The sequence below is a fragment of the Phaseolus vulgaris genome, chromosome 8 (assembly GCF_051622355.1).
Source record: "Phaseolus vulgaris cultivar YP4 chromosome 8, ASM5162235v1, whole genome shotgun sequence".
Lineage (NCBI taxonomy): Eukaryota > Viridiplantae > Streptophyta > Magnoliopsida > Fabales > Fabaceae > Phaseolus > Phaseolus vulgaris.
This window is the reverse complement of record NC_143505.1, coordinates 59,299,412-59,404,234: the sequence shown is the minus strand read 5'-3', so window position 1 is coordinate 59,404,234 and position 104,823 is coordinate 59,299,412. Positions and strand designations below refer to the sequence as shown.

The following is a 104,823-nucleotide window of genomic DNA, read 5'->3' as shown; positions in this document are numbered from 1 at the left end:
ATCAGTGGAATAGGAAATAACTATATATACTTTGAGTGACTTGTTAGTTATCACTCTTTTGCCTAACTAATCTTTGCTATCAGTGGTTATAATTTGGCTAAGTTTAGCTACATTCCTCAAGCATTTAATTCAACAAAAAGACCCAGAAAAAGCTTTGTTTTTCTTTTTCTATTATATATAGAGAGAGAGATGTGGAGTGACAGATTTTTTTTTTTCGTATGTACTAAGACTGATAAAGTTTGAGAATCTAATTAAAACGAGAAAAGGGTTTAATATATATTCTTAGATCTATATATATATATATATGACGTTTAACTTCACATGGGAACAGGAACTATAACACAGGCACCGTACCTTGTCTCCCTTTTAAGAAGTTAAATCTTTCACATCCTTTAAATCTGCAGCTGGCACAGACTCGTGAGTGAGTTATTTAAGCTTGAGTCAAATGGAGATATATTCCCCCCACGTGCAGTGGCCAATTGTTCAAGGCTATACTTCATCTCTTCATGTGATCTTCAGCGCCAATTCTATAATAAAATCATAGTTCTCAGAGCATCAACCGTTTCTCATTGTATTCTTTATGCTTTTGCTTTCTGCTTTTACCTACATCTACACTTTCCTGTTGACTTAATTTATTCACTTTTTTCTCCATTTCAATCTTTTACATCAGTTTGAACCTTTCTTGAAGATTAATACTGTTTCAAAAGGAAAGATATGGTCTTACAAGCCATGAAATTTTACAATCTAGTTACCTGGTAAAAGTAAATTTGATGCCTATATCCTACACTTTGAATGTAGCAGTCTTACAAATGAAGACAAACCAAGCATAAATAGAAGTTATATAAAAGTAAAAATCATAATGTTTGAGAAAAAGAACATCAAAAGAGTAGAAAATACCACTAAATGCATATGAATACGTGATGGGGTTTCCCGTTCCCATAATTAGCTCTAGATGACCAAGTGATACATTCTACTCTATTGAGAAAAACATGATTATTCCTACATCAAATGAATAGTAAACAAATGGACCTAAACAAAGTATGGGACATTTTCAGTGGTGGAAATGGATCCAAGGCTCATTGAGCTTTTAGGAGTGTACACAGAAGAAGTTGAAGATGAAGAGAAGGATGAAAGGATAACAGAAGGAGAAGGCAATGGTTTTAGTGGAGGAGCAGGCAATTGTTTTGGTAGAGGAGGAGGAGGAAGTTGAGAAAGACCTTGTGGTTGTGAGTTTGCGGGAATTGCTGCTGATATTGCATCAGCTGAAGAAACCAAAGCTGCATGATTAGAAGAAATGAGACTCGCAGCTTCTCTATATTTGTATTTTAGTATCTCTTCCCTTATTGCATTTAGTTCTGCTTGTAAAGATTGAACTTGTTGCTGCAAAGCTGATATTGCACCCATGCATCCGTATACAGGATCTCTTAGCCTCAGGTTAGCTTCGTAAACAAGGCTATTTGCTGCATCAGCTCTTTGGCCCTCTGGAACCTCCTACACACAAAAATAAAATTTGAAAACAAATCAGTTTTCACTTCAATAAGAACAGTGAATCCAATTGAAGAGAAAAAAAAAAGAGTAACCATTCTGGTGAGTGACCAACCAGAAGCATCTTGGAGACATTGCTTGCACCAAACACTTTGTGAACGGCTACAAACTTTTGAGGCTCGTGTGGTGAAAAATAAGGAGAGAAAGGGCATTCTTCAGCACACCTTCTTCTCAGAAGCTTGCATGCAGCACAAGGGGTTACTGTGTTTAAGGTTATCCCAGGAATTGGACCATAGAAATGCTTCCTTCCCATTTGAGAAGATGCTTCTACCTCTGCTCTGATTTTTGTTATCTCATCTAATCTATCTTTGGGAAAAATACAAAAAACTGCATGTTAAAACCATGAGTCTGTAAAGAAATATATTGGGTGGTGTAAGAGCATGATGCCCTCAGCACCATCACCAGAAACCAAAAACATGGTTAAAACTGTGATATGAATGGTATGCTACTAATTTCAGCTCATGAGTAAGTTGGTTCTTTAGAGAGCAAGAAAATTGATGTCTATTTTTCTAACATTTACCTATCTCTTGATGTCCAAACATGCCTTTTGATTTTCTTGATCAAAGTGTGTTGAGAGGGAGAAAGATTTTGTTTCATACACAGACACAAACAAGATGAGAGAAAAGGCAGGGAAACAAGTCCTTAAAAGGCAAGGTCAATGGAATTATCAGAAGAAAAGAAGTTTGAGATCATATGGATTTTTTTAAAAGAAATATTTAATTAAGGGGAAGGAGAAAACAAAAACAAAATGATTAGGTTGCATTAACCATTTAAAGAGAGAGAAGTAGCACTCTTTGTGAATAGCTTGCACACGTGTTAGTTCTATTGGAAACTGAGAATTTGACTTTGGAAAAATAATACAAGAAACATCAATGTCAGAATACTCAGCAATTGAGTTTTTGTCATAAAAATTATTGGAGAACTATGGGCTGCAAAGTGGTGTGCTTCTTTTTCTTGGTTGTGTTGTATTTGTCACAAAAGTTTTCAAGTAGGAGCCATGTTTGAGGGACCAATTACATTAAAAGATTGCAATTCTTAACTATCTTTGGTCATTTTCTTCCCTTCAACTCTGAAAGTTTAAATTGAAGGAGCAGAAAATTTCAGTTCAGACAATGAAAGATAGAGAACTTCAATCAAACAGATTATGTATTGCACGGACTCACTATCACCATCACCTCTCACATACACACCTTTTTCACCCAAAGTACAAAAGAAGTTAAAAAATATTTAAATAATTTTTTTGAAAATTTCCTCATCATTAAGAACTTTAAAAAAAATGACAATTGTAAAAGAATACTAACCAATCTTGCTTTGGTTTCTCCCCCACAAGGGAGTGATTGCAAAAATATATAATATAATCCTTAATTATTTTTTAAATGTATGTATTGTTTTAAATTAAAATACAATTAATAACTTAATATATAAATTATTTAAAAAGATGTGTAAACTAAAATTGTAAAAAATATTGTAGCGAGTCATTCACAAGTTATCCAAACCTTGTAAAATAAAGATAAATGTTTAGATTAATGTATGCAAACTTATATACAAGAGCTACTTACTAATTGATTAAGTGCACAAGTTTAATTGATTACGAAAATTATCTAACCGATTACAAGAAAATGCATAATCGATTAAAGTAAGGGGTATAATCAATTATGGACTCAAATGTAATTGATTATACCGTTTTAGTTTCACATATTCATGATATCCACGTTGTAAACTCATACAACTTTAAATGGGTTTTTTTCTTTCTTTCATAGACTCACATATACACATATGCTCAAATCCAACAATCATCTCACTATGGTCACAATGTCAACCCAAACTTCAATCTATTTATCAGCACATGCATTTTATTTATTTAATATTTTCCAAGCCATAATCAATTATGGTCTCTATTGTAACTAAATAAAAAAGTGTTCTTAATCGGTTATTCAGTTATGACCACATGTTCTAATCTTCACCAAATTCATGGAAATTGCATGCAATGACATATTCGTAATTGATCTTTCTCAATTAACATCCCACTCCTCCCCTCTCCCTTTTCTTTCTACACAAATTACCTCAAATTCTCCATACCAAACTGCTAGAGTGACCAACATTTCTTAATCCCAAATCTTCTTGCAAAGCGCAACAACCCCATTGAAATAAATGGTAAGAGTTATGAAAAGAATGAAAAGATAAGTCTCATTTTTTATTTCACAACTTTGCTCCTCTCTTTAACACAATTGTACATATTTTATACATTGACAATGAAATAAGTTAAAGGAATTCACTTTCAATAAGGTTAAAAACTTAGACTTTCGATAATCAACCTTTCATTTTTATTATTAATGTTACCAAAACTAATAAGGAAAAAATATTTTTCAATAACGATTATATCTTGAAATTAAGATTTAATTTTTTGAAGCATGAATTTAAAATATGTTATACTTTTTCAATTTAATTTTTAATTTCCATTTTTTATTATAATTTAATTTTCTTAAAATTAGTATATGAAAAAAAAGTTGAACATGGTTTGTAATTAATTATTCAAATAAATTAGATTTCGTTTTTAAGTAATATTTTAATATTTGTTCAGTTTTATAACATTTTTATTAAATTTTAACTATGAATATTTTGATAATTTATTATATTATTTATTTTATGTTATCACATTAATTAAATTTACCACAAATTTTCACTCATTTTTTTAATCTATTTTAAATTTAAACAATTTTATTTTTCATCCTATTTTACTTTCTTTCTCTCTTTTTTCTTTTTCACTTTCTCCTATACAGTGATTTTTGTATACTAATAGTGTTAGTTCTTTTAGTTTGTGGTTTCACTGTTTATGTGGTTAATTTTCTTCAGATTCCACTTAGTACAACAAATCAGTCAACAAATATGGAGTGAAACTTTTTAAATTTAAGAAATTGAATAAAAAAAAGAAAACAAAAGAAGGGTCAAATTAACCTGTACTATAGTAGAAAATTAAAATTTAAAAATATAAAAAGGGTTAAAGATTCAACTGTGAAGCATGGAAGACAAAAAAACACAATATAAGCACAATTTCTGGGAAAGGGAACATAGAAATTAATTATTCAGCTGTGGGAAGGGGAGAACAGCAAGGCTAAAACATCTTTGTCCCAGGTTTTAGGTCTATGCTCCTATATTTTGTTTGACACAATCAATGAACCATCAATTTACTTCCTCATAATCAAATCATCATTAATTATTGCCAAAACACACACTTTTTCCTCAAAGTCGGCACTTTGCAATTTGAATTTTCACAATTATTTGAATCACTTTAGATCATACCTACAACAATATCAAAGTCAAACCCATTTTTATTACTTTGGATGGATTCTATTTTTTAATACAAATTAAGATCTTAAACAAACCAACTGGATAAAAAAATTATTTGTTTCAATTTGGATCAATTAGTTCTTGTTTTAAGAAAAAAAAAATGCATAAATTTATATATAATTTTTCAGTAAAAAAGGTAAAATAAACGTTTTTATAATATAATAGACTCATACAAACTAGATAAAAGTAAAATTTATGAAAACATTTATATAATTATATCATGAAACCTTACTATTCCATTCCTCTTTTAACATTATATTTGTTTCAGACAATTTATTGTTTACACATAAAGATAGGTGTTAATTTTTATGTTTGTATCGATGATTGGACGTGATATTTCTTCCTCCCACTCATTAAAGTTTTACTTACACCCTATCAAATATATGAAATGACTAAATATTTAATTTAATTTATTTTCTAGAGTAAATTTGGAAAGATTATTTTGAAAAATACATTATGAAACGTATTGTATATATTTTGAAAATTTTATAATATAGAAAAAGCTTCCAAAAAAATAATAAAAAAGTCATTTAAAAAAGGGTAAATCAGTGTTTTTGGAAAATTGTTGGACTGCAAGAAGAATTTTGATAGGGTGTAGAAAGAAATTTGTTTTGAACGGATTAAAAGAAGGCTAGGATGAGACTTGAAACCCACGAGAAACTGAGAAGAGGAGAAAATTAGACATTTACAACTTTACTTTGGATCATTGTGTTATAACATGTTGCCACTTGTTGCATAGTTTCAATACTTATATGCAACTTTAAGCATCAATATCTTTATTTGGAAATTCATAAATTGCATTCCTTTATATATTGTAGAAAAAGGATTATGTCTCATTCATAATTACGAACCTCTTTTATACTATTAATGATATAATTGTTATTTTTTTAAAAAAGATTTTAAGGTAGTTTATATTTATTTCAAATTTAAAAAGTATCAAAAAAAAATGAAAAAAAATATAACAAAAACATGTTATATAAAAATATTTTGGTGCATGTAATAATATATATATATATATCAAAATAATTAATATTTTTATTCACTATTAATTTGAACTGCTCTTATCATTTTAATCATGCTTGTTTTTTTTTTAATTTGAATTTAAATAAATTTAAATTAATTGAATATTAGTTTGATATCGATGATTTTGATTTCATGTAAAATAAATATTAATAAAATAATTTAAATTTATATAGAAGTATAAAATTATATTAAAAATGTAATTATTCTTTAAATTTATGTAATTTTATAAAATGTTATTGATAAAATGAAGAAATAGATGTTATAAATGTTGTTAATTTGGACACACAAAGAAATATGCAAGTCTTGTAAATTAAAAGTAGAGACAAAGATTGCTAAGAATCAATTAGAAGAGAAAAAACGATTTTCAATGTCATATTTTACATCAGACAACTCTACAAAAGATCATTTTTTTATTCAAAAATATATAAACGATATAATATGATTTTGATATCTTTAAAAAGCAAAACAAAGTGTTATATTCAAAGTCAAAATTGAGAATGAGCACAAGAAGAATGAATAGTTGTAATATAAAAATAATTAAATAAAAATTGATTTAAAAAAATAAAAAACAATTAATTACTATATTAATAATAAAATAATATTTAATTTTAGAGACAAAAAATAATTATATTTTATAAATTAAAAAATTATTAATATTTAAAATAGTTGTTAATATTAATAAAAAATTATCAAGTAAATTTTAAATTTGTATTTATCATTCTTTATTAAAATTTTATCTATTAACTACTTTAAATTCTAAATTAATTACTTTAAAATCAACATTATTTTCAGAAACTCCATACTTCTGCCGTTGCAATTTTTGGAGATGTAAAGCTGATGCTATTTACTGTTAGCATCTGTTTTTACCCGACTATAATAAAATATTTTCTTGTAGCCTAAAATTTACATGAAATGGTAGATTATTATCTTCATAGGAGTATTATTTTTATCATGGGGCACACAAGATATTATTATCAAATGCACCAAAATGTTATAGACATTTAAAGGACAAATTGAATGAATAGAAGTACATGATAAATAATAATGAAAAAAAAAATAAAGAAAAAGAATACAAACATTAAGTAGAGAATTGGATAAGGTGATAATTGAAATTGAAATTGAAATTAAATTTGCTTGTTAAACAAAATGACTTTAGAAATGAGTTACGAATACATTATTTGTAAATTCTCTTTTAAAAAAATATTGAATTTTTACTTTAAACTATTTTGGAAAATTTGAGAAAAAGAAATACAGAGAAGATCTTCACTGTTTATTAAATTGACACTGAATTGAAATATATAAAAAAGAATTGAATTGCTTCAAAAAGAAACTAATTTGAAAAATTATTAAACTTAATTGTTTTATTATTTTAGTTTCTAAAAATTAAATTATACTATTAAATTTAATTTAATTATAACTTGTGAAATTAAAAATATATATTTTAAATTTTTTTTTTATAAAAGTCCAAATAGGTTAATAATAAATGCGAGTCTTTGAACTCACACTTAAACTCTAATAAACTATTTACAAAATAGCTTTTAAAAATAAACATGGGGAAATTTATAATAAAGAAATAAAGGAAAAGTTAAATTAATTTGGGTTTGGTATGAAGGGTAGTTTCGAAGTCAAAATTTGCCATTTTGAATAAAAGACTTGATGCCTTGATGTGTCATAACATCCCCTCCACTAATATGCTCTCTGCTGCCGACAATCTTGAATCCTATATTATCCCATTCAACATCTCTTTTACAAAACAAAAATCTTATCAACTTTCAAATTTTTTTAAAAAATCGTAAAATAAAAATTAATTTTATAAAAAAATAATTAATTATTATAGTTATTAAATTAAAGATTATTTTAAAAACTAAAAAAAAAATAGTTTTTAAATTAATTTCTATTATAATTAAATAATTTTTTTAAAAAAAATTATTTCATGATTTTATAATTAAATGCCCTAAAATAAGTAACAACCTGAAAACAATTTTTCGCTTTAATCCATTGATATCATTGTTGGTGAGTTTATTATTCAGACCATGTAAAACAAAATTTGATCAAATCGGATTAACACAAAAGCAATAACCGCCCTTTCGGTTTTCTATAATGTTATGAGTTTTTATGGTATGTAGTAGCTCAACTATAGATAGAAATGGAAAATTTTATTATTCTTTTATTAGAAAAAAAATAAATGATTGTTCAAGGATGTCTCGATCCTATTACAATTAAACATGATTTGTATAATTCTAAAAAATTAATAACATCATGTCAACCCATCTTCTATACAAGATATACACACAAGCAACATAAAAATTATTGGTCTTAAATTCTTAATTATATAATTACATATGAAAAAAAATTCAAAAGAAGCAAGATCTCATATGTTATTGCAATCTGAGACTGAATATCTCCTATCAATTATATTTTCAGTCTTCTCTCCTTCACTCGTCTTTCTGATAAGTCCATGAGGGTGAAATACTTTATAATCCACAATCAAGATTAGCTTAATTAATTTGCAGGTTTCCATAATCTGAAACTTTGACTGAGAGATCGTATAGTCGTGCATTCTGTCTACTACTTGGTCTCCCAGTTTCGGACAGGACACCATACAACATGAGCACCCAGGATTAGTAGTGTTTAACCTTGCTTAGGAGAAATCATTGGAAATAGTTATAGTGGACATCAATCTACTATCAAAACAACAACTAATATTAACAAAAAAAACTTACAATTTTTAAAACAACTAATATACAAAATGACTCATTTCAATCATTTACATACTATAGGTCTCTAAATAATCTAAAGTTTGAATCAGAAACGAAAACCAATTTTGTGTTATAATACAGGAACGAAAAACATATTTAGCCATTCTTTTTAACAGAAAAAATATAAATAAAAAAGAGTATTTTGGATGTTATAATCCAATTACAAAACATTTGTGTGGAGGACGAGTGGTTATACCATATATAGGGTATATGGCTTTGAAATGTAGATATGAAAACACTTGTTTTTAAGTTTTAAATTGTTCCTGCTAGGGAGATGGGACCTAGAGAACTATTGAAGTCTTCTTCTTCTTCCTTTGGTCGGGCAGGTGGCTGGGTGATGAATTGGGATCCTTCTCGTCCTCCTGCTTATCCTTCGGCACTCGGGACTCGGTCGTCGGGTGAACACCGGATGGTGGGGGTACCTGCGAAGGCACTCCGACGCTCAAGTCAGTAAAGCGGGTGGTTAGCTCTCAGGTAGGTGAACAGTAATAATGACATACCTTACTCCTTGGAATGCGTGCTATTTATATTATTCTAATGGGCCTACCTTGTTGGGCCCGTTTATCGAGGTGGATACCGCTTAGGGTTGCATTACCTAATTCTTGATGATGGATTAGCTTTATTGATCTTGGTTTGAGCGTTAATTGTAATGGGGTTCGGCCATCGGCCAAATTCTCATGGTGAGGGCCGGCCATCGGCCAAATAACTGTGGTCTTCGACTGTCTCAGTTAAGTCTCCAAAGGTCTCGGCCACTCGGTCCGTCGGCCAAGTATACAAAGGTCTTGGCCACTCGACCTCTCGACCGATCGGCCGGGTCTCTAAAGGTCTTGACTTCTCGGTCTCTCAGTCAGGTTGACCAGGCATCGGGCAGGCAGGTGGATCCCGGCCTCGTCCAGTACCGGTACATAAATTTTATTCATTGCAACGACTTTGCAAAGTGGAAAGAGACTTTGCATGGCTTAAGCAAGTAATCCACATAAACAAGTGTTGAACGCGTTGTTGAGATGGCAAAATTTAAAGCAATGGATTTTGCTGAGATCTACTCATGTGTATAAAATACATTAAGAGTGACTTCAAGTCTTCGGGGATATATTAATTATAATTTTCAAGAGATCATTTTCCAATTGCAACTGCCTCTTTCAGACTCTTTCTTTCAAAAATTCAAATATTTTAATAACTTTTTTAACAAAACCATACTAGCTTCTGTCCCTTCCCACAACCACATGCCTCAAGACAACATACTTATTTAACATATATTCATTCGAATAACCCAATGCGTGGAATAACATGTATCTATTTTTTTACAGAAATTAATTGCTGAAGATAATAGCATGCCAACAAAACAATTAATGCATTTTCATCTTTCTGTTGTTTTCTATTCATATGGAAAACAAAATTTCCTCTATTTTAGTTTAACTTCATTGATTTTCTAAACCTTGTAACTTTTGTAATACTGCAATAATAAGTCTTACTAAAACTTGTGTTAAAATTAATTTAATATTACTTTAATTATTTATTTTCAGTCAAAAGATTTTACTGCACCAGTGCACTTTACACCCAACCTGCAGCAACTAGCTTTGCTGGTACGCAGTTTTGACCAGTTATCATAGTTTAATTTTGACCATTAAATTCGTAACTTGCAACTTATTGATCCTTCAGTAAAAGAAAATTGGTCCCACACGTTACTTCATACCCATCATCTACTTTATGTCATTCATGAGAAAAATGCAAGCAAACTAAAATCAACACTAACCCATGATTAAACTATATAAACCCAGTAACTCGAGTCTTTCTGAGGAAAACTATATAAACCAGTAACCCAGTAATAACTACTCAATCATTCTATATACTGATTTAAATAAATTCTTGATTTTTAAATTATACTCTATTATCATCGAATATATTTTTCAATTAATCATTAAATCAGTTTTCAAACTTAGTGATAAAGTTTATCTATATATAATTAATTAGTTTATCGCCAAGTTATGTAACAGACATTTGCTCGTGTATATGTCCCTCTGAATCCATGCATTTATCTCAGTTATTTAAGGATTCGCGTGGTGCACCAATGGTTTTTATTGGATAGTTACTCGTCAATATGCACACCTACATACACACATATATATTGTGTTTCTGATTCTGTCTTTTCTTCAATTTGTTTATATGTCATCTACTCGTATAGTATCCGTAGTACAAAAAATTGTTGTATTGTACTAAAATACAGAATATATAGTTTATTCATTTCATTTTGGCATTGTATTCATATGTTTCAAATGTATTAGACATGATCCCCACTGAAATGCAATTCTTTTGTTGATCATAACACTTTGTTGAATGAAGAAAACAGTTTCATTACTTTCAGAAATTAGCATGATAAGTAAACTCTAAGGCACTTAAACTTTCCATAAGTTTATCAATTATTTTGCATAAAGTAGAAAGATTCTTCTGTACAGTTTTGACGGCAACGTATGAGAGAGAGATTAAACTATTGTTTGGCTAACTTTTAACATAATAGTTTAAACGCGTGGAAGCCTCGTGGTAATGTTTAGGAGACTCTGATCTAATGGAGTCCAGCAAAGAGGAGATAGATGAAAGGGAAAATTACAATACCATTTATAGTACTGAAATTAATCTGCTATTACAACCTCATAGAATTGAGGATTCAGTAAGATAAACCTTACTCGTTTAAGATTGGAAGCCATGATAAGTGCAGTATAATTATATAACTGTTTGATGGGTATTGTGATGATGATTTTGTATAGGCTATTGAATCCCAACGTAAAGGCACTAAATTCAAAAGTTTGAAATCAGAGAACAAGAAGAGAAGGAATCAACACCTACAGAAGGTAAGCAAGTTAAAGATATGATGCACTTCATTACTATAAGAATCAGTTTGGCACATACAATCTATCCAACTAGCCACGTTTATTAACACAACAGACAAAAAAACAGCTACAACATGTCACAGAAAATCTCCAAGAAGTACCTTCTTGAACATGGATGAATAGCACCCTCGCGACCTGGCATTACCAAAACACAAATTCGAACTAGTTACCTCACACAGATCTTCATCTTCTACATCCTTCCTCGTGTGTATCATCGGAGAAGATGGCACGGAATATGATCTAGGCCGTGGCGAAGAGAATGACAAAGATGAAGATGATGAAGAAGACGGGGAAGAAGAAGAGTAAGACCAAATATTCTGTGACCCAGTTTGTGAAGGAGCACCATCTTTTCTACGTTTGGGGAATAGAGTTTGCAAGAAGGTAGATTTTGGCGAGTTCTTATTCTTGACCTTGGGAGTGGTCTTTTTGGTAGCATTTTGGAAATAAGAAGGGGGTGGTGTGAGAGGAGGGAGAGAGTTTTCTTTGAATCTAACCTTTGGAGTGCCTGGTTGAGATTCCCACACAAAGGGAACTGAAGCAGATTCAACATGGTAAGCTTCATTGGAGAGATTGGACAAATCTCTCTCTAGCTTATCATGATCAAGGAACATCACCATGTCCTTCTCTTTACTATGAGGCTTTTCTACAACAATGATAGAAGCCCTTTGGAGAGTGTTATTAGAAGGGTTTGACATGCTTAGTTACAAGCTAGCTAGGCTATGTAGCTGTGGCTGGATAGTGTGTATATTATGTATATATGACTATGTGTTGAAGATGGGAAAGTGCAAAAGAGACATGTTCAAAGGGTTTTGGTGTGTGAGGGAGTAGTTTAGGACTCTTTTTTTATGTTAAAAATGGGAATCTATAACCATGGGGTTGGCGATTGGTAGTGGGTGGCCTGTGTATGTTTAAGTGGTTTCCACATTCCAGTGGAATTGGCGATGGTTGAATATGTTACAAAAGAAAGGGAAGTCAACTATATACAATTGTGGCAGGTTAGTTAATGGCGCTTAGTTCACGTAAAGATAATAAAATCACTCTTTAATCATTAATTGCTCATATATTTATAGTTCCTAGGATCGAGTCAGACCGATTTCATTTGTTTAATATTAATATATAATGTAAGTATTATGAACAAAGGATGAAGTGGAATACAAGGCTCTAATCATGCCACTATTTCTTTTCTTTTCCTTTTCAATCTCATCATATTTACTCCAATTTTGAGTCATCATCTCCACAGCTTTGGTTCACTATATACAATAGTCCTGCCAGAAACCCTAGAACCACACACTCAAAGCCAGAATATTGCTGACATATATTACTATAAACTCTCATCTACGAAAATTTTGTATAACTATCTTAATTTAGTAAAACAGTTTATATTATCATTTGTATATAGCCATCAAATCACATGTTTTCGATCAATTTGTTTTTAGTTGGTGCAATGCTTTTCTTAATCTGAGTTAGTTGAATATAATATGAACAAGGAAGAATGATTATGGTTATTGAACCTAAAGTCATGTTGTAATAAGAACCACTGAATCAATCCCGATTGAGAAACTTTTCTTCAAGAAACAAAAGTGTCGGGATAAAACATTTCAATTTAAACAGCAGATAGTTTAACTAACTATAACTCTATTAGTTTCTGTAATATTTTTAAGGATATCTCTGAGAGAAGCGTGTCTGTTCAAAATCTTAACAACCGTGTTAATTAATTTACATTGGTCAAAACATATTCTAAACTCTTGCTAATATGCTAATAAGTTGTTACTTTTAGTTGTAACAACGTCTTCTGAATAAGTCTTGCAATAAATCGTATTGAAAGAACATCCCTTCCCAATGGGGTTATTGGAGGTTTATTATTGCATTACGCAATTCAATGTTTATTTGAATACAAATTATGTAACCTTCCATCTGGAGCAAAGAAAAACATGGCGTATGGCAATAGCAACCCTAATTAATGAATGGAAGAAAGAAGAAGAAGAAGGACACGTGCTACTCCTTCTGGAACCACGTGCTTGTCAGGTCTCTTTTACTTTAATTGTTTTGGTCAACTATTAGATCCAATGCTCTCTTTTTTCCCTCTCCTGCAGGCAAATAAGGAATAATTATAGTTTTTGCATTCAGTCAGAGTTATGAAACTCTTGATGGAAACATTATTTATTGCTGTGAAAGAAAATTGTGAGTGGTTTATGTAGTAAAGAGAAGAAGAGAGTGAACAAAGATGCATGTTACCCACTTCCCAATGGCACTTGCTCAACAAACAGCATCTGTTAGGCCATCACAATCACTGTTAGTACCTTGAATGGAATGCTAACATTTTATTAGTTGAAAGAACAGCAAGACTACAAAAGTGATGAGAAGGCACAAATTGAGACTTTAATTGTGACTGGCTAACGGCACATCTCATAGTAACTTAAATCAGACTCTGGAATTCTTTTCTGATCTCACCATCTATCACAAAAAGTGGAACTTGATTCGGAACTCATCAAAGTCCACTTCTCAAGGGAAAACGATGGATCCATAGTTTTTCTGTAACGAACCAACCAAGAAAAAAGAATACACAAAGAATCTTTGGTCTTCTTCTAGATTATTACCAGCTGAGTTTTATGTGCAGATCGTTCTTATATGATCTAAAATATCCCAAGTTGTGCCAATTGTTTAGTTCCCTACTTAAATCAATGATCTTCGCATATGAACCAGGCTTATAAAAATATATAAAACCATGCATTTTTATTTTTCATTCCTGATCAGGAGAAACATATCAGTTTCAATTTGAATGTTTGATCCGAACTATGATTTCCAGTTAGAAAATTAGTTTTGGTTGTGGTAAAAATTAATTATTGCCTTATCTAATCTTCTTGGTAGTAGTCTTCTCTACAATGATGAATAAAATCACATTTGTCATTGCTAACTGTAAATTTGCAATAGCACTATATGCTATGTTCATAGGGTTTTTTTTTTTCCAATTGTGTATGTACAATTGTCTTTTTTAAAAATTGTCTTCAACTTTAAAATCGATTTATGCACTTCTCAGTGTGAATAATAGTGTCTTCTGGAACTATGATTATACACAGCAAACTATTACAATAGGTGAGGTTTTAAGAAAGAGAAGTGGTCACCAATAAACATGCTTAAATATCAAGTTTTTTCCAATCACAACTTTTCTAGACATGCACTTTCACACCCTATATTCAGTAACAACAATATCATACTAGTTGCAATACTAAGATTTTTCTACAATACTAGCATGACAATAATAATAGTGAAAAACAATCAAAAATCAAACTCTAATATCATTATTGGATATGTGGATAACAACACAAGAACTCAACTAAAATAAAATCCAAAAAAAAACAATAGTATAATTTTACTAATAGATACTCTTTTCTCTAACTCCAAAAAAAAAAACAATAATACCCGGCTATTGAAAATAGGAAAAACAACTAAATGAAAAAATAATTCCCTCTCTTAATTTTTCTATCCAACACTAAAGCAATATAAAAGAAAAGAAAATGATTTAGTGCATCCTAAGAAAACAATGTGTTCCTTTTATCTATGCTTTAGGATAAGATGGAAACGGTAGTTTGATGGGCTAAGACCATGTTAAAAAGGGAGATCAAAGGTGAGGGATAACAAAGAAATAGGTAAAGTATAAATAAAAAAATTATCAACCAAAAGACTATACACAAAAAAAAAAAAATCATTAAATATAAACTAATTAATTTTAGACACAAAAAATAATTAGTCACTATATTAACTAAATTATATATTATTTTAAAAATTAAAATAATTTTTATTATTAATAAAATTTGAAATTAATTTTTAAATTTGTATCTAATTAGCTTACCAAAGTTTTAGCTGCCTATTAATTTAGATTTTAAAATTGATAGTTAAAACATTGGTAGCTAATTAGATATCAATTTAAAAACTAGTTTTTAAAATTAGAAACTAATCTAGATATAAATATTTTTTTAGTCTATAAGATAATATCTAATTTAGTCAATATAGTAACTAATTATTTTTTATCTTGCTGATAAAAAAATTAATTATTTTTTTTATCTCTAAAATTGATTTATATTTAATAATTTTCTTCTTGTGATTTTTCTGGTGAATTTTTGCATTTGTTATGTGAATAGTTATGGATAATTTAAATGTTTTGATGAAATGTTGTATTCAATATAGCCTTGATCAGATACATAGGTGGGTTGTATGAAGTTGAAAGCTTTAGGGAAGGAGTGATGACACAATTTGTCATTCAATCTGGTCTTAAATTATAAGGGAATTCTGCATCTTTATGCTTTTGAAACCTGTAGTAGTTATATGCATTTAAGGAGTTTTTCCAAGAGGATAAGGCTGCAATTATAGGACCTATGTTGCACTTAAATTAGCTTAATTTGTATACAATAGAAGAAAAATGAATTTGAGAAGTGTGAAAGGAGTAGAACTTAGTATTTGTTTTAACAAGTAAACTCAATTTTTTTAACTATATTTAGTTAAATAAAATGTGTCAAATTTGAGTGATTATTAATATGATAAATAATATAATGGTTTTAATAATTTTCTTGTTGATAATAATTTATAATAATACTAATACTAATAATTTTATTTTATATTAATGTATATCAAAATTAAAATATTAATTTAATATTTTGATATAATAATAATGATAATAATAATAATAATTACGATAATAGTGATATTAAAAATGATTATGATAATAAATATAATAATATAATAATTTATGGTAAAATAGTAATACTAATAATTTTATTTTATATTAGTATATATAAAAATGAAAATATAAATTTAATGATTTGCTGTAATAATAATAAAGGTAATAATAAAAATAAAATAATAATTTTATTCTATATTAATATATATCAAAATTGAAATAGTAATTAAAAAACTTAATTAATATTATTATTAACATTAATATTATTAATAAAATTATTAATAACATTATTAATTTTATAATGAATATCATTTATTATTATTAACATAATTAATTGTTATTAATATTAATAATATCACTGTAAGAATGTTAAAAATCGTGATGAAAATTTTTTTTGATGTGTAAAAATAACATTACTTTCAATTAATAGATAAGTAATGTTTTTACATAATTCATTAAATTATTTATTATCTCAGTCACTAATCTAATTTTACAATTCATATCTTCTTTAAACTATTCAGTGCATCCGGAAAAAATTGATTAAAGTTGACTTTAATTGTAACTAAACACATGAGATAAATGAATTTATTAAGAATGACAATAAAGAAACATTTTTATATAGAATTTAGGAGGAGAAAAAGTTATTCATTCCCGCAAAAAAAAAAAAAAGTTGATTCTACAACAAGAAATTTCCATAAAATATTTTTACATATTTTTTAAAAAAAATAGAAAGAAAAATAATTTTTATACAAATTTTTCACTAAGTTTTATGAAGTCTAATAAAATATTTATAAAAAAAAGTCGTACTAAATATTTTAAATCCTAATAATATTTTATTTATATTTACTTATTTAAATTTACGTGAGATTATAAACTGACATCTTATGTTTCTTAATTAAATCCAGATTAAATAAGAATTGAAATTTTAATTCGATTATCGTAAACTTATTTATAACCTTTTAATTTTGAATTTGTACTGATAAGAACAATGTAATTTTAAGTACCGTACATCTTTTTGCATATATGAAGTGTAATATAATTGCACAGATAAATATGAAACATTGTTTGTGTCTTATCTTTTAGTAAAAACTCTATTTAAGTTACCAAAAAAGTTATGATAAAGATTTTAATTTTTAATATATATATATATAAATAAATAAAAAGAAGGGATAAAACTCAAATTTCTTATCTCTATTTACAAGGAAACCTGGTAAGTAGGGAATCTTTTAGTAGATGATACTAAATTGAAAATATTGAAACTTGTAGAAGAAAATTAAAAAATTATTGTGATAATAAACATTAAACTGAATAAAAATATAGATTTAGGAAAAGATCATTTGATTCTGACAAATTAGTCTGAATTTGGTAACTTATATGATGGCGTGTATCGGTTATTCGGTCCAAATCAATCGTCTACCTAAGTAACACGAGATCATCATGACTGCCAACGTGTCTGTCACCTTCCACGTGGCAAAACATCATAAATGCTGCTTAGATACACTACCATGAGGTGGAAACTTCCAAAGTCATTTCTTTTCCTCACGCTTGAATGTGCTTACACGTGTTTGGCTACATTTTCTCTGTTTTCTTAGTGATGATTCAAATAGCCAAAATAGCACACCATGACATCAACCATTCCAAAACATCACAGCAATATCAGTTTATATATGAATAACAAGTAACAGTATTTACTACTAAATTAATTGTTTCTCTACAACCACTCTGTTATATCTCTACTGCATCAATCTCTCTTTTGGTTCTACTCCTGTTCAATCTCAATTCTCAAGGTTAGAGCTTATTTTCATTTTTTTATTTTGTACTTTTTGTTGGTGTTACTTTATGATTTTGATTGTGCTATTACATATTTCAGCACATAAACTTGTCTAGCTAAAGATCACTGAATTATGTGTTTACTTTGAGGCTGAAAACATACATCATTTTCTAAGATTTATGTGTGTTGAATATGAAATCATTTTACATTGAACTGTACTACTTGCAATATATTTAGCATTTTTTTTGTTATTTATATATTATCATAACAAACATGTATTGAACTGAGTTTGATGCTTCTATGCTTTTCAGACTGGCTACATTCTCAGGACAATCATACCATAAATTTTCAGTACACTTCTGAAGTTAGCTCACCTATCTGTGACACACATCTATGTATATATTCTTCAGCTGTGCATGACATAGACACAGAGAGGGATGCAGGAAAATGTGCTCTGTCTTGGAAATCCATAAGGTTATGTTCTTGTTGTTACTGCCCAGCTTAATTGGTTACAGTGGAGCAAAAATCTGTGGCTCATTCTTTTATTATTCCTTGATGTGTAATTGGAATGTGCCTGTTGTGTTAGTACATCACCTTCGTGAAGACGGTTGAATAGTCAGTATTGATACAGGTATTTTAATTGGCTGAGGGAGTGAAATTTTATTTTGCCCAACTTCAATTATGGAGAACAAATCAAGAATCTTGATGCAAAAATATGAACTAGGAAGGTTACTAGGCAAAGGAACGTTTGGAAAAGTCTACTATGGCCGTAGTACAGTAACTAACCAAAGTGTGGCCATTAAAGTGATTGACAAGAATAAAGTTATAAGAACTGGGCAGGCTGATCTCATTAAAAGGGAAATATCTATTATGAGACTGGTCAAGCACCCAAATGTTATTGAGCTTTTTGAGGTCATGGCCACGAAGAGTAAGATTTACTTTGTTATGGAATATGCTAAGGGAGGAGAACTGTTTAAGAAGGTGGCCAAAGGAAAGCTCAAAGAAGATGTTGCACACAAGTATTTTCGGCAGCTAGTGAATGCAGTGGATTTTTGTCACAGTAGAGGTGTGTGCCATAGAGATATAAAGCCAGAGAACATTTTGTTGGATGAAAATGATAATTTGAAGATCTCTGATTTCGGGTTAAGTGCCCTGGCTGAATCCAAACACCAAGACGGCTTGTTGCACACAGCTTGTGGAACACCTGCCTATGTTGCTCCTGAGGTCATCAAAAGGAAAGGTTACGATGGTGCCAAAGCTGACATTTGGTCATGTGGGGTAGTTTTGTTTGTCTTACTAGCAGGTTACTTTCCTTTTCAAGATCCTAATTTGATGGTGATGTATAGGAAGATAAGCAAGGCAGAGTTTACATGCCCTAGATGGTTTCCAGCAGGAGTTCGGAGGCTATTGAGCAAGATGTTGGATCCAAATCCAAACACTAGGATTTCCATGGATAAGATTAAGCAATGTTCTTGGTTTATGAAGTGGCCAAATGGTAGACAGACAACACAAGAAGGGGAAAACAGGAGTGTCTCTCCTTCAATTACAAATCATTCTGAACAATGTGGTGATGGAAGTAATGGTTTAGCAGCAGAAGCAAGGAAAGAGTCAGCTGTGCCAGTAAGTATAAATGCCTTCGACATAATCTCCCTTTCACCTGGGTTTAATCTTTGTGGATTCTTTGAAGACAGCTTTCAGAAAAGGGAAGCAAGATTTACTTCAAGACAACCAGCATCTGTCATCATCTTCAGGCTGGAAGAAATGGCCAATGGGCTGAAGATGAAAATAAAGAAAAGGGCTGCCGGTTTGTTGAAAATGGAGGGCCTTCATGAAGGTAGGAAGGGGATCTTATCCATTGATGCAGAGATCTTCGAGATTACTCCACTTCTGCACTTGGTGGAGGTGAAGAAATCAAATGGAGATACGCTGGAATATGAGAAAATACTAAAAGAAGCCATAAGGCCTGCTCTTAAAGATATTGTTTGGGTATGGCAAGGTGACCAACAACAGTAATCACAACAGTTGGAGCAACCTCAGCAACAACAATCTCAGTCCCAAATACAAATTTTTCTTAGTTTTCAATATCTCAAACCTTATTATTTGTGCATCAATAATATGAAATGCCATTTTAAATTATGCTGTATCTGTATATTTTTCTTCTGTTTTACAATGCCATGACCTTATTGTAATACATAGTCTCAAATTCAGGTGGCAGATGTTTAGTTTTGAATATATATGCATGTTTACTGGTTAAAAACAGGTTTGTAGTGGTAGTGGCTCCAAATGTTTTAAGGACATGAGTGAATAATGAGAGTCATACATACTGTCCTGAGAGAAATCAATAAATTGTGTAGTTTCTTTATCTATTCTTTTTATACAAAGACCTGCTTCTGATACAGGCAAAGGCAATTTTGTCACTAATCATACATGATCAATATCAAGAAACTAATCCAAAAGTATACCCCATTAATTTTCTATGTCTAGAACTGATTTTCACAATCAATTGATTTCAATAATGTTGGGATAAATTAATCTTTATCACAGACTATAAATTATTATTCTTTATAAAAACCAGACAGATTTCTAACTTTCAGAAATGAGGTTATATATTGTGTACAACCAGGAATCTAGATTATATTCTTCCAAAACCAATTCTAATAAACAGAATACTCCGCACAGCAAAAGTTTCCTTGTAGCATTTAAAATCAGTTCCAAATTATTGATGCCAGAATTTTAGAGGCTAAGATATTTTCCTTAGAGTAGGTGAAGCATGTTGCATTATCAACTGGTCATTGGTGGGTTATCCTTGTAGAACCCCGTTCTAGTCTTGTAAGAGTAGATCACTTTAGTCTTCTACTCTATAAAATTCTCATTTCAGTCACTAATTTATTAAAAAAAATCATAAGATAAAGAAGACCAGTTTCTAAGGGAAGAAAACCGTATTTAATTTACAACATTTTCGTGAACTGAGATATACTTTCATCCCAAAACCTCAAACTAATCTGTAAAATACTCTTTTGTTGAAATATTTGTTCTCCTACGGTTTATACATTCACAAACGATTAATCTCTAAAACACATGCGTTGGAGAAATGGTGAGTAAGAAACATGGTTATTTGCGAATCAACCGCACCATATTGGTATTCCATTTACAGCTACACACATAAAAGCAACAAGCAATCACTGGCATATAAGTCTAAATCACATGTTAAGGAACTGGACAGTAGTGTATTGCAGCTAAGTTATGATTATTATCACCATTAAAAGCAACTATATACCATGGGAACCGTTCATTCAGGCTTTGGGAAAGAGGAAGACACTAAGTGCCTCCAAAGATAGCGACCACTAGCCATGTCAAGGAAGGTCCAGAACCCAGATTGCAATGCATCACGAACCAGTAGACTCACCAATTCACGATATGAAAAGACAACATTTTTGTAAAATCTAAAGCATAAACAGAAAGAGGTGGAAAAGGGTCCTCTTTGTACCTTGAATGTTCATTCTTTAAGGTTAGGTGTGTTGTTCATTGTTTTCTTTGTTTGCGTCCAAGTCGGTGTCAGTGGTGTGAGGTTGAGATCTGAGGTTTCTGAGGAACAAGAAACCGGCAAGAGTTGCCGACAAGAATACAAACGTTTGCGTGTGTACATCAGAGGAATCGGGGTATGACTGTGTCGTGGTGTGCGATGCAAGGTGTTGCTGATTTAAGAAGACACTAAATACGTTAAAAGTGGGAATGGACTCGGACAGTAGAAAAGTAAATAAATAAAAGACATTGTTGTTGGCTTAGTCTCCATCAACTTTTGTCCTATCATCAAGTTCATTGAGTTTGTTTTATGAACCTTGCTTAGCACCACATCTTTTCTCTAGTGAACCTTGCTTAGCATCGCTCATCCAACCAATTCCCAACTAAGAACATATTAATTCACATCAAGAATCATCCACGTTAATCAAAGACCATTTAGTCAACTCAAATAATGCCTTAAACAAACTTCACATATCTTAATTGAACCAACCACTTTCCTCCATTTGTTAGAGCCTTGACTGAAAGCAATTTCATTTCGTAAGCATTCTAAGAAAACAATCAAAGGTGCAAGGTTTATTTCTCCTAATCTTTCTTGAGTCTTTTAAACATTGAGTAGTGAGATCCAATTCTTCGAGAACCTAAGGAGGTTCATATCACATGTACTCAAATTATATAGTAAACCACAACACAGCCTTTTGTATAGCATGGATAACTAGCTTATTGTCCATCCAACAAATGTAAACACTTAACTACTAGTAGATATTTCTTTATCTAGATTGTCTCCAAATTTTGAATTGATATAATCTCTAAAAATAAATGTTGATCTTTAAAATATAATACAACACTTAAGATTCCAAAATACTTCTGAATTATACAATTTTTAAAAAAAATTAAATAGATTCTAGATTTCAGAATTCAAAAATTATTTCCAAATTCAAAAATACTTTGAGGAATCTTTAATTTGACATGTATATTTTTTTTTAAGAAACATATTCTAGAATATAAAATCTTAAGGATATTTCCAATCTTCCAGATTTTATAATCTGGAGTTTTTCTAATCACCAATTTCAAAATAAAAAACATCAATATAATATAATATATTTTTAATATTTTAAGAATTTTTGGATGACACAAAAAGTTAGAGTTGGTAATGCAGGCTAACCCACAGTGTATACGTCTGTTTCATATTTAGCCTGTAAAATGAAAGTCGGATTGGCCCATCTTGCGCACAGCGTGAGCTCGTTTCACTGGTCCGCCTCGCTAAGAGGTAACCCGGGCATGCGTGTCAATCTACATAAGAAAAATATTATTTAAAAAAAATTAAAATTTCATTAATTTTCAAAAAAAATTATTTTTTCTGCTGAAAAATTAAAATGGTATTCCTATTTCAATTCATTTAATTAAGATAAAAATATGAATTCAAGTTAGAGATTATTAAGAGGCTTGATTAAAAATAATTAAAGTTTTGTTTTGTATATATTTTTTTTTATATATGTATGTAGATGTATAAGAGTATTTTATCAAAATTTTGCTACAAATTATTTTAATGAAGATGACTAATTTTTTAACTATCTTATTGAAATCTCTTCTTATTAACTTAGAATATTAAAATAAAACATTTTTTTAGTGCACTAAATTCAATATTTTAAAACAAATATATAAGATAATTTGTATAAACTTCTCCTTGAAACTAATTTTCTTTTTCTCTCTTGTGGTGGCTTCTTTTCTTTTTCTCACCACATAAAAAAATATCTCTACCTCTTTCTTTTTTTTTCTTAATTAAGTATTGGTTCCAATAAATTGGTCCACTTTTACATTCTTAATAAGAAAAACAACAATATTAGAATTATATTTCACTCAATAACTATAATATATTCAAGATTTTTTTCAAAGATATATAAATATTACAGTAAAAGCATATAAACAGAAAATTTTCTATAAAGATTATTTTTTAATATGCATTGCTTAAAAATTCATTATGACGCCGCATTCATAGTTAGCGGTATTTATATTATTTCACATATTTTTTCACTTTTTATATGATTAAATAAGAAATAAATAAATTTTTAAATTTTTATTTCATTTTTCTCTTTTTAGATTTCATTTTTTATTTTTCCTATCTTTTACCCTATTTTCCTAAATCAAATTTGTAAAAGTGTGGTTAGTTGCAAATGACATCACACCCAAGAAATCAATTATTTATTTTAATATCATTAGTGGCCAAAAGCTAACCATTGCGTGTCCAAGGCCAAGTCAAATGCATGTTTCATGCTGCGACCCTCACAAATAATTAATATGGGCTTCAATTTTTCTCTCTCATTAAATCTAATTAACTAGATGGAAGGTAACTACAACTGTTAAACTTTTATTTAATTATAAAGGTTAATGATTTTTTTTTATTATAATAATTTTTCAATTTTGTCTAATAACCTTAAATATTTTTAATTTATTTTTTTATAAAAAAGAATTAAATATTTCTTTATCAAATTGAGTTGATTCATAATTACACAGACGACATCATTATCAGTGTTATTATATACTATAAGCTATACTATTAGTACTATTGAATGATTCTCTGATGTGGGACCTTGTGAATATATTTTGGCTATTATTTTTAGTAAATTTTGTCAGTAACCTTTAGTAGCAATTATTAGCATGATTAACACACTAATTTACAACTATCATGCATGACATGACCCACACCTAATGTGGTGATGCAAAATAATAATAATAATAATAAAATACACATTTTGTCCATCAATGACAACCATGTTAGGTAAACCACATATTATTGTATTAAGTTATCTTTCTATTTATTATTTTGAGTTAAGTTATTTAATATCATAGGAGATAATTTTATATATTTTTAAAAATATGATAATTTTGGCTTATTAAAAGAAGATTTGATTTTACTTAAAATGTGCATAATAATATATAACATAAAAGTTTTTATAAAAAAAAAATTATCTTATGATAATTAAATTGGGATGAATTTACCTTGAGTCATTCACTTTAAAACTATATATGAAATCCAAAGTTAAAATTTCCAAGAAGCAAACTAATATGTGGTGTCAAGTTGATGATTGAAATATGGATTCCAACACACCAACCATATTTTGTGTGAAGAAAACAAAAATCGACAATGAACTTGACATATCATGCATTAATAGAGGAACAATCCAAAAATTATAGTATTTGATTTGGATGGGTTTTTTTGTTTAGATCAAGAGTAACATGGTTCAATTAAATGAAAGGTTCACGCAACCATGATAGGCTAGAAATTTGGGTGATTGGATCTGTCTTGTGTACCATACTTTTTTGTGTGCATACCTTAATTATGGAGATTATGGATGAAAACAGATTTATGATAACTAATGTGAAAATTTAGATGAAAAGTTTTGTATCATGCTCGTGAAGGTTGGTGTGATGCAAGTGAGATGTGTACTTCGACCATAGGCATGACACAGTTAATTAACTCAACCTTATCCAATAAATGCTATTACGTAATATTTTATACGTCATGGTAAAAATTGTTTTAGACTACGATATTAAGAATTATAAACCACCTAATAATTTTTCTAACTTGAACAATGATACGAGAAGATGTTTAAAAAGTTGAGGTAATCTTTCAATTATGAATTACTTAAAATTTGAAGAAGAAGAGTTTAATTCTAATTCAATTTTATAAAATTATCTTATAAAATAAGATTGGTATACATTCATTTATATAAATTAGGAAGTGTTTTTATCTTTAGTCATTTGTAATATTATATATCTATGGTTATTTCTTTTTGCATCCCATATCTTTTTTGGCACTCCCATAAGTTAGGTAAAAGACCATCTTGTCCTTAAAAAATAAATTTTAGGTCGTATAATCTTAATTTTTTTTACTATTTACAGTTCTAAAATTGTAATCCATAGGTATTTTCAGATAAAAAATAAGTCAAAATATTTTTTATTTAAAAAAGTAAAATTCAAATTGTAAAATCGAAAAGATATTCTTGAATTCATAAATACTTTTTGGATTATATAATTTAAAAATACTTTTTGGATTCTATAATCCGTGATGTATTTTTTTAAAAATAAGTTTATTATAGATTATAGATTCGAAAAGTAGAAAATATCTTTTGGATTCTATAATCTAAATTTTTTTCAGATTATTCATTCCAAAATGAAAAACATCAATAATATAAATGATATTTTTTTGTATTTTAAATATAGGAGTGCTGCAAAAAAAACTATAAAGATGTAGGAAGAAACAACTTATATTTATGAATGGTCCGATAATAATCCGATAATTACAAGTCCAACAAACTCTTATTATAATAAACCCTAAATAACTTTAAACTTTAAAAAAAAATTAATTTAATTTAATCTTATAAAATAAAATTTACACCCAATAAAATATCAATTATCTCTAATAAATATGGATAGATGTCCATTTAATACTAATTTGAATGTGACCGAAACTGATCATGGAGCTCACGAATCTCAATTTCTTGAGATTGTGATGGTATACTACTCTGATTATTACGGTTAGTGTAATTTGTGGATAAAAGTACCAAAGCAATAAATTCTAATATCTGTCACGACTTCAGATAATTGATATTTTCTTCCTGTAGAAAGGTATAAGGCGCGTTAAGATGCCCGACTTTTGGGTTTTATATTATTGTTATTATTTAGTTAAAGTAGAATATGTATCTAAGACTTTGTTATTTTATTTTTCTTAATTGTGATGAAATTTTGAATCTACTTTTTTTTTTTAATTTAGGGTAATTGAGGTTATTTTTCTGTTTATAAAAATTCAATGTGAAAAAAAGTTAAAATAAATAAGAATTGGTAGTGTTCTTGCCTGTTGACTTTGGTGACAAGTTTTAGCTCCGTCCGTCTCTTCTGAAATTTGTTCTATCTCTTATTACTCTAGAACGTGGCTCCGTTCTGACGATATGAAGTCACTAAGAGCTTATTAGAATTTAAAAAGTATTCAATTTCAGTTTCAGATCAGAAACAACGTACTTTTATCTGGGATCTCAAACTCCTTTTTTACAACTATTCGTGTAACATCTTTCCTTCACGAGAATATAAACTCAACTGAAAGCATAAATTTTATATGTGCACCCTCATAACCAACATGCAACGTATTCAGTTTGCGTATATTTATTTAACTAACAACAATAGATATGCATATACTTATTTATAGGACAAAACTTATTTAATTATTTCTCACCGGGTTTACCAATAAAATTGGGCCAAACTCATGACCCGTACCCTGGGCCAATAGCCTAGCTAACCTGTCTACTTTATGCACCGAACTCCGACCACAGAGCACTCTATCGTAGTAATGATGATGAAGATATTAATGATGATCTACTTCCATCTCCAATCAACAATCACCCTTCATAAAAAAATTCGAAAACAAATAAGAAGACCACCTTATGACACGTCTTATCATAGATAAATTATTTAGTAGAAATATTTTTTTTTTAATTTATCTTTTATAATAAATTTTACTAATTTTTCTATTACTAATTAATATCTTCTTATCATGATTTTTAAAACATTACCTACTACTCCTATTTATTTATCAATTTCTTTTTTCACAATTACAATTTTTCTATATCAAATTAGTTACTTCCAAATATCAAACAATACAATAAACAACATTTTTTCCTAATACAAAATTGCTACATAAATTTTAGATTTTTTTTTATCAAAATTAAATACACAATTTTAATTTATTTAAAACTGTAATTAAATAATTAATTAAACACTACTATTTCCATTAAATTTATTACTATTTATACATAAAATTAATTAAATTTTACTATTACATAAATTATTATATTATATATAATAGCATTTTTTTATTAAAAACATGTTTATTTAAATTTATAGTCGCACCTAAACATAATTTTGTTTAAAAAATATCTTATTAATTAAAATTATATTAAGATGACAAGAATTTGTCATGAGTACGACGATAACACCTTAATAAATTTTATATTAACATAATAAAAATCGTGTTGTTTGGGCACTATTTTTTTACATTAAAACTATTTCACGATGACGTAACTCATAATTATTTTAAAAACAAAACTCACTTCGATAAAAAAAAAAAAAACAAAGTTGTCATGCTTTGATGAAAAAAAAACTATATAATACCAGTGAAAAAGAAAAAAAATAGTAACAGCGATGATAGATAAGACAGTCAATTACCTGTTCATCGTAGACGTGCTGTACCAGGACGGTCACCTACCTAGAAAAACTTGACAACCTATTCATTAACGACACGACAAGAGACACACTACTAGTTACTCTTTTGGTTATTCAGAATTGAGAAGTGTGGGGAAAAAGTGTTAAGGGAATTAGACATTGGTTGATGTTGGGGGAGGCACGTGGACCATTGGATACACCATTACGAAATCATTCCAAAGATGCAGAGCATTGTTTTATATACCAAGCTCGAATTTAATCAAACACTTTATGTGCAATCAAATCAGTATTATGAGAGATTAGAAAAAAACTCTTTAGGAAGAGAATCACCTATCCACATCTTTAATCTCTAACCACAGAAAAAATAAATTGCAGAACGGAGCAGTGTTGGAAGATAACGTTCACTGTGCTGAAAGAAGTGAGAATCGAAGTAGAGAGAGTGCGATGAGGACAAACCACAGAAGAGCCAACACTTCTGGCAGAGAACGCGACAAACACACTCACGAGAAATGGCTTTCTCAAGAAATTTGTTGAAATCAAATCATCACATGTTTCTACTCTTTCTTGCAGGTACAGGAAAACCTCACGTAGTTACTGGTTTTTTTCTGCCAATTGGGCCCTCCCTTCATCACCCCATTATCTAATCATTTATCTTCTATTATAAAGAAAGTAAAAGAACAGAAGAAATGGGGTAAGAAAGAAGAAAGCATGAAAGTTGTATGCTATTTTTAATAAGTTCATTCAAATCTTCCTATAAACCTCCAAACAAACTAATTCTAATAACCTGCACCAATTTTTTTTAACTTATTAGAACAACAATTATTATTTTTATAAATTTCGAGCAATAACTTTGAAGAAATAAAGCCAAACAAACTACTGTAATACTTTACATATAAGCATGACAAATATACATAGTGAATTTGCACCCTTGATCAACCATGCGTTGCACATCTATTTGTGACCAACCGCATTTCAATTTTCAATTCTCCAATTCCATAATGTCTTTTCAATTTTTTTTATTTAAAATTTACTAATTGAAAACAATAATGAGGCCGAATCATAATTCACCGGCAACCGGCTGCTCACCAGTTTCCTCCCGATCCGACGTCGTACTGCTACTGGCAGCGCAGAGAAACGGCCTGAGCTTATTCCTCCACACATCCCTAAAAACTCCGCTATTACCATCCCTCCTTCTCACCTCAACCACAACCAGTTCCGCCGATAACCGGTAAACTTCCACCAAAGCGGCGAAATCACCATTACACCCCTCCAACTCCACCCCACACTCCTTCCTCGTGCGTACGACAATACCCTCGACAGTAGCAGCCGCCGCCAATACCTTCTCCACCACCTTCTCCGGCGAGTCCTTCAGCATAAACCTCTCTCCCTCTTCCACCCCTTTCACCGAATCAAACAAACCGGAGAGATTCAAGCCTGAGGAGAAAGAAATTATATCAAACGCGTTCAAATCCTTCACCCCATCACCTTCACTCTTCCACTCCAACCCTAAATCGCCAAAAGTAACCTCCCTGTACCCCTTTTTGAACCACGCCTCCTTCAATATCTCGTCAATGGTTATCCTCGTCTCGGGATTTGTATCCAACAATCTCGCCAGAAACCTCCTCAACTCCATCGAAAACCACCTCGGACACCGAAACTCCCCCTTGTAAATCTTTCTATACATCACCATAAGATTTGGGTCATTGAAGGGTAGATACCCAGCCACAAGAACAAAGAGAATTACCCCACAAGACCAAACATCAACATTAGCCCCGTCGTAACCCTTCTTCGCCAAAATCTCCGGTGCCACGTAAGCAGGGGTCCCACATAGCGTGTGCAGCCTCCCATCCAGCCCTATCTGCTCCTTCACCGCGCCGAGTCCAAAGTCGGAGACTTTAAGGTTCCCCTGCTCGTCCAGCAGTAGATTCTCCGGCTTCAAGTCGCGGTGGAACACGCCGCGCGCATGGCAGTACCCGACGGCGGAGATCAACTGCTGGAAGAACCGCCGCGCAAGATCTTCGCTGAATCGATTTTTCGCGATTCTCGCGAAGAGCTCGCCGCCTTTCGCGAATTCCAAGATGAAGTAGATTTTTGTCTTGGTCGCCAACACCTCGTGGAGTTTCACGATGTTGGGGTGGTGAAGACGGCTCATAATGGCAATCTCGCGCTTCACGTTGGTGGCCATCCCCGTTGCGGCTAGTTTCTTCTTGCTTACGACTTTCACTGCCACGCTCTGCCCCGTTTCGGTGTTACGCGCGTGGTACACCTTTGCGAACGCGCCGCATCCTAGGAGCCTTCCCACCTCGTATTTTCCGAACAGGACGGCGCTCTCCGCCGCCGCCTGTTCAATTTCCGGCATTGGTTTCACTGGGGCGATCGTGCTGGAGCACGATCGTTTCTGGTCTTGAGAAATTGGGGGATTACCGTAGAATGGTTCAAACGGGATCTGGGAAATTTGCCCAAATTGTTGCTTAAGGCGTTGTTTGGGATTGATTTCCTTTTCTGCTGTTGTGGTTGGTGGAAGCGTAATTGGAAGGGATTGATTAAGTTATAAGGAAAAGAGGTTTTGCTGGCACTGTCTGTTTGAGGTGTTTCACGAAGGAACTGCTTTGGAACTGCGTTGGAAAATTGGCGTTTATGAGTTGGTCTGCTCCTGATTATTCTTTCGTCTTACACTGCCACCCTATTTATTTCCTCATTTATTTATTTAATGTGTTCTCATCAAATAACAGAAAGATATAAGATAAACAAATAAAAAATATTTACTGTAATATTTTTAGTTTTGTAACTTCCAAGTACTGACTTATCATTTTCAAAATAATTTAGATAATCATAAATGATCATTTAAAATATACACCGCCAATCTTCTTTGCATAAGGTTTTTTATTAATTATCTGATATATTAGTTATATCAAATTATTAATGTATTTTCTAAAATAATAAATTTCATTAGTTTTTTTAAGAATGTGAATCAGTTAAAAAATTACACGTAAAAAGAAGGTGGGCTTTATGGCACGCGTGAAGGGTGCGTGTGTGAGTTGGACATTGGAGACCGCTAGGTGGATCTATTGTTTGAATGGAACGTGATTCCCCTTTTCTTTTTTCAACAGTCATAGGTGTTAATTGTGGCCATACACGTGGCGCTGATGATTGGGACATCAGATTGACTTTAGCAATAGGATAATGCCACGTCGGTGCCGGTTTTACCAAAAAGAGTTGATTTTTTGTGATGTACGGTTGGGGGAGCTTTGAGATTGACCATTAATAAGTTGAGATTTCTTCCAAACAATAAAAAAAACAGTTTATCAATGTTTTTGGACTCTTTCCTTAAAATCTAATGTTTTTTAATCTTTATAAAAAAAAATAATGTTCAGCGTCTTAGAAAAGCATAATATATGTCATTTTAATGAAATAAAATAATTTTTTAGGAATAAAATTTGATTCTCAAAGAGAATATACTTTAAAAAGGTGAGATTTTCCAAAAATACCATTACGATGTACACTGGAATCTAATGGTTGGCATGGTTTCTCCTAGAGGACATTTTGACACACACAAAATATAGACAGTAAAACGTTTTTATTATTTATATTTTTAAGTTACCAAATTGTTAATTAAATATTAACCAGTATTTTAATTTGTCTAAAAAATAAAACTAAAATTATAACTAAAATTTATATAAAATTAAATAATTTTGAAAATTATATTCTGATTAAAATTCATATAAGATTAATAAATTATATTGTAATATAAGGTTGGTTTTAATTATTGATAACTTTAAAACAGATATTCAATTAAATTTATATATAAAGGTAATAAGAAGGTTAAAAGATATGCTAAGAAAATTTTCTAAAAATATTCTTACTGAATACAAATCTATTAAAGATATTTTTCACAAATTAAAGATATTTTTAATTGGGTATTTTATTTCACAAATATGGTATATAACTTTTTTTTATGTGATGATTATAAAAATAAATTTGTAATCAAGAAACTCCATAAATAACTATAAATTAATTATTGAACTATATCAGATTATACTATTAATAATTTTAATTCATTCAAAATTACACAAAAATATCTAATATTAGATTTTTTTTTTTTAAAGATAAGAATAAATTTGTAATCTTACATTTTACACATTAAAAAAAATATTTTCATAATCATCCCATCACTCATAGATTTCAATAATCTTTCATCACCATTTCTGACAAATTCACTCTAACATAACTCAATCTAAATACTTTAACTTTGTTCGGACTTTCTTTTTCAATCTTCACACATTCACTTCCTCAAATCTTCACACTTTCACTATTCAATTTAAACACAACCTAAAAATTAAGAAATAATGCTTAAGTTAAATTTTAATATATGACTTATTATAGAAAAGTAATTGAAAAAAATTATGATGTTAATGTAATAACTCAAATTTTATTAAATTATAAAAAAAATAAAGAATAAATAGTTGTATATACAATTGACAATACTTTAATCTAATCTAATAATCATAAGTGTTATTTGTTAATATCTAATCAATATTATTATATTACTATATTTTCAAATAATAAATACTTTTCAATTAAAGTTCATACTATTTATAATAATTTAAGAAATATATATATATATATATATATATATATATATATATATATATATAAGGGGTGAAGTTATTATACAATTACACGAGTTACTTACTAGTATTTTAAGAAAATTAAGTTAAACTGACACTTACACCAATAACTTTTTTATCGTCAACTTCGTAATATAACTAAACGTGTGATCTTATAATGGTCAGTTATAAAAACAAATTATAGATCATATTATTTCTATGAGTTTTAATCTCTATTTCCATTTCAATGGCATTTTTTTAAATTCAAAACTCGTGTAAACTAATTTTCTATTTAACATTTAAACCAATAGTTAAATTTCTCAATTAATCTACTACATATAACTATGTTGACACGCATATTTAAATTGTATAATGTTACTAAAAAATGCAGTACAGATAATACAATAAATTTTTAGCACTAGTTAAATTTAAATTGTTTTTAAAAATGTAAAAGATAAAGAAAAGCATGAAAAAATTGTTTTTAACTACAAAGTTTATAAAGTCAACTAAAACTACATGGGAATGTTGCAGTTGACATCTATATTAATTCTAGATAGCTGATTATTTATTTGTCTAAATACAAGTTCATTGTAATTAAATAGTGATTATAGTGAGATTAGATTAAGTAAACCTTGTCTGCTGAGAATAAAATGTAGGTTTGACCACAAGAACAAAGCCTCCATCTGAAGTGAAATATGTTTTAAAATACCCATAAAGTATATATTACGCGTATATCGACTAAGCTTTGTTGTTTAACTTTTCTGTTTAATTATTTTTTATTCACATAGAGAGGAAAGTTCATCATGATTAATGCATGTTTTACTTAATAAGAGAGGTTTTACACGGAACAATATGCAAAATTAATTAGCACGTGCAATGCATGAGGTAAAATTAATGTTTAAACATTACTCTATTTGTATAGACAAAGTTGGTATAGATAGTGTTCAAGACTGGTTGTATAGTTATTTATGTGTTGGTTGTTCATTCGTTTCCTTATTCTTCACTCTAAGTCTCCTTCTCTAATGATTGGTATTCGGTCAGAGTTGAGTAGGTACTTCAATAGTAAATACTTGGTATACATAGTGTATATATTAATGACTGATTAAAAGCGTACATTACATCTCTCTATAGGATTTATTTATCGTATTCTGTATATTTCATGATTTCTCAGAATGTTACCCAAATTTGATAGAATATGCTCATAATTCTCAAAGACTTTTTACAACTATCTTAACTGTTTTAAATGCGTCTTAAACCAGTCGGTTATTAACACCAAATAGCATGATTCGTCCGGTATCAACCAATACAATTACTTTTACTTATATTTAGTTCCAAAAATCTTTCTCCCTTAATATTTAAAAATCATTTTAGAAACTCTTATCTTCCTTGAAATTGATCCATGGACATTTATCCGGTTATGTTATCTTTTCATAAATTTCTAAATTTTTACACAAATATTTATTCATTTAATATTCTATTAACTTTTAAATCAATTGTTTTGTTTTTAATTAAATAATATTACAAATTTTTTTAATGAATAACTAAATTTAATATATCTGGTAAATACCTCTGATAGTTAATCAGATTTTCTTTCCGTAATCCCTTATAACATAAATTAATATCAATCAATGATGGAACTATTTATGAGAGTGAACAGATGCATATTTTAATCATGTATATATCAATACATGGATTCTTAAAATTTATTCAATAATGTATATTTATCTAAATTACTTTGGTTGTTTTCTATATTTCAATATTAGTTATTTAAGGTAAGGGGACTACCCTATATTTAGTGGGATTAACTTGAAGTATTTATTTAGAACATCTTTAATATAAAATCTTTTTTTTGGGATTTTAGATAGAAGATCTTTTATTAAATCAACATTCAATATTTGTCACATAGAGCAAGAGTTTTTATAAAAGAACTCTCAAAATCTTAATAAAAATATCTTTTTATATCTCTGTACCAATCAAAATTAAATTAGTGAGACCAAGATAAATTGACTTAAGATCTTAAAATAAAATCTTCCATTATAGCAAGAATGAGATGAAATCTTATATCTTATATGATACAGTGACACCCAACAAAAAGTATAATCAACTTTAAATATTCAACTTAAACTTATTTTTCCTTTCAAAACATAGCATTATTTAAACTTTTTAATACAAATTAATGAATATTTAATTTTTATAAACCTAGATAAAAAAAAATCACGGTTGCTTTGTTTTTGTGGCTCTCTGCATCTCTTTATATATATAATAGAGACTTTTTAATTTAACGTATACATTTTATATTTCTATTTTATTTTTAATTATATCTTAAAATTATAAAAATATAATTTTATAAAGATATATAGAGATTCTCCTTTTTTTATATATATTTTCTATTTTATTTTTAATTATATTTTAAAATTAAAATAATATATAGGAATACACATTTAATATTTTTATTTTACTCTTAATTATATTTCCAAATTTAAAAAATAAATATATTATTATTTATATATATATATAACAATATATAAAGATTATTCTTTCTCAAACAGTTTCGTTCGTTCTTTTAGTGTTTAATTTTGTTTTTTTAATATATCTACTTTTATTATTTTATCTTTTAAATTTTAAAATTATGAGTAGAATCATTTTGTCATTTTTATCAAAAAAATATAAACAGATCCTCACATAGAATCACTTAAAAATAAATTATTTTTTAATTTTTTAAATTAATGTTATAATATTATCAAACTGTTTTGTATGTTTTTATCCATAATTTTTTTCCATTTTACCTTATTAATATATCCTATTTTATTATTTTATTTTTAAAATTTTAAGATTAAAAGAAGAAGTATTTCGATATTTCTGTCTACACTAAAAATATATTATAAAGAATCACTTGAAAATAAAATTATTTTTAATTTTTTAAATTAATGTTACGACACTTTCATTCCATAAAATATTTAATAATTCTATACCATAATTTGTTATTCTTCTTTTTTTTTACTCTCTATCATTGTAATTCTAGATCACCATTCTTTTCTTCATCCATTTTTTTTTCTTTGTCTTTCAAATTCTTTCTCTTTCACTATTATGATTTTTTTTTTCATTACTTCAAAATCAAAGTCTATGTTCCTTCTCATGTTTCAACTTTACAGGTAAATCAAAATAACTTAAAGATGCCTCATCTTTTCTGTTGTCCATTGTTGAATCCTCTGGATTCAATTTAATTTCCTTTCATTTTTGTTCAAAGTCTTAAATTTTTGTTGTTTTTCTTCAATTCTTCTATCTTTCTAATTACATGCATTGTGTTTTTTAATAATATTTTTGTTTTTGTTATCATTATACGATTAATTTAACATGTATTAAATAATATTAAAATTATGTAAAGTCACAAAACTATTATGTATATATGAAATCTCACTAATATTGTCTTTGTAAGATTTGTAACTAAATCTCGATGTATGTTATCAACACCATAATTAAAACAATAGATCTTATCTAAAAGGAAAATAAAGTAGATGGATAGATGTAGTATGACACCATTTATGAGAATAAATGTATACATTTATTTTTAATGAATAATTGAGTTGAAGATGTCGCATAAAGAAATCTCATCTAAAAAGGAGAATAAAGTAGAGAGATAGATGAAGAATGACACCATTTTATGAACATAAAAATATACATTTATTTTTAATGAAAAATTGAGTGAAAGATGTTCCATAAAAGAAGTGACATTTACGTAGAAACATATAACATGTAGCAAACTTATTAAATTTGACTAAAAAATATATAGAGAAAAAATAATTTAATTTATTTCGGCATATACAAAAGAGATATGAAGTCTCACAACATTAATTTACAAAATTTGATACTTACAAATCATACTGCAAAATGGAAGTAGATATTTTGCCTGTTTTTTATTTTTTCTCCATCAAATTAATGTTGTTAAATATAATAAAAAAATAAGATTTTTTTTTGCAGTATATGTTTTAATTCTAAAAATACTAATACTTATAATATCATATTAAGAATTGTGATAGGTTAAATTTTCTTTAATATATAAATTTTTAAAAATATTAACTTAAGAAAAAAAAAGAGAAGTCATTATTATTTACAACATTAACACACGAGAATTACTTGAATTTATTATGATATATAGAATAATCAATTTTGTTATTAAGTTGGTTATTCATATGTTATATAACACGTAGTTAGCATTTGTTTTTTAAATTGCTAGATAAATTACTATTATATTTAACTAGTATTTTATTCATAATGGTATTTCCGCCAATCAGGATTAGTATACATATTTTATATTTCTATTTTATTTTTAATTATATTTTAAAAGTATAAAAAATATACTCTAGGAAATTCTCCTTTTTGTGTATATAGTTTATATTTATATTTTATCTTTAATTATATTTTAAAATTTTAAAAATTATAATAATATATAAAGGGATACATATTTAATTTTCTTATTCTATTCTTCATTATATTTTAAATTTTAAAAAATAAGCATAAATTATTTAAATATTAAAAGTGACTAGTATATATTACTTTAGATTTTTTTATAACTCTCATTATTAATATTACTTTTTTTTCTTAAAATATATAGAAGGCGGAAATATTTATTTTTCACTCATATATATATATATATATTCAAATTTTATAAATATCAAGAAAATTGAAGTTAATTAATTAGAAAATAAAAATTGAAGATTCGAATCGAATTTAATTTAAAAATGTCAAGGGATTGAGAAAATATTTTATAGTTTTATTTGTTATTTTTCTTTTCTAAATTTATTCTTAAAATTCAGAAAACATGTATATTTAGTTTATCTTTCTCATTTTCCAAAAATAAAAATATTTAAAATGTGTTTAGTTATACCATTATAAATAGAAGTTCATAAAATCTTTTAAATCTCAATTTATTTCGTAATAATGTCTAACATAATAGTTTTTAAAATAAAAAACACTAATATTTATGCATATCCTTTCCCCTAATCCTTATACACCAACATTGTGCATTAAATATTTATAAAGCACTAAACATTATGTAGTTGATATCTAAAAAAAAGAGAGGCTAATACCTCTTATGTTAAACATTACCACTCTTTCAAACTTTACAAAGAAGTATGTGCTTCAATGTTTATAAACATTGTGTTTCTTTCTTTGTAAAATAAGCACTAAACATAGTATTTCAACCTTTATAAATGATTATTAAAAGATGTTATCAAAGAGTACTTTTGGCCAATAAATTTAATTAATAAAATTATGTTTTATTCAAAGATAAAAGAAGTTACAATATGATAAAGTTGGCCGTAAAAAAAAAAGACAAATCAATCCGTTAGATATCATACATTGACTAGATATTAGAACATTTCATGGTAGATAAGTGGGTGCAAACCTCACCTCATAAACCGATTTTATGAAATTGAATTAAGTTTAAAGTCCACTTTATAACACAAATTATATATTTGTCGTACTCACTTTTGATACTCTTAACAATAATATTTAAATAAATTGTTACAACAACTCGGTTGGCATTATATATCAATAATTTCATATTTTTTTGTTTTATTTTCAATATAATCATAATAAATTTCTAAAAAATTGTTTTTTTTATCTTTTATCATATTAATAACGTTCTATATTATTTTTCATATTTACTCTTTTTTATATAATTAATTAATCTTATACTAATTTAAATATTGAAAAGGTTTTTGAAAATAGACCTTTCTTGACAGGTAGCGTTTAACCCATATGTGCTGACGGTAGATAAAAAATATTGTTGGGAAATTATTTATTTTTAAAAAACAGTATTCCCTAACACATTTTTTAAATGTATATTTTTATCACTAACTAAATATTTTGAAAATTCCAAATCCAAATTCAACCTATGGGCTATTTGGGGGCAAGCCCGATATTAAGGAAAATTAAAAAAAACATATGGTTATTTCTTTCTGCACCCCATTAATATTCGAAAATATAATTTTACCTCTTTTTTATATGACTTCTGAATTATCTTTTCAGAATGTAAAAGTGTATTCTGGGAGACGTTTTTCAGAAATTCTGGAAAATATTGGAAAACATTTCCAGATTAAGATTTTCGAAATATGTATAATACATTTCGAAATGTGTTTCTTGAAATAAATTTTCTATAATGTATTTCAGAAAGAGTTTTCTGATACTAGATTAGATGGGGCATTTTGATTTTCTCATCGATTTGATGGGGTGCAGGGAGAATTTTGTCGGGTGCAGGAAGAAACACAAAAAATGAAATAAACCGTGGGATAGTGGTGACAGCCCGGTTGAAAGGAATTAAAAGGTCCAGTATAGATAGGCAACAATTGGTTTTCGCACCTCCATAACTTCTTCTTATACATTATAATTTTGAAATTTTTATTTTTACCCTTTGTGATTTATACGTGTATCAAGCTTCCATAGCTCTCCATTTTTCTTGCTTCTTCTTCAATGGACCCTTCCTATACCTTATAATTTTAAATTTTTTCATTTTATCCTTTGTGATTTATACGTGTATTAAGCTTCCATAGCTCTATTTTTCCTGCTTCTTCTTCATTTAATCTGGTACTACTTTTGGACATCAAGATTTTGGCAAATGAACTTGTCGAAGATCAAAGATGTTGTAGAAGTTGAAGGTGGGTAGGTCATTTAATAAGCATTTTATATCTGTTTGTGGTTTTCGAACACAGTTGACTATCTGGTTTTGAAGTTTTTTCATATTTTACAACTGAGAAAGTCTTTTTGAATTGTCTAACTAGGGAAGTTTTTTTTTGCATTGTAAGACAAAATAAAAACTATATATAATCTAAAATATAACTTTCAAATAGTTTAGTGTTTTCTTCTTAAAAGTATAATATAAAATACAACTTTCATTTTTGGAATTTAAAAATGAAATTTGTATTTTAGATTGTATTCTAAATCATCGTCCTATAATCTCTTGACAACATAATCAACCTATTTTGTAAGAAATGATGTATTTAACCGTCTCCGTGTAAATCCATCATCACAAATAGGTGTATACAAGAGCATTCACTACATTAACACCATCAACTTAATCGACTAAAACACTATCTCTCTTATGAATGAGGTTGTAGGTCTTTGTATATTACCAACTTAAGAGACATCACCTCTTGTCTTAGTCATTATTTATCCAAATTAAATCATATAATATTATAGAGTGCAACTATAAACCATATATCATATATTATGGATTGCACAAATAAGTATTTTTCATAAATGAAATATATTTTAGATTGTATGTAATCCATACTGCACTTCCAAATCTAGAATTGCATAATTGGAAATATATTTCTATACATGAAATATATATTATGGATTGTGCAATTCGAAATGCATTTCAAAATCTAGAATTATATTCTAGATTACATAATTGGAAATATACTTTTATGCATGAAATATACATTATCCATTGTTAGGGATGACAAAGTGCGTTAACCCGCCCCGTAAGTGAATGCGGGCTAGATTTTCCGTCCCGCTCCGCATAAGGGCTGGCCCACGGGTTAGCCCGCATTTTTATTTTAAGAAATTGAATGTTTTTTTTTTTTTTTACTTTTTCTCTTGAAAAATTGTCACAAAAAACAAAGGCATTATGATTAATACAACAACAAACATTAATTGAATGTTACATATCCAATTATCAACCTTCCAATATTCTTAACTTACCCACTACCTAACATATCCACTATTATTTATTCCAAATTATATGAAAAATATTATCCAACATCCTCTATTTTCATCCCCAAAACTGGACCAAAAAGGAGTCTCAAGGAAATTATAACTCCAATGCCCCTTTTAATTTTTCTACCCCAAAATGAAAAATGAAGAAAAACAGAACATTTATTCCAGTGTTGCAAAAGTCATTTTTTTTTGTTTGTTGGCTTGCGGACCAGCCCGCCCCATCCCTGGCTCGCGCGAGTCACGGATTATGCGGAACAGACTAATGCGGATTAGCGGGTTGAAAAGGTGGGTTCACCTCGCATTTTTTACCAGTGGACTGCGGGTCAACTCGCACTACCCGCCCCACTTTACCATACATTATGCAATCCAAAAATACATTTTCAAATCCAAGTATATTATAGATTTCACAATCTTAAATGTATATTTTATGTTAAATATACTTATGACAAAATCTATAATGACTTCGTAGATTTTACAATTCAAAAAATTTACAAATTAAGCAATCAAGAAAATCCACACAGAACAACAAAACAAAACAGAAAAACCTGATTTTTCAATTCCACATAATGATTCTCAACAGCATTGGAGTGACGATGCTAGTAACAGTGGGGTAACATTGACAATGAGGTGATGACAACAGTAGAGTGATAAGGAGGCTAAGGTGGAGAGAAGCCATGAAGCAAAGAGAGATATGGTGTATGGAAAGGAATACAAAAAAAAATTAGGTTAGTTTGACCTATTAAATAAAGGACATCATAGACTTTTACACATCTTATCTTATGGAGGTATTGAAAGAAATTATACAGATAAAATAAAACAATTATATAGACAAGACTAAGTATTAGAGAGAGAAAAAAAAAAAGAAACAAGAGGAATGAACTCAGTGAGATATATAAGTTATTTGGTCAATATTTTGGAAGAATAATCAATATAATACTTTAAACTATAAAAAATAAATTTTCTCTTAACCATAAAGTACTTTTAAATTCAAAAAGAGAAATTAAACTGCGATAATATAAAATAAGTTTAGTCTGTCATTCAATTCCAAATCACTATTTGTAATAAACATCAGTTTTCACAATACTTAAGGTAAAAACCATTTCAACAATGATTTATAATTGATTAAGACCATTTTCTTACCTTTAATATATATATGATTTTAAATATTAATACTATAGTTGTAGGTGAAGTTATTTTAATTTATTTTTAGTAATGAGGAGCATGCCCTACCTTCCAAATCTTGACCGTGTAACTTGGCGTTTCACTTCATTTACTTTTGGAATCATTCATTGCTCTCTTCTCTCCAGATTTCATTGCTTCACCTAAAATATTTATTGTCAATTTCAGGTAACAAAATCTATTGTTTCTTCATTTATTAAATACAACACAATACCAACATGCCTTTTTCTTCAACTTTTTTTTTTAATTTTTTTTATGTGCTTTTATAATCCTAATCTATGATTAATGTCTTAATACATATATAAAAAAGGAAATTTTACTTTATTACACACGAAACACACATCATGCTAATAACAGAATTTGTGTTAATGATATCATGTCAGACTTCGTGTCTGCAGACAAAAGGGTTGCACGTGAAGTTTTGAATTTTATATATAAAATCAAATAATATAAAAAATATTAAAATAATAATATTAAGAATTATATACTTCATTCAGAAGCCTCTGTGTTTTGTTGTTACATTATTACATGAATCTATTTTAAATTTTCTGTTGATGAAGCACCAAAGATCTCCATTTTATTACTTAAAATTGAAATTGAAATGTATTTATGATACAAATGAGTCCAAGAAGGTTAAAACTAGAAGAAACTCCAAAGAGCAGACAAAAGTACTTGTTTGAGATTCAGAGCACATCACATTCTGGCAACCTAAAACGAACTGACACTGCCAAATGGGCCTCTTGAATGAACCACTCTTCACAGATTCCCTCAATTAATGCATTAAACAATTCAAAAAAACAAGATTATACAGCTAAATGCAACAACATTAATCAGTAATCAGTAATCAGTGTGAAGATATTATATATTTCACATCAAATCAAGTTCTGTACTCTCTTTTCATATCCAATATCCACCACAAGCTAAAGCTAATGTAACTCATTAAACTAACAACTCAACGAGTCTTTTTATAGTCAATAAAATCAACTATGTATCAGACCCAACCAAAATACATAAAACTCAGAAAATATATATATTCATGGCATGTACAACTTGTTGCCACACTTGCATCTCCATGCCTCCGGGTAGTACTCGGCGGTCACCGGCGTTCCCGGCGGCACAGGCACATGAACCGGTTTGCATGGTGTACATTTGCCACACTTCGAGGTGCACCGCGGCGGCGATGACCCAGGCCCACCTAGAAGCCTTCTGGGCCAGCCCATCGATAAGACATCTCTTTTACCTCCTGACACCACTTTATTTTCCTGCCCAACATGCATAATAATTAAGTAATTAACCAATTCTCAATAATTATAGTAATTGTCGCCTTTCTTTTCATTCAACAAAAGCAATGCGAATTAATAAGTAAAACTGATTAAAAAAATTGCAAACATTAATTTGAATTAGAAAGAATAATGTGAAGATTTGTTTTGGGAAATTGAAAATATTTTGGAAGAGTGAAATATAATTAAAAATGATAGTTATGTATTAATTTGTGGTTGTGATAATATGGGGCCACATCCAAGTGAGGAAAATATGTACAAGAGAGGCTGACATGCACCATCATGACCATGATTCGGCTATAATACAACTGTGGTTGCGTTTTTGCGGTGAAAGCGCTGAGCATTGTACACTGTACGCGCACGTTACCCGGACTCACGTATGTGGCTAAGAGTAAACAAACACTACACCTAATTTCCCTGCCTCGCTCTAATGTGCGCGGGTGGTGTTGCGCCCAACATTATTCAATAATATATGGGTCAGAACAGGAGTATTCAGCAACAGCCGCAAAAACATTTCCTGCGTTTCACCGCTTGATGAAGCAGATTGCACAGTGACTATATCTAAACGTGCGTTTTCCAAGAGCCGTTGGATTTTCATCGAACGGTCGCGATGGACGAGAGGTGAATCGGTTGAGCGCAGGGGATTTTATCCGGCGCAACGACGACGGAAGCAGTGGGGAGGCAGATGGTACCACCACCACGTGTGTTTCGTAATCACGGTGGAGTCCATGCATCTGACGGCTCACATTGGAGTGGGTCCCACGAAACCCCTGCACCTATTTTGGCGCATTTTAGCTACTATCAGTTTTTTCCAGCAGTGTCTCTCTGTAATTTTGGAGACTGTCACCATCGAAACCTTGTTCAAGTTAGTTGCAGATCACACTCTCCCACATCCGCAACCACAACCATCTCCTCACTCCAAAAATCACATCCCTTTTCAATTATCACTAAATTAATTGCAGATTCTTGTCCACAATTTTCTCTTTCCATCTCCAAATACTCTCTAATGCAGTTTCTTTTACACAAACTAAAAAATGTCACTTATAATGAATGCATTACTCTTTTTAACTACAGATAAAATAGTAATAATCAGATTAAGATTCTGAGAACAAATGACCTAGGAAAAGGTTAATTAATTAATTGATTAGATGATGGGGGTGATGTTAATGAGATGATACATATGCAACAAGAGAAGGTAAGTTAAAGTATGTGTATAGAGAAAGAATGTATAGGACCAGTCTATACCTGAAAATCTGTATGAGCTTTGGTGAAGGTGGGACACTTAGTATCTGCAGTGGAGAAAGGACGAATTGGAAGAAGATGTTATAAATTTATGATGACACACGGGGTTAGATAGAATTAGAGAGGTGAAAAATTTATAGTGGAAATGTCAGAGTAATTAATAAGTGTGGAAGAATTGCATACCTAAACATGGAATGGTGGAGGCAGTGGTAATTCTACTGCTGAAGATCAGTGTGCAAATTGAGAGCAGGAAAAAGAAGGAGACACTAGAGAGATGGGTTGTGTTCACAAGGGAAGCGGTTTTTCTCTTCCTCTCCATCAACAAGAACAAAATTCCTTCACTACAACACCAACACTCGGATGGTTGCAGATATATGACACAGACAAGCTATCTCACGCTCACACTCTCACTCTCACTCTCACTCACACTCACTCTGTGACCCTACCAAGAGTAGTGTTTGAAGCTACGAGCAAATAGTAGGGTTTGCAACCCAAGGCTTGCACGTTCCATGCAAATAAGAGCTAAACAAATACCTAACACTTAGCCCATTTGTCTCAAATGGACAAAGTCACAATCTTTTGTGCTTTTCAACTCTCTCACACCACTTTTATTTTGTCTCAGTGAGAGCAGTGTGAAATAAAGGTGCAGGGAGGTAGAGAGAGTGGAAAAATTGGAAGGAGTGTGGTAGTCGTACGGCTTATCTGATGAGGTGTGTGTTGTGGCAGAGAGGTGTATGTGTGTGTATGAGTGAGTGTGTGTGAGTGTGTGCACAGTACTTATTAGAGAGGTTAAAAAGAAAGGAGGAAAAACAAAGGTGAATCTATGCAGATCATCACTTCCTAAGCTTTACCATGTTTAGGTCTCGGATTCTCTTGCAGGCTTTCTCCACTGTCTTTCAACGATTCCCAAACCCAGAAAAGCTAAAGCAACACCAACTCTTCACTCTGATATATGCCTCCTGCTCTCACCCTCCCTCTGTTTTCCTCTGCCTTTTTCTCCTTCTGTATATAGTTTTTCTCCTCTAAACAGAAACTTGGCCAACCCTCTTCAATTTTAACCAGCTTCGGTTTTTAACTGCTCTTTTCTACCGTCATTTCATTAACACTTCTCCTTTTTTCACATGTAATGTCAAGATGCCATAAATAATTGGGGCTGCACTTTGGTATTTGGATACATGATAACCACTAATCCCTTTCTTAAAAGGACACAGATTATCTCTAACCATGCTGTCTTTATTTTCTATTCTCTAGTACTGACCAAGCATTTTGCATGGTTCTCTGATTTCTGAGACATTATTAAATGGTTTTAGACTATTATGATTATGCATTAAAATAAGATTATGAATAAAACAGATTCTTTATTATCATTGAATGAGAGGCATATAATTGTGGGAGGGACTTGGAGAAAAAGTTTTAGTTAGGACTTAAATAATTGGTTGAAAGGGTGAAGAATTTTATATTTAAACTGCAGCAAGCTTCAATTTTCAACCCCCGTTGAGATATGGAAAGGTTTTGGAATATCTTGGTACTTGCATTAAAGATTCATTATGTACTTAATAATTCACATAAATACAATATTTTGGTTCACCATGGTTCCACTTGGACTTTTTGGGAATGGAAAAAAGTACAAGATGTTGAAAATGTCCTGCATATCTGGTTGTATTAATATGCTCTAGCAGCTAGGTACCTTAGAGTGTGGGCCAGTTCTCACACGGAGGAACCACCCATGTATTTACAAGAGTAGCCTCTGGTGATGCACGTGTGAGCATGATGGGTTGTTGTTAGGAAGTGTGACCTGAGGAACACTGAAGCCATAGTTAAAGAAAAAGGGATGTGATGGGCTTTGGTCAAAAGGACTGTGTTAAAAAGTCCATCAATTTGCTGAGATTCCAAAAGCAAAAGGGTGTAGACAAATATTGTGTAAGAAAATGGTGTATTCTTTGACAGGGAATAGCTAGATAGATACATCTATGTATTCTCTTCTACATGGCCTTGTTCACTCCACATTAATGCAAATCAAACTTCCATTGCTGCAATAGCCTCTTCAATTTCGACTGCATAGTACCAATTATTGGACTCATGTTTTCAAACTTTCTTTTTACAAGTTTCAACCGGATTTCATGGGATGTCCATTTTGGATTGGATTTCCTACACTGTATAAATCTTATCCTTCTTCATTTGTCATTTCCTTTTATTTTACTCCCCCAATTTCCTCACTCTTTTTCACTCATCATTTTCTTAACCTTTCACAGTTTCGATTATTCTAGTTTCACTGCTAAATTTATGGCAACTAGGGTAGATAAAGAGACAAACTTGAAATTTGAAAATTAAGAGTGTGTCCACAACTTCAATAAAGAGCCATAATATTGTGATTAGTGTTTGTACGAATCAGAACTTGTAGACGCCTCACAGTGGTCCATGTTTCAAAACCTGCACTGCTTGAAATTGGGTAAAATGTGAAATTACATATAACCCTAAACCCTTTTCTTTTTAAACTGCTAAACTTTGCTTGACTGGTGCATGTGCATAAGAAATATGTTTTATGAAATTATGGAAAGTATTTCATACATTGATTCATTAAATACTAATTTGTACGAGTCACTACAAGAAAATTATTAAATAAAAACTAATTTTAAATAAAAACCAATTTTTAAAAACTAAAATAATTAGTTGTAACAGTAACTAAATTAGAAACTATTTTAGAAATAAAAAAAAATGGTTTCTAAATTAGTTTTTATTATTGTTAACTAGTTTTTAATTGTTATCTAATTAGCTATTAAGGTTTTAACTACCAATTATTTAGTTTTTAAATTTGGTAGCAAAAGTCTTGTTTGTTAATTAGATACCAATTTAGAAACCATTTAACAATAATATAAACTAATTTAGAAGCCAAAAATTTATTTAGTTCTTAAAATGGTCTCTAATTTAATCATTATAGCAACTAATTATTTTTTTTTTTAAATTAATTTTTATTTTATGATTTTTTGTAGTGAGTATAATAAAAAGTAAATGACGATTTTTTACTTAGATTTCTATTCAACCGTGGGAGAAGAACACCACCTCCTAATTGTAAAGAAAAGATTAAAAGGATATAAGTTAAAGATATATAATCAATTTAATAAATAGAAGATAATTGTATTGGTTATAAAAATGTAAAATACCATCATTTGAAATTTTTAGTTCTAAAAATATTTTAAAAAATTCATTTATAGAAGATTGTCTTAATGATAGAAATTAATAAATGTAAAATTCACTTTTAATTAAATTTGATTTAATATGAAAGTGAACATGTAGATACAAAGAAAACACACAATAATAACGACATGAAAAATGAATTCACATATTAGAGTTTTCTACTCTAAAAAAATGAGAATGCAATTTTTGGATTATCACTTTATAATATCTAAAATGAAAAGTATATAATTACTTATTTTATTTAGTTAAATTATTTAATTGAGCTTAAATAATAAAAGATAAATAACCCTAAGTCATACATTATATAAATAGAGGTTAAATATTCTTTCAATTAAAAAAAACTCTAAAAAAAACACGTGAAGAGTCCAGATATGTTGCGTCAGCATTCAAAGGTAAGAGGGAATTATAAGGAATGTCTTCTTGTAGGGATACTTGTAAAAATTATAGGTAGAGAAAAAACACTTCATTAGGAATATATCATATGTGCTTTAAGGCAGTACCCAAAACAACTGTTCATACATGAATTAATTTTGATTTGATTATTAATTTATTTCGTAAATTGTGCGTGTTTGGATTTTGAGGTTGTAATTAATAAATTTGGATATTTGGATTCAATTTTTTTTGTGAAGTGTAATATTCAAGATATTGGATCCACTTATAATTTGAGAGTCAATCTTTGATAAACTAATTAATTTTTTTATCCATTGAATGACTCATAGTGATGGGATGATTTGTTTAATTAAAAGTGTGTTTGTTAGCTAGGTAATTGATGCATTAATATAGAACCTTTTGGTTGAGATATAAGATTATCTAACATTTTTACAGCATTACATGTATCTTTACATCAATTAATAATTGGTTGTGTAAAATAATTATTTATGTAAATTGATGTCTTTGAAAATATTGGAAGCAATTATAATTTTGAATTTTAAATTTATTATTAAGATACATAGATTAAATTAAATTTGTCATTATAATTTTAATACACGTTAAAAAAGTTATTTAGTTATCAATTTTAACAATCGAAATAAGTTATTGCTAGTTGTGACTGAAATATTGATTAATTGATATTTGTCAAAAGTTTATTCTACATCGATTGTGACGAGAATTGATACGACTGTACACTATAATAGTTTATTCTACACCGGTTGAGAAAATGTTACAAATTTGTTATATTTATTTAAGAGTTTGTTATTTTTTTATGATACTGATTGTTAGTTTGATTATGAATGTTGATTATTTATTTTAAAAGGATATATTGACGCTAATGATTAAAAATGATTAAATGTAAAATAAATATAAAAAAAATACTAATAATATGAAAACTAAATAGAATTGGTCAAACTGTTAAGTCAAATGACTGCGGTTGATAAAGTTTAACCTTAAAGAAATATAAATATATATATATATATATATATATACATATATATTATGTTAAATTTCTAAAAATATTTAAAAAATTATTATAACTTAGACATAGTAGTTGGTTACTATGATTCAATACCCAAAAACTTAAATCTCCCTTTAAAACTAAAATTAATTATTTTATAAGCATGATGAATTTTAGTATAAGATAGGATAGAGTAATAGCACTAGAACCAAAATATAACTTTTATCTTGAATGTGGAAAGTGGACTTGAGTTTTCATTACGACATATATTTTTCCTTTTATAAATAACATGGTAGAACTATCTTATGAACATGTTGCTATAAGTGTGCTTCTTGCAAGTTCCATATATAAGGTAAAGTGCAAATTAATTTTGATCATTGGCTACATATTTTTCTTAAAGGACATAACTATATCACTACATTGAAAATTTCTATAAAACGCAAGATCATAATCAGGGTTTTCCTCTCACACCAATGTCCTAATTAACTTAATTGTGATTTAGGTTCTTTGTGTTGTGAAAACAGTAATTCAAATAGTTGTGGTCTACATAGTTTGTGGCTATATGCACGCATTCGTGCATGATGATAATGACAATTGCATAAACATGTGTGCAATTATTAGAAACAACCATCGTGGATCAAGATAACGATCGATAAGTAGTTGTTATAGTGGATGTTGATTTCGATATGATATTACGACTGATTGTAGTTGTGTTGACCAAAATTTATAACCATACAAAAGTTTTGGTTCAGAATGGCTCCTTCTTTATCCCGTTATATATAAATCAAATTATTATTCTTTCCTTAGACATAGTAGATCAAGATGCAAACGGTGGGTGGAGAATTTCTTCAAAATTTTGTGTAATGTATTATGTGATGTTGTTAATATAATTTCACATCGTTCAGGAGTTAAAGTCAGTGATAATTTATATATTTCTTTATTGAGATACCTTTTAAGGATAAAATTGTGACGGAACATTAACCTCTAAAACAAATAATATATCGAATTAATAGATTTTTTTTTATTTTGTATAGGGGTTGACGTATATCTGAAATACTCCTATTTATTATTTTTACTCTTAACCGATAGAAACAAAACAAGACAAACTAATTAATTATTAACCCATAAAAAGTTGTATTTTGTTCTTACAAAGTCGGGTTCCTCTTAAAGTGACTCCTTCCGTCTTCGTTTTCGTCTTCTCGTACTCTCGCCTTCTAGGTTTAGTGATTTCCGATATGTACTTCCCTTCTTCGGGGTGGGGTACTTGCGAAGATGATCTGACGCTCAAGTTAGTCTGAATATAACATGCAAATGAATTAAGAGTAAAAAGATTCTCTTTAACGCTGAGTCACCTATGGTATTTATAAATTTGGGTGAGCCTAAGCTATTATGGGTCTGCTCTTGGATTCAGACGATGATCCAATTGTGCCTTAATCATATAATTAAATTTAAAGTGAGCAGTTAGAAGCATTTACCTAATGTTAAAAAAAAGTAGCATGAAAGCATAGCAATAGAATGAAAGAATACGTAGAGAAAAGACAATATATACATAGTCGAGGTTGTATGTTGTTGATTGAATGAGGCATGTGTAAAGATGAATGAAACGTGAGAGTGATATGGTTTGTGAGTTAGTTGTTTGGGTGGTGTTGTTGTGTGATGTTTGGAAGAAGGTGCATAATGCAATGCACATGAATGAATGTTAATTTCTCTCTCAAGTCATTTGTGAGCCGTTGATAGAAGATATGATTGTCTCAGCAGTTTCCATCAAATTCTAAATTCTTTTGAAACTGAAAATTGATGCTTGTCCCACCACACCTACACCTTTCATACTGATATGGGAACACTCAAGCTCAAATCTGCATCTCTCAATTATTCAACTTTTCATAAAGCTGACACTTCCTCTCTTCTTTCTTTGATTTTGACATAAGAATCATTTTCTCTCTCTATCATGTGTCGCCATTTTCCTTAACTCTTTTCATCCCTCTAAATTTTATTTAATATAATCTTCTTTTCTATATACCTAGATTCACTTAAATCAAATTTTATTAATCATTTTTATCTTTAGAACGTCCTCTAGAAGATATGTGACATTTCGTATATAAGATGAAAAGTTTTAATAGGCTTTTGTTTGGAAGAGGATGAGAGTAGAAAAGTAGGAAAAAGTAAGTGAAATTTTTTGTTATTTAAATATATGTAAAGTGAGTTGAAAGCGACTAGATTCAAGTAGAAAGATGGTAGATGAAATTATTAATGTGATTTTTTTTAAAAAAAAGAAAATTATATTATTTATTTATATATCTTTGATTTAAAATTATTGAAGAATTAAATTTAAATAAAGATAAATGTTGAGATATGAATGTGAATACTAATAAAAAAATTTACAACTAATATTATGATTTTAATGATACAATTTATTGTTAATTGATTTATGAAGATTTCATATGGACCAAAATTTGATATCAATGTATGACTTTCAACATTCCCATACACGTTGATATAAGGGACACAAAGGTCATTGTCTCAAATAGAGTACCATTTTACCTTAAAAATCTCTAAGAGATGTGGAGGGGCCAACTTTCACTCCCCTTCCACTTTCCATCATCATAAATGAGCCCAAAATCACCCTTCCAATATAAAGAATACCCTACCTTTCTCATCCCACAAATCCACACAAAGAATAAATATACTCTTCTAAACAAAACATTAGTATTTATTAAAAAATTGTTTAAATAATATTTCAACTCAACTAGAAGTATTATCTTTATGTCTTTCTCATTAGTTTAGACCAAAAAAAAATTTATAAACTATTAACATTTTATCAAGTTGAATTTTATCATGAATATTAAGAGGTGTACTTAACTCAATCTCATAAAACCAGTTTATAAGGTGAGAATTGTATTCACTTATATACAACTAAATGTCTTAATCTCTAGTCGATGTGAATCTCTAACACACCTCCTCACACCGAGACTACCAACTTGTGCGTGAAACTATATATTATGGGGATAACGGATGACTTGATAAGCTCAACAAACACTCATTAGAATATAGTCTAAATGGTTCTGATACCATAATAGTTTTATATATCTTATTTAGAGAGAATGGAGAAAAGAAAATAATATATTTTTATTAAGAATGGTTACTCATCTACATTATTGACTGTTATATTTATGTAACACATAAAAGATAAAAGATAAAAATAAGAGTTATATCGGATAGTTATAACCTATGTAGCACAAACACTGACATGGACACTGATATGACACGGATACGGACACGGAGATACGTAAAATCTCTAAAATGTAGGACACGGGGACATAGATCTATATATTATTAATTATGAATTATATAAATTGACAATAAAGATTTATGTACACAAGTATGTTCCAGATTATTTTTTGGAGCGAAAAGATTTTTTTCATTACTGTTTCACAAGGATTTGTTTCTTATTTTTATAATCATAATAACAATTTATACAATAAAGTTTGAATTTTAAAAAAATTAATGTATTTTTCCTTTTTAAAATTGTGTTAGAACTGTATTAAAATTGTCAAAAATCTAACAAATACTTTTTGAATTGTACACTTCACGAATATGTGTCCTACAAGTGTCATACGAGTGTCGGTATCCGATACGAGTATCAGACACCGACACGTCATTTAAGAGAAGTGTTTGAGCTTCATAGATTATAACTGATAAAATAATTATAAATAATAAAATAATTATAATTGAAAAATAATTAAAACTGAAAATGTAGAATATTATTGATATTTATCCTTTAATAAATTTATTAATATTTCAATTGAAGTATGTTATTTGTCAGTTCATCTTGATCCTCTGTTTACATTCTATTTATTCTTTGTGCAGTTTATTTTTTTTTATAATTATTTGTTAGTGTGGTGTGTGGTAGACCGTCTTTGTTTAAAGAGGTATTCCACGACCCTACAAATTAAGGGAACCCGAAACAAGTCTTACCAAAAAAAAGTTATACTAGCTAGTCAATTTTCCTATAGTGTTTCGTTGCACATGTGCATAATGCTACACTCACTGTCCCCACTTAAGAAATAAGTCATAGAATGGTTATAGTCTATATTTATATACTAAAAAACTGAAGACTGCACAATCGTTATTTGGTAACAGAAAAAAATATTATAAATTATTTATATGATCACTTCAAAAGTTTATGCCTATTTTTTAAGAAATATTTACCATTCAAATATAATCTAGCAGTATTAGCATCTATTTCTATGGGTTCTATGATTTAACAACAAAATTACTAATCAATTAAGCTTTTGAGAAAAGAAACATTAATCAAAAATATCAATTGATATTTTTTTTTCTATATTTATTTAATTAAAAACAAGGGTTATAATGTGGATTTATTAATTTACATGAATTAATTTATTATATTTTATTCAAGCTAATGTGCCATTTAATATAATTAGGTAGTTATTTATTATAAATAAATTAAAGAAATTATTTTAGTAGCCATTGCTGTTTTTTCATAAGCCATTTTTTTTAAAAGTAGGTGAGAGCTTAAAATGCTGACCTGGAAAAAAAATTACTTACGTAATAAAACAAAATCAACAGAAATAAAATGCCCCCATGGCAGATCCTAACTCTGTATTTTGTTAAAAATTGACACATATTTTTTTATTTTCACAAAAGATATTTCAAAATGTAAAAAATATATTATAAAATAAATAAATATAAAGTGATGCAATTTTTGTATAGAATACGGAAAGGAATGTATGTACAATCACGACGTACAATTCCTCAACTATGTGATATCAGTGGTCAATTGTGCTCCATCAGCTGCAAAACATTCCAATAATACAACGTTACAAAAACATATTTTATTAAATCTTATTTTTTTTGTTTAGATAAGAGAATGGAAAGTGACAATTGAAAAGATAAAAAAATATTTGGCTATTTGAATTTTAAAAAAATGAATGAAGAGTTTATAAATAATTTAATTAATGTGATAAAATAACTTTTTTAGTTCATATATTTAGAAAATAACCAAAAGTATTATCATATTAAAACTTATTTGATTAAAATCATTATAAAATGTTAGAAGAAAAAAAAATTATAGTGCAGAAGAACAGATTAAAATAATTTATCTTCAAAACCATTGATTATTATTTGGTGAATATCCTAATAAAATGTCGGCGAACTAAAAATAAAATTATAATTGAAAAAATATATTGATTGAACTTTTTTAAAACTGTATATTGGGATAAAAGAAAAGATTAAAGTATCAATAATTGAGGAAAAAAATCATATTAAAAATTAATTAAAATGTATTAATATTTAAATAATGAGGGGTTGTAACAACGATACGAGAAAGAACAGGTAGAAGAAGACGAACAAAAATTTAAGAACTTATCACTTTCTATCATGGATTTTTCTTAGGTCTTGAAATTGGAAAAATTAAACTACATAATATTTGTCTTCTAAACATCGGATAATATGTTTAAATTTGAAACATTAACAAATATAATATCTGGAAAATTTAACTTTTTTATAAAATTTAATTTAACAATAACTTTCAAATAACATTCCAAACTACATCGAATTGATATATTATATTTATGATTAATATTGTAATAAATAAACTTAATGTCCAAACTCATATACATAAAAGAGGCTAGATGTCTTAAAGTCAAAACTCATTACAATCTAGTAACAAACCATTTCAAAAACCTATACATACTATTGCAATCTATGAATGAAATGGCTTAAACATAAAAATCTAACTAGAAACCCAAAACATCACATAATAGATGCAACAATTAACAAGAAAGACTAAATTCACAAGTTGTCTATAGTACTTAGATTCCTTGATAGTTTTGTAGGAGTGACTGTAAGCACTACGCTTCAATCTACTATGTGTTCCAGATGTACCACAACAAATACATAGCTGCAAAAGTGTAGTAGCTCAAGGCCCAAAAGTGTTGACAACATCAACCCACTTACCTCACCAACAGAATCCAAAGCATGCTTGTGTTGAAATTCTCACTCAAGGTAAATATTAATTACTTAAAATGAAAACAAATGCAGTCTTATTTCTTATTGGAATTTGGACAAAAAATATGCTAAGTAGTCCAAATTCCTTATGGCATGTTTAAGAACTAAGTCTAATAAAATCACTAGATGTCAAAGACTTATTATTCATGCAATCAATATTGTTTTACGTGATACAATGTTGTTTAATAGGAGGTCAATGACATATAGTAAAAGAAGCTAAATCTATGATTCAAAGTTTTACTGTTAACTCAGCTTATAGCAAGGTAAGGAGGGTTAGTGATGGGGAGTCCTCTCCGACCTACTGTAGGTTGTGGAGGTGTAAAGCCTTGCCTTCTGCTGTATTCTTGGCCTGGAGAGTTTTGGAAAATGGGATTGCAACTAGGGTTAATTTGGTAAGGCGTGAGATGGTGGTTGAAAATCCTGTATGTTGCTTGTGTGGGAAGGTCGATGAGTCGTCGAGTCACTTGTTCGCCGTTTGTGACTTTGCTTGGAGGGTCTGGTGCCTTTGCTTTGAGTGGCTTGGAGTATCGTTCGTAATCCATTCGGATCCAATGCAAAATTTTATTCAATTCAGGTTGAGTCAGACATCTGTTTCGGTTAATGATGTTTGGGGGGCAATTTGGGTTGGAATTGTGAGTGAAATTTGGAAGCATAGGAACTCGGTCGTCTTTAATGGAGGAGTGGCAGATGTGTTAGAAGTTTTTGCCTCGGCACAAGTAAAGGTGTGGTCTTGGATTGCTGCAAAGTCCCGCGAAGTTTATTTTTCCTATCCCTGTTTGGTTCTGGATCCTTTGGCCTGTATACGGCTGATTCGGTAAAGCTAGTTAGCGCTTGGTTTGGTTGGTCTTTTGACCGGCGGTTTTGGGTGTCGAGTTAGGAGTTAAATTGTATGTGTGTTTGTAAAATGGTTGGACCACTCCTGAAGTGGTTCTCATTTATTGATTTTTTATTGCTGATAAAAAAAATAAAAAAATGAATACATTATTCCGTGTATTGAGAAACTGTATTAACGCACTTATTTCTTTTATTACTATTACTATATTTACATTAAAATTTCAATAACTATTGCATGCAATGTCCTAAATGGTTGCTTGTGAAACACGCTTCTATCCTGAGTCACATGTTCCTCCATAAGAAAATGAAAAGGAGGTTCAATAATTAAAGAACAATTTTGTTATATATTCAATTTGCATTTATAAAACATGTGATAAAGTTTGGAACACTTTAAATATTGTAGTAATCTAACAATTAAGAATAAATTACCCACTTACACTCACTCTTAATGTTTGTATTATATACTTTGTGAATAAATTTTTAAAATAACCTTATGCTTCATTTATGAGAAATCAACTCTTTCGAACCACAATGGACATCAAAGAAAAATCTTCAGTTCAAAATAAATTGGTCCTTGTACATTACAAATATTATGAGATTCATATTTTCTTAAAGTTACCAATAAAAGGTTTTACCTTGACTTTTTCTTATCTTAAGTTTACTTTCAAATTTTATCACAATATTTGCTTTTTTATTTTTAAATACATTTATTAAATTTTACATTAATTGTACTTATGTGAAATTTATATCCCTAAATTTATACATATTTTATATTTTATATAACATTTGCAAAAGTTAAATAAGTAATTTTTTTCTTTACTCAATTATTATTATTTTTTCAATTCTTTCTTAACTCAAATAACTTCTTTAAATAATTTTAATATTAAACACTTTAATCAACTAAATAAATTTAATTTAATTAACTTATATCAAATTTTAAATTTAACTTCAAAATAAATTATTCAAAACTAAAATATTTATTATAATATTCTAAATTCAATAAATTTAAAATAAATAAATCTATGCAATATAATAATAAAAAAAATTATATCTAGCTGACGCATCAAATAATAATTATTTTTTTTTTCTAAATACGTATTTTCAGTCTTAACCGACACACATTCCAAATTATTTTTGTCTCGTGCGTCGATCTAGTCAATACAATATTAATATTATTATTATTTTATTTGACTTTCTATTTGTATCCTTCGTGCACTAACTGACCTACACAACATATTTTTTACGTCAACTTTTTGTGGGTATGACCGACACAATTCGCATTCACTTTGACCACACAAATATTATACAGTTAATACAATTATTTTATTAAAGTGAACCGTAACTGTTTTTTATTTTTAGTTTAAATGTATTCAATTTTTCATTATATATACTTTATGTATATAAATTTTAGAGATGAATTTGAATACTTTGTGTGATTTAAATATTTCTGTGAGAATATATATGAAAAATAGGATGTTAAATTTATCATCCTTGTCCTATTCAGACATTGAAGGAGACCTTATGTATGAAGAATGTTATTGTCACCAAATTTGCTAAGTTCATCTATACAACTTAGGATCCTCATCTTCATTATCGACGACCTCATCTCTTGTTGGATCAGACATTTGGGATTTCTAACCTTCATCTTCTTCTTCATTCATTGATGAAGCACTCTTTTATAGAACATTATTGTGTGTTTGTTAGGGAAGTAAGAAATTCCAACCAAAAGCCAACATTCTCTTTACCACTACAAGACATGCATTAGATACCAGTTGCAGTTGCAGTTGCAATTGCAATAAATTAGAGTGTTATCATTGTCATAATTGACACGTGATGTTGATTTTCATTCCACATGCTCACTCGTGTTCTTGGGCCATTCATGATGAGTTTGTTATTCATGTTGCGTGGCTAGCAAATGAATTCTTAAGCTTTCACATTCACTCTACTTTCGATGATGATGACAAAAATCTGCAACATTGGACCGTCATTGTTTCTTCTTAAGTTTTTTTGGCCTTCTTTTTTATAAATCCTTGCATGTTTATTTTGATTAACGACTTTATGGGTATATCTTTCTGTATTTCTTTTAGTCATTAATTTGATATTTATATAGCACATTTAAATATATGTAACATGTTCAAACCAAGAATAGTTAACATCACATTCTAAAATTAAATATTACACAAAATTTAATATTTTAATTTATATTCCCAATAAACTTGTATTAATATTTTAAAATTAATTGGAATCCAAAAAATATATAATATAACTATTCTTACATAATTATAAATATATCACACTTAATTCAAAAATTAAAAATTAATTTATCATTTTTTTTATTGAGAAAGAATAATAACATTAAAGTATAGCATCTAAGGGATGTTCTAATACGTGTACAAAAAGGCCTATTAATTTTCTCTATTAGTTTCACTAAACTACAACATAATTTTAACTAACCAAAGATCTCAACTTACAAAGATAAAAGAATAGTCTAAACTTTTTCCTTAAATTTTACAGAGTTTCTCTCTCCCAATTTAAATCCCTACTGCACATAGTCAATTACAAAGATAAATCATCAAATATAATATCAAAATATCTCTCATCTAATTTACAAGTTTTTCTCCCACCAACATAAGCATGTGTACACGATGACTTTACAATAAGAAAAATTGTAGTCCAAGTAACATAAATATAGTCATCTAATGTGCACCAGAGCTTATGTCTTATCTATTTCACCAACAATAATAAGCACATCCAACACAATATACGACAACACCTACACATACTCAATACATTAATGACATTGTATAATCACATAAATTTTTCAAGTAAGAGAATGTTGTTATAAAAATTCTACGGGTCATCCATGCCAGACATAGAATTGTGTCATACAAAATAATTCTTCAACATTAACCTTTCCATTCTTAAATATAATTTACCATAAGCAATACCAAAACAATATTCTAAATTTCACAACTAAAATAAATAGATTGATTCATAAGCAATGTTTTAAATTAATATGAATTTAAAAATCTGACCACTTAAAGTTTTGTTTTTTTCTTTGAACAACACTCCTAAGCAAAATCATGGACGTCTAGGCGCTATCTCTTAAGTGTACATTTCAAATTGCTTTGAACAATTATTTAAGAGAAAAATTATGGACACTAGCTAGCATGATATCTCTTTGAGTGCAAGATAAATGTTCATTTAAATGTCTTCCCTTGAGAAAAATAAAGAAAACATCATTTCCATTTAAGCATTGTCGCTTGAAGTGTATTAAAAAAATTAATTACTCTTCATTTTTGCTCATTTGAACGAAACTTAACAAACCACGACAACTATTTATTTTAAGATAGATTTTATAACAATATTTTTGTGATTCTTCAGGTTGACGTCACAACAAAACATTACTAATATTGTTTTTCATACAAAGAAACAAGGAAAACAAGCCTCAAATAATTAATTAACATGTATTTGTTGAAAAGATAAACTTCACATCTTATTTCCACTCACACACCTTAACATACAAGTAACATTAAAAAAAGGGGAACAAGGACAACGTTGAAACATATAAAAACCTTAATCACACATTTATCGTAATGATACAAATTTAAGGTCTCATGAATGAGAAAGAGGATTGTAAGAAATGGGAACTAAGACTAGATCTGTTTTCCTTCTTGAGTAGGCTCCCAAAGCTTCAGTCATTTCTAGGTTTTCCTTGTTTTCATTTGGAAGTTCCCAATTAAAATGGTAAAGTAGTTGTGCAAGACAAAGTTCAATACTAGATACCCCAAAAGAAATTCCAGGACATATTCTCCTTCCAGCACCAAAGGGTATGAGTTCATGGTGGAACCCTTTATAGTCAATTGGAGAGTCCATGAATCTCTCAGGATAAAACTTTTCTGCATCACTCCAACACTCAGGGTCTCTTGCAATTGCCCATGCATTTACTATCACTTTCGTCCCAACAGGTATTCTATACCCTTTCACCTCACAACTTTCTCTGCATTCCCTTGGAAGAAGAAGAGGGAAAGGAGGGTGCAATCTCAGTGTTTCTTTGATCACTGCTTTCAGAAATTTTAGTTCCTCAAGTGATTCTTCCTTGGTGTATCCTTTGCTACCAAAAACTCTTCTTACTTCTTCTTGAGCTTTGCTCATTACTTTTGGATTTTCCATCATCTCTGACATGGCCCATTCTATAACTGCAGATGATGTATCAGTTCCAGCTCCAAACATGTTCTACAGCACGAAAAATGAGTTCAGATTTATTAGCTTTGGCATGAATATGTTACAAAACTTTCCCATAATAAGGCAGCTTCTAATAAGAAGAAATGTTCATAGAACATTGATGCATCATCAAAGTACTTCTACCGAAAAGCTTCTAAGAATTTATTTATTTATTTCTATCAAAAGGTTTACTTTGTCAATGTTTCAAAGAAGTTATGTATGTGGAAATGCATATAAAATATTGCATATGCAAAATCTTACGTATGTTCCTATATTTGAGTTCACTTTCCTGTTGAAAACGAAAAACAATTTGAGTTCACTTTACTTTTGAAGATGAAAACCAATTTGAGTTCACTAAAAGCAATCAGGAAAGTGCATGAACATTTGGAAACATTTTTGCTCGACATAGATGAAAGTGAGGATTTTTTTATTCTCTTTTTGCTTTTTTATTTTAAAATTTTTTCCTGAAAATTTTGAACTGTTTAACAATTAATTTCTCATCCAAAATCTAATTAAATTTGAAAAATTACTATTTAATTGTTTTTTAGAAAAAAAGAAACATAAATAATTGAAAAATGTTACTTCTGTCAATTATTTGAACAAGCTTGTTTAATTCTATTTTGAAAACTAAAATTAACTTTTACCAATCAAACACATCCTCTTTATTATTTCTCATTGGTTAAATGTAATTTCTAACACTTTCATGAGAAATCATTCTTACTAAAAAAATTGCAATTATTTTCTAAAACTAAGAGAAAAAAATGTGAAATAAAATATGTAAGATGTTGAAAGAGATTGATTTTTTTTTGTAAAAGGTGCTGTTCATACATGGAGAAATAACTTAACTCCATACAAACAGTATTGAAGTTAATAAAATAATTGTTATTCTTCTAACAATTATAAAACTTATATTCTATCCTTTATTCCTCCTCCCTTGTCTCCAGAATCTTATGATATGAGTTTTTCACTTTCAAATTTTCCATATTTTACTTTGCAGACAGTAGAATTAACAAACCATTCTCTCTCTCTCTCTCTCTCTCTCTCTCTCTCTCTCTATATATATATATATATATATATATATATATATATAATTAAATGCACAAGAACATAGTTCATAACGCTAGCTGGAATTTTCTATGTTTTTGTTTATTTAATTTTATATTGACATGAAATGAAGGTTAGGTTTTAAATCTTATGATATGCAGAATGGTAACAGAAAGTAATGCAGACACTCACCAACATTACAGCCTTGATGTTTTGGATTGTCAAAGGATGTTGGAGGGCACCTTGATTTTTAATTTTTAGAAGAACAGAGAGCAGACTATTAACCTCTTCTTCACCAATACTTTTTTCTGCCTCTCTGATGATATTTCCAATTATTACATCATATTTTCTATGCAACTCCTCCAATCTAGGTTTCTCCTTACTGATCACATGAATCCATTTGTGAGAAGGGAACAAGTCAAGAATAAGTACACCTTCAGACACTTTTACAAGTTTCTTGACAAGGGATATGAACTCTTCTTGGTCCTTGCATTTTTCACCAAAAGCTGCCCTTGCAGTGATGGCACTTGTCATGCAGGCCACTTTCTCACTCAGGTTCACACAAGAACCAGTTTTGGTCTCAATATATCTTACTAAATTCGCCACTTCTTCTTCTCTTATTGATCGAAATGACCTCACACGTGCGTTGCTTAGAAGCTCTTGTGAGCATATTCTTCTCAGCTGCTTCCAATAGCCCCCATATGGTGCAGTGGCAATGTCAGTGGAACCATAACACATGATGTCTGCACCAATTTGATGGGGTCTTTGAGCAAACATGGCATCATAGGTTTTCATGACATCTTTGGCAACTTCTGAAGAAGAAACCACAACGGTTGATGCCTCACCAAGTTTTAGGTGCATGAGAGGGCCATGTTTTTGGGATAGTTCTCTCAAGCGATAGTGGGGTAGAGAGCCAACTAAATGGTGTATGCTTCCAATGAGAGGTAGCTTCCATGGCCCTGGGGGAAGGTTCAATGTTTTCACTGAGATTTTGGATCTCTTTCCCACTTTTACAAACTGGGCAACAAAAAGGATGAAAGTCAGGGAATAAAGAAGAAAGGGTAAGAATGAGATCAAGTAATCCATTGGGAATTTCTATGGCAAGTGAACAATATGAGAGGGAAAGCTTTATATAGAACTTTTGTTCCACACCATAGTATCATCAATTGATTGTTGAAGATATTAAAAATAATTTTGTTTCTATTTTGTTTCCATTGTTAATTTTGTTTTCCTATTTAAAAAAATATCACTAGTATACAATGTGACTTTTAAGTTACACATTTATGCAAAATCCAAAGATTCGTATTTTTTCTTATACTTCTTAGACTTTGGAATTTAACATTTTTTTTTAGTAAAAAAAATATATTTTATATTTGTTTGATGATAGTGAGTGATAATATAAATCCAAAAAATCTTACTATAATACATTTTAAATGAGTCACTGTCATCTTATTATGAAGATGAATTTTAAATTTAATCACCAATAAAATAAATTAGCAGTGAATAGTCACTGTCATCTTATTATTAAAATTAAGAAAAGTCCTCACTTTACATTAATAATGTAAAATATAAAATATCCAAAATAATAAAATAATATCTAATTTAGTTAATATATTTTTTTCTTCTATAAATTTAATTATTATTTAATGATTTTTTTTAGTGTATCGATTAAATAGATTATAAAATTAAGTGTTAATTTTCCGATATAATTAGAAATAATTTAATTAATCAAAATATATAAAAAAAATATACGCAAAATTAAAAGTTAGACTAAAATGTGAATTTTTTAAAAAAAATATTAAGATCAGTATTCTATGTTAATCAAAATTTCAAATTAAGTTAAATAGAGACTCAAAAATTATATTTAAGTTAAAAAGCTTGTATTTCAAAATTGCCTTTTAAGTCAATATTGTACACGTTTATTTTAGAAAAAAATAATTAGTTTTTTGCTTCGAGAAATTAAGGTCTAATCCTTTCTAAGTGTTATGTTTTTGAAGAAAAAGATACTTATTTTTTATAAGATTTTTAAGTTTAAATCAACATTAACAATTTCTTATTGATTATACCATATATACTTTCTTATCTAGCTTTCAATTAATTTACACATAATACCAAATTCTGTCAACGGATTTAACAAAGCGTTTTAAAAGTCTCTAATAGATATTTTAGAGTAAGTCCAGATCCAATTCAATAAATTATTAATTATATTATATATTGGTATCTTTTGCATTCGGCTATAGCTTCTGTATCCAATGTAATGAAAATTAGGCGAATCTAAAAACTTCCATAAAGGAGTAATTTTCAAAATTATATTTTTACCGTTACTAAAAAATTATTTAATTGTGGTTTGCTCATTTGTATTGCTGATTATTGTATATGTTTTTATTATTTTATGTAGAACATTTGTTTTTATAAATTAAAGTGAAACTTTCCATCATTTTCATGTCTTAATCATGCCAAAAAATTTATTAGAAATAGATAATGAAATCATAGGTTAAACCAAAACTCAACCTATAAAAAATATGCAAGTGTGGTTATTGCTTGTTGTGGTTGTTTGTTGTGGTTGGTGGTGAATGTTGGTTGAGGTAAATTTTGTGGTGTTTTTAATTGATGGTGGTGATGTTTTTGTTCTCTTATTATTTTTTTTAATTTTTTTGGAAGTCAAAAAACTCATTAAGATGCAAAAATGGAATACAAAACTTAAAAATAGAATACAACTAATCTTGTCGTCAATCCTCTCACACGCACTCAGATGATGAAATTGCTCTCTCAACTGTAAAAGAATGGAAGTGTTGTGCGATGGGAAGGAAGATATGGAAGTGTCGAGTGCAACTAAGGTTATTTAAAAATGTGAGGTTATGTTTTATTTAGGGTTATTTAAATTTTTAGAAAGGCTCAAACATTTTTTTCACAAATAATATAGAGGTACATATGGAGGTCGAGCATTAATTGTGATATTTGTGTTAATCTAAGTCCATCAGCATGTGAGTTCAACTTGTGATTATAAATAAATTAACAATTGTCAAGTTAAGATACACATTTAATAACATTTATTACTCTTAATTATTAAATACTGATTTGAACGTCAAAAACAACTTTTTACAACTACATCTACTCTTAATTGAGCGCGAGACACCAAAAACTATTAAAAATTAATATAAAATTGAAAAGGAAGAAAAACTTATGATTATCGACTTAAACAATAAAATAATAAATAATTGTATATGTTGGTATATTTGTTATCAAAGTTATAAGATAGTCATTACCAAATATACACTTTGTACAAGTATTGCAAATTGTATGCTTAATTAATTAATTTTTATTTTTAAATATTAATACTTTTTTCTCTAGCTATCTTTACATATAGAGGGAGACGTAGTGATGCAAAGGTGCAAAACATTGACCGAAAAGCTTTTGATTATCCTAAAATACACATGCCCATAGGGTGTTTAAAATGTTATTTCTTAATTATTAAATCAAAATATATTAAAATTAGTGTCGTTCACAGTTTAATTAAACTTAACGATAAATACTGAACTAGTTAATGTTAAATTAAACTAAACTATTTACAGGTTTAGTTAATTATTTTTATGATAAAAAATAAACTGAACTATAATATCATAATCACTAAACTAAATAAAACTTGAATTTTTTTTTCAAGTCTAAGATAATTATTAAACAGAAAAAGTGAATGCTTCAAGCTAAAAAATTACTAATCACATTTAGAAAAAAAAATTATCATTCTCACGAATCTTCTGAAGATCAGAGGAGTGTGATAGACCCATCCATCACTGTGGACACAGTTTCATCATAGCTATGAAATGCACCAGCCGGGAATCGAACCCGGGTCTGTACCGTGGCAGGGTACTATTCTACCACTAGACCACTGGTGCTTTTAATGGTAGATACTGATCCAATTAACTATCTCAAGCTATTAATATTGTGAAGTGTCCTTATTTGATAGAAACTTTTTCCTCTTAATAATGGGTTTCCTGTCTTTACCAAATTTACTTTTGTTTCTTTGCATACCTTTCATTTGACAGTTAGACTCTTCAACATTATTTCACCTGGTACAAATAAAAATTTAATCAATTAATTTAAATGAAATAATTGAAAATTATTAGAAGTTAAAATGTGAGTTGAATTGTTTAGGATCAATTTACTTGATTTAACTAAAGTTGAAGAGGCAATTAAATTATTTGCTCTATCGTAATACAAGTTCACTTATATTATATTTTTAATTGGAAACTTATTTAAAAACATATTAATTTATTTTAAAAAATTAACATTAAACAATCGTATATTATTTGTTTTAGTTCAAAAATTTAAATAACATCAAATTATAACATTCAAGTTTTTTCTTTTTTTCTGTTCATAACGAGAAATCTATTTACAACTCTTAATTAATTGTCTATAATTTTCTAAATCTTAATTAATATTAACTTTGTAATGCACCAACTTGTCATACTAAATTTAGAATTAAATGAAAATAAAAAAGAAAGCTCCTTTTGGTGGATTCTTGCTTTCCAAACTACAAAAAAAATCTCAAAGGTTGACTAAAGAAAAAGAAAAAAGTATTTCTTTAAGAGTTTCAAATATCGAGAAAACACCCAATATAACAAAACATTAAAAATAAATGATGATTTTGATGAAAACAATCATCTCCTTTCAACACAGTATTTCTAAAAATTCAAATTTGAACCTAAACTCATAGTAGACTAAAAAATATGCTAGAAAGCAAATATTACTTACTCTAATAGAAATTCTGATTAATTATAAAAAAAAATCTTCCTCTCTCGTCTTCTCATTTTTGTGTTATTTTATAAAGAAATATATATTTGTAACTTGGAAAAGTAGGAGGATATTTAGAGAGAAATGTTTAAACAGATAATAAAAGCTTTAATTGAATAACTATACAGTTAACATTATAAATTATATACTCAACCTAAAATAGAATTTCAACTTTAGTTTCTTTTTAAAATAATTTTTTTAATTAAACGGGTTTCACAAATTTTATTAATATTTTTGTAGAAAATGTATAAATTTGATATTTAGTTGTGAATTTAAAATTATGGCAATGGTTCTACCATAGGGTTGTATTTGTATCATATATGGTGTAAGATGCACTAATATAGAAAAATTATTGTGGAGGTTGATAAGAGGGATGTGGCTACAACCACATGGATGGGAGGGGGAAATATACACATATAGAAATGACACTAGATGTTTAACTATTGGAGTATATCTATATCCACATTAGTGTGAGAAACACGATCATATAGAAATTTAAATAAGAGGTTCAATCACAGTATTGTGGCTATGTCCACATGGGTATGAGAGGATGCACTGATGTAGAAAATTGTACTAGAGATTCAAACAAAGGGTGTCGTTATGTTCATATGTGTTTGAAAACTCATAAAAAATTGTACCAGAGATTTGACTAAAAGGGTTATGAATGCCAATGAACCCGTCTCTTAAGGTATTACCTGAACTCATCCCAATTTTGATGGGAATCCCCACATTGACTAAGTACAAGTATGAATACGAGTAACACCCGATTTTTTAAATTGGGCATGAGGACGGGGATGGTTACTCATCCCTATCCTCACACTCATCATCGTTTAAATTATTAGATAACCTAAAAAGTAGTATATTAAATTTTCTTTAGTTCTTAGTTTCGTAACTTATTTATAGGTCATACATTTGATTATTATTACTCTTTTCCATAATTATTTGAACTTTATTGAATTGTTATTTGATACTCTTATTTGATATTTATATAATTATAATTTTTTTTCTTGATATTTGATATTGGAGAAAAAAAATGTATATCATTTTGACATTAAATACTTGATAATACTATGTTTCCTTTGTTGTAATTTTTAATTTTTACTTTAAAAATTATTTAATTAATATTTGGAACAATAAAGAGACATGTACAAGTATACTCGTTCCTCATTAGGGTTGATGATGAGATAAAAAAATTATTGGATACGAGAATGAGGATAGGGATGAATTTTACTTAATGGATGAAAATGAGATAGTCAAACATGCACTCTACCATCTTGTCATGCCTATGAAACACACATAAAAAAATTGTGTTTGAGGTTCAGTCACACGATTGTGGTTGCATCCACATAGGTGTGAAATGTATACTTATGTGGAAAAATGCACGAGGTTTGACCATAAAGCTCTTAACTTTGTGGTGTGGGTTTGAGCCCACAATAGAGCCAAAATTTCTTACTAAAGAGTGGAGTGTCTTTGCATGAGTTGTTGGAAAGGTGAAACCTTTTGAGTCAAATTATGGATGAAGGATGAGCTTCGAAGAGGTTTTCCAAGTATCAAATGAAAAGATTCTTTGACACTTAAATGTGTAATATGTCATACTATTCTATACACGGATAAAATGTACATAAACACAGGTTTTGCAGAGAATTTGTGCTAATTTAGGTCCACTACCATGAGCGTCCAACATATCTCTACGAATAGGTTGATCAATGTCATACTAAAATACACATTCAATAATATTTATTACTTTCAACTATTAAGTACTGATTTACTAAACCCTAAACCTTTTAAAGATATCCCCACACTTGATCGAGTCTAAGATGCTAAAGACTATTAGGAGTTAATATCAAGTTTACCAAAAAAATACATCCAATAATAAATATGCTTCATTCCTAAGGCAGATTCTTCCTGCACCATATCATTTTAAACTACACTCAATATATATAAAGAAAAATACTAAAATACCCTTAATAAAATAAAAATTAGGATTTTTTTTAAATGTACACCCATTTTTGTTTAGAAGCAATTTATTCCACATTATGCAATCTTTATTTTTTATTGTTAATTTTTTTTTGGAATGAAGCTTCTATATTTTAAATATTTGATATATATAAAATAAAATAAAATTAATAATCATTCTGTTAAGCAAGTGAGGGATATATTACTAAAGCAAATTTAGACTGGATGCAGCGCAGAGATACATACTATTTTGCTTGCAAAAACTAGTTGTAGTTGTGATAATGGTTTCAATATTAATTTTACACCGCCAATGAAAATTGGGCAAAAGTTGCATATTTATTTATATTGGCTGCAGACTCTACCTATATGTCACATAACCTTTTTACCAACTACCTCTGGTGGCTTCAATCCTTCTCCGACGACTTCTATCCTTCTTCGATGGCTTCGTCTTCTTCTTCGGCGGCTTCAATCCTTCTCCGGTAGCTTCGTCTCCTTCTCCGACGGCTTCTATCCTTCTCCGACGGATTCAATCCTTCTCCAGTGGCTTCGTCTCCTTCTCGGCGCGTTGCCTCACAGTCTTCTCCGCACGCGGCCTCCTCATAGTGATCACAGAAAAAAAGGTGCAATGCTGTTGGGTTGGGTGCACATTTTAAAAAACCCTAATTTTCATTTCATTAAGGATATTTTAGTCTTTTTCTTTATGTATATTGGGTGTAGTTTAAAATGATATGGTGCAGGAAGAATCTGCCCATTCCTAACTTCAACAATCATATAAATAATTGAGTATACTTTTATTATCAAAATTAGAATATAATCATTACCACGTATATACTTTTCACAAGTATCATGTATGCTTAACCAATTAATTATTATTTTAAATGTTAATATAGTAAATTTTAATGACATTCACAAAAAAACTAAAGGAAAAGCTCAGATGTGTCACCAATCGTCTGAAAATCAGAGAAGTGTAATAGACCCACCTATCACCGTGGACACTAGTTCGTCACAGCTAACAGAGTGCACCAGCCGGGAATCGAAACCGGGTCTGTACCGTGGCAGGGTACTATTCTACCACTAGACCACTGGTGCTTTTGTTTTCTAATTGACCATTTTTTTAAAAAATATATTACTTATAAAATTTATCTAGAGGTGAGATTTAACTCATTTCCATTTTTCTTTCCATTTTTCTTTGAGCGAATAATATTTTGTTTTATTAAGAACCATTTTGTTTAAACGAAAATAAAAGAATTATATCATGTCAACTTTAAAATTTCGGCAGCCTTAACATAGATTACTAGTTAATGAAAAAATCAAATAAAATTTATCTCTCAATTTCCAACAAAATACACTAATCAAATGTGCATTTAGTCAAGTATACTAATCCTAGAGGGAATGATTACTCAAATTCTCTAAAATTTAATTAACCTTGTAATGCACAAATTCATCATAATAAATCTAGAATCAAGCAAAAATAAAATAAAATTATCAACCCATCTTAATTGGTGAAAATTTATGTTTTGTTTGGATTAGGGAGTGAATTTGAAATGATTTGAAAAGAAAATATGAAAAAAAAAATGAAGTTGTTTGGATTAAAGTATATAGAGAGAAAAGTGTAGGAAAAGTTTATGAAAGTTTGTAAGTAATGTCATGAGTGTGATTGAAATTGTAATTTTTTTTAAATTGATAAAAATGTAAGTTTATACATTTATCATTGTATTTAAAAAATGTTGAAAAAATAATTTGATTGAATTATTTATAGATTATAATTTTTTGTAATTAAAACATTATTTCTGATAATTGAAACAATATTTTTTCTATTGTCTTATAGTTAACTTTGGAAAAAATATAAATGCTGTAAAAATTTTGGACCATAAATATAATTTTCAGAAATTTTATTGAGAAAAAATTTTAATTATGAATTATTTATTTGTGAATTATAGTTGTATGCAATTAAAATAATATCGAAAATATTATTTTCGATATTATGTTAAAGTATATTATTTTTTATACTGTATTGAAACTAAACTTTTATAAAGAAAAAATTAATATTGTAAAATAAATATTAATATATTAAATTTTAATTTATTAAAATGAAATTTAAAGATAAATTACTTGCTTAACAAATATTAAGATATATTCTTAAATAATGTCTCACTTGTGTTCTTATACCCTTTACATTATCGTGATCGTCACGTAAGTCAGGCTTATGTTTTTTACTTTTTTACATTTTTATCGTTATCACGTAGGTCAGTCTTGCGCATTTTTAGGTCAATCAGCGATGCTAAGAATTTAGGAAGAATGATCATGTCTTTATTTTTTCAATTGGTAGTATTGGACTAAATGATCATGACCTTTTTTGTCGACTGACAATGCTAGGAATTCAGGCATAACGATAGTGCCTTTTTTTGTTAACTGACATTGTCAGGAGTTTAGGTAGAACGTGATGACTCTTTTTACGGCAAGTGTACCTAATCAGAAGTAATAAAAGTCATTTGATTGATATTGATGCCCATATAAAAGTCATTTATATCGATTCCTCGCATATATATTTATTAAGAGAGTCTCATAAATATTGATTCCTCACATATTTATAAAAACTCCTTAAGATTACGATTATAAGTTGATAGCAATTAATATTTCAAATTTATTCTTATTATTCAAATATGTTAAGCATTATTTGTGTCAGAAACTTAGAAGTACTTTTCAGTTAAATCTAAGGATCTTGATCATGGTAAACAAAGCATTACAAATAAAATGACAATAACAATCATCAATCAACAACATACTATTATATTTAAATATCACCTAAATACATAAGAGTTTGAACAAATTACTCTCAATCTCAAGATGTAGAATTAGCCACTCATGAAAAGCAAGAAAAGAAGATCCATGATGCTTATTCTTGACGACTGCCTCCTCTAGGGTTTTCTATCACCTCATGTTCTCTCAATTGAAGGTCTAGGATTGTGCCTCATGCCTCATATTTAACCTAGTTAGATTTGGGCTAAGTGACTTCTCGTTTGGGCGTGATTGGGCTAGTTTAGACAAGTTGGACGAAAACAGGCCCAACGTCTCTAGAGTGATCTCGCCTGAGTGAGATTAAGCTCGCTTGGACGAGATTGGGCTTGCTTGGGTGAGTGTAGGAGCGTTCCAACTTTCCCTGTTTGGCTTTGCTTATTCTTCTTTTGCCCTTTCATCTCAATTTTTCTTTAGAATGCTGAAATTAACACAAATTTGGAAATAAATAGTTCTTATTCAGATTATAATCACAAAATACATAAAAATGTTTAAATTCATAAATTATGGGTTATATTATAGTTATTTTATCAATTAATATCTATAAGTGTCTGTATTTTAATATGCAATATTATTGAAATATAACACTTATTAAAACGGTCATTCCTTTTTTGTTGATTGGTAGTGCCAGGAATTTTTGGACTGAATGGTCATGCCCTTTTTCCAGAAATTTAAGCATAATGATTATGACTTTTTATGTCGATTGGCACGAGGCCAGGATTTTAGGAAGAACGATCATTCCGTTTTTTGTCGACTAGCGATGCCAAAAATTTAGGTAAAACGATCATGTCTTTTTTGTCGACTTATAGTGCCAAGAATTTAGGCAGAACAATAATGTTTTTCTTGTGTAAATTTTGGACTAAACAATCATACCCTTTCTTTCGATTGACGATGCCAGAAATTTAGGCATAACGATTATGCTTTTTTGTCGACTGGCGATGTCAAGAATTTAGGTAGAATGGTCATGTCTTTTTTTTAATCAACTGGTAGTGCCAAGGAATTTTTGGACTTAATGATCATGCCATCTTTTGTCGACTGACGGTGTTAGGAATTTAGGTAGAACAATCATATTTGTTTTACTCGTCTAGTAATGTCAGAAAATTTTGGATCGTACAGTCAAATCCTTTTTTGTTATAAAATGTATAAAGAATAATAATTATATGAAAAAAATAATAAATTTTATCAAAATAAATATTATATCTTCGTATCAAAATATGATCACATTTAATAACACTTATTACTTCCCTGATTTAAGTGTTGAAAAACTACCCTTAAACTTTGTCAAGGATAAGATGAAAAAAAAAAAAAACGATTAGGAACTAATATTAAGTAGACTAAAAATTATGTGATAACGAAATGTATCTTTCCTTACCTAGAAGATAACATAAATAATTGAATATGCGTTTATGTTTGTTATCAAAATTATAATATAGTCATTAGAAGTATATATTATGCTTCAAGGGAAATATGCCATTTAACAAAATAGATGTTAAAAAGATTATTAATCACATTTAATAAAAAAAAGGAAGAGCTCAGATGTGTCACGAGTCGTCTGAAACATCAGAGGAATGTGATAGACCCATCCATCACCGTGGACACAGATTCGTCATAGCTAATGAATGCACCAGCCGGGAATCGAACCCGGGTCTGTACCGTGGCAGGGTACTATTCTACCACTAGACCACTGGTGCTTGTTGTTTGAAAGTGTTTCAACAGATCTTTGAAGCTAACTTTCATTGATATTGTGAAGTGTCCTCATTTCTTTTAAAATTATATTATTTATAAAAATTATTTATAGGTAAGATTTTCACGAATAACATTCTGTTTAGTGAGAACCATTTTGCTTAAACGAAAATAAAAAAAATTATATCATATAAACTTTAACAAATATTAAAATATATTCTTAAATAATGTCCGAGTTTGTATTCATAAATATAATAGGAGTATCTATTCATTTTGGTTGATGATAACTATTTTTCAATGTACAGAATTAAAACAAATTTCGTAATATTTAATTAAAAACTGATAACCCATGAATATGAAATGCTTTTTGAATGCTAAAAGCATTAATTAATTTATAATAGAGGGATTGGTGAGTTTGAAAAATAAAATAAAAAATTGATAAGAGAAACGGCATTGTAGTGGTAGTAGCATTGGTATCAACAACAAGGGAAGTTTTGTAGCAGAGGAGGTACACGCACAAAGGAATGAACGGTCACGATGGCTTGTTCTGTGTCTGTAATGGAGTGAATGAGTGGTGTTGGATGCATCTGCATGGGGATCCATGATTTGGAAAGAAACCAAAGAAGTAGGAACAACCTCGCGTGCATATTATTTCTTTATCATCTCATTGTTTTCTTCAAAATTTGGAACCCACTTTTACTTCATTGTTGGTACTGGTTTTGGCGTGTCTCTTCCTGCACTGCAAGTACATTTACACGCACACCTTTTCTCTCTCTCCATTCTCTGAAGAAAATCTTTCAGTCTTTTGAAACAGGACAGATTAAGATTCCCTTTCCTGCTTCTCACCCCTTTCCCGAACACCCAAAATAATCATAAAATAACGTAGTCATAATGAATAAACAATCACTTTCTCGCGTTTCTCACAAACCCAACACTAACACACACGTATGAATGTGTATTCACTCCAGTTTCAAACTTTCAAATGTCAGACACACAGAAGATGGTGCCAACCACCACTGAACTCCAACCGATAGAACTTGCTATCTTGTACTGTTCATCACTGTTCCTCCAACTGCACTTCCACTTTCTGGTTAGATTTTGGCTTTGTCTTCCTGTTTTCCTTTGAAACTCAAATGGGTTTTGGCTCTTTTATCCGGGGTGTTTTTTTTTTTTATTGTGTTTTGCTGTGAAGTTTAAATATAATAATGTGTTTTTTCGGTGTTGAAGTGTGTCTTGGGAAACATTTAGGCTTTACATTTGCTATATAAAATTTTTAAGTAAACAATTTTTTAGTACAATTTTAAATCTGGGATCCTACTTGCCACCACTACCAGGTGTTTGTGCCTGGAATCTTGGCTCTGTCTGAGTTATTAGGTGTGTGCAATGTGGTTAGAAAACCGCACTTCATCCAACGCGCTTTGAGTGAGTGTTTTGCTTCTTCTTTTTATCTGGATTCGGTTAAGTGCTTACTTGTTTGTTGAAGCAAGGATCGCTGTTGGATCTATTTGTGTGAGCTCAAGGTTTGATCTTTGTTACCATGGAATGCTCAGATACTAAGCCAGTGAAACTCAACTCAAATAATATATCAGAAATGGTCTGCAAGTTTGCCAAAGTTTGTAGATTGAAGTCTATTGGAGTGTTTTCCTCTGAAATCCCCAATCTCCCTCATTTGCACAGACCCACTTGCAATGAGACTCCTATGAGTGAAAACAGTAATGAAGAGAGCAAATGCTATCACCAGAAAGTGCATCCCCACCCCATTGAAGTGCCAGCCAAAGAGGAGGGTTGTGCTGGTTTGGAGGTCACGAGGAAGATATTTGAGGCTGTTTCAGCACTGAAATTGGCATACCTTCAGCTTCAGCAGGCGCATATCCCCTATGACCCTCCGAAAATAGTTGCTGCTGATGACCTGGTTGTTGCTGAGCTTGAGAAGATTTGCAAGTTCAAGCGCGAATACTCACTGAAGCATTGCAAGAAAGCAAGGTTCAATGCCTCTCGTTCTGCTCCCTTGATGCCTCAAATTGTGGCCAAGAAAGCATTGTTGGGGAAGCTTAAGTCTCAAAACAGTGCCAAAGATTCCGAGATTTTCCGGTTGCAGCGCGAGCTGCTGGATTTGGAGTTAGGGAATAAAAATCTCACTGATAAGATCAATCAGATAAGTTTGGAGAAAAGTAGAGCAGGCGTTTTGAGTGTTACTGAGTTTCAGGATGTCTTCAAGGCTGCGTCAAAGTCCATTCATGATTTTGCAAAACCAATGATTAGCTTGATGAAAGCTTCAGGATGGGACCTTGATAGGGCTGCAAGTTCAATTGAGAATGGTGTTGTTTATTCCAAAAGGTGCGATAAGAAGTATGCTTTTGAGGCCTACATTGCCCGCAGAATGTTTCATGGGGTTGCGTTAACCTCTTGTGATGTGAGTGATATTATGAAGTTTGATGACCCTTTTGATGCACTGATGGGGAATCCGCATTCAGATTTTGCCAAATTTTCTCAAGCAAAATACCTTCTCGTTGTGCATCCCAAAATGGAAGAGTCATTCTTTGGCAATTTGGATCACCGAACGTTTATAATGAGTGGCAAGCACCCTAGAACTGAGTTCTATCAACTGTTTGCTAAGATGGCAAAATGGGTTTGGGTTTTACTTGGATCTGCTCAGTCAATAGATTCTGCAGTAACCCTATTTTCTGTGAACAGAGGAAGTGTTTTCTCCAACTTTTACATGGAATCTGTTGAAGAAGAAAAGGAGAGTGCAATTCTTTCAGATGAAGAAAGAACGACCCACAAAGTTCAGTTTATGATCATGCCAGGGTTTAAATTTGGAAAGACGGTGGTGAAGTCTCGAGTTTATATCTCAAAATATTCAAGCTAAATGGTGGCCTTTTTAACTGGTAATTCAGCTAACAGAACCACATAGTTTTTGTACTAGAGTTATTTGAATGGTACCTTAGCTAGTCAAGATAACCATGACTACTGGGTTATGCTGGAAACTCAACCACCAGCTCTTCGTTGTAATTTTTTCTATTAATTAGAGAACTAATTACTAGTAGTTACAGTGGTCTTAAATTTCCTTACTGCTCTGTATTTTCCTTTTTAACCTTTCAAATTTCTCTATAAACTGTAAGTAGGTGTTCAAGTAAGACTACTTTTCTTGAATGTTCTATTTTCTGGTCATCACTCATCGGTGGTGAAACATGTTACTCTTGGCTTTTTAATTACCCTTTCCCCCAAAGAAACCAGGTATTAGTTTATGGACAAAACTTAGAAATATTCTCTTAGATGTTTTTTATTGTTTTTGAATTGGAGTTTTACCTCGCAACCTATACGGTTCCTTAATGCAACCTTTATTATGTGAATCATTGAGGTGAAACTTTGATTGGATAACAACACCAAGATACGTAAGGAAATGTGTCTATGCTTTGCCCTTAATTTATATCTTTCCAAACTGTAGTTGATGGTTTAATCTTTTGTAAGGAGGCTTATTTGCTTTACTCATGTATGTGACAATATGCTGTTATTGGTATATTTAGGATCATAATGTGTCTTTCATCAAAACTGAGATAAATAAGTCAAGAAAGATGGACCATTTCATAAAAGGTTTCATATAAACTACTACACTCATAGATTGCACACATCCAATTTTGTGGGAACACCAATTGAAAATTAATAAATGAATATCTATTTACTCTCGCACTCTCTCCTCATGCCTTCACTGGGAACTGTTACCATCGCCACTGTCAGGAGAAAACAAGTCCCTGCAAAGCTCTCCATAAAATCTACTAACCAAATCAATGTAGACAGGACACTTAAGGTTCTTCCAACAATACAAAAGTTCCTCCACATCCATCAAGTCCCTCGTCTTCCCTTCTTCCACAATCATCTCCACCAAATAGTTCTCAAAACTCTTGCAGGCATTTTCCACCTCTTGCCTCGAACCTTCTTCACTTTTCTCCACATCACAAGCCTTTGCGCAAGCCGGTGTAAGTGGCGAGGGAAAGAGTGGAGTTTCATGAACATTGGAGGGACTCCTGAGTCCTGGCACCGAGTCCATGTGCTTAGATTTCTTTGGAGAACGAAACACTGATTGCAACAAAGAAGACATAGTTAGTCTTTTAGTGAAGGCCTTAGGGAATGTGAACTTATGAGCACGGAACTTGAGAGCTCCTATAAATACAGGCTTCTTGGGTTTAACTCTGAAGAAGAATAGTAGTCTTTTGCATGGCTTGAGAAGCTTGGATTTAAAGACACCCAATGCTTTCCCTTTCATCTCTAAGAAGCAAGAGAGGAGTGTTGTTGAAGAAAGTAGAGTGCTTTAGTGCACTACCATAGGATGGTGGCTTTGTCGCTTGTGATTACTTGTAGGTGGATGTTATGTTTGTTGGAACCTAAGCTGTTGTTAAACTCGGAGAGAATGAGGTTGTGATGTTGGTTAGGGAGAGAGGAGAAGTCTATTGGTGTGTTGAGAGGGTGTGAGGTCTTAAACAAGTAGTGCTTATTGAAATGTTAGTTGGTGTGTGTGGCTTTCACGTCTTTGGGTAGAAATGTCATAGCAGTACACAACATACGCGTTAAGGGAATGAAGCAGTGCTGTCTTTAGCTGTACTAGGAACATTCATTTGAGAGAGAAAAACATTTTATTTATCTTCATGCTCATTCTAATCTCTCTCATGTACAGTGTTTCAACAATGAATATAGTAGGATAATATGCACAAAACATGGGAAAATTGTGTTAACAAGATATATTGGTTTAATTAGAAATATTGTAAAAAATATTGAACAAATGCAGTTGTGGTTGTAATGATATGTTATAGGAAAGGAGATTAGGTGATAGATTATTAGAGTTAGTGGAGTTGGTGGTAAAGGGAATTTCGGCTTGTCGCCAGTGTTGTCTCTTATTTTATTTCCCAGCCATTTTGTTGATCGCTGAACAAAAAATATAGAATAGGGAAATTATTATATGTAACAAACGCTACTTCTTAGGACTTTTGGAAATTAGTAAAAGGTTAACTATGCTGAAAACACGAAATTATCAAATTGGAACCATTTACAGACTGTTTCTTCCTGCACCTCCATATCTTCTCCAGACATCTCCATACACAACATGAAAATATATTTTTATTTTTCTTGTGTCACTCCCATAGAATAACTTCTGGATTATGTAATCCGGAAACACATTTGAAAAAAGACTTCCGGATTACTTTGTCCGGAAGCTAATTACTAATTTAAAAAATGACTTTTGAATTATGTAATCCAAAATATTACAGAGGAGCATTTTTAGAAATACGAAAATCTATGAAGGTGAGAGAAGAAGGTATGGAAGTGCAGGAAGAACGAGCCCCATTTACAATTTTATTGGGCTTGAAATAAACTGTTAAAGGATTCTGCTATTGCGACCCCATAGGTCAAGTAAAAGACCATTTTGTCCTTAAAAATACATTCTGGATTCTACTATCTGAAAATGTTGTTTTTTTCCTATTTACATCTCCTAGATTATATACTGAATTATACCATCTGAGATATGTTTTTTTCTTTAAAAAAGTTATTCCGAATTACAAAATCTGGATTCAAAAATACTTTCTGGATTTTGTAATATAGAAATATACTTCGGATTCTATAATCGTATTTTTTTTTTAAAGAAACTCAATTTGGATTATAGAATCTGGAAATACCTTCCAGATCCTATAGTGGAGTTTTTACGATGAAAAATATTAATAGAATAAAAAATATTTTTTATTTTAAAAAGTATAGAGATGCGACAAGAATTTATGGACGTGTAGGAAGAAATAGCCTGAATACGACAAGAATTTATGGACGTGTAGGAAGAAATAGGCTGAATAGCATTGCAAGCTCCGGGTAGGCTTCTTAGCCCAACAAGGATTAGTGATAGTAATTAACTACTCCAATGAATAATTTCTTTGGACAAAAGAATATTATGTACACAATTATTCTGAGGTAGATTCTCCCTGCACCATATCATTTTGGACAACACCCAATATACACACTGAAAAAGATCAAAATATCCTTAATGAAATGAAAATAAGGGTTTAGGTAAAATGTGCACTCAACCCACATCCAACCCACCCAGCAGCCTTGCACCCTTAATTTTTCGGTGGTCAATGTGAGGCAGCGCACAGAAGCTTGGAAACTTAAACACAGAGCAACCCAAGCACCTCCATTCTTATTCTTGTCGTGACTGTTTGCAGCAATGGAACTCGAAAAGAGCAGAGGCACCGCGACGACATCAATTGAAGTCACCGGACATTCTTCTCTTTTTACACTTTCAAGATAAAAGTGCGGAACTCACTGGCAACCTCAAAACTTACCTTTTGCGATTTGTCTCCTTCTCTGGCGGCTTCGCTGGTGGCTTCAATCCTTTTCCGATGATTTCATCTCCTTCTCCGGTGGCTTCATTTGCTGTCGTCACAGTGTCTCAATGTTGCTTCGAGTTCCGGCAGTCACAGTGACGACAAGAATAAAAATGAAGGGTGCGAGGCTACTGGGTGAGTTGGGTGTGGGTTGGGTGCATATATTATCTAAACTCTAATTTTCATTTCATTAAGAATATTTTAGTCTTTTTTTTGTGTACATTAGGTGCAGTCCAAAATGATATGGTGCAGGGAGAATCTGCCTTATTTGGACTCTTGTTTAATAATATAAAGGGTGTTTCTTCCTGCACTCCCTTAAATTTCTTCCTGCACCCCATCAATTTCAGAAATAAAATTCCAAAACCTAAAATAATTGTTTTAGATTATGGAAGGTAAAATAACTGTTCTGGAAATGTTATTTTGGGGAAAAAAATTATCTTCTACATTTTCATTTATGGAATTGACTTTTATGTTATAAAAATTAAATTTTAAAATTAATGAGTTGCAGAAAAAATTTGATGGGTGCAAGAAGAAGGACACTAATAAAAAATACAAAATTATCTCTTTCAACTTTTATATATATATATATATATATATATTACAATTTTTTTAATTAAATTTTTAATTTTTTATGCTGTCCCACAAGCCATCTTTTGAACTTACATTATTTAAAATTTAAAATGGTACAAGTCGGGATGCACCATACCCTGTTGCCACCTCTAGATAATATGGCCTAGAAAATATTCAATAAGCTTTTTTCATTTTCACACTTAATTATAAAAATGCCATGTTTGATTTGATTTCTTTACTTTAAAGGTTTGCATGAAAGTATTCAAAAGTAAATAGTTGGTTTTTACCATTTAAAGTACACATTTTAAAATAGAAAATAAAGAAAAGATAACTATTTTTGAAGCAAAATAAAAGAAGGAAATGTTTTTCAAAGCAGATGAGTTATATTTTAGACCATTGACTGAAATTTATTGTATGACAGGAAAATTACGAACTGAAAATTTAGTTTCTTTTATATTATAGAATCAAATAGTAATTAATTTTTAGAGTGTTACTATAATCTAATTAAATATCCCACCTTCCTAAACTACATGCACATATTGGGTCTGTAAGAGATGAACATAGACATGAAATGATGCAGCTACTTTCATTACAAAAACCAGAAGAATGAAAGAATTTGAGAGATGGGGGTTGTGGATAAAAAGGCACAGAATGCCATCATTGATAAAGCCAAGAATTGAGGGATAAATGAGTGAGGAGAGCACCAATAACACAAATGGTTGTCTTGTCATGATTAGCTGTTGAAGGTCAAACATATATACACCCCAGACAGAGCGTGGAGAAGCAGATCATGAGATTCAATCCTTCAACTCCCACCAAAAAACTTAATATTGCTACTCACTCACTCACAAACACAAAGGAAACAAATAAATATGCGTAAGCAAACAAGAAAGCAATGTTGTTGCATAGTAATCACTGATGCAAAGTGTGTAGAGACTTCAACCTCCCACGTCCAACAATATTAGTCACATAATGAATCATACATACACACTTTTACCATGCAACTTTTTAACATACCACGTATCTTGTAATTAAGTACTATGTTTCTTTGCTTGGTATCAATTACTTATAATCTAACCATTTCCAGCTTAGTAGAAATTAGTACATTCTGTGCATCTCTTTTTCATAATGATGAATAGTGTGCTTTACGGAATGTTTCTTATACAACTAATATTGCAGTTGTTATAATAGAATTGATAGCTTAGACGAGCGTGAATATATAAAACCAATAATGTTGTAGTAATAGAAACAGTACGAGCTTTGTGCATGTTTGCTGGTAAGCAATGATGAGAGAAAGTAATTTGGTGGACAAACCTGGTCCCCTTGCTTTCATGCTGGGCACTTTTGGACCACCAATTGCAACTTTCTTCTTTTTCTCCTGTTATAAACCAACCTTTCTTCCTTTATTCATCTTCCATTTCATCTTGTATCAATTGGAAACACATCTGAGGCATCAAATAAGAGAAACTTGAGAGCTAGTGTGTGTTTGTGTCATATCTCTGATGGGGAACAACAGGTTTAAGTTGTCAGATATGATGCCAAATGCTTGGTTTTACAAGCTCAAAGATATGAGCAGATCAAGAAAGAGAAATGGTTCTCATGTTATGAAGAGTAAAGTATCTTCACCAACATCTCAAAGGTCGCTGCCAAGATATTCACACTATTTCTCCTCTGAGCCAATCAGAGCTGGTAAGCTATACAACACTCCCATTCACACCAGAGACTTGGACATGCCATTCACTGATTCACCTAGAAGGTCAGCCAAGAGAAGGACAAGGAGAAAAACCATTTACAAGCCTTCTCCCACTGTTGTTTCTTCGTCTTTCATACCAACTTCCAACTACGACTCCACTAATCATTGGATCAAACCATACCAAGTTCAGTCACCAGATTATGATGTGTCTACAGTTGAAAGCTCTTCTGAATCTGATCTCCATGAATATGCCTATTCTGAGTCTGAATGTGACAGTTTTCCTGTTCCTGATTTACTTAATGGAATGGCCTCTAATGGCAGCTGCAGAGTTAGCTCTTCCACTAATGACATCATCATTGACATGAACAACGAGTCCTTCCTTGGGAACTCTGAAAACCAAGATGGGTTTGATGCAATTTCACAGCTAGGTCTTGCTCCAATATTGACGAAGCCAGTGAAGTTTGATGACAAGGTCATTGAAGCCAATGAGTTGAGAAGTTCAACTGAATGGGATGAGCTGCAGGATGATCAGTCTTTCTCAATTGAAATTAACCAAGAGGAAGGCAATAGAACTCAAAGGAGGAGAAAAAGCAGTCATAGAAAGCCCTTCACTAATTCTTCTGGCATAAGGCTTAGAATCAATTCTCCAAAACTTGCTAGCAGAAAAATTCAAGCCTGTGCAAGAAGGAGTGTGTCATCCACTGCAAGCAGAGCTTCAAGGGGTACAAGCTTTCCCGATGGCTTTGCTGTTGTGAAGTCCTCATTTGATCCACAGAGTGACTTCAGGGAGTCAATGGTGGAGATGATTGTGGAGAACAACATCCGAGCATCGAAAGATTTGGAGGACCTACTTGCCTGCTACCTTTCCCTCAATTCAAGTGAATACCATGATCTCATTGTTAAAGCATTTGAGCAAATTTGGTTTGACTTGGCTCAACTTAGAATGTAAAGATCTTATTGCTATCCAATGCATGTTTATAGTCTTGTAACTATCACCACTCTTTTGATCAACTTCTGTTCTGAACTATTAGGATGCCAAATTTGGTATCCTCAAACAAAAAATGTCCTCAAGTTTTGACAACCTGGAATAGCCAGGAAACATTGAATTTATCTTAAGAATCAATTACTTTTCTTGCATGTTTTTTTTTAAAAAAATTTCCATGCAATGTGATAAATATATATCTAGCTGCTGATGAGTGCAAACTAATGGCTAAAAACACTTGCGGAAATCGCCACTTCCTTATCAATGTAGTCACTATTTGAGTTGTTTCTGATCTTGCATGTTATCAAATATCAAGTAAATGCCCCTCTTTGAATCTCTAAGCATTTAAATATATCTTGATTGAGTAATAGAATATCTGAAATGCAAAAACAGCTGGTGCAGTCCAGATCTCTAGTTATTTTCTGCAACCTAGCGTACCAGACTGCACAAACAGAACAACAAAATGCTATAAATAGCTCTATATATCTCTAGTTGTGTTGTTTTGACAACAAATCAGTGCAGTTGTGGCAAAGTCAGTTTTGCAGCATAGAGAAGTTACACATGAAAAAACAAAATGGACCAAGTGTTTCTTCAGATAAAAATATATAATCATAGCGCTCTAAGAAATACGTAGTAAATTCAAATTCTTTCTAGAAGAGTCATTCATTGTATAGGAAATTTGTGACACAGAATCTGTGAAGCAGATTCTCGTTTCCTTTTCACAATGGTGTTGAAAGTTGGGAGTTGTAACAGATAGAAGCGATCATACAGTCATGGTTGATAATATGTCATGAATCAGAATGGTCAACCTTGTCAATCAGAACATTGGAATTGGATATATGAAATGCACTAGATCACATTGCAATGCTGTTGGCAATTCTGCACCTTGAATAGAAAGATCTTGTAAGAAGATACATAATTATTGTCTTTAGCCTTCCCTTGCACCAGGGTCAAATATAATGGCTAGAAGGGTATGCAAAATATGTGGAACATGAAGTTAACAATAAAGGTGAAGAAATACTCATGTCAAAGTAGGTGGGGTTTAATTGGAGAAGTTAATACACCTCTAAACTACTGGCAACAATGCACCCTCTTCTAAAACATCATTATTCAACAGCAATCTACCAGTATAAAGCTTCAGGATCAAGGGACATATAATTAGCACTAAAGTTAGGTTCAAATTTGCATATATCTACAATCATAGCTTTGAAAATAACGCCATGCTGCATCTAACAACAAATGAGACAGGCAATGGTGATACACCTACACACCTGTCAAAAATGGGGTCCATCATTATCAACCTTGTTTCCTTTTTATGAACCTCATTTTACCAGAACTGAATTCTTAATTAGTACACAGATAAAAATGTTCAAAGGAATGATGCCACACTTTGGATCCAAAATTCATGATTCATAATGTTTAGTTTCTCGATCCAAGTGTTATAACGTCTACTGTGAAATTAGTTTGAAATCAATCAAGTTATCTCATTTTTAAAATGTTTTTCCAATTTTGTTTCTTACTTGATTCTCTTTTCTTAATTTATTCTCTAATTTTATCTTTTTTCATTTCTTCTTCAAAACCAAAGAAAGTCCTAGAGAAATATCTTGCTAGCATTCACTAAAATTATCTGAAAACATCCTCCTGTGACTTAGAAATTGTCAATTTTATTTCCATTTTTCATAAGAAAATTCTAAATTGAGTACTTTTATTTGAAACTTTCTCCTTTAATTAGTATTTATGTATGATTAATTGGACAAATTTGAGTATCAAATGTGGCATAAAACATAAAAATTGATTGCTATGGAAGAATGCCAACAAATAAACTACACATGACCTGAGTTAAAATTTTTTTAGCAACATGGCCCCTTAATCTTTATAACTGAGAACAAAGTACTCACATATATTTGACAGCATGCAAATGAATGGTCAAAAAATGAGAAAGCAAGGTAAAAGAAAAACACTGACTGCACCACTTAGTTTTCATCTACAGAACAGAAATAGTACAACACGTTGGACCAGCATCCTAAGAAGACTTTTCATCTATTTTTGCTTAGCACGCTCCAGGTACATCTATACACTTAATCACATTCATCTGAACCTAAATCCCCAAACACTGCAATTATTTTTACCTATTCTGGTGGCCAAACTTTAATATTGACATTTCCTGCGTTGGAAGTCTGATAAATGAACCCAATATTTAATCAACCAGATAATTTCTCAACCTTATATAACACAAAAGGCTATGCATTACATTTATTTATTTTTCATTGTTCAAGAGACACATCTAAATGTTTTCATCTCTTACTTTTTTCCCCCTTGCCCCTCCTTGGAGAGTTCTCATTTGGAGCAGCAGATACATGATGTGACCTTTTTGTGGTAACATCACAAGGTGCCTGAAATCCAATATTTTCCACAGCACCAACTGTATTGAACAACCTTCTTTTGTTGACCTCCTCAACCAGTGATCGGTGTAACAGTTGGCTCCTTATATCAATCAATGACCTGTTCCTTGTTAATCTGTGATTATTCATCATCATCTTACTTCTACTGGTAAAAGGAACCTGTGATCCTGCCATGAGTTTATATTGGTTGAAATTGCTCAAGTCTTCGCCAGGGGAAACCTTTTTGCCCTTGCTGTGACTCTTTATGATGGGAAGTTTATCTTTTCTCAAAGAAGGCAGATTGTACTGATCTTGATGATCATCCACAGAAGAGTAATTCAAGTTGGAATATGTCCCCTGTGAAGAGCATCGTGAACTAGTATCGTCATGCGAATCATCTGCAACAATAGTTTCTCATGTTACTATAGTTAAACCATTATGATTGAAGTAAAATCCTATGAAGCCATGTACTTGTTCCAACAAGGATACGTTAATGTAATTTTTTTTTTTTAAATTACATAAATATATGATTGAACGTATACTATATAAATTTATAGCTACATACATTTCCTAGGCCTGTCTAAATATATTACTTCCCCTGTGAACAAGTCAATAGATTACATATTTTTCCAAAAAGCATCAATAATTCTATCCAAAAGAAGCCTACTATATAATATAGCTTTAGTTGACCAAAACAAAACAAAAAATCAGCTTTAAAAAACCAGAGGAGTAGATAAAGTCATACACGAGTTTAGTCCCTATCTAAGTATCAGAGTTGTATCATAAATATATGAGACAAATTTCTGGAAAAAATAATAAATTGGGGGCTCTCTGACACGTATTTATGTACATTGTATTTAGGTACAACACCAATTTTAGAGAATTATTTAGTTTTCATAGAAGTAAACTAAAATATTAGATTTTCATTTAGAGTTCCGTTCAAATTTTTCACAAATATTAAAACTGAAACAAGAGGGGAGTAGGTGAAAGACAAGTTATCTGGCTTTCTATACCAGCATACCCTTTCTAAAATATCATTTGTAGGATTTCATAACAACTCCTTGCCCACAATTAAATCTACATGCACCAGTTAACTAGTTATGTCCTAAAGAAATTTGTTATTCCATTTTAATCCTAGCACTCCAAAGAGACCCTATATCCAATTTAGGGAGTGTTTGGAGGAAACTTTTTCGTAAGTAGTTTTATAAAGGAAAATTAATCAAACTTATTTTTTTAATTAAGTAAATAGTTTACACAAAAATAAAAAATTGAATATGATAGAACTTCATAGAAAATAACTCCAAGAAAATGTTTCCATGTAAGCAAATTTTAGCTCTAAGCTTATTTCATTTTTTTTTTGTACTCATTCAAAAGTGCTTGTGAAGAAGATTTATTAAGTATACTAATAGTGAATTGCTAAAGAGGCTTTTTAATAGTCCAAGACCATCCCATATTCATAGTCTTATCAATTTCTGATACATGTAGTTGAAATTTTTAAATTTATAAGAAAAATTTAATAATATTGTTATGTGAAGATTAGTTTCAACCGTAGTAGTCTTAGACAATGGTGATTTAAACTATCTAACATTTCTTCATAGTTTGAAGGTGGTCTACAATTCAATATATGGAGCTATTAAATAAGACATTCACAATATCAGCAAGGAAAAGGACCAAGCAAACATACCATGGAGCCAATAATATCCACTTGACATTTCCTCAGCTTTACTGACAAAATCTGGCATTGATTCTTGGAATGATGAACTTGAAGAGAACGAGCGGAAATGATGATGAGGTGCATCATTGTCATCACAATCATCATCTATGTAACTGAATGTGTGGAAGGCATCTAAACAGCTACTTTGCCTCCTCTGGGGTAGCAGAGCAGATATCTCTCTATCAATCATATTTGCAATCTCAAAAGGTTCCCAATCAGCAATCTCCAACTCTTTCACCATCTCAGTTGCAACATCAATAGGAGTGTCATTGAAAATGTCAAAGGGAAAAAATACATTCCTAGCAGAACCTGCAGAAACAGGCAGCAAACAAAATTTTGTTACTTCAATATGATGATGTTTACTTATAAAGTTTAGCCAATAAAAGACTGAAGTTTATTAACAAAACATATGCAATTGTTTAGCGGTCAAATGGCAAGAAGCATGTACTTTAGAGTCTTAAACAACATTAAGAGAGCTTTCCTTAAAATCAACAAACTAGATATTGTGTTGATAAAACGATCACGAACCATTCTTATCAGAAATTTGTACTTTGAGAAAGATAGTATCATCTTCAGGATTCAGTTTTCCTATCACTTTCATTCCAGTCCTCGGAAGATCATCGTTTAATTGTAGCTTCTCCATCTCAGTGGCATTTAAAAATGGCTTCTGAATTGCATATTTCGTTGCTGATGATGGATCATCAGATGCAAGAAACGGGTCAAGCAACAAATCTTTTGCCGAAGGCCTCTTTTCTGCAGGTAGCAAGCATTTTCCAATAAACCTTTGTGCTTCCATGTCTTCAATGCGGAAAAACGCCATTGGTAGTTTTCCCTGAAATATGAAATATTCTTTTTAAATAAAACACCTAGCTTATACATATCTCCAGAAACTTACACCAGAATCTGAAATTACCGATGTCACTTTCTTGTAGATTTGTGCTGGATTAGAACATTCACTATATGGATATTCAGATGTAAGCATTTCCAACACACACATGCCAAATGAGTACACATCAGCAAGTTCATTGTATTCTTCCTCGTACAATTCTGGTGCCATGAACTCAGGGGTACCTAGCATAAAAGGGGAAAATTTTAGTTGACAAAGACAAATAATAGTGTTTCTTAGTACCGGCTATGTGAAACAGTCATTGGAGCCAAAGGGAGTACCTATGACACTGTGTGCTGATTGGGATCCACGAAGAATTGCAGCAAGTCCCAGGTCACCAATTTTTACTTGTCCAAGATGACCATTGACAAATATGTTATCACATTTAAGGTCCCTGTGGATCACTGGTGGATCATGGCCATGTAGATAAACAAGACCTTGTAAGATTTGCCGAGCCCAATTCTTTATACCTTGTATGCTGACACGCTCATATTTCTTCCTGTATCTGCATGTCCATGAAAATCATCAATTATTTTTTAATGAACTCAGAATTCTCCCACCAGAAGTTAAGGACTAATCATTCAAAAATACTGAAAATAAATCAGTGCATGAAATGTAAATTGCAACTTTATGCTCTTCTATGCTTTCCATATACAAGCATAGATTTGCAAAATACATTTTAACCTCATGATTATATTATCATTTTTTATCACTTATAATTATAAGTTCACATTACATATGAATTATTAAAAGTTCCAATAGCCTCTTTAATATCAAACATAATCCTTGTGATGACTGTTAGTCATAGGTTGCCCACTTTTTGAAATGAACTCCATAATGGGACTGAGTAATTGGCTAATTTATAGTTGGAAAGGAAGTTAGTTACTCTCTAAGGGACCCTGATGTGAACAATTCTGTGATAAAGTTGAAGGCCCTGTTATCAACATCAATCCAAGAAGTGTAGAATCTTATGATGGACTGATGCTTGAGGGTACTGAGGAGATGAACCTCTGAGTAAAGCCTCTGCAAATCTTCCGGGGTGCGAAGTGCCTCATTGAGTCTGACTTGGTTCCATGCTACCTCAATTCCAAGAACCTCATCAATTGCTTTGTACACAGTCTTCATTGCCCCTTTTCCAAGAACATCTCCAAACTAATAATAACAAACAACTTGTCTCAATCATTTATAACTGATAACACATAACTTTATAGACACAGTATTTCCTCTGCATAATTTTATACAATTACGTGATTATCTACCGAAGTCAAATAATAACTAAATAGTACTCATGGTTTAATAGATTCATACAAAACTAATAAACCCATACTTATTATAATACACAAAAGCAAGGCGTGGAATATATTTTTAACCCTAGGCATAGCAAAAGTAATAACCTAATTCAAACAAACATAACAAATGGCTAAAGAAATGGAATGAAACACAGAGAAAGATAAAACAGGGGATTAGAACTTACCCTGCCATAGCGACCAGTTGGGTCGGTTTCCACATAACAATGTTGTGCCATGCTTGATTGTTTATCTATATGTACTAACTTGACAACGGCCTCTTATATTTGTTGAAAAACTATATCTTGTGCCCTGCAGCTTACTTTGTGCAGAGAAGAAGAAAGGGATAAAAAATATATAAAAGCAGAACAAAATTGGCTTATGATGGTATTATCCTAGATTCGAGGCTTTCCTTCATGATTTACGTGAGAGAACACCCCAAAAAATAGCCAGAAAAGTGTAGAATAGTCAATGCTCTGCATGATTTTGCCCATTTTCAGAACCGTACATGTTAAGTGGTTATAGTCCTTAGCAACCATTTGATTTTTCTAGTTTCTGTTCTATTTGAAAACGAAAGTTGCAGGTGTGAGAAAGTGGGGCAAGGTGTGAGTGATTGGATGGGAGAATAAGGAGGTACTATTTAACAAGGAAGGTGACAGGTTGGTGTGAGTACTCCTTTTGGTGCAGGGGACTTGTGGCAGATAAGGGTTGAGCGCAGGGTCAGTTTTGGGCATTCACAAGGCACAAAGAATGGCTAGCATAGATAAGAGAAAGCACTAAGACACGGAACTTGAAGAATCTGTGGACCCCCTTTGGTGTAATCATTGGTGGGTAACAGGGGAAGGGCAATAACACAGAGCAAGAACTTGAAAAACAGAGTGGGATGATGCAGAGAGGGAAGAATTACAAAGAAGGGATGAAGTTGTGAAGGTGAGGATTTGGTGTGCTTTGAGGGTTTGTAGAGTAAATTTATAATGAATAATGGTTGGTGAAAAATGGGGTTATAATACTAATGATAGTGATGAAGAGAGTAAAAAAACAGAGCATGAAATGAGGCTCATTTGAATTACTTGGCAGTGACAACATTGTCACTGACTGGAGAAAGACAACTTCTAAAGTTTCTCTTAATTTTGACTTTATTTATTTGTATTTCATATATAATGTTAGGGTATAATTATACATCTTTTATTCATGTTCAATTATATTAATTTAATTTAATACAAATTTTTGTAATGTTTTAATGTTTCTTTAAATATAATATGTTGTTTATATTCCATTCAATCAACTCCCTAAAATGGATTATTGGCGAAAGATTTAAATAGGAAGCAGAAGATCTTAAATTTTACTCTTGCTAAAAATCTGTGTAAAGAAGTTTGAAAAAGGTATATATTTGAAATATGTGTGTATGGAACTATTTGAAATATTTTCTAAATTTTACTATTAACATGTATTTTTTTAATTTTATTACATGAATAAAATCATTCAGAAATTTTATTTTCAGTTTTTACACTTTGTTACGTTTTACTTTTTTTCCTTTAATTTAAGAGTCGTGTTTTTATTTTATTTTATTTTATTTGTCTTCATTTCTTTCATTTTTTTCATTCTCTATTTTTAACTCTTTTATTTAATTAAAAACTTAGAGAAAAAAAATACAAATTTCAAAATTAATGAGTGGAATGTGGAATAATATTGCCCCACCAAACTATTCTCTCTCCCTACTCCTATTCCATCACACTTTTATGGTAGGTGTAGTGTGTGTCACTCTGTAATTCATTTTCTCATGTTTTAGTGTGAAGTGAGTGGCAAAATTCTAATTTAACACATGATCAAATATGTTTTTTTTTTTTTATGCAAAATAGTAAAAGAAAAATTCAAATGATTTTTTTTTTTTTTATAAAAGTTTTTATGTTAGATATTATTATGCAACTTGACATCTCAACTAACTGACACCTTAAGTAACAATAATCATCTGTCATCACATAAAAAAAAAATCCAATTCACTTTTTGGTTCTATAAAATGTAATTCTTAGTAATATATAAGAATGATTAACAATTTATGTAGTTATTAGATTATATACGGTCATTCTTAATGGCATGTAACATTGAGTATGTGATGTTATAGTGAGATATGATATTTTTTTGCGAACTTTATTTTAAAATTAATTAGGGAGCAAAGATGACAAATTAAAATTTTAGAAAGATAAAAATATAAAACAAAATTTACTCATTTTATAAGCACCATAAAAAAATATTGCAAATTAAAAAAAAATTAAAAAAAAACGCTTGAAATATCAAAACTAAAATCATAAAAATATATTCGAGCATATGCTTTTGAATAGTCATAGGTGGTGGCGTTTGAATCTCACTCTTTGATTCTGTCAACGTTATTCGCGTAAAGGCAGAGTTACGCTATGGTTGGGAATATTGTTTATTTTCTTTTTACTACTTTTATTAATTTTATAATTTAACTATCATTTCGTAAACTAATTATTTCCTTTTATTGGTGATATTTTAAAAAAAATCAAGTTGTATTATGTATAGAAACAAAAGTTGTGTTTCATTAAAGATAAAAGTTGGAAGATTATAGTTGTCACTGGTATATTTCTAAACTTAAAATTAGAAATATAGATAAGTAATAGATTTAATATATTTTTAGTTTATGTGAATATAATTTTAATTTTATGATATTTTTTAACTGTGTTTTTTTAAATTTTTACCCCTAACTATATGTAGTTAAAAGTTAGAAATAAAAAATATAATTAAGATATAAATATTTCAAATTAAGAAATTTATTTATCGAAAAAATATGATTATATTAATTTACAATATTTTTATTACATTAATCGATGTTTTTTTTATTTTTAGCTTAAAACTAATCATGAGTTATAACAAGGACTAAAAAACAATTATAAAATCAATGAACTTTAAAACTAACAATTACAAAATCGAAGAAATTTAAAACTAAAAAATGTTTTTGTACGGATTAAAAGAGACAAATTATATTAATGTCATCGCATTGAGATAAAAACAAATTAAAAATTAGTTAGAAAATAAAATCAAAAGTTTTTTTGTCTTTTTTATTATATAGACATTGATTAAGAAAATGGGTGTTTCTACATCATAAAATGGTGAAGTTTAATGTAAATTATTTCATATTTGAGATACTTAAAGGTTGAAGGCATGAGTTGATGTGAAGAGAGTGTGAAAGTGTGGCACAAAATTGATCCTTTTACTTTTGGTTGGGTTGGTTATGAGCAAAGTTACTTATGGTCCCAACCCAAGTGGTAAGAAATGTATTTAGAAATGTATTGTAAAAGTAGCATAGAACATCAAATTTGATTCATATATCAAATCATTTCATAAGATGCCATATCAATTGTTATCATGTTTTGGATAAGTGATGGGTGAAGTGAATAAGTGATCCTAGATAGGACTTTTAAAAGGCTATTCCAATAGTTTGGTCCAAAGTGAATAAGATCTAACAAATTTCTTTCCCTTCAAAAACAAATGAAGAATAATGAATAACTATTTCCATCAAATGGCTCAAGTGCCATTTACCAGAATTCAACTAAGGACAAAACAAACAAAAACAAAGGGAAGGGGTGGAATATTAATTTTAATATAATTTAGTGTAATGTAATGTAATACAATAATATTCCTTTTACTAATTCCATAACTAAAAAAAGGAACAATTATAATTTAATATAATATAATATTTTTGGTGAATTTAAAATATTAATATATAGTTAAAATTATTAAGGTATTACTATTCTATTAATCTTTTAAAATACTTTTATTTAAAACTTTGACAATTTAAAAGAGGGTTCAAAAGAGAAGAAATTGCAGCAATTTAAAAATTAAGAGAAGTGTCTACTGATAAATGAACAAAATATAACAAAATAAATAAATTAAGACTTTTTTTAGTATCTGTGCTTCCATTTGTTAGCAAACATGGTTGAACAGATTAAACAAATAAAAAAGCTATTAAAAAACAGTAATGTTCTTGTGTTTTATATTTCAACATATTTATAATCTATGGTCGGCAAAGAAGCTGAATTTGTAGGTGAAAAGAGGAAGAAGAAAGAAGGAGAATAATGAAATAGTTCAGAAAGGAATCTTCAACTCTAATAACTTACTTAACCATAGAACTGTACGGAACCTATGCCTAACTAGTTTGTATCAATAAATAATAAATAAATAAATAGAATATATATATATATATATATATATATATATATTAATTGATTCTTTTTCAAGATCTAAGTTTATCAACTAAGGAGAAAAACTATTAATAAATTTTGGGAATATATATGCATTCACAATCTTGTCGTTGTTTAATGTCAAAAAATTATTTATTGTTGATGATGACTGTTATACAAAACAATAACTATCAAAATAAATTCACACTTTGTTGTGACCAAACTAACTATGAATTTGTAAGCTAAATGTTGTGTGTTTAGATAGAATTCTTCAAATTCGTCATGGATTGATATTCTACCTAATTTTTAACATTACATTTTACACAAGTCGTTGAAAGAAATAATTAATATTGCAAGGAAATTGGATAATTCATACCAGTTTGCTTAAAAAATCCTATATAACTGTTTCGTTCACTCAAATTTCATAAAAAAAACATCAATATTCTACGGTGTATATATTACAGTATATATATTCTAATCTCTATCACTCCATTATTTTAACAACCTAAAACGTCCAAATACAAATTATTGTAACTACAAAGATTTGAAAAAAAATATATATCATGCAAGGCTTTATCACTTTTGGAAAAAAAAAAACTTACAAGTTAAAATCATTTTTTTGCATAAATTAATTTGTGAAGATCTCTCATAATTTGTCAAAATTTTACTTTTAGTCTATGGACAAACTAATTTTTACTTATATAAAAAGTTAAATTCATGTTTTCTCATATACTTCTTTTTCTAAAAATCCTTTTAGATATGCAAACATACATTAAGATATAATATTACTCTTTTTATAATTTGGGGCACTAGTTCTTCTTTTACATCATCTTGTTCAATGTGATTTGTTTAATGTCATTTTTACACATTAAACATTTATTTTGTTGAATGAAAATAAGATAGTTAAAGATAAAATTTACATAATGCATAAAAAGGTTAAATAATAGTGTCGTTTATTATCATGGGATTTCTTTGATGTCCCTCCTATATATCTCCTATAAGACATGTGTTAGTTCTTTAGAGTTATCAATTCGAAAAGGATTCAAAAACCAACTTCTCAATGTCATTTCTGGATAGGGAGTCTCTCTTCATAACTTCCATGAGGATCATGTACCTCCTTGAATTCTAGAATGGAGAGCGTGGGAGAACTCGCCCTAGGTTTGAATTGGATGACCTCCCTAGTCGCCGACGACGGAGCGAAACGACTTGTGAAATAGAAAATGTGAGATTTCTTGTTTGATTTACATATTTGAGACATGTAGTTATTCTAAAGGTGATAGTCGAAGATATAAATCGGTGTGAAATACCTCCCTAATTAGATGTCGATTTTCTTGTTTGGATCATGAATCTTATAGGTATAACAATTCTAAAGGCATTTGCAAACAATGTGGAGTGACCAATATTTCTTACTAGAGTCTGGAGACTATTTTTTGTTTTTTTTTTCAAAAATTATTTTTAGTATGTGGACATTTCATCAATTTGACATTTCACTATATGTAGAAGCTTTAGAAATGAACTTAAAAAACCTTCTCGCTGATACTATAATCACAAGAATATTACTAAAGATTAAAAGGATTTGCTGGCAACATAGTATAGTATAGAAGAAGAAGAGTAAGTATGTAAAAAATGCATGAAAAAAAATGGTTGTTTACATGTTGAAATTTTCCAAATTTGTGCATTTAGTTCCATTTAACCTAAATAAGAAAGAGAAACATCAACACCTTTGCATTAGGATATAACATAATTAGCAGCAAATCCTAAAAGTAGAATTAACCAACGACAGAAAAATTTAAGAATGTAAATATTGCAAAAGTAATTTCAAAAGTATACCTACCTACCTACCATCCTCCTCTATGTTTTAGGGGGAAATAATGTTAATTGTTAATAATTTGAAGTGGTATATGAAACTAGGAATTTTCAATATCAATAATGGTGATGCTCTTATGACCATATATACATAAATTATCTTTTTCCATTGATGATATCACTTCTTACTTGAAGAAACATAAATATGTCCATATTCACGGAATGAGGACAACCAAAATAACACTCCTCAAACACAGATAATATAATTATTTTTTTGTTTGGACCATCCCTAGCACACGCCAAAAATTAAATCATCACCATATAGTTGAATATGCAGAATGACAAAAAAAATTGTATACGTATTCACTTAATATATATAATGTTTATCATATATTCATACGTGGGTTTGACAAATTTAATGATATCATGCTGTTTAAAATGTATTCCAATTTTTTTTCATGTAGGAAAATTAATATGATTAAATTACAGTATAATCTGTATATTTATTTATCATTTTTCAGTGTTTATAATTTTTATTTTTTTTCATGCAACCCTCACACTAAAACCTTTTTTAAAGATAACTATGTACATATTAAAAAGGACTTTCGCGCACTTAATTAGTATTAATCAAATGGTAGTGGATGATATAGTTTGAGATAAATAACACTAATTTTAAAACTTGAGTATGAAAATGGATTAAAAAACTATATAAAACAATTCAAAATTATAGGATAAAATTTCTTTATATATGTCGTTCATTATACAGTGTTTTTCCACTTGCTTGTAATTATTTAATTAGGAGAGAAAAATGAGTAGTGGGTTGGTTTTAATAATAGAAGTAGTAGCTATTGATTTGAAGGGAAAAGATGGAAATAATTGTGTATAACAAGTGAGTTCCAATAAGAAAAGACATATTGTTGCATTTCGAATAGTGCATGCATTATATTTCAGGAGCCAATCTTCCTTGAAAGTGTTACGTGTTGCTTTGGTTTTTACTATTCTACTTTTTCTTTGTAAATAATCAAATGAAAAAAAAAACCCGAAAGTGCACGATTTAACGTTGGTAAAAGAATAGTTGATGAAACTACAAGATGATAGGCTTGTAATTACGTTCAAACGTGATTTTTGGATTATTTTACAACAATATTCAATAATTAGATTCCAATCCTTCGTTCATTATTAGATACACGTTGTTTTTATAAAGATTGAAAACATGTTTTAAGTTAGATTCCATTAGAATATTACGTCAATGGTGTAAAAAAATTACTTATCATCCAATCATATATTTGTAACTAAGACAATATTGTGAATGTGATTTATGAATGTGGTCCTATGACCGCATTTGTAAATACCAGATTTACGAATGCGTGCTGATCAAATGCGGTTCTATGACCGCATTTGTAAATTTAAAATAGCCGCATTTGTTTTACATATCTGCACTAGTGAATTGACTTTTATAACAATTATTTTACATTGATGTATAAGAGTTCAACTTCAAAGTTTATAAATTTGGCACAATTATTAATCACACGTATAGGGGTTTAAAGCTTGTTTTGATTTGAATGATTAAGAAGATAAAATTCTACAAGTCTTTATGTTTGATTCAAAGGGTATATATATAACTCAACAAGTTACCACTTTGTGCTCTACACGGGACCTTTCCTAGGTTACTACCTCCACAGAATCTCACTTTTTGAGTTCTTAGTGGTTTTTGAGTGTGATTACCTCAATAATGTAGAATAAAAAAAGCATGTATGAATTAAATTCAGAGACCAAAAAAAGTCATGATTTTTGTGCTTTCCGTGGGTTGTTACAAATAGTTATCGGGTTTGATTATCTTAAAGAAAATATCGAAACAAAGAAACATAGCATTCAAGTGGAATGTGAAAAATTAAAATCACGTTATTTCTAATCAAACTACTAATATTTCAGGAAAACTCTCAAAATTGTATTGTTATCCGCAGTCTTTATGATGTAGTAATTGAGGCTTTAAATACAAACAAAATTGATTTTTCAAAGCGTGAGTGATAACTGTTTGTAAGGACTTATTCACGGTGTATTATGTAAGTCTTCCAGATAGAACATGAACATTCTGAAAATGTCCAAGGATCAGAACTAACAAGTTACTCTTAAAAGATTAAAAACACAATAAACCCAAAAATATTATAATTTAAAAAGAATGAAAGTAAAGAGGAAAGGAGGAAGAAGAAGTGCACGGTGGTGAGTATTGTGAGGAAGAAGAACAGGAAATATGGTATACGGTAAGAGAGTGAGATTGAACATTCTCGTCCCTCTTATTTATAGGCAAGGAGAGAAGCTCAAAAGCCCACTAAAGGATGAGAAGGAGAGTGTTGTTCCGGCAGTTCGGAGGTGAAAGTCAGAATTAACACCGGAAACGTGTCGGTAAAGGTGGGAGACCATCACAACAGAAGGAAGAACGTGAAACAAGTCTTGCAATGTTTCAGAGGTTCCTTTCAATCTCAAAGGCACGAACTCGAAACTGCAAACGGGTGGAAAACGAATCGTAAAAAAAATGAAAGAGATCTCGCGATGTCCGTCGATCTGCAACGTCTCTGTGGAACGTGCACTACAACGGTTCGTTTTGTTCTTCAATATATAACATAGTTTTACAACAAATTATTTATATATTTAGTAAGATCACAATCGGTGTATTATCTTATATAGACAACTCATAATTCATTAGTAATATTTTTTTCAATCTCTCTTCAATAGAAAAATCTCAACAATATTTAACTTACTATATATAATTAATATATTAAGTTAAAAATTGAATTGTTTGACTATTATTTGAGTTCGAGGTTTAGCGAAAAGATTCTTGATTAAACTAAATTAATCTTAAACAAATTTTTGTGATGCTAATAAATCACGTCTCATACATTTATAACTATTAGTATTAGTTGATAAATAATAGCACTTTGTATATTTTAACCAAGTGATTAAGGAATTGAAACATGATGGTGGCTTTGAGTACAGAATGAATAAATTGTAAGTACAGTTTATAAGTGTTCTTTGAATTCGTTATAAATCTCAATACGCTATTCCTAGATTATAAGCAATAAAATGGAAAGTGTTTGTGCAAAATGAGGTTTTGTGATAGAATTGAAAAAGAATAAATGGAAAGTGTTTGGATTAATTTCCGACAAAGAAAAACATTGGATAGTGATTAGTGGTAGAATATGCAGTTGGGGTGAAGGAAGGCATGCATGCACAAACACAGCCTTAGGCACAGGCTTTACAGCAGAGTGGATTTTGTTTGTTGACTTCTTCATTGGCACTACCACTATGTTAGCTTAATGGGAGACCAAGCAATGGAAAAATGTGGCAGAAGATGAACAATTATGAACCCAGCACTCTTAATAATGAACCAATGCTTTGAATTAATGAGTGTCTGTGTTTTGGATAATCATTGCCTCTATTATTGATGCTGTCAATCATAATAAGCAGAAATTAATGAAACAAAATTTGAAATCTAAGTTGGAAAAATGGCAAAAAAAATAAAGCTCAGATGTGTCACGATTCTTCTGAAGATCAGAGGAGTGTGATGGACCCATCCATCACTGTGGACACAGATTCATCATAGCTAATGAAGTGCACCAGCCGGGAATCGAACCCGGGTCTGTACCGTGGCAGGGTACTATTCTACCACTAGACCACTGGTGCTTTTATTTATATTAATCTCCCTTATAGTAATTATTTTATCCTTACCAAATTTACTTTTGTTTCCTTGCATAAATATAATAGTTAAAGTCTCAAGATTATTTCACCTAGTAGAAATAAATCTTCAAATCAATAATATGTTTGTAGTGTTATTTTATGAAGAAAAATATGTTTGTAGCTTGGAAAAGTAAGAGAATATTTAGAGAAAACCGTTTGAACAGATAATAAAAGTTTTAAAAGTGAATAATTATATACACTAAATAAAAAAATAAAAAAATCAATTTTAAAGATAAAAAATAATTAGTCATTATATTCACTAAATTAAATATTATTTTAAAGATTATAAAAATTATTGATATTTAAAGTAGTTTCTATTATTAATAAAATTTATAAACTAATTTTTAAATTGAAATCTAACTAAATACCAATTATTTTAGATTTTAGCTAAAATCTTGATAGTTAATTAGATATTAATTTATAAACTAATTTATAAGATTAAGTAACTTTTTATTAAAATATGTATTATATTACTTTAAATACTAATAATTAAAATAAGGTCACTGTTATGTAGTAACTTTTTATTAAAATATGTACATAATATAATATGTTAGTGTGTAGATTTTCTATTTCTTATTTTTTTTATTTGTAAGCGTAAATTTTATGTATGATATATATGTGCGTGTTTTTTATTCTTAGTGATTCATCTAAACTTATGTATAAAATATATTTGCATTTTTATTTTATATCAAAGAATTTATTTTGAATTAAAGCAAAAATATAATAATAATTTTATGATTAATGCAAGTCTCATTAAAGTTGTTTTAAAATAAAACATAAATTATCAAAAACATTGTAATATCTATACATAATTACATAAATTTATCAAAATATAAAATATTTTGATGAAATAATAATTGTGGTTGCGATAAATGCATTCATATAAAAAAGTTAAACAAGAGTTTGATCATAATGTTATGATTATGTAGTGTCGATATATGAAACACAATTATATATAAAAAAAAAAATAGAGGTTTGAGCATAAAGATGTAGTTGTAGAGCGTGAGTGATGTGCTTATGTATAAAATTAGGCTTTCATTCATAGGAGTGTGGTCATGTTCAAATGGGGTGTTGGATGTGTGCTTATGTATAAAATTAGAGGAATTTCAAACATAGAACTGTGACCACGTTTGTGTGGATCGAATGTTTATCACTATGTCAAAACCTATAATTGATCATCAGAATGCAACTCTTTTCTACCTAAAAGTGTAACAACCTAAGCACCGCAATTCAATTGTGACTTGACTCACTTGACTTACACCACATGATAATTAATTTCACCTTAAATAATCTCCTCCTCAACAATTTGACCCTAAGGATGTGACTGCATCAACATGTGTGTGGAAGAAGCTCATACAAAAAATATTGTGCCAATGATTTTACCATAGGGTTGTATTTGTATCAACATGGTGTAATATGCATTTATATAGAAAATTATACTAAATTATCCACATGGGTGGGGGAGATGTATAAATATAGAAAATTGCACTTGATATTGATATTCAACCACTGGATTGTATCTATATCCACATGAGTGTGAGAAACACACTCATATAGAAATTTATATCAAAGGTTCAACCACAACAGTGTGGCTATGTCCACATGGGTATAGGGGATACAGTAATGTAGAAAATTGCACTAAAGATTCGAAGAAAGGGTGTGGTTATGTTCACGTGTGTTTGAAATCTCATATATAAAATTATACCAAAGATTTTACTAAATGAGTTATGATTGCATTCAAATGGGTGTGCAAAACACTAGGTATGAAAAATGAACTCGTCTCTGCCGGTATTATTCGAACTCATCCCAAAATTGACAGTTAATCACCACATTGACTAGGTATGGGTATGGGTAATACTCATTTTTTTAATTGGGTATGGAAACAGAGATGGGTACTAATCCCTATCCTCACATTCATCATCATTTTAAATTATTAAAACACCTTTAATTATTAGGTAACCTAAAAACGTATATTAAATTATCTTTGGTTCTTAGTTTCGTAACATAATTATAGGTCATACATTTCATTATTTTTACTATTTTCCAGAATTATTTGAACTTTATTGAACTGTTATTTGATACTCTAGTTTGATATTTATATAATTATAATTTCTTGATATTTAACATTGGAGAAAAAATGTGTATCATTTTGACATTAAATACTTGATATTATCATGTTTTCTTTGTTATATTTTTTATTTTTTATTTTTTATTTTAAAAAATATTTAATTAATATTTGAAAGAGTAAGGGGACATGTACAAAAGTATACTCGTTCCTCGACGGGATTGAGGATGACTTGAAAAGCTCATACCCATTGGGTGTGGAAATGGGTTGAGGATGACATGACATACCCATTGGGTATGGAAATTAGGATGGAGATAGACTTTTACTTCAAGGATGTGGATGAGATAGTCAAACATGCACTTGTTCCGTCCTGTTGCCATCCTTATGAAACACATAAAAAATTTGTGTTTGAGGTTCAACCACAGGATTGTGGCTGCATCCACACAAGTGTGAGAGGTATACTTATGTAGAAAATTGCACGAAGTTTGACCATAGGACTCTTAATCTTGTGGTGTGGGTTTGAGCCTATGATGGAAGCCAAAATTTCTTACTAAAAACTGGAGTGTCTTTGTATGAGCGGTTGGAAAAGTAAAACCTTTTTAGTCAAATTGTGGATGAAGAATGAGCTTTGCAAGAGTTTTTCCAAGTATTAACTGAAAGTTCACTTGTAAAAACTCTTTGACACTCAAATGAGTAATATGCCATAGGTTTTTTTGACCATGATGGGGTTATTTTTTTGGTTTTTACCAAAATGGAGTCCGTTTAAAAAAAATTACAAATTTAGGCAAGTCGTGCCTAATTGGGACGACTTCATATGCAGAAATCGTACCAATTAGGCACGACTTCTGCCATGTCATACTAAAGTCGTGCCAACTTGGCACGACTTTTGCCCTGTCATACTGAAGTCGTGCCAACTTGGCACGACTTCTGCCCTGTCATACAGAAGTCGTGTCAACTTGGCACGACTTCTGCCACGTCATAATTTTTTTTTTAATTTTATTGTTTATATATTGGGTAGTAAGTTATGTAATGTTAAAAATTAATTTGATACATAATTTTCTAAGAGTGTTAGTTTTAAGGAACAAAAAATTGGATAATTGTGTATGAATTATGTTTGAATTGAATGAATAAATACATAGATAAAGAAATTGAGGAAATTAATAATCAAACTAGAATTGAATTTTATTATTAAGCTTGTTTGTGCGGACAATTGCTTCTATTGTAACCTTCCGTTCTACAATATGAACATTTTTTTTGGCTTATTTGGAATTGAATCATCCATTTCGTTACGAATGCGTTGAGTGCTAGGTCTTCCTGGTTGATGTCGACGCATGATGGGGTCAAGTAAGAAATTTGGTCCCGTGTAAGTAGACCAATAATCCTGATTTCGAACTGGATTAAATTGGACCTCATAAGCCTTTAAAATATTGTGCAGACTGTATACTGGGGCCACAAATGTCGTTACCTGTAAATGACAAAATGAGCAAACACCAATTACATGTGAACAAGGCAGATGTAAAGCTTGAAATTCCCCACAATCACACCACCATTCATATATTTAATTGTGTATGTTATTGGGTAGCGTCGATGTTCGATAGTCATCATATCTTGTACGTCAAAGACTGAATTTTCTCGGTCATATCTTTGCACAGGGCACATAGCAGATTGTGCTTCATTCTTTCGTAGCAGAGCGACTATATCTTCTGGGAATTGATGTTCAGCTCGCAACATGCATTGTATTTTGGTCGCTCGTTCTCCAAATGTCGTCACCAGCATCTCATAATGAAGCCAATAACAACGATGATGAACATGTCGTTGATGATCCTCTTCCACGAAGACCTCGACAACAAATACGAAGACCACATTATGTCACGTCTTCCCATAAATAATTTACTTCTAGTTCAACTTTATAGTTTTATTTTATATCTTGTAATGAATCTTACTAATTTGTTTAGTTTTAATTAATCTCTTCTCATCATTACGTGTTCTGTAAAATCATTACTTCTCAAGCTATTTATTTTGCAAATTCACAACAATAATTCTCTATTTATTTTCCAAATACAATAAATTTTCATTTATGTATTTATTTCCAAATTCAATAACAATTTTCTTCATTTTTTAATTAATCAAATAATCAAGTTATTGTATTACATTACCGTCAAACATGATCCATACACGATTATCCAATTTTTTGTTCCTTAAAACTAACACTCTTAGAAAATTATGTATCAAATTAATTTTTAACATTACATAACTTACTACCCAATATATAAACAATAAAATTAAAAAAAAATTAAAAACTTGGCACGACTTATGCCCCGTTTGTTAGGAATCCTCAGTGGCGAGCCCCGACTTGCTTAGCCCTCAGAGGCCAACCCGCTCTCCGGCGAGGATGCCCTACTGAGTCCTTCCTCATATGACAGGGCAGAAGTCGTGCCTAATTGGTACAACTTCTGCATATGAAGTCGTCCTAATTAGGCACGACTTGCCTAAATATGTAATTTTTTTAAAATGGACTCCATTTTGGTAAAAACAAAAAAAAATAACTCCATCATGGTCAAAAAAACCTATGCCATACTATCCTATATGCAGGTAAAGATTACATAAACACGGATTTTGCAGAGAATTTGTACTTAATGTTAGATTAATATAGAATTTGGGATATTCGTACTAATTTAGGTCTACTATCACAAGAGTCCAACATATCTTAAGATAGGTTGACCAATGTCAAGTTAAGATAATATTTAATAAAATTTATTACTTTCCATTTCTCTGCATATCAATGACTAATTTAAATGTTGAAGAACTCTTCATAAATACTTTTACACTTGACTGAGGACCAAAAGTCAAAAATCTGATAGGAGCTGACAAAAAAAACTGAATATTGTGTGCGTTGTATTCTTTCCAACCCATAGAAAACATAAATAATTGAATATATACTTTCCACAATATGTATGCTTAATCAATTAATTTATATATATATATATAAAAGATTACTAATCACACTTAGAAAAGAGGAAAAGCTCAGATGTGTGGAGACGACTCGTCTGAATGAACAGAGGACTCGCCTGAAAGATCACAGGACTCGTCTAATGAAATAATCACATGAATGTGATAGACCATCCTCACATGTGCACACACAGATTCATCATAGCTAATTAAATGCACCAGCCGGGTATGGAACCCGGGTCTCTACCGTCGCAGGATACTATTCTACCACTAGACCACTGGTGCTTCTTATGCCGTCATTAACTAAGTCTTTATCTATACCATACATTTTAATTCTAATGTTTACTATCCTACTTTTTTACTTTTTGTTTACAAATTTAAATATCTAAGTCTTTGTTAAATAAATAAAATGAAAACATATATAAAATTGAATGTTACAATTAAATTATATATTTTATATGAAATCTAAAATAAAGAGATTAAAATTGTAATTTTTCCTCTGCATTTCCTTGGATATTTTATAAATGAGGCCTCATTCATTTGTATTTTAAATAAAGTTGATAATTGGTGCATAAAAACTTCCATAACATTTTATGTCTGAGGAATGAGATTCGATTTATTTATTTTTTCCTTCCAATTTTATTCTTGACTCTTTTATCTTTGACCTAGACTGTTTCTTCCTACACCTTTATACCTTCTTCTCCCACCTCCATAAATTTTCGGATTTTTAAAAATGTCCCTCTATAATATTATGGATTATGTAATTTGAAAGTTATTTTTTAAATTTGTAATTAACTTTCAGATTACATAATCCCGAAATCCTTTTTTCATATGCATTATTACTTTTCAGAGTACATAATTCGGAAACTAATTTATGAAGGTGACAAGAAGGATAAAAATGTATTTTCAAAAATTATGTATAGAGGTGTCAGAGCTGCGGGAAGAAGAAATAGTCTTTGACCTATCATAATTGAATACGGTAAATAGACTATTCAAATTGGTTTAAATAGAAATAAATTTTCAAGCAAAAGAAACCAAACAATTAACTTTAGTTGCAGAAAGATTTAAAAATCAGAATTATAACTTCCCGTAAAAAAATTAATTTGTAACTAATCATTTATTCTCTGAAAATAGCAGTCTTTTATCTTCAATATACGTTTTTCTATAATTTAGTTCCTGAAAGTTGAAAATTACTTTCTAGTTTTAGCATTTCTTGAACTTGAAATTTTCACGGAATAAGTTACAGAAAAACCTACATTCAAACATTTAATGTAATCGTTTGTTTCTACGAAATCGTATATAAATATTAATAATATAAGAATAAAAATCAAAACATTATTCACGACAAAGAGTAAGTACCAAAAAAACTTGCACTTAGGCTGAAATATTTTTCTCCAGCCAATATCTTTTAATAAAAATACCAAAAAAATAATGGCGCCCCCCCTTATCTAGAAGGAATTAAAATTCGATAAATGTGTTAAATAATATAGGCTGATATAAAAATTATTAACTACTTTTCAAAAAAAAAAAAAAAATTATGCCACATTATACTTATCATTAAATCAATTAAATAAAAACCATTAATATATAAAAAGTAAATACATAATTAACTTAATAATTTTTAATGTTATTTTTTTATTATTTAAAAATAATAATATTTATAATATTTTGTAAAAATATTTACTTCATATATTAAAAGTACAAAAAAATATGAAATGAAAATAAAAAAAATATATTAAAAATAAATTTTACATGTTTAAGTATATTGCATCCTTTTAAATAATACAATATTAAAATCAAGGAAAAAAACTATTTATCATGTATTTTTAAATGAAAGTAAATTGTGTGATTTCCTTATTTATTAAATTAATAAATCATTTGATAGAATTATGTACTTCATACTGATATAATTTTCCTAATTTATTATAATTCCTCTTAATATTTCCCATTTACCTAATTAAGTCAGTGATATAAAATAGAAAAATATTTTAGATCTAAATGTAAAAATTATATACAAGAACTAAAAAAGTCAATAAATTTTTTATATTTATTTTAAAAAATATTGGAAAATGACAAATTTGAGTTGTACTAAAAAAGAAAAGAGCTACACCAAATAGGCTGATAAAGCATCCTACCATGATAAGACTATATTTTATGTACAACGATAGAATCTTGACTATTGTTAAAAATACAACTTACATCCAAACAAAAAATATGCTAATTCTTCTATTTGTATCCTGCTTTTGGCTGGATTAGATTCAATCAAGCCTACGTCTATTAACAAAATCTTATCATTATGAGCAACACAACATCATGATTACTACTACCGCGCATTTTTCTGGGAGGCATCATCAAGGCAATTCGAATGGCCAAGAACTCCACCAAAGACACTGCTGTCATGAACAAAAATAAGTATAAAATATCACATTAATTGAACAATACTTCGTCTCAATTTATATAAAATTAAAGACAACATGTTGCTAG

General features: G+C 30.0%; 12 protein-coding genes, 7 non-coding genes and 1 pseudogene across 24 annotated transcripts in view; 4 read left to right on the top strand and 16 right to left on the bottom strand.

Annotated features, from left to right (window-relative positions):
* Nucleotides 1-795: 795 nt before the first annotated feature.
* LOC137826809 (LOB domain-containing protein 15) lies at nucleotides 796-2,290 on the bottom strand. 2 transcript variants are annotated; one of them, XM_068632945.2, is made up of 3 exons: nucleotides 2,066-2,290; nucleotides 1,601-1,851; nucleotides 796-1,491 (listed from the first exon to the last, which is right to left on the bottom strand). In XM_068632945.2, the coding sequence occupies exons 1-3, from the start codon at nucleotides 2,085-2,087 to the stop codon at nucleotides 1,030-1,032; spliced, it is 735 nt and encodes a 244-aa protein (XP_068489046.1). In that variant the 5' UTR covers nucleotides 2,088-2,290; the 3' UTR covers nucleotides 796-1,029. The 2 variants fall into 2 exon arrangements, with proteins under 2 accessions (XP_068489046.1, XP_068489045.1); XM_068632944.2 differs by having other exon boundaries at nucleotides 1,601-1,847; nucleotides 2,066-2,289.
* A 9,232-nt stretch (nucleotides 2,291-11,522) lies between these two features.
* On the bottom strand, nucleotides 11,523-12,568 carry LOC137824582 (uncharacterized). The gene has a single exon (XM_068630246.2). The coding sequence runs from the start codon at nucleotides 12,253-12,255 to the stop codon at nucleotides 11,638-11,640; it is 618 nt and encodes a 205-aa protein (XP_068486347.1). The 5' UTR covers nucleotides 12,256-12,568; the 3' UTR covers nucleotides 11,523-11,637.
* Nucleotides 12,569-17,865: 5,297 nt separating this feature from the next.
* LOC137825529 (CBL-interacting serine/threonine-protein kinase 2) lies at nucleotides 17,866-20,372 on the top strand. The gene is made up of 2 exons (XM_068631218.2): nucleotides 17,866-18,022; nucleotides 18,318-20,372. Exon 2 carries the CDS (start codon nucleotides 18,688-18,690, stop codon nucleotides 20,017-20,019), a length of 1,332 nt encoding a protein of 443 aa, XP_068487319.1. The 5' UTR covers nucleotides 17,866-18,022; nucleotides 18,318-18,687; the 3' UTR covers nucleotides 20,020-20,372.
* A 729-nt stretch (nucleotides 20,373-21,101) lies between these two features.
* On the bottom strand, nucleotides 21,102-22,062 carry LOC137825530 (uncharacterized). Its single transcript, XM_090294174.1, has 4 exons — nucleotides 22,015-22,062; nucleotides 21,845-21,911; nucleotides 21,526-21,787; nucleotides 21,102-21,434 (listed from the first exon to the last, which is right to left on the bottom strand). The coding sequence occupies exons 1-4, from the start codon at nucleotides 22,060-22,062 to the stop codon at nucleotides 21,296-21,298; spliced, it is 516 nt and encodes a 171-aa protein (XP_090150300.1). The 3' UTR covers nucleotides 21,102-21,295.
* A 6,538-nt stretch (nucleotides 22,063-28,600) lies between these two features.
* On the bottom strand, nucleotides 28,601-30,494 carry LOC137823670 (CBL-interacting serine/threonine-protein kinase 11). The gene has a single exon (XM_068628895.2). The coding sequence runs from the start codon at nucleotides 30,098-30,100 to the stop codon at nucleotides 28,799-28,801; it is 1,302 nt and encodes a 433-aa protein (XP_068484996.2). The 5' UTR covers nucleotides 30,101-30,494; the 3' UTR covers nucleotides 28,601-28,798.
* An 11,578-nt stretch (nucleotides 30,495-42,072) lies between these two features.
* Nucleotides 42,073-44,977, bottom strand: LOC137826456 (EPIDERMAL PATTERNING FACTOR-like protein 5). Its single transcript, XM_068632425.2, has 3 exons — nucleotides 43,952-44,977; nucleotides 43,772-43,815; nucleotides 42,073-42,508 (listed from the first exon to the last, which is right to left on the bottom strand). The coding sequence occupies exons 1-3, from the start codon at nucleotides 44,085-44,087 to the stop codon at nucleotides 42,281-42,283; spliced, it is 408 nt and encodes a 135-aa protein (XP_068488526.1). The 5' UTR covers nucleotides 44,088-44,977; the 3' UTR covers nucleotides 42,073-42,280.
* Nucleotides 44,978-54,607: 9,630 nt separating this feature from the next.
* Nucleotides 54,608-55,201, top strand: LOC137825430 (uncharacterized). Its single transcript, XM_068631096.2, has one exon. It carries the CDS (start codon nucleotides 54,608-54,610, stop codon nucleotides 55,199-55,201), a length of 594 nt encoding a protein of 197 aa, XP_068487197.2.
* A 3,509-nt stretch (nucleotides 55,202-58,710) lies between these two features.
* LOC137825429 (desmethyl-deoxy-podophyllotoxin synthase-like) lies at nucleotides 58,711-61,571 on the bottom strand. The gene is made up of 2 exons (XM_090293839.1): nucleotides 60,678-61,571; nucleotides 58,711-59,453 (listed from the first exon to the last, which is right to left on the bottom strand). The coding sequence occupies exons 1-2, from the start codon at nucleotides 61,569-61,571 to the stop codon at nucleotides 58,833-58,835; spliced, it is 1,515 nt and encodes a 504-aa protein (XP_090149965.1). The 3' UTR covers nucleotides 58,711-58,832.
* Nucleotides 61,572-64,307: 2,736 nt separating this feature from the next.
* TRNAG-GCC (transfer RNA glycine (anticodon GCC)) lies at nucleotides 64,308-64,378 on the bottom strand. The gene has a single exon. It is a non-coding gene; the product is annotated as a tRNA-Gly (tRNA).
* Nucleotides 64,379-68,158: 3,780 nt separating this feature from the next.
* On the bottom strand, nucleotides 68,159-68,244 carry LOC137827339 (small nucleolar RNA snoR114). Its single transcript, XR_011083729.1, has one exon. It is a non-coding gene; the product is annotated as a small nucleolar RNA snoR114 (small nucleolar RNA).
* A 6-nt stretch (nucleotides 68,245-68,250) lies between these two features.
* Nucleotides 68,251-68,321, bottom strand: TRNAG-GCC (transfer RNA glycine (anticodon GCC)). Its single transcript has one exon. It is a non-coding gene; the product is annotated as a tRNA-Gly (tRNA).
* Nucleotides 68,322-71,556: 3,235 nt separating this feature from the next.
* On the bottom strand, nucleotides 71,557-71,643 carry LOC137827335 (small nucleolar RNA snoR114). Its single transcript, XR_011083726.1, has one exon. It is a non-coding gene; the product is annotated as a small nucleolar RNA snoR114 (small nucleolar RNA).
* Nucleotides 71,644-71,648: 5 nt separating this feature from the next.
* On the bottom strand, nucleotides 71,649-71,719 carry TRNAG-GCC (transfer RNA glycine (anticodon GCC)). The gene has a single exon. It is a non-coding gene; the product is annotated as a tRNA-Gly (tRNA).
* Nucleotides 71,720-72,408: 689 nt separating this feature from the next.
* Nucleotides 72,409-74,848, top strand: LOC137826571 (protein GRAVITROPIC IN THE LIGHT 1-like; annotated as a pseudogene). Its single transcript, XR_016515251.1, has 2 exons — nucleotides 72,409-72,801; nucleotides 73,262-74,848. The product of XR_016515251.1 is annotated as a protein GRAVITROPIC IN THE LIGHT 1-like (transcript).
* A 427-nt stretch (nucleotides 74,849-75,275) lies between these two features.
* On the bottom strand, nucleotides 75,276-76,176 carry LOC137823985 (transcription repressor OFP17). The gene has a single exon (XM_068629391.2). The coding sequence runs from the start codon at nucleotides 75,973-75,975 to the stop codon at nucleotides 75,418-75,420; it is 558 nt and encodes a 185-aa protein (XP_068485492.1). The 5' UTR covers nucleotides 75,976-76,176; the 3' UTR covers nucleotides 75,276-75,417.
* Nucleotides 76,177-79,875: 3,699 nt separating this feature from the next.
* LOC137823984 (transcription repressor OFP2) lies at nucleotides 79,876-81,331 on the top strand. Its single transcript, XM_068629390.2, has one exon. The coding sequence runs from the start codon at nucleotides 80,146-80,148 to the stop codon at nucleotides 81,283-81,285; it is 1,140 nt and encodes a 379-aa protein (XP_068485491.1). The 5' UTR covers nucleotides 79,876-80,145; the 3' UTR covers nucleotides 81,286-81,331.
* A 1,934-nt stretch (nucleotides 81,332-83,265) lies between these two features.
* On the bottom strand, nucleotides 83,266-88,682 carry LOC137823983 (putative serine/threonine-protein kinase WNK4). 2 transcript variants are annotated; one of them, XM_068629387.2, is made up of 7 exons: nucleotides 87,774-88,682; nucleotides 87,186-87,451; nucleotides 86,581-86,804; nucleotides 86,327-86,484; nucleotides 85,942-86,245; nucleotides 85,384-85,722; nucleotides 83,266-84,097 (listed from the first exon to the last, which is right to left on the bottom strand). In XM_068629387.2, the coding sequence occupies exons 1-7, from the start codon at nucleotides 87,822-87,824 to the stop codon at nucleotides 83,613-83,615; spliced, it is 1,827 nt and encodes a 608-aa protein (XP_068485488.1). In that variant the 5' UTR covers nucleotides 87,825-88,682; the 3' UTR covers nucleotides 83,266-83,612. The 2 variants fall into 2 exon arrangements, with proteins under 2 accessions (XP_068485488.1, XP_068485489.1); XM_068629388.2 differs by having other exon boundaries at nucleotides 87,308-87,451; nucleotides 87,774-88,530.
* Nucleotides 88,683-97,108: 8,426 nt separating this feature from the next.
* Nucleotides 97,109-97,194, bottom strand: LOC137827333 (small nucleolar RNA snoR114). The gene has a single exon (XR_011083724.2). It is a non-coding gene; the product is annotated as a small nucleolar RNA snoR114 (small nucleolar RNA).
* Nucleotides 97,195-97,200: 6 nt separating this feature from the next.
* On the bottom strand, nucleotides 97,201-97,271 carry TRNAG-GCC (transfer RNA glycine (anticodon GCC)). The gene has a single exon. It is a non-coding gene; the product is annotated as a tRNA-Gly (tRNA).
* A 7,089-nt stretch (nucleotides 97,272-104,360) lies between these two features.
* Nucleotides 104,361-104,823, bottom strand: part of LOC137823747 (uncharacterized) — a 13,303-nt gene continuing 12,840 nt past the window's right edge. Inside the window, exon 9 of one of the 3 annotated variants that reach the window (XM_068629002.2) lies at nucleotides 104,361-104,729. In XM_068629002.2, the coding sequence (XP_068485103.1) occupies nucleotides 104,663-104,729 (67 nt within the window). In that variant the 3' untranslated portion in view covers nucleotides 104,361-104,662. The other 2 variants (XM_068629001.2, XM_068629004.2) reach the window with 2 other exon arrangements.

What these genes read in the sequence shown, in the direction of transcription:
- LOC137826809 (XM_068632944.2), bottom strand. Translation starts at nt 2,142, where the DNA reads ATGAAACAAAATCTTTCTCCCTCTCAACACACTTTGATCAAGAAAATC. An exon ending in GTTTGGACATCAAGAGATAG is followed by an intron (nt 1,848 to 2,065) that starts GTAAATGTTAGA and finishes TCCCAAAGATAG; the next exon opens with ATTAGATGAGATAACAAAAA. An exon ending in ATGTCTCCAAGATGCTTCTG is followed by an intron (nt 1,492 to 1,600) that starts GTTGGTCACTCA and finishes TTTTGTGTGTAG; the next exon opens with GAGGTTCCAGAGGGCCAAAG.
- LOC137824582 (XM_068630246.2), bottom strand. Translation starts at nt 12,255, where the DNA reads ATGTCAAACCCTTCTAATAACACTCTCCAAAGGGCTTCTATCATTGTT.
- LOC137825529 (XM_068631218.2), top strand. Translation starts at nt 18,688, where the DNA reads ATGGAGAACAAATCAAGAATCTTGATGCAAAAATATGAACTAGGAAGG.
- LOC137825530 (XM_090294174.1), bottom strand. Translation starts at nt 22,062, where the DNA reads ATGAAATTGCTTTCAGTCAAGGCTCTAACAAATGGAGGAAAGTGGTTG. An exon ending in CAAATGGAGGAAAGTGGTTG is followed by an intron (nt 21,912 to 22,014) that starts GTTCAATTAAGA and finishes ATATGTTCTTAG; the next exon opens with TTGGGAATTGGTTGGATGAG. An exon ending in AACAAAGAAAACAATGAACA is followed by an intron (nt 21,435 to 21,525) that starts ACACACCTAACC and finishes TTACAAAAATGT; the next exon opens with TGTCTTTTCATATCGTGAAT.
- LOC137823670 (XM_068628895.2), bottom strand. Translation starts at nt 30,100, where the DNA reads ATGCCGGAAATTGAACAGGCGGCGGCGGAGAGCGCCGTCCTGTTCGGA.
- LOC137826456 (XM_068632425.2), bottom strand. Translation starts at nt 44,087, where the DNA reads ATGGAGAGGAAGAGAAAAACCGCTTCCCTTGTGAACACAACCCATCTC. An exon ending in CTCCACCATTCCATGTTTAG is followed by an intron (nt 43,816 to 43,951) that starts GTATGCAATTCT and finishes TCTCCACTGCAG; the next exon opens with ATACTAAGTGTCCCACCTTC. An exon ending in AAGCTCATACAGATTTTCAG is followed by an intron (nt 42,509 to 43,771) that starts GTATAGACTGGT and finishes CATGTTGGGCAG; the next exon opens with GAAAATAAAGTGGTGTCAGG.
- LOC137825430 (XM_068631096.2), top strand. Translation starts at nt 54,608, where the DNA reads ATGATTCAAAGTTTTACTGTTAACTCAGCTTATAGCAAGGTAAGGAGG.
- LOC137825429 (XM_090293839.1), bottom strand. Translation starts at nt 61,571, where the DNA reads ATGGATTACTTGATCTCATTCTTACCCTTTCTTCTTTATTCCCTGACT. An exon ending in ACATCAAGGCTGTAATGTTG is followed by an intron (nt 59,454 to 60,677) that starts GTGAGTGTCTGC and finishes TTCGTGCTGTAG; the next exon opens with AACATGTTTGGAGCTGGAAC.
- LOC137823985 (XM_068629391.2), bottom strand. Translation starts at nt 75,975, where the DNA reads ATGAAAGGGAAAGCATTGGGTGTCTTTAAATCCAAGCTTCTCAAGCCA.
- LOC137823984 (XM_068629390.2), top strand. Translation starts at nt 80,146, where the DNA reads ATGGGGAACAACAGGTTTAAGTTGTCAGATATGATGCCAAATGCTTGG.
- LOC137823983 (XM_068629387.2), bottom strand. Translation starts at nt 87,824, where the DNA reads ATGGCACAACATTGTTATGTGGAAACCGACCCAACTGGTCGCTATGGC. An exon ending in ACAAATTTCTGATAAGAATG is followed by an intron (nt 85,723 to 85,941) that starts GTTCGTGATCGT and finishes CTGTTTCTGCAG; the next exon opens with GTTCTGCTAGGAATGTATTT. An exon ending in TGGATATTATTGGCTCCATG is followed by an intron (nt 84,098 to 85,383) that starts GTATGTTTGCTT and finishes CTATTGTTGCAG; the next exon opens with ATGATTCGCATGACGATACT.